We start from the raw sequence: 144179 nt of genomic DNA, 5'->3' as shown, positions 1-144179 counted from the left end.
TTTTTTGTGTATGTTCTGGGTGCCATGGTGGTGCTCTGGCTAGGGGCACTGGAGGTGTTCTGTCCCAACACTGCTCCTTGTTGCTGCCTGGTGCTTGGGGTTTCTCCTCTTTGGGAGGAGCTACACCAGGCCCCAAAGGCTGACATGAGGTCAGAAAGCAAGTCTGGGCTCTCTGATCTCCTTGATGTCCCAGGGACTGCAGGGCAACTAGAGATACCCTTCGTAGTACTTGTCCTTTGAGGTGAGCTTTGGTGTTTCTGGATGGGCAGGCTTTGAGGATTGGCACTCGGGGTAGGAACTCCTCTCTTTCCTTGCCCTTTTTTACCCTCTTTTGGGTGTTTTCTGGGTGCCATGGTGGTGCTCTGGCTAGGGGCACTGGAGGTGTCATTTCCCAAACTTGCCCCACGGTGCTCTCTAGTTTTGGGGGTTTCTCTACTTTCTGAGCCTGATATTTGCTTGCGTGATGTCCGACCCAAGGACAAGTCTCTCCTCCCATCTGCCTTTGAGGTCACTGAATGTGTCTGGGTGCTGCCACGAGGACCCACAGTGGAGTTTCTATGCTGGTCAGACCCAAGGGCTGAGTAGTTTAGGCTGCCCACGGTTTTTGGGCCCACAGTCAAGGGTGGCATCGGAGCTGCCCCTGGACCTGGAGCTCCTACGTGTCCATGCTGACGACAGCTGACAAAGCTAGGGGCTCCAGGCTTCATCCCACCAGGAACCCCAGAACTGGGTGGGACGGTGGCTCCAGGGGTGAGAGGCTGCTTCCCCTGCAGAATGTGTCCTCGCACCCTTGGAGCTGGAGAGCTGGAGCTTGCTGCAGGTGAGGGCCTGTGAGTACAGTAGGGCTTTGGGCCCTGGTGAGAGCGCCGGAAGCTCCTACCCAAGGTGGAGGGAGGCCCCAGATGTGGGGGCTGTGGAGGCAGAGTGGCGTTGAAGGGTGTGACCCCAAAGGGGGCCACTGGCTGTGCAGCCAAGCCTGCCAATGTGCTGAGAGAGGGCCTGGGAGGAAGGGCCAAAGCAGCAATTGGCAGGCTGGGGGAGAGCGGTCCTGTGAGATTGGTGATGGGAGGATGGCTCTGGGAAGAGACAGCAGAGCTGACCCACACTGGGGTGTGGGCCACCATGGTTGTGCTGCTGGGGGGATGGGGAAAGGTCTGGCTGAGGCCCACTGATGCCAGAGGCCTGGCCCCTCCCGGTGGAGAGGGGACCCCCCCATGGGCTTGTGGGGCCATGGCACAGCTGTTCCCAATGGCCTGGGTCTCACCCATCAGAAGGCCGTTGATGCGCTGCAGAGCTTTCTTCTTCTCCCTGTCTAGGTCCTCAGCCGTCACTGCACAGGCCAGTAACAGAGGTGGTGGCAGCTTCAGAGGCTCCCCTCGGCGGCATTGCAGGAGAGGAAACTTGCGTTTCCGTGGCCTACTGGTGTCTCCCGTGGGTGAGGACTTCTTCTTGGGAAATGGGTGTCCCGCCCTGCCTTCTGCCACCTTCTCACCCTGGGCCTTCTTTGGGGGAATCCCTGGGGATGAAGAACATCCCAGGGGCGGCTCCCCATTGGATGGGTCTGGAGCCCTCCTCTTCAGGGCTTGGAGACCTTGCGTGGAGCTGTAGGAGCTGCTGATGGGGTTTCTTTTGGGGCAGGAGCTCATGCAGATGGCCCGGGAGCTCTCAGCTCTGTCTCGGGAGCTCTGGGTGCAGCGGTTACTCCACAGAGGCCCAGGCCTGGGCACAAAGGCAGCCACACAGCTATGGGTCCCCAGGGGCCTAAAAGCAGATGCTCTTCCAGTGACCTGAGGGGGCCCCTTCGGATGGTCTCTGTCTACAGGATGCTCTGCTTGCTCAGCCACCACTTGGCCACTGTCTCCAGGGGCTGTGATCACAGTCCTCCCTGGGCAAGGTTCTTGGGCTGCTGGAAGCTGGCATGGAGCCACTTCCTGCCCCTGCACCCTACAAGGCGGCTGTCTGAGTCTGCAGCCTGGGATGCAGGAATTCATGAAAGCTGCAGTTGACAGCAGCCTCCTCCTCAGGAGACTTGGCATGCGGAGGGAGGAGGCAATAGCCAAGTCTCCCAGAAAAGATCGCAGGGTCCGCAGGACCCTGGAAAAGCACCTAGCAGGCACATTGCGCAACCGCTGAGGAGCAGTTGCAGGATGGCGGCAAGATGACCTGCGAGTGCTGCCACCAGCCCAGGAAGCCCTTAGTAGCCAACGAGTATAGGGATGTCGTCGTCGGCGCGGCCCATGACCCGGCTCCTGGTGGGACCCTTCTGGCATGTCTCTGCCCCTCAGCGCCTGGGGCAGCGGTGAGGGACAATACTTGCTGTGAGAAGTCTCCACGGCAGTCTCAGCGAAGGCGCTAGTGGGTAATTGTAGCCTTGATCTCAAGAAGGCCTTCTTCCGTTGCTCACGCAGCTTCAGGTGAAACAGCTGTCAGACCTGTTGCCAGGACGCAGCTGAGGAAGGAATGAGTGTAGAACGTGAGGAAAACCGTTAATACTGGACAAGAGGCAGGCTTGCGCCAGGAACGGTCGTGCGCGTGCAAATTCCGAGTGCATGCAAATTCCGCGTGCATGCAAATTCCGCGTGCATGCAAATTCCGCGTGCATGTGCAAAGTCTGCATGCACGTGCAAAGTCTGCATGCACGTGCAAAGTCCACGTCCTTGCACCAGATGCGGAAGAAATCTGTCAGTGGCCCACCAGAGCTCAGGATCAGCTGTGCACTGACTCCGCCTACTTGACCCCAGCTCAGGCTCCGACCTGATCAGCCAGGTCCTGCTGCGCAGAAGCCTGGGCAAGGGTAAGCACAGTTCCATCCCACCACCAGGGGACCCCCGTGCGGGTCAGGCCCAGGCCTGATCCGCCCTGCTGAACTACAGGCCAGCTTGGGCAGAGGGTAGTCACAGGGCCATCCCGCCTCAGGCTGACCCCTGCTGGAACTCCGACTCCGCCCAGGAATGACTCCGCCCCCTGCCAGTGGCCCACCAGAGCTCAGGATCAGCTGTGCACTGACTCCGCCTACTTGACCCCAGCTCAGGCTCCCACCTGATCAGCCAGGTCCTGCTGCGCAGAAGCCTGGGCAAGGGTAAGCACACTTCCATCCCACCACCAGGGGACCCCCGTGCGGGTCAGGCCCAGGCCTGATCCGCCCTGCTGAACTACAGGCCAGCTTGGGCAGAGGGTAGTCACAGGGCCATCCCGCCTCAGGCTGACCCCTGCTGGAACTCCGACTCCGCCCAGGAATGACTCCGCCCCCTGTCAGTGGCCCACCAGAGCTCAGGATCAGCTGTGCACTGACTCCGCCTACTTGACCCCAGCTCAGTCTCCGACCTGATCAGCCAGGTCCTGCTGCGCAGAAGCCTGGGCAAGGGTAAGCACACTTCCATCCCACCACCAGGGGACCCCCGTGCGGGTCAGGCCCAGGCCTGATCCGCCCTGCTGAACTACAGGCCAGCTTGGGCAGAGGGTAGTCACAGGGCCATCCCGCCTCAGGCTGACCCCTGCTGGAACTCCGACTCCGCCCAGGAATGACTCCGCCCCCTGCCAGTGGCCCACCAGAGCTCAGGATCAGCTGTGCACTGACTCCGCCTACTTGACCCCAGCTCAGGCTCCCACCTGATCAGCCAGGTCCTGCTGCGCAGAAGCCTGGGCAAGGGTAAGCACACTTCCATCCCACCACCAGGGGACCCCCGTGCGGGTCAGGCCCAGGCCTGATCCGCCCTGCTGAACTACAGGCCAGCTTGGGCAGAGGGTAGTCACAGGGCCATCCCGCCTCAGGCTGACCCCTGCTGGAACTCCGACTCCGCCCAGGAATGACTCCGCCCCCTGTCAGTGGCCCACCAGAGCTCAGGATCAGCTGTGCACTGACTCCGCCTACTTGACCCCAGCTCAGGCTCCCACCTGATCAGCCAGGTCCTGCTGCGCAGAAGCCTGGGCAAGGGTAAGCACACTTCCATCCCACCACCAGGGGACCCCCGTGCGGGTCAGGCCCAGGCCTGATCCGCCCTGCTGAACTACAGGCCAGCTTGGGCAGAGGGTAGTCACAGGGCCATCCCGCCTCAGGCTGACCCCTGCTGGAACTCCGACTCCGCCCAGGAATGACTCCGCCCCCTGTCAGTGGCCCACCAGAGCTCAGGATCAGCTGTGCACTGACTCCGCCTACTTGACCCCAGCTCAGTCTCCGACCTGATCAGCCAGGTCCTGCTGCGCAGAAGCCTGGGCAAGGGTAAGCACACTTCCATCCCACCACCAGGGGACCCCCGTGCGGGTCAGGCCCAGGCCTGATCCGCCCTGCTGAACTACAGGCCAGCTTGGGCAGAGGGTAGTCACAGGGCCATCCCGCCTCAGGCTGACCCCTGCTGGAACTCCGACTCCGCCCAGGAATGACTCCGCCCCCTGCCAGTGGCCCACCAGAGCTCAGGATCAGCTGTGCACTGACTCCGCCTACTTGACCCCAGCTCAGGCTCCCACCTGATCAGCCAGGTCCTGCTGCGCAGAAGCCTGGGCAAGGGTAAGCACACTTCCATCCCACCACCAGGGGACCCCCGTGCGGGTCAGGCCCAGGCCTGATCCGCCCTGCTGAACTACAGGCCAGCTTGGGCAGAGGGTAGTCACAGGGCCATCCCGCCTCAGGCTGACCCCTGCTGGAACTCCGACTCCGCCCAGGAATGACTCCGCCCCCTGTCAGTGGCCCACCAGAGCTCAGGATCAGCTGTGCACTGACTCCGCCTACTTGACCCCAGCTCAGGCTCCCACCTGATCAGCCAGGTCCTGCTGCGCAGAAGCCTGGGCAAGGGTAAGCACACTTCCATCCCACCACCAGGGGACCCCCGTGCGGGTCAGGCCCAGGCCTGATCCGCCCTGCTGAACTACAGGCCAGCTTGGGCAGAGGGTAGTCACAGGGTCATCCAGCCTCAGGCTGACCCCTGCTGGAACTCCGACTCCGCCCAGTAATGACTCCGCCCCCTGTCAGTGGCCCACCAGAGCTCAGGATCAGCTGTGCACTGACTCCGCCTACTTGACCCCAGCTCAGGCTCCGACCTGATCAGCCAGGTCCTGCTGCGCAGAAGCCTGGGCAAGGGTAAGCACAGTTCCATCCCACCACCAGGGGACCCCCGTGCGGGTCAGGCCCAGGCCTGATCCGCCCTGCTGAACTACAGGCCAGCTTGGGCAGAGGGTAGTCACAGGGCCATCCCGCCTCAGGCTGACCCCTGCTGGAACTCCGACTCCACCCAGGAATGACTCCGCCCCCTGCCAGTGGCCCACCAGAGCTCAGGATCAGCTGTGCACTGACTCCGCCTACTTGACCCCAGCTCAGGCTCCCACCTGATCAGCCAGGTCCTGCTGCGCAGAAGCCTGGGCAAGGGTAAGCACACTTCCATCCCACCACCAGGGGACCCCCGTGCGGGTCAGGCCCAGGCCTGATCCGCCCTGCTGAACTACAGGCCAGCTTGGGCAGAGGGTAGTCACAGGGCCATCCCGCCTCAGGCTGACCCCTGCTGGAACTCCGACTCCGCCCAGGAATGACTCCGCCCCCTGTCAGTGGCCCACCAGAGCTCAGGATCAGCTGTGCACTGACTCCGCCTACTTGACCCCAGCTCAGGCTCCGACCTGATCAGCCAGGTCCTGCTGCGCAGAAGCCTGGGCAAGGGTAAGCACACTTCCATCCCACCACCAGGGGACCCCCGTGCGGGTCAGGCCCAGGCCTGATCCGCCCTGCTGAACTACAGGCCAGCTTGGGCAGAGGGTAGTCACAGGGTCATCCAGCCTCAGGCTGACCCCTGCTGGAACTCCGACTCCGCCCAGGAATGACTCCGCCCCCTGCCAGTGGCCCACCAGAGCTCAGGATCAGCTGTGCACTGACTCCGCCTACTTGACCCCAGCTCAGGCTCCCACCTGATCAGCCAGGTCCTGCTGCGCAGAAGCCTGGGCAAGGGTAAGCACACTTCCATCCCACCACCAGGGGACCCCCGTGCGGGTCAGGCCCAGGCCTGATCCGCCCTGCTGAACTACAGGCCAGCTTGGGCAGAGGGTAGTCACAGGGCCATCCCGCCTCAGGCTGACCCCTGCTGGAACTCCGACTCCGCCCAGGAATGACTCCGCCCCCTGTCAGTGGCCCACCAGAGCTCAGGATCAGCTGTGCACTGACTCCGCCTACTTGACCCCAGCTCAGGCTCCGACCTGATCAGCCAGGTCCTGCTGCGCAGAAGCCTGGGCAAGGGTAAGCACACTTCCATCCCACCACCAGGGGACCCCCGTGCGGGTCAGGCCCAGGCCTGATCCGCCCTGCTGAACTACAGGCCAGCTTGGGCAGAGGGTAGTCACAGGGCCATCCCGCCTCAGGCTGACCCCTGCTGGAACTCCGACTCCGCCCAGGAATGACTCCGCCCCCTGTCAGTGGCCCACCAGAGCTCAGGATCAGCTGTGCACTGACTCCGCCTACTTGACCCCAGCTCAGGCTCCCACCTGATCAGCCAGGTCCTGCTGCGCAGAAGCCTGGGCAAGGGTAAGCACACTTCCATCCCACCACCAGGGGACCCCCGTGCGGGTCAGGCCCAGGCCTGATCCGCCCTGCTGAACTACAGGCCAGCTTGGGCAGAGGGTAGTCACAGGGTCATCCAGCCTCAGGCTGACCCCTGCTGGAACTCCGACTCCGCCCAGGAATGACTCCGCCCCCTCTCAGTGGCCCACCAGAGCTCAGGATCAGCTGTGCACTGACTCCGCCTACTTGACCCCAGCTCAGGCTCCGACCTGATCAGCCAGGTCCTGCTGCGCAGAAGCCTGGGCAAGGGTAAGCACACTTCCATCCCACCACCAGGGGACCCCCGTGCGGGTCAGGCCCAGGCCTGATCCGCCCTGCTGAACTACAGGCCAGCTTGGGCAGAGGGTAGTCACAGGGCCATCCCGCCTCAGGCTGACCCCTGCTGGAACTCCGACTCCGCCCAGGAATGACTCCGCCCCCTGTCAGTGGCCCACCAGAGCTCAGGATCAGCTGTGCACTGACTCCGCCTACTTGACCCCAGCTCAGGCTCCGACCTGATCAGCCAGGTCCTGCTGCGCAGAAGCCTGGGCAAGGGTAAGCACACTTCCATCCCACCACCAGGGGACCCCCGTGCGGGTCAGGCCCAGGCCTGATCCGCCCTGCTGAACTACAGGCCAGCTTGGGCAGAGGGTAGTCACAGGGCCATCCCGCCTCAGGCTGACCCCTGCTGGAACTCCGACTCCGCCCAGGAATGACTCCGCCCCCTGTCAGTGGCCCACCAGAGCTCAGGATCAGCTGTGCACTGACTCCGCCTACTTGACCCCAGCTCAGGCTCCGACCTGATCAGCCAGGTCCTGCTGCGCAGAAGCCTGGGCAAGGGTAAGCACACTTCCATCCCACCACCAGGGGACCCCCGTGCGGGTCAGGCCCAGGCCTGATCCGCCCTGCTGAACTACAGGCCAGCTTGGGCAGAGGGTAGTCACAGGGCCATCCCGCCTCAGGCTGACCCCTGCTGGAACTCCGACTCCGCCCAGGAATGACTCCGCCCCCTGTCAGTGGCCCACCAGAGCTCAGGATCAGCTGTGCACTGACTCCGCCTACTTGACCCCAGCTCAGGCTCCGACCTGATCAGCCAGGTCCTGCTGCGCAGAAGCCTGGGCAAGGGTAAGCACACTTCCATCCCACCACCAGGGGACCCCCGTGCGGGTCAGGCCCAGGCCTGATCCGCCCTGCTGAACTACAGGCCAGCTTGGGCAGAGGGTAGTCACAGGGCCATCCCGCCTCAGGCTGACCCCTGCTGGAACTCCGACTCCGCCCAGGAATGACTCCGCCCCCTGTCAGTGGCCCACCAGAGCTCAGGATCAGCTGTGCACTGACTCCGCCTACTTGACCCCAGCTCAGGCTCCTATCTGATCAGCCAGGTCCTGCTGTGCAGAAGCCTGGGCAAGGGTAAGCACAGTTCCATCCCACCACCAGGCGACCCCCGTGCGGGTCAGGCCCAGGCCTGATCCGCCCTGCTGAACTACAGGCCAGCTTGGGCAGAGGGTAATCACAGGGCCATCCCGCCTCAGGCTGACCCCTGCTGGAACTCCGACTCCGCCCAGGAATGACTCCGCCCCCTGTCAGTGGCCCACCAGAGCTCAGGATCAGCTGTGCACTGACTCCGCCTACTTGACCCCAGCTCAGGCTCCGACCTGATCAGCCAGGTCCTGCTGCGCAGAAGCCTGGGCAAGGGTAAGCACACTTCCATCCCACCACCAGGGGACCCCCGTGCGGGTCAGGCCCAGGCCTGATCCGCCCTGCTGAACTACAGGCCAGCTTGGGCAGAGGGTAGTCACAGGGCCATCCCGCCTCAGGCTGACCCCTGCTGGAACTCCGACTCCGCCCAGGAATGACTCCGCCCCCTGTCAGTGGCCCACCAGAGCTCAGGATCAGCTGTGCACTGACTCCGCCTACTTGACCCCAGCTCAGGCTCCGACCTGATCAGCCAGGTCCTGCTGCGCAGAAGCCTGGGCAAGGGTAAGCACACTTCCATCCCACCACCAGGGGACCCCCGTGCGGGTCAGGCCCAGGCCTGATCCGCCCTGCTGAACTACAGGCCAGCTTGGGCAGAGGGTAGTCACAGGGCCATCCCGCCTCAGGCTGACCCCTGCTGGAACTCCGACTCCGCCCAGGAATGACTCCGCCCCCTGTCAGTGGCCCACCAGAGCTCAGGATCAGCTGTGCACTGACTCCGCCTACTTGACCCCAGCTCAGGCTCCGACCTGATCAGCCAGGTCCTGCTGCGCAGAAGCCTGGGCAAGGGTAAGCACACTTCCATCCCACCACCAGGGGACCCCCGTGCGGGTCAGGCCCAGGCCTGATCCGCCCTGCTGAACTACAGGCCAGCTTGGGCAGAGGGTAGTCACAGGGCCATCCCGCCTCAGGCTGACCCCTGCTGGAACTCCGACTCCGCCCAGGAATGACTCCGCCCCCTGCCAGTGGCCCACCAGAGCTCAGGATCTGCTGTGCACTGACTCCGCCTACTTGACCCCAGCTCAGGCTCCGACCTGATCAGCCAGGTCCTGCTGCGCAGAAGCCTGGGCAAGGGTAAGCACACTTCCATCCCACCACCAGGGGACCCCCGTGCGGGTCAGGCCCAGGCCTGATCCGCCCTGCTGAACTACAGGCCAGCTTGGGCAGAGGGTAGTCACAGGGCCATCCCGCCTCAGGCTGACCCCTGCTGGAACTCCGACTCCGCCCAGGAATGACTCCGCCCCCTGTCAGTGGCCCACCAGAGCTCAGGATCAGCTGTGCACTGACTCCGCCTACTTGACCCCAGCTCAGGCTCCGACCTGATCAGCCAGGTCCTGCTGCGCAGAAGCCTGGGCAAGGGTAAGCACACTTCCATCCCACCACCAGGGGACCCCCGTGCGGGTCAGGCCCAGGCCTGATCCGCCCTGCTGAACTACAGGCCAGCTTGGGCAGAGGGTAGTCACAGGGCCATCCCGCCTCAGGCTGACCCCTGCTGGAACTCCGACTCCGCCCAGGAATGACTCCGCCCCCTGTCAGTGGCCCACCAGAGCTCAGGATCAGCTGTGCACTGACTCCGCCTACTTGACCCCAGCTCAGGCTCCTATCTGATCAGCCAGGTCCTGCTGTGCAGAAGCCTGGGCAAGGGTAAGCACAGTTCCATCCCACCACCAGGCGACCCCCGTGCGGGTCAGGCCCAGGCCTGATCCGCCCTGCTGAACTACAGGCCAGCTTGGGCAGAGGGTAATCACAGGGCCATCCCGCCTCAGGCTGACCCCTGCTGGAACTCCGACTCCGCCCAGGAATGACTCCGCCCCCTGTCAGTGGCCCACCAGAACTCAGGATCAGCTGTGCACTGACTCCGCCTACTTGACCCCAGCTCAGGCTCCGACCTGATCAGCCAGGTCCTGCTGCGCAGAAGCCTGGGCAAGGGTAAGCACACTTCCATCCCACCACCAGGGGACCCCCGTGCGGGTCAGGCCCAGGCCTGATCCGCCCTGCTGAACTACAGGCCAGCTTGGGCAGAGGGTAGTCACAGGGCCATCCCGCCTCAGGCTGACCCCTGCTGGAACTCCGACTCCGCCCAGGAATGACTCCGCCCCCTGTCAGTGGCCCACCAGAGCTCAGGATCAGCTGTGCACTGACTCCGCCTACTTGACCCCAGCTCAGGCTCCGACCTGATCAGCCAGGTCCTGCTGCGCAGAAGCCTGGGCAAGGGTAAGCACACTTCCATCCCACCACCAGGGGACCCCCGTGCGGGTCAGGCCCAGGCCTGATCCGCCCTGCTGAACTACAGGCCAGCTTGGGCAGAGGGTAGTCACAGGGCCATCCCGCCTCAGGCTGACCCCTGCTGGAACTCCGACTCCGCCCAGGAATGACTCCGCCCCCTGTCAGTGGCCCACCAGAGCTCAGGATCAGCTGTGCACTGACTCCGCCTACTTGACCCCAGCTCAGGCTCCGACCTGATCAGCCAGGTCCTGCTGCGCAGAAGCCTGGGCAAGGGTAAGCACACTTCCATCCCACCACCAGGGGACCCCCGTGCGGGTCAGGCCCAGGCCTGATCCGCCCTGCTGAACTACAGGCCAGCTTGGGCAGAGGGTAGTCACAGGGCCATCCCGCCTCAGGCTGACCCCTGCTGGAACTCCGACTCCGCCCAGGAATGACTCCGCCCCCTGCCAGTGGCCCACCAGAGCTCAGGATCTGCTGTGCACTGACTCCGCCTACTTGACCCCAGCTCAGGCTCCGACCTGATCAGCCAGGTCCTGCTGCGCAGAAGCCTGGGCAAGGGTAAGCACACTTCCATCCCACCACCAGGGGACCCCCGTGCGGGTCAGGCCCAGGCCTGATCCGCCCTGCTGAACTACAGGCCAGCTTGGGCAGAGGGTAGTCACAGGGCCATCCCGCCTCAGGCTGACCCCTGCTGGAACTCCGACTCCGCCCAGGAATGACTCCGCCCCCTGTCAGTGGCCCACCAGAGCTCAGGATCAGCTGTGCACTGACTCCGCCTACTTGACCCCAGCTCAGGCTCCGACCTGATCAGCCAGGTCCTGCTGCGCAGAAGCCTGGGCAAGGGTAAGCACACTTCCATCCCACCACCAGGGGACCCCCGTGCGGGTCAGGCCCAGGCCTGATCCGCCCTGCTGAACTACAGGCCAGCTTGGGCAGAGGGTAGTCACAGGGCCATCCCGCCTCAGGCTGACCCCTGCTGGAACTCCGACTCCGCCCAGGAATGACTCCGCCCCCTGTCAGTGGCCCACCAGAGCTCAGGATCAGCTGTGCACTGACTCCGCCTACTTGACCCCAGCTCAGGCTCCCACCTGATCAGCCAGGTCCTGCTGCGCAGAAGCCTGGGCAAGGGTAAGCACACTTCCATCCCACCACCAGGGGACCCCCGTGCGGGTCAGGCCCAGGCCTGATCCGCCCTGCTGAACTACAGGCCAGCTTGGGCAGAGGGTAGTCACAGGGCCATCCCGCCTCAGGCTGACCCCTGCTGGAACTCCGACTCCGCCCAGGAATGACTCCGCCCCCTGTCAGTGGCCCACCAGAGCTCAGGATCAGCTGTGCACTGACTCCGCCTACTTGACCCCAGCTCAGGCTCCTATCTGATCAGCCAGGTCCTGCTGTGCAGAAGCCTGGGCAAGGGTAAGCACAGTTCCATCCCACCACCAGGCGACCCCCGTGCGGGTCAGGCCCAGGCCTGATCCGCCCTGCTGAACTACAGGCCAGCTTGGGCAGAGGGTAATCACAGGGCCATCCCGCCTCAGGCTGACCCCTGCTGGAACTCCGACTCCGCCCAGGAATGACTCCGCCCCCTGTCAGTGGCCCACCAGAACTCAGGATCAGCTGTGCACTGACTCCGCCTACTTGACCCCAGCTCAGGCTCCGACCTGATCAGCCAGGTCCTGCTGCGCAGAAGCCTGGGCAAGGGTAAGCACACTTCCATCCCACCACCAGGGGACCCCCGTGCGGGTCAGGCCCAGGCCTGATCCGCCCTGCTGAACTACAGGCCAGCTTGGGCAGAGGGTAGTCACAGGGCCATCCCGCCTCAGGCTGACCCCTGCTGGAACTCCGACTCCGCCCAGGAATGACTCCGCCCCCTGTCAGTGGCCCACCAGAGCTCAGGATCAGCTGTGCACTGACTCCGCCTACTTGACCCCAGCTCAGGCTCCGACCTGATCAGCCAGGTCCTGCTGCGCAGAAGCCTGGGCAAGGGTAAGCACACTTCCATCCCACCACCAGGGGACCCCCGTGCGGGTCAGGCCCAGGCCTGATCCGCCCTGCTGAACTACAGGCCAGCTTGGGCAGAGGGTAGTCACAGGGCCATCCCGCCTCAGGCTGACCCCTGCTGGAACTCCGACTCCGCCCAGGAATGACTCCGCCCCCTGTCAGTGGCCCACCAGAGCTCAGGATCAGCTGTGCACTGACTCCGCCTACTTGACCCCAGCTCAGGCTCCGACCTGATCAGCCAGGTCCTGCTGCGCAGAAGCCTGGGCAAGGGTAAGCACACTTCCATCCCACCACCAGGGGACCCCCGTGCGGGTCAGGCCCAGGCCTGATCCGCCCTGCTGAACTACAGGCCAGCTTGGGCAGAGGGTAGTCACAGGGCCATCCCGCCTCAGGCTGACCCCTGCTGGAACTCCGACTCCGCCCAGGAATGACTCCGCCCCCTGCCAGTGGCCCACCAGAGCTCAGGATCTGCTGTGCACTGACTCCGCCTACTTGACCCCAGCTCAGGCTCTGACCTGATCAGCCAGGTCCTGCTGCGCAGAAGCCTGGGCAAGGGTAAGCACACTTCCATCCCACCACCAGGGGACCCCCGTGCGGGTCAGGCCCAGGCCTGATCCGCCCTGCTGAACTACAGGCCAGCTTGGGCAGAGGGTAGTCACAGGGCCATCCCGCCTCAGGCTGACCCCTGCTGGAACTCCGACTCCGCCCAGGAATGACTCCGCCCCCTGTCAGTGGCCCACCAGAGCTCAGGATCAGCTGTGCACTGACTCCGCCTACTTGACCCCAGCTCAGGCTCCGACCTGATCAGCCAGGTCCTGCTGCGCAGAAGCCTGGGCAAGGGTAAGCACACTTCCATCCCACCACCAGGGGACCCCCGTGCGGGTCAGGCCCAGGCCTGATCCGCCCTGCTGAACTACAGGCCAGCTTGGGCAGAGGGTAGTCACAGGGCCATCCCGCCTCAGGCTGACCCCTGCTGGAACTCCGACTCCGCCCAGGAATGACTCCGCCCCCTGCCAGTGGCCCACCAGAGCTCAGGATCAGCTGTGCACTGACTCCGCCTACTTGACCCCAGCTCAGGCTCCAACCTGATCAGCCAGGTCCTGCTGCGCAGAAGCCTGGGCAAGGGTAAGCACACTTCCATCCCACCACCAGGGGACCCCGGTGCGGGTCAGGCCCAGGCCTGATCCGCCCTGCTGAACTACAGGCCAGCTTGGGCAGAGGGTAGTCACAGGGCCATCCCGCCTCAGGCTGACCCCTGCTGGAACTCCGACTCCGCCCAGGAATGACTCCGCCCCCTGTCAGTGGCCCACCAGAGCTCAGGATCAGCTGTGCACTGACTCCGCCTACTTGACCCCAGCTCAGGCTCTGACCTGATCAGCCAAGGCGCTAGTGGGTAATTGTAGCCTTGATCTCAAGAAGGCCTTCTTCCGTTGCTCACGCAGCTTCAGGTGAAACAGCTGTCAGACCTGTTGCCAGGACGCAGCTGAGGAAGGAATGATTGTGGAACGTGAGGAAAACCGTTAATACTGGACAAGAGGCAGGCTTGCGCCAGGAAAGGTCGCGCGCGTGCAAATTCCGCGTGCATGCAAATTCCGCGTGCATGCAAATTCCGCGTGCATGCAAATTCCGCGTGCATGTGCAAAGTCTGCATGCAGGTGCAAAGTCTGCATGCACGTGCAAAGTCCTTGCACCAGATGCGGAATAGGCACGTGCTGATGGGATGAACTCCAATGGACGTGGGGGCAGTCAGAGGGCTGAGAAGGCTCTTGTGAGCAAGTGGTGGTGGCATCTCCAGGATCTCACTTGCTGAGGCTGGGAAGGACACCTTGTCCTCCCTTGAAGGTGTGAGCTAGTGTTTGTATCTAGCCTTGCTCTGGTGAGGGTGGGCGGGGCTTAGTTTGACAGTCCAGAGCTCTTGCAATGGCAGCAATCCCTCAGCCCATGCACCGCCCCTGAGCTGTCAGAGTTCTGTCTGCTCACCTGTCTGGGCCAGGAACTGTCGCGCGCGTGCAAATTCCGCGTGCATGCAAATTCCGCGTGCGTGCAAATTCCGCGTGCATGTGCAAAGTCTGCATGCACGTGCAAAGTCTGCATGCACGTGCAAAGTCCACGTCCTTGCACCAGATGCGGAAGAAATAGGCACAACCAATGGACTTGGGGGAAGTCAGAGGGCTGAGAAGGCGCTTGCTGCGGGTTGAGGGTAGCTCTTGGGGCGTGGAGCACTTGCGGACTAGGGGGATGAGCAGGTGTTTGGCTGGCAGTACCTGCACCTCCGGTACAGGGACAGGTCGGTGCCTCTTCAGGAGTGCTCTTCTCTGAAAAGGCGGGAAGTGCCATGGCCCCAATAGAAGCGCCCCCCATACCTCCAAGCTTGAAGCAGGGGGTAGCCTCCCTGGGCCTCTGAAGGGGAAAGCAATGTCATTAGATAGGCGGTGCACCAGCAGGTGAGCAAGTGGTGGTGGCATCTCCAGGATCTCACTTGCTGAGGCTGGGAAGGACACCTTGTCCTCCCTTGAAGGTGTGAGCTAGTGTTTGTATCTAGCCTTGCTCTGGTGAGGGTGGGCGGGGCTTAGTTTGACAGTCCAGAGCTCTTGCAATGGCAGGAATCCCTCAGCCCATGCCCTGCCCCTGAGCTGTCAGAGTTCTGTCTGCTCTCCTGCCTGGGCCAGGAACTGTCGTGCGCGTGCAAATTCCGCGTGCATGTGCAAAGTCTGCATGCACGTGCAAAGTCCACGTCCTTGCACCAGATGCGGAAGAAATAGGCACAACCAATGGACGTGGGGGCAGTCAGAGGGCTGAGAAGGCTCTTGCTGCGGGTTGAGGGTAGCTCTTGGGGCGTGGAGCACTTGCGGATTAGGGTGATGAGCAGGTGTTTGGCTGGCAGTACCTGCACCTCCGGTACAGGGACAGGTCGTTGCCTCTTCAGGAGTGCTCTTCTCTGAAAAGGCGGGAAGTGCCATGGCCCCAATAGAAGCGCCCCCCATACCTCCAAGCTTGAAGCAGGGGGTAGCCTCCCTGGGCCTCTGAAGGGGAAAGCAATGTCATTAGATAGGCGGTGCACCAGCAGGTGAGCAAGTGGTGGTGGCATCTCCAGGATCTCGCTTGCTGAGGCTGGGAAGGACACCTTGTCCTCCCTTGAAGGTGTGAGCTAGTGTTTGTATCTAGCCTTGCTCTGGTGAGGGTGGGCGGGGCTTAGTTTGACAGTCCGGAGCTCTTGCAATGGCTGGAATCCATCAGCCCATGCCCCGCCCATGAGCTGTCAGAGTTCTGTCTGCTCTCCTGCCTGGGCCAGGAACTGTCGCGCGCGTGCAAATTCCGCGTGCATGTGCAAAGTCTGCATGCACGTGCAAAGTCTGCATGCACGTGCAAAGTCCACGTCCTTGCACCAGATGCGGAAGAAATAGGCACAACCAATGGACGTGGGGGCAGTCAGAGGGCTGAGAAGGCTCTTGCTGCGGGTTGAGGGTAGCTCTTGGGGCGTGGAGCACTTGCGGACTAGGGTGATGAGCAGGTGTTTGGCTGGCAGTACCTGCACCTCCGGTACAGGGACAGGTCGTTGCCTCTTCAGGAGTGCTCTTCTCTGAAAAGGCGGGAAGTGCCATGGCCCCAATAGAAGCGCCCCCCATACCTCCAAGCTTGAAGCAGGGGGTAGCCTCCCTGGGCCTCTGAAGGGGAAAGCAATGTCATTAGATAGGCGGTGCACCAGCAGGTGAGCAAGTGGTGGTGGCATCTCCAGGATCTCGCTTGCTGAGGCTGGGAAGATCACCTTGTCCTCCCTTGAAGGTGTGAGCTAGTGTTTGTATCTAGCCTTGCTCTGGTGAGGGTGGGCGGGGCTTAGTTTGACAGCCAGGAGCTCTTGCAATGGCAGCAATCCCTCAGCCCATGCCCTGCCCCTGAGCTGTCAGAGTTCTGTCTGCTCTCCTGCCTGGGCCAGGAACTGTCGCGCGCGTGCAAATTCCGCGTGCATGTGCAAAGTCTGCATGCACGTGCAAAGTCTGCATGCACGTGCAAAGTCCACGTCCTTGCACCAGATGCGGAAGAAATAGGCACAACCAATGGACGTGGGGGCAGTCAGAGGGCTGAGAAGGCTCTTGCTGCTGGTTGAGGGTAGCTCTTGGGGCGTGGAGCACTTGCGGACTAGGGTGATGAGCAGGTGTTTGGCTGGCAGTACCTGCACCTCCGGTACAGGGACAGGTCGTTGCCTCTTCAGGAGTGCTCTTCTCTGAAAAGGCGGGAAGTGCCATGGCCCCAATAGAAGCGCCCCCCATACCTCCAAGCTTGAAGCAGGGGGTAGCCTCCCTGGGCCTCTGAAGGGGAAAGCAATGTCATTGGATAGGCGGTGCACCAGCAGGTGAGCAAGTGGTGGTGGCATCTCCAGGATCTCGCTTGCTGAGGCTGGGAAGGACACCTTGTCCTCCCTTGAAGGTGTGAGCTAGTGTTTGTATCTAGCCTTGCTCTGGTGAGGGTGGGCGGGGCTTAGTTTGACAGTCCAGAGCTCTTGCAATGGCAGGAATCCCTCAGCCCATGCCCCGCCCCTGAGCTGTCAGAGTTCTGTCTGCTCTCCTGCCTGGGCCAGGAACTGTCGCGCGCGTGCAAATTCCGCGTGCATGTGCAAAGTCTGCATGCACGTGCAAAGTCTGCATGCACGTGCAAAGTCCACGTCCTTGCACCAGATGCGGAAGAAATAGGCACAACCAATGGACGTGGGGGCAGTCAGAGGGCTGAGAAGGCTCTTGCTGCGGGTTGAGGGTAGCTCTTGGGGCGTGGAGCACTTGCGGACTAGGGTGATGAGCAGGTGTTTGGCTGGCAGTACCTGCACCTCCGGTACAGGGACAGGTCGTTGCCTCTTCAGGAGTGCTCTTCTCTGAAAAGGCGGGAAGTGCCATGGCCCCAATAGAAGCGCCCCCCATACCTCCAAGCTTGAAGCAGGGGGTAGCCTCCCTGGGCCTCTGAAGGGGAAAGCAATGTCATTAGATAGGCGGTGCACCAGCAGGTGAGCAAGTGGTGGTGGCATCTCCAGGATCTCGCTTGCTGAGGCTGGGAAGGACACCTTGTCCTCCCTTGAAGGTGTGAGCTAGTGTTTGTATCTAGCCTTGCTCTGGTGAGGGTGGGCGGGGCTTAGTTTGACAGCCAGGAGCTCTTGCAATGGCAGGAATCCCTCAGCCCATGCCCCGCCCCTGAGCTGTCAGAGTTCTGTCTGCTCTCCTGCCTGGGCCAGGAACTGTCGCGCGCGTGCAAATTCCGCGTGCATGTGCAAAGTCTGCATGCACGTGCAAAGTCTGCATGCACGTGCAAAGTCCACGTCCTTGCACCAGATGCGGAAGAAATAGGCACATCCAATGGACGTGGGGGCAGTCAGAGGGCTGAGAAGGCTCTTGCTGCGGGTTGAGGGTAGCTCTTGGGGCGTGGAGCACTTGCGGACTAGGGTGATGAGCAGGTGTTTGGCTGGCAGTACCTGCACCTCCGGTACAGGGACAGGTCGTTGCCTCTTCAGGAGTGCTCTTCTCTGAAAAGGCGGGAAGTGCCATGGCCCCAATAGAAGCGCCCCCCATACCTCCAAGCTTGAAGCAGGGGGTAGCCTCCCTGGGCCTCTGAAGGGGAAAGCAATGTCATTAGATAGGCGGTGCACCAGCAGGTGAGCAAGTGGTGGTGGCATCTCCAGGATCTCGCTTGCTGAGGCTGGGAAGGACACCTTGTCCTCCCTTGAAGGTGTGAGCTAGTGTTTGTATCTAGCCTTGCTCTGGTGAGGGTGGGCGGGGCTTAGTTTGACAGTCCAGAGCTCTTGCAATGGCAGGAATCCCTCAGCCCATGCCCCGCCCCTGAGCTGTCAGAGTTCTGTCTGCTCTCCTGCCTGGGCCAGGAACTGTTGCGCGCGTGCAAATTCCGCGTGCATGTGCAAAGTCTGCATGCACGTGCAAAGTCTGCATGCACGTGCAAAGTCCACGTCCTTGCACCAGATGCGGAAGAAATAGGCACAACCAATGGACGTGGGGGCAGTCAGAGGGCTGAGAAGGCTCTTGCTGCGGGTTGAGGGTAGCTCTTGGGGCGTGGAGCACTTGCGGACTAGGGGGATGAGCAGGTGTTTGGCTGGCAGTGCCTGCACCTCCGGTACAGGGACAGGTCGTTGCCTCTTCAGGAGTGCTCTTCTCTGAAAAGGCGGGAAGTGCCATGGCCCCAATAGAAGCGCCCCCCATACCTCCAAGCTTGAAGCAGGGGGTAGCCTCCCTGGGCCTCTGAAGGGGAAAGCAATGTCATTAGATAGGCGGTGCACCAGCAGGTGAGCAAGTGGTGGTGGCATCTCCAGGATCTCGCTTGCTGAGGCTGGGAAGGACACCTTGTCCTCCCTTGAAGGTGTGAGCTAGTGTTTGTATCTAGCCTTGCTCTGGTGAGGGTGGGCGGGGCTTAGTTTGACAGCCAGGAGCTCTTGCAATGGCAGGAATCCCTCAGCCCATGCCCCGCCCCTGAGCTGTCAGAGTTCTGTCTGCTCTCCTGCCTGGGCCAGGAACTGTCGCGCGCGTGCAAATTCCGCGTGCATGTGCAAAGTCTGCATGCACGTGCAAAGTCTGCATGCACGTGCAAAGTCCACGTCCTTGCACCAGATGCGGAAGAAATAGGCACAACCAATGGACGTGGGGGCAGTCAGAGGGCTGAGAAGGCTCTTGCTGCGGGTTGAGGGTAGCTCTTGGGGCGTGGAGCACTTGCGGACTAGGGTGATGAGCAGGTGTTTGGCTGGCAGTACCTGCACCTCCGGTACAGGGACAGGTCGTTGCCTCTTCAGGAGTGCTCTTCTCTGAAAAGGCGGGAAGTGCCATGGCCCCAATAGAAGCGCCCCCCATACCTCCAAGCTTGAAGCAGGGGGTAGCCTCCCTGGGCCTCTGAAGGGGAAAGCAATGTCATTGGATAGGCGGTGCACCAGCAGGTGAGCAAGTGGTGGTGGCATCTCCAGGATCTCGCTTGCTGAGGCTGGGAAGGACACCTTGTCCTCCCTTGAAGGTGTGAGCTAGTGTTTGTATCTAGCCTTGCTCTGGTGAGGGTGGGCGGGGCTTAGTTTGACAGTCCGGAGCTCTTGCAATGGCAGCAATCCCTCAGCCCATGCCCCGCCCCTGAGCTGTCAGAGTTCTGTCTGCTCTCCTGCCTGGGCCAGGCTAGTCCGAAGGGGAACTGCTGGGGGGCAAGTTTCTTGGCTGAGCAGCATTTGCAGGTGGAGGCAGCTTTGGGATCATGGCCTGTGTGTCTTCCTGCACTTCCTCTGGGAACAGTGGAGGGAACAGCTGCTGAGAATGCATTTAAGGCATCCCCCAGAGTCCAGCTGAGGGGTTCATCAGGGCAGGCTGGGAGGGAATGCTACCCTTTGTGCACAGTCCTTTCTCTCTGTGTGGAAACCAGAAAAATCCAGCCGTGTGCTCACAAAATCGAGTTTTATTCATATTTGGTTTGCTTTCTTTGAATTTTGGTTATCAAGATTCTCCAATTTTTAAATTTATTTTTTTTTAGTTGTCAACAGGCCTTTATTCATTTCTGTGCAGTGCTGAGAATTGAACCCAGTGCCTCCCACGTGCTAGGCAAGCACTCTGCAACTGAGCCACAACCCCAGCTCTCCAATTTTTTGACTGTCTTCATGCTTAGCTGTTCTGGGGACAATACTAGGCCTCCTACTGTTCCTAAAGTGTAAGATATGTTACCTTTCACCAGTCCAATCCAACACAGACACCTACAGACCCAGAGATCCACTCAGCATTCACTCTTTGGAGGTTCCAGTTGTCATGGGTCTTGGCTTTTCCTGGATGGAAGGGCACCCTGCCAGAGTTAGCTGTGAGGTTTCAAGCTCAAGCTTCCCATAACCCGCTAAGCAGCCCTGCATGCTCCTCCATGCTCAGCTATTAAGAACTCTCCCTCCTCCCCACTGGTGGAGTTCTGGGCTTGCTTCTGAACTGGACAAAATATCAGTGAGTGGGGACCTGGAGGAGTGAGGTTGGAGGGAGCCTCACCTGGGACTGTTGTCCCAAGTGGGTGCTCCTTGGACCCCTTCGATTGCCCATGGCCTTTTCTGGGTCCACTGGACCTTCAGTAATCAGTGAAGGCCGCTGGGTGAGGTTGTGGCAGTGCTCATCTCTCCTGGTGGGATAATTCCTGGCATGGTATCCTCCTGAACCCAGTTCGAGGTGCTACCCAGTAGGCTGCATTGGGAATCAGGGTCCTGGAAGTAATGGAATCACCTGATGGGCCAGTGCAGCACAGACTTGCAGTGGGTGACAAAGTTGGAGTTGGGTTGCCAAGAACATGGTCCTGGGGCTCAGTGTATAGGTCCTTCCTCATGCCACACTGCTGAATTGGCACTTATCTTGAACTTTCCTCTGGAGTGGCCAGAACCAGAAGCTCCTTCACTTCCCGAGTGTCATGAAATCAGTGCTTTTGAGAAAATGGCTGGAAGATGGGTTTATGTCCCCCACCATAGGCCTCCCCACAGGCTTAAAGGCTGGGAAATTCTCAGTTTCCTCTTTCAGTCACCATTTCCTGCTGCATAGGGAGGAAAAATGGACACCCTCCTAGATCTTGCCTGCCTCTGGAGTCAGGGTACTGACTGCATTGATGGACAGGGTGACCACAAATCTGGGCCACACCTGAGTGGTACTGGAGTCTGAGGTTGGCCAAACTCTTTATTTTCTACTAACAAAGGTAAACACAGTCTTTATTTCTTGTTTTATTTCATATTAAATCAGCAATTCATGCTTGGGTAGATCAGATAGAAAGTACAGATTGCTAAGATTCCTTGGAATGTGGCCTTGGGTTTGAGTCTATGGATAGTGTTGTGTACAGGTGTTGTTCAGTCATTTAAAAGGAATACACATTGTGGTGGTCGCAAACATACACCTGTAGGATGAACTTGCAAATATACTAAACCACACGAAGGCCTCACTGTGGTTTGTCAAGATCATCCTGATTCACAAGGACCCGTCTTTCCCTCGCCTTAGAGGGAACAGAACCCAAGTCCTGGAAACTGCCTTTAAGACTCCAAATTTGTTTTGGAGACGGTAAAAAAACAGCAATGTTGGAGAGGACTATGATGAGTTTTAGTTAAAATTGATTTCTAAATGTGGAATCAGAATAAAGTAATACATGTATAATATAAGCATATATCGTTGTTTCTAAATTATCATGTTAAATTTCATACATATCTATTAGATCTCCTGAAAAGTTGATATCATCAGGAAAAAACTCCATTTTTATCCTCTTCCTGGGAAATATTTTCTATTCCCACACTGAAATATTTTCTTAAACTTGGTTTCAGCTTTTATTTTGACACCTGTGTTTGTATATTCATTTTTTTAGATCGAGGATTACTTGCATATATCATCCAATCACCTGTTTTTAATTCAACGTAATCATACACACACACACACACACACACACACACACACACACACACATTGATCAGGAGTTATTACCATCCTTTTTCTTTATGAGGCAGCAGAAGCACAGAGAAGATACAGAATATGCCCAAGACTCCACAGTGCATTTCCTACTGAATGTTTGTGTCTCCTCCAAATTCATGTTGAAGCCCTAATGCCAATGTGATGGCATGAGAAGTGGGGCCATTTGGAGGTAACCAGATTTCGATAGGCCGGTGGTGGCGGGGGGGTGGAGGCGCGGGGCATGTCTCCCAAGATGAGATTAGTTTTCTCAGAATTTCAAAAAGAGACCAGGGCTTACTTGCTCTCCACCAATTGAGAATACAGTGAGAGGCAGCCAGCTATGAGCAAAAAGAGGGCTCTTTCCAAGAATTCAATCTATCAGTACCTTGACCATGAACTTCCCACCCTCCCAAATGGGGAGAAATAAATGTTTCTTAAGCTTAGATTATTTTGTTGTAGCAGCTAGAACTGACTAGGACAGTCAGTGAAAGGACTTTGTGAATATTCAATGAAATAATGTATGCAAAGTGGTCTATGAATATAAGCTATTGCATTATCACCTTCATCATCATTACCATTTTTCCTAACCAAATGGCATAGGAGCTATTTTTCACACCTAATTCAATTCCAAAAGAAGCCACTGATATTTCTCCAGCAGAAAGAGGTTATGACTGCTCCAGATGAGTTACTACCTAGATTTTCAGGTTGTTTGTGGCCATTTTATGGATCTACATAGACCTTTGGCTCCTCTGTAAATGAGTTTTCTGGCCCATCATGAGATGTATACCCCTGTGCCATCAATACCATCCCCTTTTAGGGTGTCCAATTATGACCAGTCATTTACATCTTGAGCCATTCTGAAATCCATGTGGATTTTCTCTTCCTCAGAGGTCTATAAAAACATGAATGACAGGTGATGTCACTGAACAACAAAGATGGGAGAGGACAGCTTGAAGAGCATGGAGAGGAGCCAAGCAATCAGAGAAAAAATAACACTAAGAGTGGAGGAGGCCAACCTCTGTCCAGAGGGCTCTGGGAAGAGCCAGCCTGATTTACTTCTGGGACCTGCTCTTGGGCACTGGCCTGGGCAGGCACCAAGATGTGGCTTCACCAGACTGAGGTTCTGATGGACTTGGTGTCTGGTGCAAAACTTTAATTCAACTGTTAGCTCTAAAAACAGGAAAGCATATTTCTAATCAATAAAATTTTCCCTTTTTGACAATATTATGGTACAAAATTCTGATGTCTTTTTCAGATTCAAAAATGAAATAATATAATCTAATATTATTTCAGCATAATATTTAAAACAACACAAAATGCAAGCATGGCTTTAGATTTCTCACAAAACATATTTTCCCCCAGATTAAATTTTTATTCAAATATAACATTTATATATCTTTATGGGGTATATTATGGCAACTCAATAGACGTAGACAAGTTTTATCATGCAACTTTGATATTACATCCAGGAAGTCCCTATAATGAAATCTGAAATTAGATTCATTGTGATGAATTACTTTTTCTAGAATTCATACTGTGACAGAGTCTGAGAGACTGTCTCTTCAGGCCCTTCAAGAATTAGGACATTCTAGCATTTCAAGCAGGCATTGATGCAGGAAAGATGAGTCTGGACACCTGAGGAATTTGGAGGAAGCAGATTTATTTAAGCTGCAGCAACCCAGAAGGGATAACACCAAACAATCTCTGGACCCCAGGTCTGGAAATTCTCTAACATTGCAGTGGGTGGTTACACAGCACAATGTTTAATATAACTTAACTTTGTTCCACATTCATAGGTTAAACAGAGGTTTCACAATGTTTTACACAGAAAACAGAAATTTTCACACATCAAAAAACTTGATTGGAGACTATTTTTTTTTTAGGATGTAGATGAGCACAATACCTTTATTTTTATGTGGTGCTGAGAATTGAACAAGGGGCCTCACATGTGCAAAGCAAGTGCTCTATCACTGAGCCACAACCCCAGCCCTGCAGGCCTAACTCTTACAAGAAAGAGAAACCTGGCCTTTACAACAAAAAGGAGCTCAAAGCACAATGAGTGCTCTGGAAATTTTGTTGACTTCTTAAAATAATCTCTTCTTGATTAGGAGAGAGACTTGTGTGTTACAATTAAGGTGGGAGTCTTTTGGAAACTACAGCATTACCCCCTTTGATGCTCATTATTTAATCCTCTAAGTCAAAGGGCATTATTATCTTCTTGGCTTAAAGTTTCATATAATGTAATATCATAGTTCTTGTTTCTCTTTTTTAAAAAGGAAACCTGCTTCTATTGTAGAACCACTAGTTTTAATGAAAAGAGGAAACAAACATGGAAGCAATACACAAGTTCAGAGCACAATCCATGCTATGTCAATTAAGCTTTTGAATCCACCAAGAAAAGGAAACCATCCTCCAAATAGTGAGCTTGGATCTCAACTGCAATGCCCTTTCAGGATTGAACTGGTACATGTGTTTGTTTTCTGATATTATTAACTATGTGTTTGATTGTTATCAGTCCTAGAGTCAAGACAAAACAAAGGACTCTGTATATGACAGAAGTAAGGGGTGGCAATGACAGTATAAGAGTGAAACAGTCCATTTTCCTTTTGGTTAGTGTATCTTTCACCTTGTACATCCAACCCAGAGTGGCTGAAGCAGGGCTGATGTTTCCTCAAGCTTTGGGCACATTCAGGCTAGTCGGCTTCCAGAGTGACTTGAGCAGGGTTGGTGTCCTTCGGATCTTTGAGTTTCTCTGGTGTTTCCTTCTTCCTGATGCTCAGCTTAAGGGGTACAAATTAAGGAGGGAAAGCTGCAAAAGAATGTGCGTAAGAATAAGAGATTTTATTTTCAGGAGGTTCCAAAGCAGGCTAAAAGGAACAAAGTATTACATAATGTATATCTCTGCATATGTACATACATGCATTGACATATTTGGTGACACTCTAAAAATTAGAGTAAGGGATTGTAGATAGTGCTCTATGTGGGGGTGTGACAAGAGGTGGGGGATATCCCAGGAGGCTTGAACTATGTAGATCTAACTCAATGTAACTTTAAACAAATTTGAAAACAGCCTATAATTTCACAAGCCCGACCCAACATCGGCTTATGATCTTCCATATATTATTTTTTCATCTAAAAAATGAAGTCAGTTCAACCGCCTGCTCACAGGTCAGTTGCCTTCCAAAGGTGCACCTCTAAGTGCGTTGACTTTAATCTCAGAATATATTTCTGCATGGAAATCATGTCAAATGCCTTCCTGGCTCCCAAAGTTTAGGTACTGCTCAACAGCTTAATTTTACCCCTGGCTTATCCTCCTCACCAACTTTACTTTACCAGATGCAAACCCAAGGTTGTACTTAGTTCTGCACCCTGGTCAAGGTCACCCAGTTAAGAGGGATTTAAATCCAGCTCTACCCAATCTGAAGTCTTTACTTCTCCTCACACCACCCCTTAGCCAGACAAACTTGCTTACTTATATTTTTCCTTTCTTGATTATCTCTTGGAAGAAGCCAGTGTTAGGCTAAATTTGGTAGATCTAGGAGGGTATTTTCCCAATAGGCTATTTTTCCTACAAGTCCAGGTATGGCCAGTCTGGCTGTCCCCAGCCTGCTGCAATGTACTGGGGCCTCACACCACTGCCCAGAGACCCTGTGCCAGGATGACCCTATGTCCAGGACCCAGAGTCTCCTCAGGGAAGAGTGGAGGAGTAGGAGAAGGAGACACCATGGAAAGTTCAGGAGAAAGGACGAGAAGGTTCTTCCAGGGCTAGACTTCCAAAGCAGCCAAAGATCCCTCTCTATCTTGCCCTACAGGATCAGGTCTAGACCTTGCCAGCAGCTCCCAGGCTCTAACCCCACCCTCTCACTAGTGAGCTGGACCCACCTAGTCCCACCCACTGCCTGCTGTGAGGACTGCAGCCTTTATTTAGAGTGCTCACTTGTTTATTTGGATGAGTTCCCAGAGTTAGAACCACAACTCCTCAAGGGTCCTGAGGACTGGTGTTTGGTCCTGGGGTGACAAAAGGCAGGCAGCATGCAGTGGAACTTGTTGAGGTGACTGTAATGGAGAATGATCAGTTTCCCAGCTCTTATACATCTTGAGCAGAGAAGCATCCTTGGGGTCAATTCATTGCAAGGGCACCATCATGAAATGGTGGCATATGGTGGCAAGAGCAGCATCCAGCTGTTTTGGGCATAGGGCATCAGGCGTCGAAAGTCAGGAGTTGAGTATTGGTGTGAGGTGGGGGTGACTGTGGCGGTGTCAGCATGCAGCTGCGATTTAGGAGTTCCTTGCTTCCTACTCATGGTGGTGGTGATGGTGGAAGAATCCAGAAACAGTGGTTGTAACAACAGATGCTTCCAGCCATGAGTGTTTTCATCTGCCATAGTGACAAGGGTTTGGCTGCAGTTGCCATGAAGTTGGCCCCAGTACTGAGTGTCACTGTCTAGTATCCATGTTAAAGTCTGGGGGCAGCAGGGTGGAGCTCCAGCGTCTGGCAGGTGCAGGAGCAGCATGCAGCTGCATCAAGGGTCCAGCCTCAGTATAGGGGTCGGGCACCAGATGTGGTGTAAAGTACAATGACATTGGGGCCTTGGTGGGCATTGTTGGAGTCCATCTCGAGTTTGGAAGTTTGAGTGCTGCACAATGGTGGTGGCACCATAAGAGTTCAGAGCAGGGGCAGCAACAACAGGCAGTGTCCAGCAGTGAGCATCTTCATCCTGCAGAAGTAACTGGGGTCCAGATGCAGGACAGTGAAAGTGGCATCCAGTGGCCATGTGGGGAGTCTGGTTGGCTGCAGCGAAGAGTTCCAGGCTGGCATGGCAGCAAGGGCATGGGATAGTGGGTGTCAGAGTGATAAAGTAACCAGTAGCTGGGATGTCCTCTGTGGTGGAGGCTGCAGGCCCTGGTCTTGCGCCTGGTCGACTGGCCTGCTCAGGAAGAAGAATGCAGGAGGCATTGGTACCCAGGCAGCTGCCCAGGACCTTATGCTTCCCACAGCTGCCATGTCTCGCTCTGTCCATGAGCCCACTGTGTGTCTGCTCACCCCATCGCCTGATAGAGCCTCTCTACTGAGGAACTAGGTTGTCTGCTAGGTTGGGGCGGTCTTGGGAGAGAACCTCACCATCCCCAGCCACTTCCTGCGTGGACTGTGGGTGCAGAAAGCAGAGGTCCTAGGACATCTTCACCCCCAAAGTGCATTTCTGTGGCTGGGAGTGGCAGAAGACCAAGACAGAGAACTCGTTGCCCTTAGACTCCCACTGCCACCTGTGCCCTCCACCTTGTCCCAGCCCAGGGATGCACTTGGAGGGTGAGGATTTTCTAGGCCCCCCCACCTCCCACCTCTGCACTCTGCTACCCCAGCCCAGGGGAGATGTAGCTGGGGAGGGTGGGTGCCTTCTCCAAAGGCTGCCCCAGCTGGCAGCAGGCCTACTCATCCCTCAGAGGCTGCAACTCAGGGAGGGGCAGGGTGAACTCAAGGATTAGGTGAGCAGCCTGGTGGGCTCCAGGCCAATGCCAGGCATTGCTGGAATGGGCAGCATAAGGTCCTCAGCAGGTGTCTGGCTACCACCGCCTCCTGCGCCCTGCTTTGTGGGCAGGCAGGCCCTACAAGGAGCAATACCAGTTGCCTGGAGGAGCCACTGCAGAGGCCATCACAGCCTCCAGTCACCCTCTGACTCTGAGGCCTGCTGTCCCAAGCTGTCACCATCACCGCTAACAGAGCTCCACACTGAAGCCACTGGAGTCCCCACAGGGCCACCAGTGATGCCGCAGCCACCATCACTGCACTGGGACCAGACTCCTGCCACTGCAAGAGGATGAGAATGCAACTCTCTGGATGCCTGGCTTGACGTTGCCACCTACAGACTCCTCAGTTGCCTTTGCCACCACTGCCATAACTGAACTTCAGACACCAATACCTCAAGCACAACACATCTTCATCGAATAGCTTAGCAAGACCTTCTAGATAACTTGCAAGAGCTTCTCCATCAGCACTTGTTTTTTTGCCTTGCACGTTTTCTTTATGGAGAGGGGCTTCTTGGCAAAAACATAATGGACCAAACTCTGGCAGTTGCAATGAAGTTGGCCCCAGTACTGAGTGTCACTGTCTAGTATCCATGTTAAAGTCTGGTGGCAGCAGGGCGGAGCTCCAGGGTCTGGCAGGTGCAGGAGCAACATGCAGCTACATCAGGGGTCCATCCTCAGTAGAGGGGTCGGGCACCAGGTGTGGTGTAAAGTACGATGACATTGGGGCCTTGGTGGGCATTGTTGGAGTCCATCTGGAGTTTGGAAGTTTGAGTGCTGCACAATGGTGGTGGCACCATAAGAGTTCAGAAGCAGGGGCAGCAACAACAGGCAGTGTCCAGCAGTGAGCATCTTCATCCTGCAGAAGTAACTGGGGTCCAGCTGCAGGACAGTGAAAGTGGCAACCAGTGGCCATGTGGGGGGTCTGGTTGGCTGCAGCGAAGAGTTCCAGGCTGGCATGGCAGCAAGGGCATGGGATAGTGGGTGTCAGAGTGATAAGGTAACCAGTAGCTGGGATGTCCTCTGTGGTGGAGGCTCCAGGCCCTGGTCTTGTGCATGGTCGACTGGCCTGCTCAGGAAGAAGAATGCGGGAGGTGGTGGTACCCAGGCAGCTGCCCAGGACCTTCTGCTTCCCACAGCTGCCATGTCTCCCTTTGTCCATGAGCCCACTGTGTGTGTCTGCTCACCCCATCGCCTGATATAGCCTCTCTACTGAGGAACTAGGTTGTCTGCTAGGTTGGGGCGGTCTTGAGAGAGAACCTCACCATCCCCAGCCACTTCCTGCGTGGACTGTGGGTGCAGAAAGCAGAGGTCCTAGGACATCTTCACCCCCAAAGTGCATTTCTGTGGCTGGGAGTGGCAGAAGACCAAGACAGAGAACTCGTTGCCCTTAGACTCCCACTGCCACCTGTGAGCTGGAGGTTTTAAACCGTTTCTAATTCTGTCATGCTTCACGTAATTGATAGTAAGAGTAATAACAAAAGTTCATTGTAGTTGGTAGTGGTTAGTTGGTTGTGTTTGGTAGCAATATTATACATTAACTGGACATTTTTTTGTATGCAAAGTACCATAAGTATCTTCTATGCAACAAACAGCTAATGCTTACAGGAATCCTTTAACATAGCTATGTTAAGACTTGTGGTCAATTCTCAACAGCTCTAGTTGCAATTTCCTCCCTTTCCTTTCTGATAAAGAAAATGTCAGTGTACAATTGAGTCTTATAGGGATAATTTTTAAACCCACTGTAATTTATAAAAGTAAAATTCTCTCAAGCTTTAATATTTGAACTAATGGCTTGTGACTTTATGTGACTTGTGACTAATGACTTTGATTTTAACTAATGGCTATGATACATGAGCATGTAGACACTCAAGTGGAGTACTTCATAGTACACGTGCCAATTCTTGGTTCCCAAATTCATTCCCTTCCTAATTTCAATAAATGTCACACACATGCATGCTTTCATAAAAGTGGAATGTAGATGAGAATTGGTAAAAGTGTGATTACCAAACACTTCTAGAAAATCAGTTTAAATTACATATCTAATAGTGGTGATATATGGGATGGGCAGGTTAGTCGCATGAGAACAGATTTAAAAACCACTTTTGTCCTTCCTTAAGTGGATAAAAAATTAAAACAATGATAACTTAGACCAATGATTTATATTGTTTTTTAACTACTCTTTGATTTTTCCCCATATGCATATCTACAAATTGTGGCAAATTGTTGAAAAAAGTAAAGGTATTTATTTAAATAAACACATCTATAAGTTTACTTAAAACTACACTATCGTTTTGATAAATACTGATAAATGTTGTAGGGTGTTTCTAGCAGGAAAATTGTATATAATACAATACCACAATCCCTCAGAGTATGGGGTAGAATGATTGGTTTCATGATGCCTCATGGATATCACAATCAAGGATGTTCAAGTCCCTTATATAAAATAGCATAGTATTTACAAACCAATTGAACATCCTCTCATATACTATAAATCATCTCTAGATTACTTATAATACCTAATACAATATAAATGCACCATAGTTATACTTCATTGTTTAGGGAATAATTATAAGAAAGACAGTCTACATACATGCAGTATAGAAAAACACATGATAGACAAACTACATAGTACACATTAACAACATAACATTTTTGATCTGAGGTTTATTGAATCTGAGAATGAGGAATATGTGAACATGAACGGCTGACTCTATGGTTGCAGAAAAGGCATGGGAGACAGCAGCTCAATGAGTTTTATTTTAATTATAAAAGGTAAGAGAGAAGGAAGGAAGAAAGATGAGGATGAGGAGAAAGGAGGGAGGGAGAAAGGAATAAAGGTAGTTTTCCCATTCTAAACAAATTAAAATGCATTTACAATAAATAGTCGTTTTCTAAAAACATTAACATCTTTGTGTTACCAATTCACTGTCTTGCAGTAACTCATTAAGCCTTTAAGAGTGAATTCTCTTTACTTTCTTAAAAAAGGGATAATCTAAATTAACATGAAATGCACATTATAGTAATTTTTCAAGAATAAATGTGGCATGGTATGTAACTTGTGGCAATGCCTTTGAAAAATACCAGAGCTAATTTGCAGACTTATAATTAAGAGAGAAACATTTGCAAAATGAAAACCCACTTTCTACTTTTTAAATTTTTGAGTCTACTTTGAAAGACTTCTTTAACATATAGGATTAGTATTAGCATATTATATATGCTTATTAAAGTATTTTGATGATAGATGTCATATTATATATGCTTATTAAAGTATTTTGATGATAGATGTCTCAGAATAGTACCCTAAAAAAGTCACAAAAATGCAAAATGCAAAATTTCATCTTAAAATTCATTCACTATACTTTTATTATAAGGGTAAAGTTCCATTGTAGTAAATTTGACAAAGGGAACCTGTTGAGTTGGCTTGCCTGAGCCAAACCCATCCACCTCTCTCTCCAACCCAAGCCTCCAGGTAAGGATAACTCACTAGTGTACCCCAAGGGGAAAAGTATCAAAAGAGAGAATAAAAAAAAGAAATAAAATAAACAGTTTGCAGGCTGAGGATATAGCTCAGTTGGTAGAGTGCTTGCCTAGCATTCAAAAGGCCCTCCCTGGGTTTGATTCCCCAGCACCGTGCACACCCCCTCCCCACAAAAAAAAAAAAAGAAAGAAAGAAAGAAAAAAAGCCAATATGATATGGGGAAGCAAAAAAAAAAAATGGAAGGTTTCTACATCTCTGGCCAAAGGTTTATGGGTCAGATTATTCCAGGTACAAACTTTTCAGGAATCCCTGCCTTTAAACTCTTCCCCACACATTTTACAAACTGCATTGATAATAAAAGAAAAGGTTAGATTTTTGAAACTTCAGAAATGAAATAAATGTTGAGTTAATTTTATCCACCTAACTTCTAGTTTAAAACAATCTCAGGATCCATCTTGAAAAGTGCATAAACCTCATTAATGAATTTTGTATCTTCATTGAACTTCAAAAAAATCATATGTTCATGTTGAATATGAATTTATGGTACTTCTCAATCAATGGACATGATTTGAGTACACACTGAGTGAATGCACTGCGCTAAGTGAGAGGGTCCCTGAACTGGAGGGTCACCAATAAGAGAGAGAAGCAATCCTACATGGCAACTGCTGTCAGTTGAACTGGGGTTCAGTGAGAATTGACCTGAGAACCCTACTTATTTCCAACCCCATATTCCATGGGGTAAAGACAATGAAAGAAGGAATCCAGGAAGGGCCGAAGGACATCAAACATGACTTTACTTTCTCTTAAATAAACAAAGGCTATTGAATGAAAGAGCAGAACAAGGCATTTAGTAAGCAGGAAGTATCATCAACACAGGATAAAAAAGCAATTGGAGGCTTTTGTTAATGATTCAATCATGTGCATGCCTAGCATTAAATGACAAGCCACATTCATGTGATCTGTCAGATGATGCTATTAAAAAATGATTATAACTAAATATAAATTAGGTTTTGATTGCTATAGCACAGGAGAATCTGGTACCACAATTTGCCTAACACTTATATCTATTCTAATACTGGGAAACCTTTGTTCAGAAAGTACTGTATGGTGAGTCATTTGGCCTTCACTTTAAGGAAATGCAACATTTCTTATTAAGTATATTTCTATTTTTCTAATAAGTTAATTAAGGAATAGCACTTGGGGCCAATGTCATTATGAAAACAAATGAAACATAGCTATTGAAAACTTGAGGCAGTCTTTGATTTTTTAATAGTTACAAGATATTTTTAAAAATTACTATGAAGCTGGGTGTAGTGGTACACACCTATATACCAGCTACTCAGTAGACTGAGGCAGGAGGATTGCAAATTCAAGGCTGGTGAGGGCAATTTAGGAAGAACATGCCTCCAAAATAACAAAATAATTATAATAATTTTTTAAAGGGCTGGGGCTCTAGTTTAGTGGTAGAATGTTTTGTCTATCATTTTCCAGGTCCTAGGCTCAATCCTAGCACCTTAAAAAATTACTATGGGTACTTTATAAGGTTCTGATAGAACCCTATTTCCCATTTTGAGAAATAGGAACATCAAGGATTATGGTCTAATTCTCCAGCTTCAGTGCTTTTGGTAGAAGACCTAGATTTGAAACTCTGATCAAATACATGAGCTATTTTTAGCTATTATGTAAATCTAAGCAAGTCTCTATTTTATTAAATATGAGGAATGAGGAACTTTTATAAAAATCTATAATCTTCTCTGTCTCTCAGTTTACTCTTCTATTAAATGATATGCTTGGAATATTGCTATCCAAGCTTTTCTGTTGAGCTATAGGAATTGGTATGCTACAGAGACAGTCTCACAATGGCATTTTGCAGAGCTACAGGAATATCTGAAAATTTCATTCAACCAATCACTTTCACCATGAGACTATATGCAAAATAGTAATAAACAAGTTCTCATATATTTACTAGTGTAGACTTTGGTTCAAAGCTTCTGCACAGATCCACTGGTATACTAGGTTGATAAGGGAAAATTCCTTTTCTTTATGCAAAGTAACTATAAGTAGCCTTGAATCACCACAATGTCTTCCTTCCTCTATTTTTACCCAAAATCCAAATCCAAAGTTTAGTTCTTTCTACTACACTGTGATGTAAGTCCTGGTCCCAGCAACTGAACTCAAAGAGTTTGAGCAAGAATGAAAGAGAGGGGCTGGGTTGTAACTCAGTTGGTAGCACATTTGCCTTACATGAGTGAGGCCCTGGGTTCGAACCTCAGCACCACATAAAAACAAATAAGTAAAATAAAGGTATTGTGTCTGTTACAACTAAAAAAAAAAAAATTAAAAAAAGAATGAAATAGAGATGACAGGGGGAGAGTAGTGTCTCAATAAATGGAACTCTCTACTTGACCAGTCTGCAATTATTTGCTGAGAGATAGAATGAAGAAAAGGAGTGAAAAACAAGAGAAATGTAAATATGCAAAAAGAGATGCAAAAGCAAAGGGATTCAGAATTCAGAAATTGTTTCTTCTATGAAGGATCAAGACCAAATCTTTTGTATACTGAGCCAAGAACAAATTAGATGCAAAGTATAAAGAAGATAACTGGCAATTCTTCCTTCTGGATAGCAGTCAGTAGGGGAGCAAAGTGTGTGTGTGTGTGTGTGTGGAGGGGGGTATGTCTGGATTGGACTTTTCATCCATTACTGGGAACCATCATTGGACAGTGCCAATGACAAAGCCTGCAAGCTCAACTTACCAAAGCAGAACCTCCTCTACTTGGGGTAGAATAAAGGAAATGGAAGAAAAGGGGAATACTGCTCATTTTTAAATTCTATGATATTATAAAAGTTTCATTCATTCCTTGGCCTAAATATCCAAATCTATTTTCCAACATCATCATATCAGCAACTGTTCAGATGTTCATATCATTTGTCTTTCTAGTAATAACACTAAAATGGAAATATAGTTAAAAATAGTGCCTTTTCTATAATTTTTCAGGTTCCTCTCTAGGGCTTCACCCTATCAGAAGGATAATCCCATGGGAATCCACAAAAGTGAGTGGCAAAAGCAGGTATGATAGTCATGCTGTTCTCAGTCCTCTGTCATATGCTCAAAACGAGAGTCCATGACACATTTCCTGATTAGCCACTTCCATTTCATGTCTAAAAATTCAGTTATAATCATCAGCCACTGCTCTGTATCCAATTTGTCTTGCGTTTTGCGTCAGAAACAGAATGCACCACGGTCTGTTTTTGTCCATGGGTCCTTTTCATTGTGAAGAAAGCCAGAAACAAAACTCAGGTTTATGTTAGGAGTGTAGATGGATCAGCATGGCGAAATGTAACAGAACTTAGCGTGTAAAGACACTTGTACGGCCTAAAGAGGTTCATTTCATGAATAACACCAAAGAATGAACATTAGCTGTAGATATCTAGGTAAAACCTATCTATGTAGGTTTTAGCAGGTTCTGTGTTTCATCTTGATACACACTCTGAACATTCTTCCCAAATTGTTAAGTAAGGTCTAGAGAAGGTCAACATTTCCTCTCCTAAGAACTCTCAGCAAAAATAGTGAGTTATTAATATAATTTCTATAACCTCCAGCATGCCTCTAAATTCGCATCATTATTTTAAGAATGAAGTTTTCTTTATGCAAGCTTTAGTCCTATATACTAAACTTGGTATCAAGTTCCTTCTTTTGCCTTTCTTAGTTGATAAATAAATGTGCTCAGAAAACTCTTGACACTAGATGAACCCTGCCCACTTCCAGAGAACATTTATTCTTTTCCTTCTTGACCATTTTCTTATTTTTTTTTTCACTATTCTGCCCAGTTTTGCCAATAGCTCACCTTGGGTTATCACTTTTTCTTAAGCCTTTTGAAGTTTGATTTTCTGATATAAAAAAATCTATGCATAAAATGTTTTGTGGGAATTAATGAAAAAAATGTAAAGTACTGAGCCAAGAACATAAGACATAACAGCTCATAATGAATGTTAATTCCCTTTTTATCTTCCTGGAAAATCACAGTAAACAATGTGAAAACCTCTTAAAATGTATTTTCAATTTTTATTAGCTACAACTCTTTCTAATTTTCAATGTTAAAAAAAATAGAAACTGAAGAATATTTGAGTTAAACTCTGAAATAAGAAAGCTTACTATTATTTTAGTTTCTGGGACATCAGTAAAATTGATAATATATTTCACAAGAGAAAATTTGAAATTCTCAGATAGGCATTAAAATAGGAAAGTTAGAAAAATATCAGTCTTGTGGAATGCCAGAGAATGGAAGTCCTCAGGGGTAGTGCTACACAAATTCTATGTCCCAAACTAGATTATAAAATGAAGGAAAAAACATGCAATTCAGCTGAAGAGGCTAATCAAAGACATTTTGTCTTTTCAAAGACAAAAAATTGCTTCTACAAAGTATTATTTCCAAGATCAAATCAATTTATGTGATCCAAAACATCTTAATTAAAATATGGTGAGACTTGTCAATTCAGACTATTAGCAGAGATCCATAATTAAGTACTTGAAGGTCTTCGCCTGGTAATAATAGGATATATAATACTAAGAGTTGAAAGGTTAAACTTAATATTTAAATTGACCCTTCTGCAAGCTCTTTGGATAGTGGCACAAGGAATATTGGTGTCTCTTCTGGGATTCCATTGTATTCACAATTCTTTGAAAAGAAATTAATTGATAGAATTTCAAGCAGTAAATGGCAGTTTTATGTTTTAAAAACTTCAGGCAAGTTTTCTACCTCATGCATTTTGTTGTTGTTTTGGTTTTTTGAGATGCTAGGGATCAAACCCAGGGCCTGCCTGGCACATACCAGGCTAAGTACTCTATGGCTGAGCTACATCCCAGGTCCTATCTCATGAGTTTTGCATTTCATAATTTTGAATGGAAAGATACTTTTTAATTACTAGGAAGATAGGCTTGGAGATGCATACCTATATCCCACAGGAAAACTTGTATGTGAGTATTCATAGCAGTACAATTCACAATAGCCAGAAAGCATAAGCACCCCAAATAACTATCAACTGATAAATGTATTAACAAAATGTGGTATATTTAATACAATAGCATATTATTAAGAAATAATAAGAAGTGAAATATTAATGCCTACTACAAAAAGCTTTAAAAACATTACAGTAAGATAAAGGAGCCAGAATTCATAGTGAAAATAATAATTTTTGCATCTGGGTTTACTGCTTTGTATATAAAAAGTGATCAAATTGTTTTTAAAGCTATAATGTAAATTGTATAGTTTATATTGATTAATAGTCACTGAATTAAAGAACATAATAACTCTAGAAAAATAGAGACCAGCTGGATTATGGCAGGATAAAGCTAAAGAAGAGAAAACTACAAGGTCTACTGCCCAAAAAATTCTAAAAGAGAATAAATACCAAATGGCTGTGAAATATTTCATTTGTTAGGGGGGGTAGCTTTTTAAAATTGTTCTGTAACACCAAAAATGCAAATGTTCAACTTAACATTGTACTTACTCATTTTTTACCCCTAACTTCTCTTCTCTACTAGTTGACATAATGGAAATTTGCCTATTTCTGCTAATAAGTTAGTAAAAATATGGACTATCTGGTTTGTATGTTGAGTTGAATCCCAAACACAAAAGCTATCAGTCATTTTTAGTAACAGTTAAAAGCATAACTCAAGGAATTTGGAAGCTAAAACTTAAATTCAAAATCACTGGTAGCCTGGGATTCAAAACAGTTTTTTGAAGCAGCCTTCCCTTGCTTATTTGAATTTTTCACTTGAGAAACAAATCAGCTTGTTCTTTAAAATACTTATTTGTGTGTGTGTGTGTGTGTGTAATCTTATCATATGATCAAATATTCAAAATAGAAAAAAAAAATATTATCTCAAAATGGAAAAATAAAACCATATAAAACAATTACAGTAGTGACCTGTAAGTGACAAAATTATGAATATATTAATGTATTTTCAAAAGTTGGCTGCACAAATCACTTTTCTCTGTAATATATATCACATTTATATTTCTTCAAATCTAGCATAATCCCCATAGACACATTAGAAACTTACAAATACATTTTGAAATTTTAAATAATCAAATGAATGAATGAGGAGTATAAGTCTCTTAAAATACAAGAGTCTAATATTATAAAAATAGCTAACATTTGTTTGATGCCATTGATTTCTATAAAATCATCTACATAAATTCTCATTTAATCCTCCCAGTAATGTTATGAGGTGTGTGCTATTATTATGTCATTGTACAAGCTAAGACATTTGTCCAATGTATTTCAATTAGTAAGTAGATAAGCCAAAATTCAACCCAAACAATTTTACTTTTATCTACTCTGAAATGAATACATACATCTTATGCCTATATTGCCATACAGTGATAAGCAACATTATTCAACAAGAGTAAAATATTTTATATTAATACTTTCTGTCTTGATCTTTTCTAGGAAAGCACTAAGAGCTCTTAAATTTCATGATGACATACAGAACCATTTTATATGTCTTTTTAAACACCCAAAGGTTTGGATGCCATGTAGAAATCTGCTTTGGATTTGAGGATGAAATCCAAGTTTTATTGTTTTCAGTATTATTTTAAGCACTTAGTTGGGGCTTTGACTCCTTCTGGCTCATATTTTATAACAGAGAACAGCAATGACTTAGAGATTTCTACATCTCATGAACTCATGAATTAAATATTTAAAATTAGAGCTTACTCTTAATCAGCAATCAATGCTTGCACATGTAGTGGTCAGCCCTCAGGTTATAATTCACTCAAAATCATTTTGTTCCCTAAGAAAATCTATTATGATCTAATATAGTGTCACTCTCATCATGTCCAGAAAAAACATTCCCCACACAATTGGATCAATAACTTCTGTAGAATGTCTAGAATAAATTAATTGGGTTGGTGCCTGTTAGGTTTCAGCCATTTTATCAGGAGTCTCAAACTGGCTCCGAAAAATCAATGCTTTCTCTGGTCCACTTCTAGCAATGATAATATGTCAGAAGTATTCTCTAGCATAGCCCAAGTTGAGATTCAGCTTTTTTTAAGTAATAATACACTTCATGATAGAATTAAGATAAATGGATCCAAAAGAGCATTCGAAATTTATCAATGGATTCATTTAACGAAACCAGCAAAATTGCCTGAGTTTTAGGATAACTAACATTCATGCTTTATCTGTTCCCTCCGTGTTATGGTATCTATAATTAAGGCCTCAGTCATTTGTCATCACTATTAATAATAAAAGATGACCACACAGAAACTTTCATGAATTTAGTGTAACTTTGTTTTAAAACCTTTCTAAAAATCACTATTTCAAAGTTCTAGGAATATGCAGTGATAGGGAGGATTTTTGTTTTATTAGTTTTCTGCATGGTATGATTTCTAAATTTTTTCTCTAAAAATAAATAAGATTTTATTATAAAATTAAAAAATCAAAATAAAAATATTACCTCAAAATGGAAAAATACAACCATATAGAATGTTTACAGTAGTGGCCTGTGAGTCACAGAATTATAGATATATCAATGTATTTTCATAAGTTGACTACATACATCACTTTTCTGTGTAAATGTGCTTTTCAGAAACAACAAAAATCACCTTTTGTTTTTAAATCTGTTGTGAATAAAATACATTTCTATATAAGTACAAACACTTGTAGCCAATGATTTCTGGAAATAGTTTTATTCATGATAAACTAGTTATGGGATTTTATTTCAATATTCTCAAAAAATCACAGGATACTAAGAATATAATGTCTGATTTATTTTAATTATAAAATAGCCATATTGTGAGAAAAGCTGCTAATATATTGCCAGGGAATCTTGGTTAAGCACTGGAAAGTCATTGTTTACAATCAGATACTGTCCTTAGAGAGAACTTAGAGGCATTTTTGTGTTGGCTCAAAAAAGAAAATAAGAAAAATGGAGGTGAAACTTTCTAGGTCTTCAAACTTGCACAGGGTGTTGAATATTTGGAAGGCAAGTTTCAATGTGAATAAAAACATAAAAATAAGCTAGGCCCCGTGGCGCACGCCTGTAATCAGCAAGGGAGGCTGAGTCAGGAAGATCACAAGTTCAAAGCCAATCTCAACAAAAGCAAGCCCCTAAGCAACTCAGTGAGAACCTGTATCTAAATAAAATATAAAATAGGGCTGGGGATGTGGTTCAGTGGTTGAGTGCCCCTGAGTTCAATCCCTGGTACCAAAAAAAAAAAAAAAAAAAAGAACATAAAAACATCAATTTTAAGTTTAAGTGATTAAGTCTGTAACACACTAAATCAGATATATACATATTTTTGCATATATATAGTTATATACATATTTTTCTTGGAGAGATGAAAATTGAAGGTATGAATGGAAGAAAAACCTAATTGAGAAAACTATATTCATTAACTAAGGTTTTAAACTAGGAAACATTTATCCTAATTCTTTTCAAGATTAACATAGTTGTGCAGCTTGTCTGGAAATAGCTTCCCAATGCCTACAAGGGAATGCAGTAACTGCTCTACATACAGATCCTATCTATTATGGCCCCACTGATTTCTCTAATGACATTTCTTGTCATTTTGCCACCCTTTCATTATGGAACACTCTATCAATAGATATCTATTATACAACTCCATATCTTCCCCCAGCTCTGAATTCCTTTTCCCAATTTATCCACCTGGAAAACCTCCACCAGTCTCCAACACCCCAGGTAAGAGTCATCTTTTACCTTGTGCACCTTTTCCCAACCCTAGCAGATGAGCACCACTCATTCCTTGGTGCTAATTACATTGTGTTTTCACAGCATTTAGCATTTCCATGGTACTCTATTGTGATTATAATTTTGCTTATATATTTTCCTCAGCAGGTGAGCATTTTTCATAATAAAGATAATGATACAGTTTGATTTTCTTTATTGAGTTTAGGAGAAACTCACTGACAGTTTTCCATAAGTCAGTTAAGATCCTTATTCTGGGACAAGAGAGAAACACATTTCAGGGGTTTTATGTGCCTATTTTAGTAAATGCCTTGTAAGAGAGAAAACAAAAGGAGGTTATGTTTATTGAACATTTCTAGCTGGTTAGGAATTCTTAAAAGAGTGAATTTTTTTTTTCATTTCTTTAGTAATGCTTGTTTGTTCCAATATTATTGAAGTATCCTTCATGAAAACATACAAAGGCCCAGGGCATCCTTGTGTTGGAAGCACTGAAGTTGAACATGACCAAGATATACTTCTTACTTAAAGTAAGTCTAAAGAAAAGTTGAATCTCACTGGGAGGGCAAAAGGCAAAACAGAAGGAGCACTGTATCAGGAGCAAGGAGCTCTGATTCTAGTCCTCATCTGCCATTCATCAACAATAGCCCTTTGGCTGCTACACAGGCAAATACAAATAGATATAATTTTTTTTCCAGCTATAACATTTTTCAAGAAGGTCTACTTTTTCGTGTTTAATTACAAGGTGTAGTGAGAAAAGGGCACCTTGTTCTTTATCATAAAATACTCAGAATAAGATTGTGAGTTATTATCCTGAACACAAGACATCCAGATATTATTTTTACCAAAATCATTTTACCAAATTCAGTGAAAGGGATCAAGTTAATGTGAAAAACATAGAACATGGGGAATCAGAGTGGAGACGGATATGGAGGAGCTCATCAAAGAAAATGGAAATATGAATAAGATTCCGTGTCCGATCCCATGGATTCTCATTCTGGCATGGTGTGAGGTGGACTGAGTTGTTAACCTGAATGGGTACGATTTTAAGTAACATCACAGGCACTACTTTGCCTCTGATCTCTATGTGATCTTGATCGTGTCACTTCATAAGCTCTAAGCCACAATGTGTTGATCTGTTAAAATAATCCTGGTATTCCTCACAGGTTTGCTATGTCAAGTAAAATAACAGATGCAGAAATGTGCTCTCACTGTCATAATATTAATGTGGGACCAGCTTATTAAGTTACATTCCTCTAGACATATGAACTCAGATGTATCCAGACAAAATCACGGCCCCATCATCTTTTGCACTTTGGGTTATCTGAATCACACCTAAGCCTTGACTTCTTAGGGCAAAATGGGATTAATAACATCTACCTCAGAGCATTATTTTGAGTACTTCATAAGAAAATGTGCACAAATAGCCTTTGTGGACATTCAAAAATGAGTAGGAATCACACACACACACACACACACACAAAAAAAAAAACAGAAAATTATTTGGGTTTATAGTTGTACTTTCTTTGCTATTTTTATGTAATCCAATTAAAGGAATGAGAACCTTGTGAAATTATAATGCCTCAGGAATTTAAAATACTAAAGCAGAGTCTCGATCCAAATTTCTAATTAAGTTCTTGAACTTTAACACAAGAGGAAATAGCCTCAAGAACATACTGTCAGGGATGTTTACATAAACTAATCTACAATGTCTCTTCTCTGATTTATACATCCCACAGATGTAGATGAGGGGAAATCACAGGGTGATGCCTCAGCTCACATCCATCAATTAATGAGCAATGATCACAGCTGAAAACCCCTGTTGCAGCTACAAAATGCAGTTTGGAGATTTTTCTTCTGCCACTGGAGACTTGGGATTTGTGGCTGAGAAAATAAGGAAATAAAAGACTGCTAAGGAACCACGAAGCAACACAGAAATGATTCCCAGAGGAGTATATTATGTGTGTTGGTTTAGTACCATATCCATATTTTATAAGAGTTAAGGTGGAGCGGATGCCTCTGAGAATTCTTATTGAAGATGTCTCAGCAATTACTGAAAGTCAGTCGTGTTTACAGTTTGCCTTCAAGTCTATCCTTTTAACTTACCCCCCCCCCAAAAAAAAAGATGTTTGGGCGACAAAGTGTATCTTCTAGTAGATGTGCATTAAATATCTCTCATGAAGTTAGCGTGCCTGAGGGACTCAGGTATTCTTTTCCAGCTTAGTAAAAAGAAAATTAACATTAGACAAGTATAAACTGCTTGTTGGCCTCAATTAGCAAGTTCATCGGCTCCACATTAAAGCAAACAATGGTGAAGAAGCGTGAAGGATGGCTAGAAAATGAAGGAATTGGAGTTGGCTTTAGTCTCCATCAGTTTCTAGTAAATCCCACTTGTTCTTGGCTTTCTTAGGCCTGCAATGCTTTTTTTTTTTCCTACTTACCAGTGGCTTGGTTTCATCTTCATCTTTGAAATAATAGAGGTGATCTCCCTTGAGCACAAACCAGCGGGTATGCCAGGTCTTGACAAAGCCTCCTTGCTTCCTCAGCCACCCACACTTTCTGGCGTTTTGCCGCCCTTGGCCTTGTTGGGGGTTCTCCGTGGAGTCATTGTTCTCCTCCATGATCAAGCTGATGGACTTTCCTGTTTGAGAAACACAATGAAAGGGAAAGACTAAGGTACTGTGCTATATTCAATTCTTTCTTAAAACACCAAGAAAGAAAGAAGAGAGAGAGAGAGAGAGAGAGAGAGAGAGAGAGAGAGAGAGAGAGAGAGAGAAAGAGAGAAAGAAAAAAAGAAAGAAAGGAAGGAAGAAAGAAAGAAAGGAAGGAAGGAAGGAAGGAAGGAAGGAAGGAAGGAAGGAAGGAAGGAAGGAAGGAAGGAAGGAAGGAAGGAAGGAAGAAAGAAAGAAAGAAAGAAAGAAAGAAAGAAAGAAAGAAAGAAAGAAAGAAAGAAAGAAAAGAACCAAGAACCAAGAACCAAGAACCAATCAACCTTCTGGCCAAATTTCTAGATGAAAACCACAGACCTGACAACAACATGCCCAGAGGCATCTTGGAAAGAACTTGCTATGCTTTCCTGCCTCCTTAAATGAGTTTGGCTGCTGAATGAGGAGAACCTCTTTTTCCTGAGTAGACTTAAGAATGGGAAAGTTCTAGAGGTAATGTGTAAAGAAGCAATTTATGAAAATGACCAACAAAAACATAATTCTCAAGATGAGGGCCTGTGTATCTGGTGCGTGCTGACGGGGCCTGCCTGTGCAGGCCTGGATTACCTGAGCAAGCTCTGGCCCTACATGTGTTAACGTTTAAAGAGATTTTTTTTTTTTTAAACCTCATTGGAAGACATTTGGTTTGCATATGTGAACATTTCTCAAGATGTATCCTCTCGAGAGTTTCTCTGGCTGGTTGGAAATTAGTGCAGCCAAAGAAGTTTGGGAGAAAACAAAAAACAAAAACCCTGCTTGGTCAGTTGTCCTTCCTTTACCCCACTCTCCCCCTCAGCCTGCAGGAATGAGTGGGTGCCCCGGGAAGAATATTCTAACGTGATATGTGAAGAAGTACAAGGCTGAATACTGTATACATAGCAAGAGAAGAAGCTAATTACAGGCAAAATATTAATCAACAGAAAGCTGAACTACCACAGGAGGACTGGAGGAGGTGAGCTCACAGGAAGACCCAGGGATGTGTGGTTAGGAATTAAGACAGATTTTCCTGCCTCAAAGGCTTCCTCCAAATTCTTGTGAAGGTTTATTTTTTAAAAATTTATTCAGGAAGTGAGACATGCACTTTCTCTCTTAGGTCTTCTTCTTTTTTTTTTTACCTGGTAATGGAGATTGAAACCAAGAATGTTCTACCACTGAACTATATACCCAGCCCTTTTTATTTTGAAACAAGTTCTCAGTAAGTTGCCCAGACTGGCATCCAACTTTCAATCCTTCTGACTCAGTCTCCTGAAATGCTGGGATTACAGCTGTGGACCCCTGTGCCCAGCTCACCCTTGTGTCTATGACAAGGATACAGTGATACAGTAAACTCATAAAACAGAATATTGCTGTTTGGAAACATTCACAAACAAAACCCCTATTTTATTATTTCTGATGGATTCCAGGAGACAAGCTACCTTTTTGAATGTTCTTTATTGTTACCATTTTTTAACCAATTTGTGTGTTCACAATCTTGGTGATAAACTTCATGCATTTTGTCATCAGCCCTTGGTTATTAATGTTTTTTCCTTGAAGGGGCAGGTTAAACCTTCTGATATTGGTCAAAGCATTTTTGAATGTAATCATGCCATTCCAGATTCAGCGATGAGGCAGAACTTTGGTTTAATTACTTTTTATTTTGATAATTTCACCCATCTTCTCAGTAGCTTTGCCTCCTCCTTTGGCACACATTCCAATCTATCTCCTTCCTTGCTTTCAAAATCTTCTGTTCTCTGAACTCCTTTTAAACTTCAAGTAGGACACTGGACTGTCATCTGTCTATTTGATATCTATTTTTATCCTTTTTTATACTGAAATGCTCTTCTAATTAACACCCCCTATTTCTACAAAATATCTTGAAACTCTCTGCTATATGGGGCATTCCCATGGCAGTAACCACTGACTGCAGGAAACAGCCTCTCCTGGTGTGTGTGCTGGTATGTCTGCAGATTGGATCATGCCTGATGTTTTAAGTTTGTTATGCCCTTAGGGCAAGAACTTTCATCTCTTTTCTTTCACAGTACTTGACCTAGTATAAAGAGCCAAGAAAACTCTGCTCTAAATGAACAATAAATGGTGTAATATAATTTAGATAATAAGCTTGCTTATTTAGACCACCCTAAATAATCTTCTTTTTTCTTCTCCTGGTATTTAAATTATTCAAATCTGTACAATGCATTTCCTCACTACTTATTCTTAACCAAACAACATAATTTATAAAAATTAAATAGGGCCATAAAACAAATATTTTAATACACACACACACATCTCTATACATGCACATCTAGTATGCATTACAGAAAAACAAACTTTGGGGGGCCTCTTTTTTTCCCTTTCCTCTCAATTTCATGCTTTATATTAGGTTTAAAAAGTTCACTCAAAAATAATTCAAAGTAATTAGCAACTTACTATCAATCATATAGAAACACCAATGGCCAATTTCCCTTTTGTCTACTATTAATGCCACAGTGAAGAAAATGTGTGTACATTAGAATATGGCTTATGATTTTGCATGTTTCTGTTATTAATAAATCTGGCTGGAGCCAATAAAGCATTCCTCATTGAAATCCTGGCTAAGCTACTTGTATTTTCATGACTTTATAATACATCAGAAAGTATTTTAATAATGCTAATTATAATGATTCATTAAAACAAATGAATATAGATTCATCACATCCCTGAAGAAAAATAATGCCACAACTAGCTCTGGATGAATAAATTTAACTTTTACAAAAGTAACCATGATTTTTATAGAGGATTCATGATATTTCTGGAGAAATTAAATGGTTCAAATTCTACCCTTCATCTTTAAAATAAGGATAATGAAGTAGATCGCTCATAACTTCATGGTCTCTTTTAGCACTCTGAAATCTATCATCTCTGAAATCCCACAACTTTAGGAACACCAGGTATCCCCCATATTTAGTATTATGTCTGGTGTATGGTGAATTTCAATCAATGTTTGATGAACTAATCAATTTTACAATAGGTTTAATGCCAGTCTAAAAGCAAACACAATCTCCTTCTGAAACAAGATCTACCGATCTTGATCTTAGAAAATGAGACTGTGATACAGTCAGTTGCAAAAAAGAAAAAAAAAAGTGGTAAGTTGAATCTTGATGTTCCCTTACCTTGAATATCACAATCTATACATCCAAAATACAGTACCTCCAAAATGTCACAAATCTCTTCACTTGGCTTCATCTTCATTGCCACCCTTTAATTTTTTAAGGAGACAATTCTAATATCCTTTCAAGTGGTCTCTCTATTTCTGTACTTAACCACAAACACAAACATACAGGTACAAGCTCACACATATTTCCTTCTTCAAAGAGCAGCCAAAATAAGGTTTTAAAAATTCAGATGAGATAATGACTCTCTACATTTAAAATTTTTATTACTTCCCCATTGTACTTATTTCAAAATCCAGAGTCTGAAAGGCTCTGAATCATCTGGAGCCTGTTTACCTCTCTAACCTAATTTTATACCGCCTCTTCCCTGCTCCTCCACTCCCCACACACATACATGCTTAACCACACCAGACTGTTTTCGGTTCTGGAGAGATCCAAGCTTCTTTATGCTTTGATGCCTGATATTTGCTGATCTCTAGCCATAAACCACTATCTTGGGCTCTTTGAATGGTCTACCCCTTTCCATTAAAGTCTCAGCCTAAAATCTACCTTCTTCAGTAGGCCTTCATTAGTCACTCTGTGAATTAGTTCATCTCTCATTATTTTCTGTCCTGAATTGTATCCTCCATTTTCCTCACACTTCCCTAAATTTCAATTTCTTTACCTGTTTATTTTGTATTTTCAATTTTTTTTAATTTTCTGTCTATCACCCCATCAGAAGACCATAAGCTTCACAAGGTCAAGGACATGGTTTTTCACACTATAGTATCACCAGAGCTTTTAATAGTGTACTCAGTACACATCTACTCAATCAACACATGAAACTAGATAACAACCATAATAGAATTCCTAAAAGGAAATTTTTGAGTTTTCTTTCTAATATTATTAAATGCCTTAAAGAAAACTGTGTACTTTAAGAAATGGGTTTTTTTCCCCTCTGACATAGATTTCAGTTAGCATATAAAGTGTTCTTAAATACAATATTAAAATTATCACACTTGGATAAACCTGAAATTGTCCTTTACAAAAAAAAATAATATTATTATTCAAACTTGTAGACTTGTTAGCCTTGTTAGTAAATGCACATACTCAATTTGGTTTAACACTAAAAAGAATACCATTTATTCACTTAAAATCTCAGAGAATGATTCAACTGAATCTATACCAGGAAAATCCTTTCACTGTAGTCAGGGCATGAAAGCTGAGTAGTAGATGAGATTACAAAACAGAATTACCTTCTTCATTACCAAATGAACATAACAATGACAATATAATAAAGATGTAAATGGGTGGCTACTCCAAAATGAAACAAAAATGAAATTGATGAATTAATTTGTGTGGTAATATCACTCTGAATAAAAAGCCTTAATTTGGTCTACTATACCATACCATGGCTTAGAAAGTTCCCATCATTTGATGGGCTTGTAGCTTTGAATTATTTTTTATGTCCTCTGTGGTGGAGGCTCCAGGCCCTGGTCTTGTGCATGGTCGACTGGCCTGCTCAGGAAGAAGAATGCAGGAGGCGGTGGTACCCAGGCAGCTGCCCAGGACCTTCTGCTTCCCACAGCTGCCGTGTCTCCCTTTGTCCATGAGCCCACTGTGTGTGTCTGCTCACCCCATCGCCTGATATAGCCTCTCTACTGAGGAACTAGGTTGTCTGCTAGGTTGGGGCGGTCTTGAGAGAGAACCTCACCATCCCCAGCCACTTCCTGCGTGGACTGTGGGTGCAGAAAGCAGAGGTCCTAGGACATCTTCACCCCCAAAGTGCATTTCTGTGGCTGGGAGTGGCAGAAGACCAAGACAGAGAACTCGTTGCCCTTAGACTCCCACTGCCACCTGTGCCCTCCACCTTGTCCCAGCCCAGGGATGCACTTGGAGGGTGAGGATTTTCTAGGCTTCCCCACCTCCCACCTCTGCACTCTGCTACCCCAGCCCACGGGAGATGTAGCTGGGGAGGGTGGGTGCCTTCTCCAAAGGCTGCCCCAGCTGGCAGCAGGCCTACTCATCCCTCAGAGGCTGCAACTCAGGGAGGGGCAGGGTGAACTCAAGGATTAGGTGAGCAGCCTGGTGGGCTCCAGGCCAATGCCAGGCATTGCTGGAATGGGCAGCATAAGGTCCTCAGCAGGTGTCTGGCTACCACCGCCTCCTGCGCCCTGCTTTGTGGGCAGGCAGGCCCTACAAGGAGCAATACCAGTTGCCTGGAGGAGCCACTGCAGAGGCCATCGCAGCCTCCAGTCACCCTCTGACTCTGAGGCCTGCTGTCCCAAGCTGTCACCATCACCGCTAACAGAGCTCCACACTGAAGCCACTGGAGTCCCCACAGGGCCACCAGTGATGCCGCAGCCACCATCACTGCACTGGGACCAGACTCCTGCCACTGCCAGAGGATGAGAATGCAACTCTCTGGATGCCTGGCTTGACGTTGCCACCTACAGACTCCTCAGTTGCCTTTGCCACCACTGCCATAACTGAACTTCAGACACCAATACCTCAAGCACAACACATCTTCATCGAATAGCTTAGCAAGACCTTCTAGATAACTTGCAAGAGCTTCTCCATCAGCACTTGTTTTTTTGCCTTGCACGTTTTCTTTATGGAGAGGGGCTTCTTGGCAAAAACATAATGGACCAAACTCTGGCAGTTGCAATGAAGTTGGCCCCAGTACTGAGTGTCACTGTCTAGTATCCATGTTAAAGTCTGGTGGCAGCAGGGCGGAGCTCCAGAGTCTGGCAGGTGCAGGAGCAACATGCAGCTGCATCAGGGGTCCATCCTCAGTAGAGGGGTCGGGCACCAGGTGTGGTGTAAAGTACGATGACATTGGGGCCTTGGTGGGCATTGTTGGAGTCCATCTGGAGTTTGGAAGTTTGAGTGCTGCACAATGGTGGTGGCACCATAAGAGTTCAGAAGCAGGGGCAGCAACAACAGGCAGTGTCCAGCAGTGAGCATCTTCATCCTGCAGAAGTAACTGGGGTCCAGCTGCAGGACAGTGAAAGTGGCATCCAGTGGCCATGTGGGGAGTCTGGTTGGCTGCAGCGAAGAGATCCAGGCTGGCATGGCAGCAAGGGCATGGGATAGTGGGTGTCAGAGTGATAAGGTAACCAGTAGCTGGGATGTCCTCTGTGGTGGAGGCTCCAGGCCCTGGTCTTGTGCATGGTCGACTGGCCTGCTCAGGAAGAAGAATGCGGGAGGCGGTGGTACCCAGGCAGCTGCCCAGGACCTTCTGCTTCCCACAGCTGCCATGTCTCCCTTTGTCCATGAGCCCACTGTGTGTGTCTGCTCACCCCATCGCCTGATATAGCCTCTCTACTGAGGAACTAGGTTGTCTGCTAGGTTGGGGCGGTCTTGAGAGAGAACCTCACCATCCCTAGCCACTTCACCCTGCCCTCCCTGAGTTGCAGCCTCTGAGGGATAAGTAGGCCTGCTGCCAGCTGGGGCAGCCTTTGGAGAAGGCACTCACCCTCCCCAGCTACATCTCCCCTGGGCTGGGGTAGCAGAGTGCAGAGGTGGGAGGTGGGGGGGCCTAGAAAATCCTCACCCTCCAAGTGCATCCCTGGGCTGGGACAAGGTGGAGGGCACAGGTGGCATTGGGAGTCTAAGGGCAACGAGTTCTCTGTCTTGGTCTTCTGCCACCCCAGCCACAGAAATGCACTTTGGTTGTGTAGGTGTCCTAGGACCTCTGCTTTCTGCAACCACAGTCCACTCAGGAAGTGGTTGGGGATGGTGAGGTTCTCTCTCAAGACCGCCCAACCTAGCAGACAACCTTCCTCAGTAGAGAGGGTATATCAGGCGATGGGGTGAGCAGACACACACATTGGGTTCATAGACAGAGTGAACATGGCAGCTGTGGGAAGCATAAGTTCCTGGGTAGCTGCCTGGCTACCACTGCCTCCAGCATTCTTCTTCCTGAGCAGGCCAGTCGACCATGCACAAGACCAGGGCCGGGCGCCTCCACCTCAAAGGACATCCCAGCTACTGGTTACCTTATCACTCTGACACCCACTATCCCATGCCCTTGCTGCCATGCCAGCCTTGAGAGAGAACCTCACCATCCCCAGCCACTTCACCCTGCCCCTCCCTGAGTTGCAGCCTCTGAGGGATTAAATGTTTTAATTCTTAATTAATTTTTTTAATTCTTAATTTTAATTCCTTAAAATGTTTTAATTCTCTAAATCTTTCTAAGTTTTCTTTGAACACACGCATATCAATTTTAAAATAGGACTTTACCTTGTTTTAACATACCCTAGTAGTTACTCATTACTTATGAAATCAAGGCTCACAGTGTATGCCTTATATATTCATGTAAGCATGTTTGTAATTCAGACACATAGCTTAGCTGGGAATCAAATTCTACTTTGATTACTTTGGCACGGTTTAAGGATACAGTAGAATTTATTCTGGTTTCTGCTACTGGTATTGAATAATAAATAATACATCTATGATTTGTTTTTATAAACATATTCTTCTTCCAATTGTTGTAAATTTTCTTGTTCCTAGTATTCTTTTTTTAAAAGTTTTAAAAAATATTTTTTAGACACTGATGGACCTTTATTTTATTCATTTTATTTACATGTGGTGCTGAGGATCAAACCAAGTGCCTCACACATGCTAAGCAAGCGTTCTACCACTGAGCCACAACCCCAGCCCCCTAGTATTCTTAAATCTATAATACGCCTAAGTGAAGAATTATTTTCATTGATTTTAGTTAAATTATGATTTTCAAACATCTCAGAGTCTGTTTTTGATTATTATTCCCAACCACATTTTTTCTAAGGAAAATTCTATTTGATATAAAGCAAGATTTTATTTTGTCCTATAATTTGCTGAACATTTACTTTCTTCCCTTCCATATCTTTATGGCTCTCAACTAAACCATGGATATTTTCATGTATTTTCTAGTTAAACATGTTCTTTGGGTTTAAACTGCTCTTTGGTACTTCCTCCAATTTTCCTTTATTTTTGTAAAGTTTACCATTGTTAAATATCAAAATCTAAATTAACCTTTTAATTCAACATTCTTAGTTTCTTTTCTTATGACTTTTATTCCATTAATAATTTCCCCTTTAAGCATACTTTACTATGGAATGTTTACACCATTTCATTCTGTAAAATTTTTGAATGTCTGATCCTGATGTCATTTGCCTGCTGATTCTCACTCATGGTGGATTATTTCCTTACATTAAAAAATTATAAGTAACTGCTCTGATATATTCATGGATATTAGAGCTGACAGTGTAAGAATAACTCTGTATTTTGTGGCTTATCCAATGTTCATATTACTTTATAGTGCATCATTTGTCCATGCTTTTAAGGATAAGTGGCGTAAGAGAATCTTTTTTTATATTGTCCCTTTTAAAAACAGTAAATCATTTTTAAAAACAGAAAACCTCTTCAGGCTATTCAATAATTAAACGTTTTGATAGGGCATAATTCATATTTGATTTGTGTTGACTCCAACCTGGCAACAAACACATAACTTGCTACTTTCATATTCACACTTGAAGGGGCTTTAGGGGCACACTAAAATTAACCTTGATTTAGTCACAGACACAAATACTTGATTAAGAAACTTAATCAAAATTTCTAAATCCAAATGAAGAGTTCCTGGTCAAGGGTGAGAAACATATACATCAAATTAGTTGTCAAGGATCAGAAAATCCTTCCAAGTTGAAGTTATTGGAATTAAGTGATTTTGCCAAGGTGAACTGAGAATGTTATAGATTCAGATGCAAAACTAAAACCATCATACTATTGCTTCCTGGTTATCACCATGTCAATCACAGTTCCTGGAGATGGATATCTGTGGGCTCTCTCTCACCCAGTGAGGAGGTCCATGGTACAGGGTAGAGGAGTGTGTGGCTGTACAGTCGCTAATCAAGACCTTCAGAGACCAAGCAGGAAGCAGGTCTGATTTTATTGCACAGGCAATAGCTAAGCAGACTATAGGCAGCCACTAATACAATTTCTGTCCAACTGTCCTGGCAGCGACCAATCAAGGAGGGGCCATGGACCAAGTGCTGGTACTGCAACATGTGGCCTCATGCCTAGGGCTGTGCCTATGGGGTGAATGGTATGCTACTCACACGCCTAGCACAGGGGAGTGCTTTGCCTCTCAGACACCCTTAAGGTATGCCATGTATGCAGTACTCTATGCACTTATCCTCACAGATTTCCATGTTCATGATTGTTTTTAACAACAAAAAAAAAAGCTGGTGTATATCTGTTTTTTTTTTTTTCACCGCAATGAAAGTTAGCTTGATAATTTAAAAATTAGGATGTTTACTCAATCATCTTAGAATCATTCAGGGTGCTAGAACATCAAACACTTAGAATCTATTTAGAAGCCTGTGGCCAGTAGCCACACAACCATACAGCACCGTTTACAGTCTTAGTTGCATTTACACAAGTAGGGCAATAAAAAGGGGAGTCTCTTCTGAGGCACCCATATCCTAGGTGAAGGGACCCTTCCTCTCAACATCAAGACCTGGGCAGGCAGGCTCCACAAACAGATGAGGTCAAGGACAAGGAGACAGCTGGGATGGAGCCCCAGCCCAGAGACTTAAAATTTTAACTCCAGGATCAAAGGAGTGATACCTGCAAACCATGGACACTGTGTTCTTGAATATCTGTGAATCTCTAAGGCTGAGGAGCACTCCACACAGCACTCTGTGAAATAAAATAGGAAAAATTAGATACAAGTCAACTGGTTTTGATTTCTTAATTGTAGCAATAATTGATCTTTCCAAGGACCTTCAAATAAAGATTACTTATCAGGAGCACATCTCTTTGTTAACTGTTATTCCTACATAGTCTTAATGCATCAGCCCTAACTTTACAGATAGATAGATAGCGAGATAGATAGTTACAGATATAGATATATAGATATAGATAGATAATAGATATATGTAATGTATTATATATTTTATATTATACATATACTATAGACAAACACGCATATATATGCACATCTCAACAAGTAATATAGATGTAGAAAATAAGTATAATTGCTATTAACATTTTTTCAAGAGAGAAAATTAATCAATTTTTAATTGATTTAGGCTTCCTATATTGTTTATTCAATAACTAAATATTGGGTTTCATCCCTAATATCAGAATCTTATATAAATACAATGTATATATACACACACAAATCCACACACAATTTCTGTTGGATGGATATACCCATTTGTTTATCAGTATATTAGTTGATAAACAGAAGTTTAATTGCTTTGAAAGCAAAGGAAAAATACAGGGGACTCTTGTCCCAGAGGCTGTGATTCTGCACATCAGGGGGAACCAGAGGGTTTTTAATCATGTGATTTCAGGTGTGCCCGATCTTCTTCACTTGTTAATCTGGGATATAATCATTTTTTAAGTCTTCTGCTGCCATCCCCAACTCTGAATTTCTTCACTCCCATGGTGGGTGTGTGCTCAAGAATAGATAACTGGATGGGGACAAAAAGTAATCCTGTTTCCCCCCAGGTTGGGGATGGTGAGAGGGGGATGAAAAAAAAAATGTCAATTTTAAAATAAGACTCTGTGGCAGATCATCATGCTGGGGTTTTTCAGGTTAATTTTTTTTAAATTTAATTTATACTTAACTGAACTTTAGTTGTTCATAGTGGGCGGGTGGTGTTATTTCAAAGGGATCACTTCTATACCAGTTCAAATAGAGCAACTTTCTAAAAATAATATATTAAATCAGTAGAACACTATGTTTTCCACTTTATACAAATTTATAGTTGTTGAAATCACTTTTATTCCTGTCACTGGGACCAATTTGTTTCAAATTCATCTGCTTCAGAGTTTTAGAAACTGGGAAATCAACTGAAATGACTATTTGTCTCAGAGTAGGGGAGTTGACCACCTGGGAGGATAAGGAGGTGTTCAGTGTGGTGAAAATGTGGTAAGCAACACTCATGAGTTAGGGAGCAAAAAGTCCAGAGGGGGAATAAGCAGGGTCTGTGGGAATCTGGCATGCCCAGGGCAGAAAGGTATATGACATGTGGGAAGGGAGATGGAGCTGGAAAGAGAAGCAGGATCACATGGGGGGAGGTCCCATGGGACCTGATGATGCCAAAAAAAAAAAAAAAAACACTTCTTGAAGAAACAAAACAGAGATGGTAGGAGCCAAAGGAGGAGGTTTGGACCACTTGGTTCTTCTGAGATGTTTTGTTCCCGGACAACTAGGTAAGATATTTATTGAGGGTAGGGCTGTCCAATGCTCACTGTCCTCCCTGCCCCACTCCCCACTGGAAAATGGCTCCCTAACAACTGAAAACACAAGTGAGAAGCCCCTGAGGGTGTAAGGGCCCTTTCCTGGAGGCTGCCCTGTGAGTTCATCACACAAAGTTGGGGACAAACAATTCTATGGTGGACCAGTCTTTCATGGAAGGCAATATGCTCATGAGATGTCACAAGATGGAGTCCCTTATTCCATCAACCACTCTACAAGCACCAGCCATAGAATCCTGAGGCTCAGAACCCGGAGACCTCATCTTTAGAGAACATTGGGACTGGGCCCTTCTGGGGACTCCCAGTGGTGGGCAGAGTAGTGGGTGGGTTCACTCTTTCAAGAGCTATAGGCCTGGTAACCAGAGTGAGCCTTATGGATTTGCAAAAGGAGGATCTGTACACCCAGACTTTGAGTGTGGAGGACAAACTTTCAGGGAAGACCCTTTGCACGCATGGGGTGGTGGCTGTCTGAATGGAGTGCTATTAGTTAAGAGACAGACTCCTCTAGGAAACTAAGGACTCCTCGAAGGCAGAGACCATGTTCTGCCCAAGCAGAAAAGATACAATTGAGGTCCTTGCCCTTCATGAGGCTTCTCAGTCTGAAGGACTGCATGGGGCCTGGACTGGAGCCAGAAGGCCTGACTTGAGTCTGAGAAGGTCATGGCCCCTCTACACCTAGTGTTCCTTATCTGTAAAAGGCTAATGGGGTCTCTTATGTGCCCTGAAAATATAGCTTGAACTGAATCAGGAAATTATTATGCATGTCTTCGAGAAGGGTGGGAAGGGATGAGAGGAAGAATGAGCCAAATCCAGGAGAGGAATGAGAAACTGTTCAGGTCCCAAGCTGGAGCTGTCAGTCAGCTTGCCTCTTTCTTTTTTTTCCTGCCTCAGTGTGGGTCCCATGGTTCTTCAGATTGTTGGGGCTCTGCACCATGATAACTGGTGGCTGCATCCTCTTACTACACTGGAGGAAGAACCTGCAGAGGAGGCAGCGTGCCCAGCAGTGGGTGGAGGTGATGAGAGCTGCCACCTTCAGTTACAGCCCACTGCTGTACTGGGTCAACAGAAGACACAGACATGGCATGACTGCCGCGATCAGAATAGGCCCTCCTCAGGCTGTTGCCAATATTGACACTCAACTCCAAATTCCGGATCTTCCATCAGAGCCTCACCTCCATGAAGACAGGCGTCATGCCTTCAGAGGCAGCAGCCCCCAGGCAGAAGCCCCTGTTCCCCTGCAGCCTGCTCTGGTGGTCCCACAGCAGCCCTCACCTAAAGGGATGCCAGAGTGACAGACCCCATCCCCCTTCCCAATTGTCTTTCGGGAGATCCCCTCTGCCCCAACCCTCTGCAGCCTGAACTTTTCTACCATGCTAGACAATTCTGCCTCCTACCCCTTTCTTGAGGGTCCTGAAAGCCATGTCCACTTCTATTCCCTTTCCACACTGACCCAAGGGGTGAACTGACCCAATGTGTAGACTTTTGCTTGAGGGCTGTAGCCTCCTCTCACTGAAAGTGAGAGTTTCAGGTGCCAAGTTTTAGAAAAAGGAGTCAATGTCAAGTATGTGATCTTGACACACAGGTCAGAGCCCATTTAGAAGTTAATTAGTAAAGTTTTTGAAATGTCAGAGTCATTTGCATCTCATTTGCCAGGAGAAAGGCAATGTCCTTCCCCAAGTGTGATGGTGGCACAAGTCTCACCAATACAATGAGGACTGGAGGCTGGCTCTGAAGAGAGACATTGAGCCAATATTTGTGGATGAGCAAAATTCCCTCCAACAAGTATTCAATGTATTCAAGACCCTGGGCTAGGTCCCCAAAGGCACTGCTGTTCTGCAGGATGGGAAGTAAACTTGCCATTGTACCCAGATGAAGGGTACAAGTTTATAACCTCAGAAAGGTAGGGTATAGGTAATACAGAACCTGGTAGAACACTGTAAAGGTTATTGATTTTAACCAGAAATGAGATAGGAAACCTGACCTGAAGAAGTGACATGGTTTTATTTAAATCTAAAAATATATATATGATTCTACTTTCTTTACCCAGAGTATATTTTAGGAAGTATGTGTAGATAGAAAGAGAGCAAGAATGCAGACAAGAGAACCAACAGGTTGACCTGGGCAGTAGTGGTTAACATATTGAGAAGGCATCATTTTGGGGAAGTAAAGCTAAATGGAATTGTTATTAGATTGAATGTATTCTGTAGAAAAAAGTGAATCAAACAAGGCTAAGGAAAGTCAACATTTCAGTCTGGTCATTTTACTTTTTTAAAGTCCATTTGGAGCCCAAGTAGAGGAGTACAACATGTAAGACTATAATTCAGAGCATGAGTGTAGACTGAAAAAATTGTCCAATGCTCCACCATAGCACCTCCTGTGAAATGGATTTTTGACAGAGAATCTGATCCTGGTTAACATTAGAGTTTGATGTATAAAGTTTGGGTCCAAATCAGGGTCTTCAAAATTAAATGCAAAACTAAAATAAAATTGCCATTATGGTAAAGCTGAAACTAACTGTCTTATAGAGAAATCTATCTGCATTGCAATACAAAGATAAGTGAAATGTATACCCAGAGAAATATTAGGTGACCAGAGACCTGAATGACATTCTGTAATTATATTCTAGATGCATTATAATAACAAAATAAGTTATATGATGATTTGTTCTTTGAAACCAAATAAAAGGTTGTCCTGAAAATTAAATTAAGTAATAGATGTTTTAAAAACTAAATTTTTATAAGGTATTATATTTTTAAATAGTTCAAAAGCATTGAGAAATAAAATTGGGTTCTAGGAGGAAAGCTGAGGCAGGAAGATCATATGTTAGAGGTCTAGAGTGGGCAACTTAGCAAAATCCTGTCTCAAAATAAAAATGGGCTAAGGATGTAGTTCAGTGGTAGAGACACCCTGAGTTCAATCCCAGTGCCTCTGTGTGTATTTGTGTGTGTGTGTGTGTGTGTGTGTGTGTGTGAGTCTGTGTCTGTAACTGTCTTGTAGGGAAATATACATGCACACAAATATTCTATTAAAATAGTGAAATTAATTGTTTACCTCTCCAAGTTAATCCTATGATATAACAGCTTTAAACATATTTAAATATGAGATATTGTATATTTATAAAATCAGTTCAAAATTATTTGATTCTTTTGGTGAGAGTTTTTACAGATAGCTGTCAGTTTGGAATGCTTACTTGATCCCTATAATTATATTTAGGTAAAAATTTACCTCTAAATGCAGGGTAATAGAAACCATTTATTATGAAGTCACATTTGAAAATATGAGAAGCTCAAGCCACAATAAACAATTGCACAAGTGGGCCTATTGAACTGTACCATATAAAATGTTTTATCAGTGTAAAGCTTATGAATTATTGATTATACATCCAATCATGAAAAAATAATTCCTTTTCTACCTCTGTGATATACAATATGCTTTAAGAGATACTTGTCCTTTATAATATTTGATCCTATGCAGTGATTCACTTTTTAGGGAATCGATGAATATTGATAAAATATTCTTTAAGGCATAAATTGTTGAAAATAATTATATTAGTGATTGAAGATCCTACTGAAAAATGTTAACACCTGAAATAACATTACATTTTTATAGTGCTATAGTCTATAATATTCCTAAATATAGCACTTGCTTATATTGGTTTCTGTATGAGAAAATAAGAAGTAATTAAATATTGAATACACAGGTGCTAATTTGTTATATAAACAACACAGGAAATCACTTGGGACCAATATATAATGTTGATCAAACTGAACAGTTGTAAGACTATTGTCCAATTGCAAAGTTCTATAAAGCCATTTTGTATGTATTTCGAATATTGGGAGAATTAATAACATTTTTAAAAGTAATGCAAAATATTTGGAGTGACCAAGAGGGCCGAATAGAAACGCTCTACTCATGGCACTGCCACAGAGAAGAACCAGGGCAATGAAGAAAAAACTGTATTTTGAGAAGAATGATTGAAGGAGAACTCTAGCAATCAGCAAAGTTATGAGAACCCTAAATAACACAGAGAGTCAGAAAGACTATCTTGAGAAAAGAACAAAGCTCCCTCAGGCAGGGGGAATCCCACACTGCCAGGAAAAGGTTAGTGGGAAAGCTCCAAAAATACCAAACTCAGCAGCAGAACAGCGGTACCAAGTGCAAGAGAATTCTAGAGTACTTACAAGATTTAGGTTTAGTTTAGAGAGCTGGCTGATCCACAAGTTATTGTTCTGCTTCAAGGAAGCAACTCATTTTTGGCTTCCCCAACACCCAGAAACCAATCTCCTATAACACCCACTTCTGGGTGCCAGCTTGGCTTAGGTGTTAACAGTCCTCTCCTTGATGCTGCCATAAACCTTGGGTTAGTGTATAACTCTCTGGGTGAAAGACATATCACCTCAACATCCTTAAACTTTAGGACCAGCAGTTGTTGTATTCACAAGCCTGAGTCCCACACTTGCCCTGTAGGAAGTAGGGAAGGTCTCCTTCCCAGACCACAGTGTTAGAACTGTAGCTTCTCATGCAAAGTACAAAGTCCTGGATGCTTCAACTAAGTCTTTGTATCTAGAATTGGGAAAGGTCCTACTATTGTACCTCTAGGAAGTAGGCTACCAGCAACCCTAATTGCAACCATCACTTACACTCACATGGAAGGAACTAGGAATGGTCTCCTTCTCAACCCCAACCCACAGCTTTGGGGCTGCAGCTGCTGGTACCAATAAGCCAGGCTTATCCCTAGGGACCAACGGAAAGTCTCATCTAAGTTCCATAGCTCTAGGATGGTGACTATCAATGCCACAAGAATTGTCCCCACCAGAGCTAGCCCTGTGAGGCCTTGGGACAGTTCCATTCATGTCACGTAGTGACAGGACTACTGATACCAAAGCCATAAGCTGTGACACCATTCATGCTCAAACTGCAGAATGTAGGAAAGTTTTCCTCCATGTCCTACTCTTCCAGGAACATGGATCCCAGTGCCATAAGACCAAAAATTACCTGTCTATCTCCTGACCTAGCTAACATTTCCTCCACAGCCCATAGACTTGGGACTGCAGCTGCCATTGCCCACAAATCCTGGATCAATTTGTGCTTATCCTTTGGGAAGTGGAAAAGATACCATCTTAGCCCCATAGCTACAAGAAAGTAGCTAACAATGCTGCAGTGTCCACCACCAACTGCAATCACCCTTGGGATTTAGGGGAGTTCCCCTTTGTGTCCCATAATCTTGAGTCTTTGATGGCTATTGCCAGAGATAGCAGCATCACTGATCTCATCCTAGCCATATCCTTCAATCATCCTGAGCATCCTGGGAAAGTTCTCTAAATCCTGTGGCTTGGGGACCATGGCTGTTGGTAGTACAACTTTTAGCATCACCTGTGTTTAGGAACAATACTCTCCATATCACATACCACTGACACTGTGGGAACTGCCACCACAAGCCACGGGGTCATCAGTGTTAAACTCTGTAGAGCCTAGAACACATACCTTTAGAAGCCTATATCCATTGAGACCCTCATAACACTGATAACATCAATCAAAGATGAATAAATCATGGAGACTACTCTTTTGCACTCCTCTGTAACTAAACCCAAGGCACCTATCAATTGATATAATATATCCTATCTAAGTGGGGAAAAAAAATCTTTTCCTAAAAATGCTACTCTATAAAATTAGAAAAATTAGCCAATATACCAGATGTGTAGCTATCAACACAAGGGGTTTAAGAAATATGAAACAAGTCTCCTCAATAGAAAAGCAACAGTTGTCCAGAAATAGACCCCAATTTGAAGTAAATCCATGAAACGTCTGAAGAAGAATTAAAAATAATGGTCATAAGGAAATTCAGTCAAATGCAAAAAAATATACACATAAACAACACAAAAAATGAGAAAAAGGATTTATGATATAAATGAGAAATTCATCAAAGAAATAAAAATAAGAATGAACTAGAAATCTTGGAGCTAAAAATGTCAATCAATGAAATAATTGAAACAACAACAATAACAACAACAAAACATAATGTGAGCTTCCACAATAGCCTAGAACAAGCAGAAGACAGGTTTCTGAACTTGAGGTCATATTTTTTGAATTAACTAAGTCAGACAAAAACAAAGAATTTAAATAATTAAGAAAGCCTGCAAGACTTATGGGACACTATTATGTGAACAAATATTTGCATTTTGGGAATTCCAGAAGGTGAAGAAAAGGAGAAAGTCATCGAAAAACTATTCAATTAAATAAGAGCCAAAATTTCAAAGAGATATGAACATCCAGATATAAGAAGCTCAAAGGGTCTCAACTTGATTTAATCATAATAGAGCTTTACCAAGGCTATTATAGTCAAAATGTCAAAAGGATAAGATGCAATCTTAAACATGGTAAGACAAGAATCTTCACTTTCACTACCCTCATTTAATATAGTACTGGAAGTTAGGCAAGAGAAAAGCATTCGAAATAAAGGGCATCCAAATTGGAAAGAAAGAAGTTGAATTATCCATATCAGTTGGTGGAAATGCCTTCAGATTTTCCCTATCCATTATGATATTGACTGGCCTTTTTCATATGTAGCTTTTAGTATTTTAAGGTATGATCCTTCTGTACCTAATCTGTTGGTAGTTTTTATCATGAAAGAAGTTGAGTCTTATTGAATGCATTTTTTGCATCTATTGCAATGATCATATGGTCTTCATTCTATTGATGTGCTGAATGCTTTTCTCTTCCCTAATTGCTCAATACCCGAGCTTTTCTCAATGCACAGGTCATCCAGATAGAAAATCAAGAAAAAAAATCTGAGGTTTTAGAACATGCTATGATAAGTGTCCATTAGGTTCATTTCTAAAATGAACCTAATAGACATTTACAGAACACTTCCATATTTGTAGGTGACTTATTTTATACATAGAAAAATCTAAATACTCCATCCAAAAGCTATGACAACTAACAAACCAATTTGGTAAAGTTGAAAATACAAAATCAAGATGTAAAAAAGACTAGCATTTTTATATACCCATAGTAAACTGGCTGAAAAAAAGAAATTAAGAAAGCAATCATATTCACATAATTCATAGTTATAAATTTACAAGGAAAAGAAAGATCTCTATGATGAAAACTATAAAATGGTTATGTAATGAGTTATAAAGGACACAAATAATGGAAAGCAATCCTGTGCTCATGCATCAAAATGTTAATATTGCTAAAATGATAATACTACCCATAGCAATTGACAAGTTCAATGCAAATCCCACCAAAATATCAATTACTTTCATCAAAAAATTATTTAAAAACCCTACAGTTAATTTGGAACTACAAAAGACCCAGAATATTTAACGGAACGTGAACAACAATAACAAAAATAAATGGAAAAAAAAATCTGGAGATATCACTATACCTGAGTTCAAAACATACTTCAAAGCTACAGAAATCAAAACAGCTTAGTACTGACATAAAAACAGACACATAGACCCATATAACAGAAAGAAGAAGCCAGATATTAATCCATAGTTATAGAACTGATTGATTTTTGACTAATGCATCCAGAAAGTACAGTAAGTAGTGCCGGCAAAACTGGTTATACATATGCAGAAGAATGACATACATCCCTTCCTCTCACTATATTTAAAATCAACTCAAAATCAACCAATGTTCTAAATGATAAACGAAAAATTATGAAATATGTACAAGGAAACAACCTACAGTATGGGAGGAAATATTCTTGATTAACTAAAAAAGGTGAATTTAAAAAAAACACACAAACATTTCGATTCAAAATGAGTTAAAGAACTAGAAAAACACTTCTTAAAAGAAGACATACAAATGGCCCACAGGCATACAATAAGAAAGAAAGAAAAATCTTACTATGATTTGGATCTGAAATTTGCCCAAAAGACTTGAATGTTGAAGGCTTGGTCCCCAAGGTCCCCATGTTCAGAGGCGGAGCTCTTGGGAAGTAACTGAATTATGAGGGATTTGACCTCATTAATGTATTAATTCAACTGATGAGTTAATATTTTGATCGTATTCATGGAAGGTGGTGGAAACTATAAATGCTGGGGCCCCGCTGCAATAAGTAGGTAAGTGGAGGCCCTAGAAGGGTACATCTTGTCATCAGCCTCTTTCTCTGTTTTTTTCTGTCTCTGTCTCTCTCCTTTTCTGCTCCATGGCTACCATGGGGTGAATATCTTTCCTTTGCCACACCCTTTTGCTGAGATGTTTTGCCATGAGAGCTAGTTAACCATGGACTGAAACCTCAAAAACCATGATCCCAAAATAAATCTTTCCTCCTTTAAATTGTTTTTTTTTTTTTTTCAGCTATCTTGGTCACAGTGATGAAAAGCTGACTAACCCTCTTCACTAATGATCAGGAAAATACAAATCAAAACTACAATGAGATATCACCTCATCCCCTTAGAATGGTTATTATGAAAAGGACAAAAGGCAATAAATACTGGTGAGCATACAGAGATAAGCCAACTCTTATATACTGTCGGTGGGAATGTAAATTAGAATAGACATTATGGAAGATAGTATGGAAATCCCTCAAAAACTAAAAATAGTACTTCTACATGACCTAGCAATTCCACTAACGAGCACATATACAAAGAAGATAAAATCGTAAAATATGGAATCAACCTGTATGCACATCAGTGGATGAGGGATTTGACCTCATTAATGTATTAACTCAACTAGATAGATAGTTGGATAGAGTTATGCATATGTACACAGTGAAATATTATTATCCAACCACAAAAAAATGAAATCCTATAGCATAGATGGAACTGCCAGTCATTATGTTAAGTGAAATAAGCCAGACAGAGAAAGACAAATACCACGTTTGTACTCATTTGAAGAAACTAATGTCAATCTCTTAAAAGAATGGAAGGGAATAGTGGTCACTAGAGACTGGGTAGGGCAGTAGGAGGGGGAGACAGAAAGAAGTTCATTAAGGGGTACTAAGGTAGAATTAGTTTTGTTTTTTCCTGTGGTATAGTAGGATAACTATGGATTTAAAAAATATACATTTCAAAATGACTAGAAGAGTATGAAATTCCCAGCACTTAAAATGACTAATGTTTGAAGAGATGGAAATATTTACTGTCAACTCGATAATTACACAGTGTATGTGTGTGTGTGTGTGTATGACATACAAACATTACCTCTTAATAAAATAATTTTAAAAGCATTAATCTGAAATATTTAAACTGGTGCTAAAAGTACAACAATAAAGGTTTATGCTTCTGGTTCGTGTTCTCAAAAAAAAAAAAAAAACAGACAATGACTCTTTTTTATATTGTTTACAGATTCAGCCATTTTAGGTATGTTGTGTGGTGGGATTGTGGGACTTTCTTTGTAATGAAGAGAGCCACTTGGGAAAAAGATGTAACTTGCAAAGGCTGAATACATGTTCTTTCCATTCATTTTCCATTCCATTTCTTCTTATTCAGAAAATAGTGTGAGGCCATTGAATAATCCCCCTGGTCATTTGCAGAAATGCTCTGATTCTGTGCTTTGAAAAGTGACCTAGAACTCTAAAGGTAAAGAACTAATTTCAATTTGAATATTCTTAGTTAGTCTTACTAGTGTCCAACTCAGAGTCAAATGGATCAACTTGTATGGTTATAACAGACCACATTTTCAGTGATGTTAGTGAAAGTATTTTCAAATGTGTTCATATGTAAAAATAATAAAATTTGATTTCATGAAAGATTAGTATATGTAGTCATGTTTCCCTTTACTTCTAAGATCCTGTTTTTATGCTGAATAATCTGTTTTCAGTTTAGCTTTTTCCTTTAGCAAAGAAATAGCCAAAACAAAATCAAGATTAATAAAAAAGATTTTATATGTTTATACAATAAATCAGCATGTTGAATCTCAAGATTCACCATCACTATGCAATTTTCTGGTAGTGACTGAAGTATAATGTCTGTTCATCCTTTTTTTTTTGGTCTATTCATTTTAACCACATATGTACATATATACTGGTTTCTTGAAATAAGGCATATAGCTATAAATAATGAAATCAACTGAAGCAAACTGTCCTATCCAACATGATTTAATTAAAAAATTTGAATGATGCTTTTTATTATGGTGAACATCAAATATTTAGAAAAGTTGACAGAATATTACAATAAACAATAAACCCTCATTTATCTACCACTCAGCTTCACAAATTACTTATAGGCATCTTGGCCATGTGTGTATTCTCATACACCCACCATAACCACCTTAAATTACTTTGACAAAAAGCCAAACAGACATCTTAATCATTTTATCTATATATTTTTTTCAGAATGAATTTCTGAAATCAAGGAATTTTAAAACACAATTTGAAAATACCTAGAAATAAACAATTCCTTAATATAATTGAATTTTCACTAACATCAACATGCATGGCTCATTCAAATTAGTTTTTGTTTGGTTCTTTGCTAAGAAACAAACAAACAAACAAAAAACTTTAAGCTAGAGACTCATTGTCCATCTCCCTATTATTTCCTTCCCTTGCATTTACTGTTGGTGGCAGTATTGCAGAAAAACTATTTTTTTTCCAAAAGGGCCTACCCAAACCTGAGCACACTTGGAGAAGAGCTTGTAGAATGTGCTTTGAAGAATGTTATGGAGAACATCTTGAAGGATTAAGAAAATGAAAACCAAGAAATGGATGCTAAACCACTCTTAACGCTCAGAAGGAAATTTAGCACCTTGGCTTAGGCTGATGGATGCAGCATGTTTGGAAAGAAATCTATGTCAGTGTAAATGTTTAACATTTAGAAAGATCACAGGAGGAATGGGTTCCTCTAGAGTATGAATCTTTGTCATTGAAGCAATTCAAGTGCATCTTAAAAGAATCACAGATTTGTTTGAAAATAATGAAAAACAATAATTACTTGCTGTGTCTCAGAAAAAGCTAGAATTCAGGCAAACTTTATATTCTCTTCCTAGTGCTTTTTCTTTCTTTCTTTCTTTCTTTCTTTCTTTCTTTCTTTCTCTCACTTCTACTACTTCTCTTAAGAAACACATGATTTATTCACCCGCCCTGCACACATATACACCTTGCACATATTAATTGTAGTAGTAAATGGATTGCTAAAATGATTGCCAATGCCTTTTTTTCCCTATCATCGGATTACAAATTTAACTCTCATTTATAAAAGATCATGTGTTTTGTGAAACCCAAAGAAAACCTAGCAATCTCTGAGCTAACACACAGGATTGAATTGTCAAATCAGACTCACACAAATCAGAGACCTTACTCAGTAATAAACAGGTAATAATTTCAAGGATATATAGACATGTCAAGAGCTTTGTAATGTTTTGAACAACCAATAATAAAAAAAAGAATTTCGAATTATAAAAAATAAAAGGATATATAGACAATGAAAGTCTCAGTCCAAGCAGATAGAGGACACAAAGGATCGCTTCCCAGACCCTTCTTATGTCAGACAAGCATCCTGGGCCATAATAGACTAGGTCTAACTTCAGGAGTTCCTCTTAAAGCAGTGTGTGTTTAAATTCTGGAACGTCTTCATTTTATACCCAAACAGTTCTGTAGCTTATGTTTGATGTGCCTTACAGATCTAGGTTATATTTAAGAAAGTTATAGAATTCTCAGCCAGAACATGCTAAGAGCAATTCAGAGATAAGGGCTCTTCCTCCAAGAAAACATCCTTAGCTGGTTTTCCTGAAGTTTGTGTTTTCTTTCCTGCAGTGCTATTTCCCAGTGAAGGGAGTGAAAGTTTCCGAGACCAGACAGACCAGATGTGTGTGTGTGTGTGTGTGTAGTTGTTTGTTTGTTCGGTACTGGGGACTAAACCCAGGGGCACTCATCCACTGAGCCTCATCCCCACCCTTTTTTACTTTCATTTAGAGATAGGGTCTCACTAAGTTTCTTAGGGCCATCCTAAGTTGCTGAGGCTGGCTTTGAACTTGTGATCCTCCTGCCTCAGACTCCGAAGCCTCTGGGATTACAAGCATGTGTCACTATACCTAGCCAGACCAGGTGTTTCAACTCCTCCTACCTTATCTGTAGAATAAGATAATGTAATGGGATTATGTAGATTTTTAGCTTTCCATTTTCTGCAGCTTAAGAAGCACAATAGATGTATACTGAAATGGTTAGCTAACAAATTGTACTCCACTACAATTTTTTTCTACTTTATCTTTATTCATCTATGTTAGTGTTTAAATTCCAGCTCTAATTCTGTCTCTCTCAATATGGAAAACCATGACACCTGCAGCCTCTAGGTATTCCACTCACCTTTCATTTGCTTCTTTTCCTAAAATACACAATTACCATTTTATTACACCTAGCCCTATTTTGTAATTACCTATATCACATGCTTTAGCACTTCAAGATAAAAGCACCTTTAATTTTTCTGTCCCTCCATCCCTAGTATTACAACAGTGTACATATTTAATGCAATATTTGTTGAGTAAATGCAAATGACATTCCTCTAATTTTAAGTATTTAAGTTTCTGCTCCCTATTTGCAGTTCTAATAAGTGGTTTTGAGCAGTGCATCAGTCTTCCAAATTTTAACAAGTGCCTCCTATCTGCACAGCATTTTTAATTAAAGGGAGTCCTTTTAATTATAGAATGTTCATTTATGTTAGGCTGCTACCATTGTTAATTGGGCTCAGCTTTGATACACAGAAGCAGACACACAGGAGAGAGAGAGTTTGCATAAAACTAAAATAACCTTCTTCATGCCTTCTCCTTTGGGGCTCCACTCTTAGGCAAGCTCTTTTGGAAATCATATATCAGGCATGACAAGTTTCCCAATTCTCTGCCATCAACAGTTTCTTCCTTGTCATTTACTTTCCCCAGTTTCAAAGGTGTGAGCCACCCAAAAGAAACGTGGGGAGGCAAATGACCAATTTCAGGAGCTCCACTTTTCTTAGCCCCCTTGCATTAGGTTCATTTCTATGGTCTACAGCAAACACACACTGTACTTAACAACCTTGACATTGGCTATATTTAGATCTTTCTTCCAGTCTCTTTTTCCTTCTTTGTGATACGAATTTATGGGAAGGGACAACAACCTAGTAAGATGTGACTCTCTTTTCCTTTTCTCTCCTTCTATTATAGATTGTCAAGTCCTCTAAGATTAACAATTGAAGAAATCCATATTATCACTATCTACTTATATGGTAAAAATAAATAGCAAAACCAAGGTAGTTTGTATTTCTTTGTATTTGCTATGTGTTAGGCACTTTGTTAAGCTTTTCTCAGAAATTATCTCATTAAATTATCCTAAAAATTGTAAAACAAAGCTATTATTTGCATTTTCTAGATGAGAAAACAGATTCAGAGAAGGTGAAAACCTTGTCCAGGGTCTTTGGGTAAGCAAGGATGTGAACACCGGTGTGTGGATTAACACTGCTGTACTCCATGTCTTACATCTCAGTGCCTTTCTAGATGTGGCATTTTCCTGAACCTGTCACCATCAGCTGCATGTGAATCAGAGCACAGTAGCCAAAGCCAACTTTCCTTACTTACTGCAGTGTCAGGTGCTTTAAGACTTTGTGCTCTGGCAAAGGAAACAAAAGTCACTCTCAGTCTTTTCTCCTAAGTGATTTTTCTAAAACTAAAGCAGAAAATTGAATGGAAAAAATAAAGCAGCTTTATTCCTCAATCAGAAATAACTGGTATTTTCTTTCTTCCCCTACCACCCTTTTGATATTATTAAAAGTCTACACAGAATATAAGAAAACCTCACTTCTCTATAACCTTATTCCTAGACTAATTTGAGAAGGACAAAATCAGAGAAGCATAAATTTTTAAAGGTCCCAGTTTTGTTCCTAAATTAAAAGAAAACTGCATATTTTATGAATATCTCAGCTGTGTCTTAAAAAAAATTGTTCTCAGGGATAAGACTTGTTATATTCTGAGTTTAATTTGTCTTATAATAAAACTTAGAGACTTTTCTGATGTCATTATCCAGTGCTAAAATCCTGAGTCACATTAACCTATGGGCTTTGCTCTTCACTCTAGGGAAATAGGGTTAGACCATGGCTAACTTGTTCCCAAAGTCATGCTTCTAAAAACTGTTGCCTCTGTGTGGTTTCTGTTGAGACATCTCTATTGTCTGATTTTTTTCTTCTCCATTTATTTTGTTTTTGAAATTGTTCTCTGTGTTCTGGGGTAATTCGAAATTTCATCACTCTGCATCTCTCCTTTGGCCAGAATATATTGAGGTCCTCTATATGTCAAGCACAGTAAACAAAACAAGTTTCTATGTGAATTCACAGTCCATCTGAAAAGAACACTAGGCAGGTAACAAGACCATGTGACAGAGTAGAACAGAGACAATTACCTAACAAGAGACCCAGATTCCATAACAGAATAATGTAATATGTCCATTAATTTATTTTTATATGTAAAAATATACATAAAACATACTGAGTCTCTTCAGTGGTCATCCTAAACTTATAACTCATATTCTAGTGCCAGAAATATTAGAGGTACATTTGCAAATAATCTACATATTTCTGCTCAAAGTTATGTTCCAGAGATAGCAGCCACTCCTTTGAATGATATCAGGACATCATTCCTTAAGCAATTAAAATGTTATATGAGTTTACTTCTTCTGGCTAAAAACTTAATGAATGGCCTATCATCAAAAATATATACTCGGGGCTGTGGCTGTGGCTCAGTGGTGGAGCGCTTGCCATGCAAGTGTGAGGTACTGGGTTCTATCCTTGGCACCACATAAAAATAAAGATATTTAAAAAAAAAAAATATATATATATACACACACACACACACACACATACATACTTATGATGGGCTGGGGATGTGGCTCAAGCAGTAACACACTTGCCTGGCATGTGTGGGGCACTGGGTTTGATCCTCAGCACCATATAAAAATAAAATAAAGATGTTGTGTCCACCAAAAACTGAAAAATAAATATTAAAAAAATTCTCTCTCTTCCCCCGCTCCTCTCTCTCTTTAATACTTTTTATATGTATATATATATATAACTTATGAGAAATATCTATTTTGAATTTCTTCCTCCTTCCTTCCTTCTTTTTTTTCTTTCTCTTTCTTTTGGAGCAGGTAACCATAAATTGAACCCAGGTATACTCAATCACTGAGCCACATCCCCAGCCCCTTTTTTCTTTATTTTGATTCAGGATCTTGCTACACTGCTGAAGTCCTCACTAAATTGCTGAGGCTGATTTTGAACTTGCAATCCTCCTGTTTCATCCTCCCCAGCCACTATTTTACTTTTAAAAAATATCTTCTGCTGAATTTTCATAATTAAATTTTAAAAAATTAAACTCAAAGAGGTAAATAAAATCATTCATAATCTTACTACCTTTTAATAACTACTGTTGGAATTTTAGAATATGTGCTCTGGCATATTTTTAGGTGATATAGGTAAAAATATTATTAAGTAGAGAAAATGAAGTCATACTCTAATGACTATGAATTCACATATATCGTATGTATGCATTTAGATAGTATACCTTGTTTGAAAAGCTTTAATGATAGTCCTAAGATATTAGTTAACATATATAGAGAGATTCAAGAGAGTATATGTATTTCAACCACAGGATATTTTTAATTAAAAAAAAATGCTTCCCAAGAGTGCTTTAGTGTAAATTTATAAAACAGAATGCACAGGCTTGGGGGGCGGGGGGAAACACTAAAACGCTTGTGCTCTGGAGAATGTAATAAGTGGTTTTATTCCTGTGTGGGCCAGCATGAACAAACCCAGACCCTTCTCTTCTCTTTGTTTAATCTTGGCAGAGCATTCGATATTGTGTCTTGAGCTGTCTTATATTGCCTCTTGGCTGTTCCGTCAGCTTCTTATCTGACGGTGATGAAAATGGAAATCCTCATATTTCCTTCCAAATTCCTGCTTCTTCCTCATTATTGGTAAAACCATCATTCTTTCCAGAGTAGCCTTTTCTAGACAGTGTATTTTAACATTATAAGAAATTCTAAAGGAAAAGTAAGTTTGTAACAAACAAAAGTGATAAAAAGTTGATGATGCACCTGTAAAATGAATACATTGGACCAGTTGCATAGTGATAAATCATGGGTTTCTAAACCCAAAAATAGTACTTTAAAGAGCCACAAATTAAGGTAAAAGAAATATATAAAAACACATTCCTACTTAAATTTTCTTTTAAAAAACTTAAGGAGGAAACTAATGAGCTGAAGTGCATGCCCATCCCCATTTATAGCTCAACAAACTGAACTACACTGCAGTGGGCTGGCACATTTGTCATATTTTAAGAAGCATCTATGTCATTAATAGAATGGAAGTAATGTCATTACTAATTTACTTAATCAGTAATTGAATAATAAATATACATAGGTAAATAAAATTTCATTAAACATAACCTATATATTCAGTGCGTGCTTACGATTAAAAGGTAGCTTTACAATTTTATAAAATTGTTACTTTATTAATGTGCCTAGGAATTTTTTTTGCTTCTGAAAATTCAAAGATGAGACTCTGGAAGCACTTTAAGGAGCTCTACTTGGCTCTCCAGATCGACCTTGACCTTTCTCCCTTCCAGCTTTCTGACCTGGAAAGTCACATGGACTCCATGAATAGCTCTCAGGCCTATGACTTCCAGGAGGTTCATCCGATAGGGAGAAGAATGTGTTCAGTGTACTGATTAACCTGGCTCCAACCCTGAAAAACTGCTGAGCTCTGAGGTCACTGGTCATTTCCAGACACGCTCCTCTGCAGAACTTGCTGCCCTTTCAGCTTCAGATCTCTCTTTCTTGCCCCTTGGGACCTGGAATTGTAATCACCCTTACTCTCTTTATCAGCCCAGATTATGGCAACATTATTTATCTTTTACCTATTCCCTGGGCAAACTTTTGTAAACATATCCACTGTAATATACTTTTTTGAGATATTATAATTTGAGTGTGAAATTGGTTTTTGATTGAAAACTGTGATTACACAACCTGAGTTTTGAAGGATAAGTAAGAGAGCAGAAGATTTCTCAGAGAACCATAAAAAGTCTAGTGTGTCCTTCCTCGGCTTTTATCCAAAATAATTAAAATTGGCATACCATAGTGATACAGGCATATCAGCATTTATAGTAGCACAATTCACAATAGCCAAGTTATGGAACCAGCCCAGCTGTCCATCAACAGATGACTGGATAAAGAAAACGTGGTATATATACACGATGGAGTTTTACTCAGCCATAAAGAGAGCTAAATTATGACATTTGCCAGTAAATGAATGAAACTAGAGAACATCATGCTAAAAGAAATAAACCAGACTCAGAAAGTCCAGGGTCGAATGATTGCTTTCAAATGTAGAAGCTAGAGCAAAATAAGGGGGGAAAAATGGGGGATGCCACACAAATCAAAGGAAGATTAGTGAAGCAGAGGAGAAGACAAAGGGGAAGGAAGGAGGGATGTGAAAAGAGAGAAACTGTGGAATGAAATTGACCAATTTTTAAATTTTTTTATTTGCTTTACTTACTTATACATGACAGTAGAATGCATTTATGCACTTTGATATATCATACATAGATGGGATAGAATTTCATTTTTCTGAGTATACATGTTGTAGAATCATATTTGTCATGAGGTCACATATATACACAAAGTAATAATGTCAGTTTCATTCTACTATCCTTCCTATCTCCACATCCATTCCTCTCCCCTCCCTTCACTTCTCACTACCTAATCTAAGGTCACTGTATTCTTCTCTAGTGCCCCACCCTTATTGTGAATTAGCATCCACATAATTAGTGAAAACATTTGGCTTTTGGTTTTGTGGGATTGGCTTATTTTGTTGAACATGGTATTCTGCAACTCCAAGTGCATACATGACTATAACATAGTGAATTCTACTACATATACATTAAAAAATACACAATAAATAGAAGGAAGACCAGTAGAGGAGATAAAGGGTAACAGGGGCAAGAAGGAGGAAAAGAAATTGGATGTATTGGGCATAGAATTGAAGCAAATTATATTCCATGCATGTATGATTATGTCAAAATGAAACTCATTCTGTATAACTATAATGCACTAATAGAAACATTTTTTTAATGTTTACATAAATAAAAGAGGATGCCACAAGATTAAAAATTTGAAAGATTTGTATGTAACTCTAAGAAGTATGGAGACTGCTCTAAAGATAATAAACAACCATTAAAAGATTGTAAGGAGTGATATAATCCTATTTGCATTTTAGAAAGATTATTTGTACACATATTAGGAAAACACTTTGGAGGGAAGCTGGAATTAGAGCAGTAAGCAACCTAAAGTAATAAACTAGACAACATTAAATGAGGATTAGTCAACAGGGTAACAATGGTGACCTAGGAAGAGAACTGTGAGAAAAGCTGATTCCCCATTGCTGGCTTGAAGGCCTGAAATGATGGATTGTAATGAACTGAGCAGGTGATTATATTAGTATATGAAGTGAATATTCAAGCCAACAAGAAGATTCAAGTAGAAAACAAGAAGTTAAGGTAGCAATTAGATCACAGAAGAGGCAAATCTGCACATTATATACTTTGGCTGGATACAGTGTACTATGGTAATATGAAATCTCCATGAAGGGTTAGCGTTTCAATTAGAAGTAGTAATCATAAATAAAATAACACCAAGGGCATAATATTTCATCTAGCCATAATATTCTTAGGTGTGTGGATTTACAATATGAATGTGGTACAAAAATAAACTCAAATGTGATATGAAGTTGTTGGCACACTTTTATGTTCAATATCAAAAGCGCAACTTTATGTGGATTACAATATACACAGTGTCAGAAAGCAAACTTAGTTTTCTAATTATAATAAATGTGTTTTAATTTTTAAAATGCCACTCTTGAGATAGATAAATATAAAATATAGTGACTTTTCATTGGTCCCCCATGTTTTGCTTTCATGATAAACTGTTATTGAAGGTGATATAATTAAAATATCCCCATAATATTGTCTCATAGAAATGAAACTTATCTGTTTATAGAACAATATCATCAATGTCTCTTAGATAATATACAAAACAGTACAAGATTCCATAAATTTCATGTTCCTTTATCTTTGGAAATCACATACCAACCTCATTCATCCATCTATCATGTCTTTCCATCATGAAATCCTCGTTACTTCTTTCCATTTATTTGCCTCACTAAATAGGTTTGACATTATTTGTCACTAGTATGAACCATAACAGAGCAGTTCTGTAGGTTTTTTTCTCGGGCCTAAAGGACTATGTGCCTATGGTATACTTGTGTTGTCTCAAGCAGCTGCAGTACAAATTGACAGTCTGCTTAATATAAAATGCAAATTTCTCAAAGGCAAGGCATCTTCCTGCACAGTAACCATCATAATGCCTATAAAAATTCTAAAATTATTCAAAGGTTTACTTTATTTCATTTTGCATTTATTTATTTTTTCTCTCCAGAAGATCAAAGGATAACTCAGGCTGGAGTTTAGCTGTAACCATCTGCTCAAGATGAGCAAACTGCAAGATGTAGATTCCCTACTGAAATTTAAGAACAGTTAAGCACGGCCTTGCCCAAATATCAACTGACTGCACAAATAACATTTATAAGACAAATTTCATCATTTAGAATTTGAAACAACTCCAGGATTTTAAACAATTGCAAGTTTGATTTTTTTTCTACACATACCTATGTTTTGATGTTAATTTTTGTCTGTATCATAATCAACAACCTTAGATATAATGCACCCAATGGAAGGGGTCGTGTATTTCTTGTCTTATTAACATATTCATAAAAAAATTAAGGGTTTGAAGTCATTTAGGATTAACCACCAATTTTGGTGTTATGAGGAAAGAAGGCATATATAATATTTCTATTCCCTACCAATCAGGTGCTTTTCTATTCCCTGGCAATCAGGTCCTTTAACCTCCCAAATGTCTTGCCAAGTTGATGGAATTGCCTTATCAATTTAATCAAGTCATAGAGATGATTCTAGAACAATAAGATGTCTTTAAAGAGGTAAATATGTCTCAACAACTAATTCTTCCATTCTTTTTTTAGGGTTCCTTTTTTTTTTTCCACTTGTAACGGGTTCATAACATGTATTCACAATTAACTCAAGAGATTCATTCAATTATATGTAAGATAACAGATAGGAATACTGAAATCAGTACTTAGACCACATAAGAATTTTAATGATTCTTATTTATTGCAAGTTTTAAACTTTAAGACTAAATGAAAAGAATGTACATCGTGACTCATTGCTCTTCAGGATTGGCATGACATCTAGCTAACTTCCAAGTTTCTCATTTTACTCCCTTTTGGGTGAGTGTCACTCAGAAACTTTGATTATTTTCAGTCAAAAACATAACAATATTATGAGTGCAAAGCCTATCCTGTTACCATGAAGGCAAAGAGCTATTCACAAATATCCAGGAGGTGGGCATGCACAGGACATTTAAAATGGAGACACTTGGAAGGCTAAAGACAACATAAATTGGCAGTTCTAAGCACAGCATATGGAGACTCTTTTTTTTTTTTTTTTTGGCTAAAATCCATTGTGTGACTTTGCAAAGGCTGTATGAGTTTCAGCACCTTAGCTTCATGAATAAAATAGTGATAATAATAGTACCTACACTATAGGGTTATTATAAATTTAAATGAATTTGCAGTTGACTTGAACAGTGTCAAATCATTTGCCTATTTGTTAAATTTTTAAAAAATGGATAAGAAATGTCTGTTCAGCTCCTTAGTCCATTTATTGATCAAGTTGTTTGATTTTTTGGTGTTAAGTTCTCGATATATCCAGGTGTTAAGTTCTCGATATATCCAGGAGATTAGTGCTTCATCTGACATGCATGTGGCAAAAGTATGCTCCCAAAATGTAGGCTTTCTCTTCACCTCATTGAGTGTTTCCATGGGCCAATGAGCTGAACAGATACTTCTCAGAAGATGATATACAATCAATCAACAAATAAATGAAAAAGGTTCAACATCTCTAGCAATCAGAGAAATGTAAATCAAAACTATTTTAAGACTTTATCTCACTCCAGTCAGAATGGCAGTTATCAAGAATACAAGCAACAATAAGTGTTGGTAAGGATGTGGAGGAAAAGGCACACCCATACATTGCTGATTGGTGCAATCAATCTGGAAAGCACTATGAAGATTCCTTAGAAAGTCTGAAATGCAACCACCATTTGACCCAGCTATTCCACTCCTCAGTTTATATCCAAAGAACTTAAAAACAGCCTACTACATTGATGTAGCCACATCAGTATTTGTAGCCGCACAATTCACAATAGCCAAACTGTTAGACACTCTTCAATAGATGAATGGATAAAGAAACTGTGGTATATATACACATAACAGAATAGTACTCAGCAATGAAAGAGAATAAAATTATGGCATTTGCAGGTAAATGGATGGAGCTGGAGAATATCATGCTAAGCAAAGTCAGACAATCCCCAAAATCCAAAGGCCGAATATTTTCTCTGCTAATCCATAATATTGCTGGGGGGCATCGGATGAGTGAAGGAACTTTGGATTGGCCAAAACGGAGGGGGAATGGGGATAGAAAAGATGGTGGAATGAAACAAACACCATTACCTTAGATACATGTATGATTGTACGAATGGTGTGACACTACTTTCTGTACAACCAGAGAAGTGAAAAATTGTGCTCCATTTGTGTACCATGAATCGAGTGCAGAGCTTGCCTCTTACCTTAAGAGTGGTGACATTCTTAGTAGTCTATTGGGACCCACACCATGACCATTACTATAGTTTGAACCTAGAATGTTCCTCAAAGGCCTATGTGTTAAAGTCTTCACTATTGGGAGGTGTTAGGACCTTTAAGAGTTGGGGCTTAGTTTAAGGAAGTTAAGTCATGGGGTCAAGCCCTTGAGGAGGATGGTAGAGCCCCACCCCTTCATCTCTTTGTGCTCCCTGACTGGTGATACATGTGGTTATTTTGCTCCTCCGTGCATTCCTACTATGATGTGCCACCATAGGTCCAAAGCATAGGAGCCAATCTATCATAGACTGGAGCCTCTAAAATTGTGAACCAAAATAAAGCTTTTCAACTCATTAGAAAAAAAAATACTGAAATGCTTTCCTACCACATTATTTATAAAGAACACAGTTATAAATGCTTGCCATTTGACCCCCCTATAGCCAGCATTTTGTTATTGTTGACTGGACTTTGATATAAAAATAAAAACCAAAAAGCAAAACCTGATTTTTCTATGAAATTCACATTCTAAGAATAATTCCTCTCAGCTTAGTGCTGAAGTCAGAACAGAACCAAACATATTCCTAAGGCTACTGTACAAAAACAAGACCAGGCCTTAGTTTGTTTTCAAACTCAGATGGTATCTTTCAAAGTAAATGCTCCAGACAAACAAACAATAGCCACATCTGCTATACTGATGAGAACTTTAGGAGCAGTTGAGAGCCTTTATTAATTTTCAATTGGAAATCAGATCATACAGTAGAGGAAAAATACAAATAGTCATAGCAGTCATTTGCATATTAATACAACATTACAAAATCCTAATTTGGAAAGGATAATTTAAAAAGTGAAAAAAAAATATCATCTTGTGTAACTTCAAACAGCATACACTGATGCTTTCTCAATAGTTTCTTAATCTTAGTCAACAACAACTGAAAACAATAACAAAACAACAAAAAGAGGAAGTGCTCAGTGGAGGACACAAACTCGGATGCTCTCTTGTAAATATTTTGCAAAGAGAACTCTTTGCTGTGGAAGTTTATGAAAACAACCTTAGAGCTGATTACAAACACACACCACCCACCTCACAGGAGGCTGAATCCCATTGTTCAGGGAAATGTAGTTAAGACTTCGTTGAACATTTTATTAATGTGCTATTGAATCCATTCTGTTTGTACATCATTATCGATTTAAATGAATAGAAAAAGATAATTGTGTAAAATTGATGCAAGCCACCTAAATACCTTCTTAGTTTATTAAAGTAACTATATCACTTGAATGTATGATTGCAGAGCAAACTCTAATTCTAGGTGTGATTTTCTTTCTATCACAAAAAATAGGAAAACCGAATTAGCTTTTATTTTCAAAAATAAAGAACATGGTGGAACTCTGTAAAGGGTAATTTAATAGAGAAGTTTCAATATGCCAAACCGTAAGGGGCAACAGGGCATACATTTCTATCTTCATTTTACAGCAAAGCAATAACATGGTATTGCCTCTTATAGCCCTGGGTAGAATTTGTAAAGGCACATAGGATACCTGACTTCCTTCATTTTGTTTTACAAAAAAAAAGATATTCATAATTGGATAGTATAAGTTACCTCAGATTGCTAAAAATATCAAATTGCAAATTTCATTGAAATGCCTTCATAGTAGTTTTTACTATTAACAAAGATAAAAATAATGATCATTGTGCTTACAAAACTGAGCATGGCATTCTTGTGAAAACATCACAGAAATACAGTATAAATTTAAAGTGAAGATCTTAAATGCAATTTTATCTAGCAAGTTTTCTCCAAAGAGGCTTCATGGTATCATGAACATAATCTCTGTGAATTCACTATGATCCAAAGTCAGGCCATTAGGGGTGCAGATTCAGAAAATTGCAAATAGAAGAACACTAAACACCATCCCATTTCTCAGTACAAGGTCATATTAGCAGCAAAAAAAACAACAACAAAAATTGCCATTTCTAGCCCTCATACAAATTTATCGAGTCCCAGTGCAATTTGTATCTCTTTCACAAATACTGGAATATGACAAATATTTTATAAAAGATTTATTCATCTAACTAACTTATTCTTTCTTTACAGTAGAAGTATATGAAAGCCCATTAAAATCAGAAGGTAGCTTGGAGAACCCAATTCAGAACAGCATTAGAAGAACCAACTTTCAATAGCTTACAGCCTAAGAAATCCTGATATGGCCCTACCAGAAAGTACTTTTGTCTTGGGGACATGGCTGGGAGATGGGTTAGGAGACTACTGCTTTGATCCTGCATTAGAGACTACTAAAATAGTATTTTGTTCACCTTGAAATAAAGACTGTGCATTCTTCCCTGGGTTGCTGTGTGAAGTACACTGGATTTTATTTTTCTATTTACTTAAACATTCCCTAACCTGTACTTTGAACAATTTGTCACAACATCATAGAAGATCAGAAATTAAGCTGAAATAAAGGCTTTGATTGTTTGTTTTTTGACAGGTGAAGCTCTGGCTTGCCTTTTTTTTCCCTTTTACAATGAATGTTCCAAAGGAATCTTCACCTGAGAGTAGACCTTGTATTGGTAATCAGAGGAAAAAAGATACTTCTTTGTACCCAGCGCATTAAAAAACCACAATGAACAAAATAGACTTAGGTGATGTTCAAAGTCATGGACTTGTTAGAAGGTTAGGCAGCCATGAGCAGGTGGGTAGTGGGAAGGGCTGTGAAGAGCAATAACTTATAAGGAGGAAATCGGACATATGCATCACATTGAGTTCACAGGTTACAGGACTGGGGATAAGAGGAAACTTTATCAAAGCAGGCAAGCATCTGGAGAATGGGAGCTGGGATGTCCAACTGTCCCCAAGCCATAGGTAATTATAACCCCTTATGGAGCTATTACTTAAAATCATGGGGAAACTTATTGAAGCAGACAAGCTTTAGACAACGGGACCTGGTGTGTCAGAAGCTCCCCTAGCCATAGTTAATTATAACCCATTAAGGGACTATAGTTCCCAGATCCTGCCATCAATACCTATTGTGACCAGGTTAATGCCACTCTCAGAAAGCCAATTTGCTGAGGGCTATTCAAAGGGGTAATGAATCCCTTAAGGGGGATGAGAAATTGAGGCATGAACAAGTGGACACAAAACCCTTGAAAACTCCCAACTCTGTCAGGGCCATGTTGATCATCCTGAGGTGACCTATTCAGTCTGTTCTGAATGTCTATTCTCTTTCTTTAAAAAAAAATGTTGTTTTTAGATATGTCAAAATACACTATACTGTCATGTATATTATACATTCATGAAGTACAACTCATTCCAACTAAGATCCCATTCTTGTGGTTGTACAAGATATGGCATTACACTGGTCATGCATTCATACATGAGCATAGGAAAGTTATGACCAATTCATTCTACTGTCTTTCCTGTTCCCATCCCTCTCTCACTTCCTCCTTCCTTTAATTTCCCTTTGTCTAATACAATGAACTTCTATACTTCTTTCCTTCCCTACCCTCTCTTGTTGTGGGTTAGCATCCATACATCAGAGGGAACATTTAGTCTTTTTTATTAGTTTGTTTGTTTGTTTATTTGTTTTTTGGTACTCGTTTATTTCACTTAGCATGATATTCTCTACTTCCATTCATTTACTGGCAAATGCCATAATTTCATTCTTCTTTATAGCTGAGTGATATTCCATTGTTATATAAACCACATTTTCTTTATCCATTTATCTGTTGAAGGGCATCTAGTTTGGTTCCATAGTTTAACTATTATGAATTGACCTTCTGTAAACATTGATGTGGCTATGTCACTGTAGTATATTATTTTAAGTCCTTTGGGTATAAGATGAGTAGTGGGATAACTAGGTCAAATGGTGGTTCTATTCCAAGTTTTCTGAGAAATCTCCATACTGCTTTCCTTATGGTTACACTAATTTTCAGTCCCACCAGCTATGTATGAGTGTACCTTTTCCCCCACATCCTCGCCAACATTTGTTGCTACTTGTATTCTTGATAACTGCCATTCTGACTGGAGTGAGATGGAATCTCTGTGTAGTTTTGATTTGCATTTCTCTAATTGCTAGAGATGTTGAACATTTTTTCATATGACTTTTGACCTTTGTATTTCTTCTGTGAAGTGCCTGTTCAATTCCTTTGCCTATTTATTGATTGGGTTATTTGGATTTTTGGTGTTCACTCTTCCCTGCTACTGTGTGCAACTTTTATCAAATACTTCCTGCAAGATGGCAAGAACTGGTGGCCCTGCATTTTCATGGTTGCTGTCTTTACAAGTCTCCTCTGCATCAGGTTAACTACCACATGGCCACACAAACTTCAGTGTTGTTTCAAAAAGCATGCAAAAGGAATTTAAGACCTCACCTGAATGTGTTAAGAAATGTACCCAATGTATACAACATCTTCCTATAAAAAATGGTGAAATTTTTACAGGAAATAATAACCATTTAAACTTTCATCTCAATTTGCAGCAATAGTGAGATAATTAAAAGGCATAGTATATTTTTCCAAGATTGCATCCTTAAAATACAAATATCAAAATCAATCTTAAGAAAATTAGTTAATGGTATTCTTATTATGTAGTACATTATGTAATTCAGTTTTCCAACTTAAAAAAGGAAAGTACTAATATGTTCACCCAAGGTGAAAGTGAATATTAAGGAACATAACACAAATCCATAGTTTTTATAAACTCAAACTAAACCTCAAAACTATTTCTGAAGAAAATGTTACTAGAATGATTGAAAAGACATGTGGGAAATATCATATCCATGCATCAGGGATAAAAAGATATCGGATCAAATAACACAGCAAGCTCTGCTGCTTTTGTCTTCTCAAAACAGCTTCAAACAAGACAATGAAGCTGAGAAATAGGAGCATATGAAAACCTCAGGGAGATGGGGGTGGGGTGGATGGCAAAGAAAGACTCACAGAATAGTTGCTAGGATAGTTTCCCCTTCCAAAATAAATGTAGATCTCTAAATGCCTCATGGATAGTACAGGTTCAACTTGAAAACATGAACAGCAAAGCTATCTGTCTGCTTAATAAAGAAGTGAACCATATGAAAAGGAAAAGTTAATTAGCATTCAACTAATAGGCACCAGGGCTTGAGGACTCCCAATTGAGCACTTTGAAAAAGTAAGCCTTCAACTCATTTAAATTTGCTGGATGTTGAGCACCAGTTGAGCACGTTCATAGCACATCCAGCACTTTTCTATGTGAATTCTTAGCCAGATTCCAATACCTCCAACCCACCCCTTGCTTAGACAGCTGCTGATCATAAGGTGCTTTCCTGGTATGAAATTCCTTGGTCAATTAAAATACATTTTAGTCTTTCATCTTTTACATTCTAAGAGAATTAAGAAATAATAATAATTAGTGAGTATATGTCAGATTGGAGTTCATTTCTGCTGAAGAGATATTAGTTAAGCCAATTCCATCCCATGAGGGCTCAAATTAAATTTTGGAAATTAACAAACATGCTGAGAGCTGTGAGACTGTGCCCAAACTTTACAGTGGACATTATAAAAGATTTTCAATGGTTTATTCCTCCAGGTGTTAAAATTAGCCCAGAAATAAAGAAATCTGAGAATTGTGCCATTTCCTCGACCTTGGCAATTGTGTCAAGATTCTCAGGGCAGGTTTTCATGAATAAAAAAGAAAATGGTTTCATTCAATGCAAGGCAATCATTTTCTTTCTGGTCTATATTTTGTTCAAATGAATGAAACAAACTATTAAGTATATATTGAGCACCAATTGTATGTAGGCAGTTTGTCAGATACTAATGAGGATATGACATTTACAATAAACCTGAACTCAACGTTTTTATCATTTTGTTGGGAGAAATATCTTAACCTATATTGCAATATGTTGCTTTCTTTCCTAAAACTTAATATTCTTTTAGTTCATCCTTTCTTTAGTCCTTATATTTAAATTATAATACGTTATTGCAGGTATTGTTTTGAAATCAATTTAATTGTTTGTTGCTTATTGTAATGAGATGGGAATAAATAACTAAAGAGCAAGAGCCTGGAATCAGATCCTGCATGTAACAGTACTGAGAGATGTTACTTCTAGGTGGTCCTGTCCAAGTCACCAGCTGATATTCCTAGCTCACAACATTACAACGCTGGTTTCACATGTTTTTCTGCAAACAAACAAACAACAACAAAAAACAAACAACAAAAGACAACCATCTACTTGTTCAGAGATAAAAACTGGATTTCTGGATCTTACACTCTATACCAGTTGTGAACAGTTACTTCTCCAATTGGATAATTAAAATACTAATACAAATAAATAAATATAATTATATCTCACCAGCTTTTTTACTCTTCCCTCAACTAAAAAATAAGGGAATTGGACTTGATTTTAAAAATATTATTTCATTTAATCTCTTCATGGAAATTGTAGTAATTAGTCCAGAAGTGATCAAAACTCTAGGGAGGGGAGGAATCATTGTGAGGACAAGTTCTTACTTTCAGTTGTTTTGATAAATTGTGATTAGCTTTTTGGTTTAGCATTTTTTTAAAATTTAATTAACTTGAAAATCAAATTCCATGTTAGGCAAACATTCTTACTGAAGGATGGAAAGGATACAACTGGATGTACAGGGCTCAGTTCTTATTTAAACCAGTAACATCTAAAATTCTCAAATTCAAGGAACTACAATTATTAATCTCTGGAGAAAAATGTACTGCAAAAATTTACCATTTATTTAGAGACCGCTAAATATAATATATTGGATTGCACATGGTATGCAATTTAAAGTTTAATTAATAAGGAAATTGATTCATGAAATTTACAGTCTAATGAAGACAATAATTAGATTACTGGTAACAGATTTATGAAATCTAAGACTTATAGACACATGTGACCATTACACAAAGCTATAAAAAATAAACCAGTCATTCATAGGGATATTTAAAAGTCCATATTGTCACATCCTTACTTTTTGCTTCCCTGGTTATTATCAGAATTCTTCTCCTTCACAGTATGAAGTAATTATGTCATTCAGAATGTATTAGCATTTTTAGGAATCCTTTTATGTTGGGACCTCCAGAATGGTTTCCACTGAGCTCAGCTATGCCAATTTAATTCTGAAAAACTGTCCTGGTGGGTACACAGTGCTGTGTTTGCATTAGGAACTTATAATTGTAAGAGAATGTTTCTGAACACTTGGGGGCTGACACCTTGGAGCCCTAGTTAGATACACGCATCCTCTGGGAGATATTGTCTGACCTCTAACCTCCCTGCATACTGTGTAAAATGGAGACCCCAAATTTGGTGTAGGTTCTAAGAATCTAGGTGGCAGCATTAATCTGAGATTATCGTATCAGGTTCCATGTGTCTCAGTGCTAAACATCATAGAGAAAGGGGTTGTGATAAAAAAAATAGATAAAATATAAGATTGGCAGTGTTTTAGAACGTGAAAAGAACACAATAGACTTCTGACTTAAGTAAGGGAGCCATGCTGATGAAATAAGGGTTAGTGTTGGGAAGCCTGGGAATGCTGTTGGGATGGAGGGGACATTTTGCTGTGGTCCTGAGGCACGGGACAATATCAGTGTAGTTTGAAAATGACCTATGAATTTTCCCCCAAGTAGCACTCATCTCCAAGAAACATCTGGAGCATCTGGATCATTGACATAACAACCTCAATGCCAGAATCCTTGTGGAAAGGTGAAAGGAAACGTGGAGGTTTTTGAAAAGCCTCAGGGATCTGGTGCTGACAGTTTAGAGAGAACCAGTGTTCCAAAAAGTTAGTGGGGATGCCAGGAAATAATTCCTTTATTCTTATTATCTTCAAAGATGAATATGCCTCAGGCAAATGGGCCAAGAAATGCAAATAGCTACCATTTGAAATGCAATTCAATAGGTGTGCTAATTGCAAACCTTCTTAGTTACTTATACTGAACAGTTATTTATGTTGTTATTTATGGCATTAAAGATTTATCACCAAATTTCTATACTCTACCAATAGCAGTCATTCTGAATTTTAGACAAAGGTTTTTTAAACATAAATTTTATGTGTATAGCAGGCTGGCCTGCTAGGGTGATGTGTTTATTGTATAGTCTTAGTTCATTTTCAAACCCATCAACTTATCTTGAAAAACAACAATGATAGAACAGAGGCTGGATAATTTAGAAATACCCTAAGGATTATAATATCAAAAACAGTTACAGGGATGTAAAACATGAATTCTACATATCACATCTAAATTGCTCTTGAAACTGTGATTTCATTTCTGCCAAACATTTGTGAAATGTTTTGTTTGTAGTGACACTGAGCTCAGGTCAGGTTCACCGAGACAGGGCCTAGGCTGTGCTGAGAAGTGGTATCAGGCTCTCCCAGAAATTACAAACTTGGATTGCTAAGAAATATTTTCTAGACCCAGTTCTTCAGTTCTGCAGCTCTTTTAGACTTGCTCAGGACAGGTGAATTCTAGCAATGGGGGAGTCATTCTTGCCAGCTGTTTCCTCCACAAATACAATGTGGGGTTGAAGAATTTTATGAACCTCTTAAAGTGGCATATACATTATTCTTTTGTAGTGAAAGTACACATTCAGCATTTCTAGTGATCTTGTCATTCCAATAAGTAAGTACTGTCTCATGAATCACTGGAATCCTAACAATTCCTTTCACTCCCAAACTCCTTAATGTCATAATATATTTCTTCAATTCTTTATCTGTCCATCTTTCTCCCTCCTTTTGCCATAGTATATGAATATAAACTACAACTAAATTTTAATTTTTTAGTCCAAATATCCTGTTTCTGTCAAGGCTTTGGGCACAAATGACAAAAATCCACAATCTCAATTCCTCCATTATGAAAGATAAAATAGATTTTATAAAAGTTTACATATTCTCCATATACATTATTTTATAGGAGTAGGCACACCAACTCCCTATGCTGTCCAGAGTGAAATGTTGGGATGACTTTTCACTTTCATTGAAGACCTGGGGAGACACCACAACATACTCTTTACTAATGATATACACTTGTTTTGCTATTACTTGCTGCATGACATGGATTAGTTTTACAACCTATGCCTCAGTTTTCTTTTCTGTAAAATGAGGCCAAACATTGTACCTAATAGGTTTTATGTGATAACTAAAGGTGAAAGTATGTAAAACACACTTAGAGAAGTGTCTGACATGTAAGAAAAACTCCAAGTTTGTCATCACCTCTGGCAACTACTTTACAATATTAAAACTATATCTATAATGTTTGAGTCAACTCATTTCTTATTGCCAATTAGTTGTATTTATCAAATTGTGTATGATTCATTCCTTTTTCTTTTTCACTAAAAATTGTGCTAAAAATTCCAGGCACACTGATTGACCCTTAGATGACATGTTAAGACCACAACATAACCTTCCTGATTAAATTCTCTTAGAAAGTTAAATGTTGGGCTGGGGTTGTAGCTCAGTGGTAGAGCACTTGCCTAGCATGTGTGAGGCACTGGGTTTGATTCCCAGCACCACATTAAAAAAATAAACAAATAAAATAAAGGTATTGTGTCCATCTACAACTAAAAAAAAAAATTAAAAAAATTAAAAAAGTTAAATGTTACTTGCAAATCAGTTATACTATCAAAAACGCATTCCATAACAAACATGTCAAAAAATAGTATATAATTTAGAAATCATTACTTAGCTAAAAAACAATAATATGCACATAATCTACTTAATCTAGATAAATGAATATTTGTGTGTGATTCCTTTAATATTTCATCTATGGGATGGTGATATTCTTATTCTCATTTCACTAGATTTATGGAAGATTATACACAATAACCTGTCTGGTAATTAGTAGTGTCAGACACATGAAAAAAACTCAATAATGCTTATTAACTGTTACGAGGAGCAAAATGAAAAACAGTTTTCAAATGCCAGCAATGAAATTCCATGAGAATAAATCAAACAGTTGTAGATCAGACACTGTCAACCAGATGGCATTTTATCTCTTGCCATACCTAGCACAGGTACTGCTGAGCTCTAGTGGGTGAAGGCATGGCCACATGACAATGTACAGGACATCTGCCTACAACAAAGACTTATGTGGTCCAAAGCTTCAGCAGAGCTGATGTCAAGATGAGAAGCCAGAGCTATGCTGCAGTTAGGCAGAACCTGAATCCAGATTCCATGTTCATTCTGCCATTATTCTCCGTCTCCTTTGATGTTCACAGTATTCTCCTACTAATCTGTTATCACCTTCCTTTCTGACTTGGTATTCTAGAATTCTACTTCAGATAGCCTGTGCTCCCTCTCCTCTCCTGCTCCATATATACCTTGTGAACTTTCATCTCATCATTTCTATTCTACTTCTCTTCATTCATGGAAGAATACCCTTCAGACACATTGTTTTAAATCCAAATTATTAATTCTGAGTTTCAAGTATTAACTGTGTGAAATTTGTCAGAATCAAAATGGAATTGTTTGTTTCTATCCTAACAAAGAAATTAAATAAAGGCAGAATGTTATGAAGAATATTCACGTATGATCCCCTGGTAGTAACCATCACAAAAGACTAACAGAGCCAGAAAGGCTACCACAACTTTATGCAAAAAGTCCTTCTGCAAATACTTTGGATTAGACAAAGGGGAATGAAGGGAAGGGAGAGGAGATGGGAATAGGAAAGATAGTAGAATGAATTGGACATAACTTTTCTATGTTCAATATGAATACATGACCAGTTTAACTCCACATCACGTATAACCACAAGAATGGGAAGTTATACTCCATGTATGTGTGATATGTCAAAACACATACTACTGTCATGTATAACTAAAAAGAACAAATTACAAAAAAAAATTACAGTTTAGCCCCAGAATGAAACCACTCTTGTTATTAACCCTTATGGCCAAAGATTATTATTTCAAAATATTGTATGTAATCTTCCTAATTTTTGCCTTTAAAATTTCCCCCTTACTTCAATCTTTTTTAATACACTTTTTTTTTCTTTTTTACTACAGCACATGTATTCCCATTGCAATGCTAAGCTATGCCCAAATAATTATTATTATTTTCTTTGGAGAATCTCTGATTTTTACTTAGGTTGAGAGTTTAAATGCTGTCCTACCAAAGACAAAACAAAACAAGATAAAGAACAAAAAACAAAAACCCCCCACCTGTTTAGGTAATTAGTATTTTAAATTGAATGTATGTGCATGTTTATATAGTTTTACTACTTGATGAACAGCTCTAAATTTAATCTTCAACCCTCAAGCTACAAATTCAATATAAACAGGTTTTGCTAGAAAAATCAAATGAATCTTTTTAATGTTCTCCATCCAGGCAGTTGATTTTCATTTTATTTATCTGTTTTACAGTCAGAAAAACGTCTTAATAGAATTCTAACCTAGGGGACTAGCTAACTCTTCAACAAACTTTCAGGAGTGGCAATACCTTAAGATCTGCTCCTCTACACATCTAAAGTATTGATTGTGTCAGTAAGCATTTAATAGATTGATTAAGTTCTAGGAGATGGAGTCAGAGTAACCCAGCTTGGCAAATGGCTTTTGACTCCTGTGCTAACTAAGATCCATTTGCCATAGCTGCCCAGTATGGCAGGACAGAGTATTCTACACTTCTTTCTGCAAATACAAGTTATGGAACTTTAGAATATATTTACAATATTTTACATATTAAGAAAATTTACAAGAAACTAACAAATTGCTAATTTGCTATTTGCAACAAACATATCTATGTTTGCCTAGAATTCACCTACTCACCATTTTCCTGACTTCAAGAAATAGTACTGAAAGTGCAGGAAACACAGGAAGATGCATAATTTTGAAGACTTTTTTTTTACTCAGATCATGATGAGTCCTGATGAATCGTGCCTGACAGGCTACCAAGAATGTCACTCTATGTTGGCACACTCTTGCCTTCCAGGGCTGCTGTCTTCACATTTGAACATTACCAAATTCCAATCTTCAAATTCATCATTAGGTCTATTCAAACTACTTTCTTTCTTTCTTTCTTTCTTTTTTTTTTTTTTGATACAATTTCATGGAGAGAAAACCCAAGAAAAATGAAGTTGCCCTTGGATTCATTCACATTCTAGACTTGTCTTGATAAGACTACAGCATATTATGTTAAGACTTTGAAAACAGCCAAGATTGTTCAGTTATACTGCAACAAATAAACTTTTAATAGGGATGATATAGATACAAGAAATGTAGTTATTTGTCTGAAGAATTTATTTGATTAGGTGGTAGATAACAATTTTGTTTTCTTTACTCCTCAAAGGAATTGAGAATAATTTAACTGTTTCCATTTTGATGATTTTATTCTTTTGCACATTTATTCCATTCTCCTTATTAGTATATATCCTTTGTAGTATAGAATCATGAATCACTCATTATTGTATTCCTACAATACTTCCTACACTGACTTGCACATATTTAAACTTGCACATATTTAAATGAATGAATGAAAGTGAATAATAAGTTAGAAAATATTTCAATTTCTGTCTTTAAAGTTGAAACAAAGTAAATTTATATTTTAAATAACACTACACAACTTTCACTTATGTTCAGATATTTTCTTGTTTGTTGTAATAAATAGAATGGAATCAAAGTGTTTCACATATGTAGTAATGCAAAATAAAGGGAAAACTAGCATAATAGATGCTACAAAGCCAAAAAATATTAAATAACATGTACACTCCTTGGGAGAAATTCATATCAAACTGTCCAACAATATTAGCATCCCATCAGTGGAGATGATGTCTGATTTGCAATTTTAGACTCATCAGAACCTTGTTCTTTGCTCAGTTTCCATGTTGAAGGAGGCATTCTGAGGACTGAACTGAGTTCCAGTCAGAAAAGCAGAACCTGAAGCCTCTTCAGGCCTCATTATCAAGACCTGTTGTACACAGTTTTGGTCAAATCGAAAGCAAAATAAATTTGATATTTTTTTATTAAAGAAAAAAATTCCACAGGTGTGGATTAGCTAGTACCCTTTAAAGTTCAATATAAGTTTATTGAGCTAAGGTGAAAACTTGATTCAAGAATGGTTCAATTATAATTGAAAATTGTGATGTAGAAAAATGTAATTAAGTCACGAATAAATCAATGCCTATTTGAAGTTTACTTTTTATTAAACCCAGTTAAATTAAAGTTCTTTCTTTTTTAGAATTTTATGTGACTCTAAAAACCTTATCTATATGGAGTCACTGAGTTTTGGGGTGACTGGCCAATAGCTGCTCCTGGATGACCTGACTATTGGGTCTTTGGAAAGAGTTACAACTTATACTGAATTAATCCAGTACCATTAATTTTTGCGATCATGGGGTCATGGAACTTTCTTATTTCAATGATTTCCTGAACAGAGTCCTTCATTTTCTCCTAAAGTCATGTGCTTCATATTAGAGAAAAAAATTTGACCTAGGCACATATGCAGCACAGGAATAATAAATCTATTTTTTCAAATACACAGCAGCTCCCATTTTAGGAAAATTTCAACATTTTTTCCAAGCAGAGACACATGACCCCCATATGGGAAATAAAATGTATCTTTACCTCCATTTCCCATCATGCAAAACAATCAATTTCAGATCAACTTCATAATTAAATGTAAACATATTTTACATTTTGCATCTAAAATAAAACAAATTTCTAATAGAACATGATCTTTGAGTAGGAAGCTTTTACTTTAAAAAAAAGACAAAATACAAACTATAAAAGAAAACAAATTAATAACTTGGACTACATTTTAAATGAGAACTTTCATTCACCAAAATTCACTGTTTTCAGGGTGAAAAGGCAGAGTGGGAGAAGCTATTTAAAATAAGACTCTTATCCATTATATATACAAATATACATGGCTTAGGTCTAGGCTAAGGGGGCTGCTCAGTTGGGGGCTGGAAAGGGAGATGCTGAACACTGAGGGCACCAGTTTATGTCCCTATAAGGACCCCAGCCAGCGCCCTTGATGGGCTGGGTATCTGGCAGTGTTCCTAGCTAATGGGGATGAGGGATTTGATGTCACTTGAGAGATACCAGCCTTTTCTCAGTCCTACCTCTGGATGCTGTCTCCTAACAGTTTGGGAAGTGCAGGTACTGAATGGTGATGGGGCTGTCCCTGGACCTCCCTGACATTCCAAGCACCCAGCACCACCAAGCCCAGGTTAGTGCTTGGGCAGGAGGCACAGAGGACTAAACCCAGGCTGGTGTTGGCCACCTCTACGAGGGATGGAATACAGCAGGCTGGGAGGCATGCCATGCTCTGACCTTCTAACAAATCATGAGGGGGGAAAAATGTAAGTTGAACATGCACTTCCTAAAAGTCAAATCCAAAAATCCAATAAATATACCAAAATCATTCATCAGGAATATGCAAATTAAAAAGAAAATCTGAATCAAATACATATCTGCCATCATAAATAAGACAAAATAACAAGTGTTGGTGAGGAACTGGAATACTAGAACGCTTTTAGTTGCCACCAGTAAGAGTCAAGTTGGAGTGACACTTCAGAAAACTAACAGTATCAGTGTGAACATATGACATGTCTTATGTATACTTCTCCAGCTAGTAATTCTATATTTAGGTACATACCGCAGAGAAATAAATACATATGCAAAAAAGTATGAAGAATCATTATTCATAAAAGATAAACTTGGAAAAACTAACAACAGAAGTTGCATAAACTGTGGCATATAGATACAATGAAATACTTTGAAGCAATCAGAATGAATGAATTTTTCATACATACTTTGTGGAAGAATCTCATAGATACAGTGCTGAGCAGAAGAAAGGAGTAAAAAATTATATACTAAATGATTCTTTTTTAATTTTTAAAATTTGTTCTAATTAATTATAGATGACAGTAGAATGCATTTTGACACATGGAGTATAACTTCTCATTCTTCTGGTTGTACATAATATAGAGTTACATGGGTCATGTAATCATATATGCAAAAACGGTAATACTGTTCCATTCATTCTATTGTCATTCCTACTTCCACACTCCCACCCCTCCTTTGATTTCCCTCTATCTAATCCAAAGTACCTCTATCATTACCCCCCACTTATTGTGAATTAGCATTGGCATATCAGAAAAAATATATATATATTTGGCCTTTGGTTCTTTGGGATTGGCTTATTTTGCCTAGCATAATATTCTCCAGTCCCATCCATTTACTGGTAAATGCCATAATATCATTCTTCTTTAAGGCTGAATAATATTTCATTCATTGTGTGTGTGTGTGTGTGTGTGTGTGTGTGTGTATATATATATATATATATATATATATATATATATACTGCAATTTCTCTTAAACTTTATATGAAAAGAATCATTTAACATCAAATACTAGATTGGTTATCTATTGGTTATCTATTTTGTCATTATTTTATCTTTATATTTATTTATTTAATAAATAAAAGATTTTAATAAATAATTAACAGATTTTAATAAATTTGACCATAGTAGAAGCCCATAGTGAAAGCTCATTATTTGATGCGATCAACTGGATTCAGCTGCTTATAGAGATAGGACTGCCAAGATTTGTCTCCATCAATGCCTGAGCTCATCATAAAACTACACATGATAACATACTCACTATCTCAGAGTAGATGAGAAACAAAGGGCTTTATGTTTCTGAAATAAGTTATCACTTTCAGCAATATTTGTGATTCCTGCTCAAAGTTGATCTGCTCATAGACTGTCAGGGAAAGCCATATTATACATGCATAGTCCATACCCATCCAGGCATATGCTAACCTCTGACTACCTCTGAAGTAAATTATGTAAGAATTTGGTCCACTTGATACCTTTTCAAGTTGCTGTATTGTTATGGGCTGATCAGGACAGTAGGCATTGCTATCCTAGCCCTTGCAACTAATCTATGTTATTTTTTAGCTTCTTAGACCATTTGCAGTCTGACAAAAGTACGCAAAAGGCACTCAACAATGAGCTAATAGTGAAGAAATAGAATATATCTGTCATATCCTTTACCTTTCACAGATATCTGACATTGTTGAGTGTTGAAACAATCTCCTCAAATGGTGATTCAAAAAAGATGTTCTACTGAAACCCCTTCACCTCTTTGTGACCCACACACCCTGGTAAGGCAGTTTGTTCATTTAATACAGATGTCCTAAGAAAGAGATCATATCATCTTGACTCTTTTCTGGGTCATGATCAAATAAAAGTGGTGTGAGATAACAGATCTACTCTTAAATTCAAAATTCCATTCTGACCTTTCCTAGCTGTGGTGTTTCTTTCTTTTTCTTTAACAAGCCTGAGTGGCAGTCCAGCCTAAATGGAGCTTAGGGGATTTCAACTTAAATTTGCATTAGCCTCCTGAAGTTTCTTGTTAGATTGACATGATTCTGGTTTATAAGGATAAAGAACATTTTTTGAGCATACAGCTTGTCAAGTTCTACAATGAATGGGCCATATAGACCAAAGTGAAGGACACAATTGGTCTCTATGAGTTTAATAAATATGTCCTTGTAGCCCTTGTATTTGACCATTCTTCATGAAAGGTCTAAGACTAAACTGAATATAATTGAGAAAAAATGAGAATGGAAGACATTATTTTTCTGGAGGTAGAAGTAGAGCAACAACTCTACTTGGGAAGGGGACATCCTCAGACCCCTAGAAATATGAACAAGGGATGGACAATGACTCTTTTCTTCCAGAATGAATTCTGGCGTTTCCTTCATGAAAGACAACACTCTGGTATAGATACCCAAACTGGGATAAGTGCCTTAAATTTAACTGACTGCTGGAGTGGCAATTCCTCACCTGATGACTCTACTCACAATTTGATCACTTTTATTTAATAACCTCAACGAGTGTACTGGAAACACTAGGGGATGCACTCCACACCCTACACAGAACACCTTTCAGTATCACCAAAACCATCTCTACCACTATTCTCACTCTTTACGTGAAATGTCAAGAATGCTTGAAAGGCCTGAAACAAAGACTGATAAACAATTATGTTGTGGGTTAAATTATTTTTGATAAAATTGCTCAACTCTGCTATTGTAGGTCAAAAGCAGCTCCAGATATCATGTAAATGAGTGTTCTGAAACTTCATTTAGAAAAGGAGGTCTCAGTCTCATCACTAGTTTCTTGGTCCCTAGAGCAGACAAGCAGGACAAATTGAACCATCTTCCCTCTAGAAATCTCTTGTGATATGAAGTGCTGAGCTCTTTATAAATTGGGAATGACTGGTATTACCACTGGGAAAGGTATCCACATTGGGGGTGCTACTGATTTGTCTCCCACACGGGGTAACTAAATTTTCTCCCTTGCTGTTAGTCAGTTTTTCCTCACTGTGACAAAATACTTGACTAAAAAAATAAACTCAAAGGAGGAAATACTCACTTCACTCAGTTTCAGTCCATAGCTACCTCCATTGTCATAGGCCCAAAGAAGCCACAACATTATAACAGAGTGGATGTGGTGGAATAAACCTCAAGGCAATCAGGAAGCAAAGAGAGGGGAACAAGATATTTCCCCCAAGTGCATGCCCCCACCAAAGATTCACTCTCTTCAACCAGGTCCAAATTTGTACAGTTTCCACCACCTCCCAATAGTCTAATCAGCTATGAATGCATCAATGAATTAACCCATTGATGAGGCCAGAACCCTCATGATCCAACCACTTCCCAGAAGCCCTATTTAAGAACATTGATGCATTGGGGACCAAACCTTGAGGGACTTTCCAGATCCAAGCCATAATTCCCTATATGCACTTATAGGAGTATAATTCTTGTGTGAGGATTCCCACCATCTTGAAGACACTTGACTTGTACTTTAGGGGTGATCTTAAGAGACCTTCAAGTGTTTAATTAAATACCAGCAGCAGATAATGTAGGACTCTAATGGGATCTCTCTAAATTGAGGCTACCCTTATTTATTTGGGGGAGCTATATGAAACAATACTTGTAAATCCAATTATTTTCCCTATAATTGAAGTTGTCCAGTTAGAAATCCCTGAGTTTCACTACCATGATCAATGGCACCACTTCAGCTTTGGAAACTGTTCAATTCAGTTTCAACTTTCTGACCAGGGTAGTTATAAGTAACAGACTTTCTTCCCATGTGCAAAGATACAGTCTTTGCAACCATACATAAATCCTCTGTACCTGGATTAATGCTTCTTTCTAAGTTGATAGAATTATGCAAAAATTTAAGGAGAAAACAATTTTAGTTTTGAAGGTAAATGCTGATAGTTCAAGGGATTTATTCAGTTGACTGAGTCTAGGACCCTAGAAGGCACAGTTGAGAACAATTCTCCTCACTAAAGTCCTGTTTATAGTATCCTTGAATAAATATAGGTGAGAAAAATTGAATGACTTTGACCCTCCTACCTGTTATTCATGTTAATGAGAGAAGTGACTAATCAGGGCTATTTACTGGTAGCTAACAATGTAGAGAGAGAATATTAGTGATAGCCAATTCTCCAAGATTCTCTTGTGCTATGGCACATTTTGAAAGCAGATATGCTCACCAGAGCAGAGATGTACAGGTTCTATAAGCTCAGAGCTCTTGGTTGTCATACAAGCCTACCACATGTACAGAATCTGCCTGAATTGCTCTGCATCTCACCATGGACTTGAAGTCAAGAGGAACTGATATTTGAGACTCATGGTGCTTGCTGTGCCATGAGAGTTAAAGTCCTCTCTCTCTAAACTGGGACAGTGGTTACTGGGTAGGTAAGGAGCTATTTCTGCTACAGTTGGGTTAGCCTATTTTGGTCCAATGACTGTTCTGTTTCTATGCTTCCAATAATAACTAAACTTCCCTAACTGAAATATAGTAGTTCTCATTGATGCTAACATGTAGAAAATATGCAGGCTTGATGTCATTGTCTTCCTTTAATAATGATGATTTTATACATTCAACTTGGTGAACTTATATCTATTTCACAGTTTGACAGTAATTAATCTTATTATATTTCTAGTGTCAAAGTACTCTAGTTATTGAATGCAGGGACTACAGAAGAAACCATCAGGATTAGATATGGGCCTCTTGATTTATTGGACATCACATTTATTTTTCATTTATGAAAATAATAATAGTACTACTACTAATAATAATAACCTCAGAATTCTATTTAAGGATTAAATGAGATAATACATACATATAAAGTATGTAGAATGTAGTAAATATTTTTTATAAACTTAGTACTTGTTATTATATTCTTGTTATTATATTGTTGAGAAGATTAAATGACACAATATCATTACAACATAATATAATACTTATTCTATTGCCTGGCAAATAAAAATGCTCAAAGATATTTTTACTATTCTAGTTGCTACAGTACTCTGTGACACTGTCTATTCGAGTGGCTGTTTCTCACATATGTTGCTTTTTAAAATCCTCCCTAATTTTCATAACCAAGATCAAAGTCTTAAAGCCTGCCTTAATCAGTGATGCCAAAATTAAACACTTTCTTGGTTATATACCACTAGATTCAGTCTGCATCATTCATAACACTGAACCTACTATTTTCTCTATTAAGAGATATATAAACATTTTACTTCTTTTGTTAATTGTAAGCTTCTTAAAGGTTAAGATTACATTCTGTAAAACTTTTTATCTCATCCTTTACTTTGCACTAAGCAAGTGAGTGTTGAATATTTCCTTAATGACACATTTTTAAAAGCTCAACATTTCTTAACCTCGTTTCAAGCCTTTGCAAAATTCATTGAGGGTTGAGGTTGTGACTCAGGGGTAAAGCACTTGCCTAGCATATGTGAGACACTGGGTTCAATCCTCAGCACCACATAAAAATAAAATAATAAAATAAAGATCTTGAGCCCACCTATAACTAAAAACCAAATATTTTTTAAAAATTCATTGAATCAACCTATTCAAATCAAGTTTCCACTTTTCCTTCCTCTTTTATCCATTTCCTTAGAATCAAAAATGTGTATTTTCTTTGTTAGGGAATTTAAAGTAGACTTTTATACTGTGCCCTTAATCATAATTAACTGCTTCTGGAAAAAAAAAAAAAACACAAGTGTTTCTTTAATTAACTGGATCTAAAAGCTTGAGTCTAAAAAAAAAAAGTAGATTTTTCTAAGCAAAATACACCTTCAATAACATTTGGCCCCAGCAGGCTGCCTGATTCCATCCACAGATGATGCTTAATCCATTCATTTAATGAAAGTAATTCCTGATAATCAAGATAAAAGTCAAGTACAATTCCAAGGTTCTAACTTAAAATGATGACACTGAAGAATGGATATGTAAATACACGTAGCCCTCTTCAAGGTACAGGGTATTTGGACAGCTGTTTGTTTATTCTGGACTCCAGCCTAGTTTTTTAATAACAAGATTTATTGTAAGTATCAAAGGGTAATTTTCTTTCATTAAATAACAGTATTACTGGAAATAATTTTAATGGTAGAAGCAGGGAAATTTTTCATAAATTATTAAATTAAATAAGTCAAAAGCGAGTGTATCTTCAGAGTAAAGGGAAAAAAAAAGTTTATTGTTATTTTTAAAACTAACCCTGTATCTAACAGAGGACCCATCCATCCACACTGCAATTATATTATCTTATTTACTCAAAGGAAAATTGAGCAAGAAAGAATTAGGAATTCCAAATGTATGTAAATAACTCTGTGAGTATGTATTTGCTGGGTATTTTCAAAAATATATTTACCTCATCAATAATAAAAACATTTTCTCCTATAAGAATTTCCTGGTTAATCCCAACAGGGTTGGAAACAAGCTAACAAAGATGTTCTTCCTTCTCAGACATTTGTAATCAAAGGGTAAAATTCTTATTTTAATGCTTTGAAATGCCTTAATAAAAAAAATCACTTTTCCGCTTTTTATGGCACTATTTTGATAGCACTAACTGAAAAGAGTTTTATTCTCTTATAGTATTTTAAAAATTCATTATCTCAACTTATGTTTGATTAGAGACTAAGAATACCATTTAGAGTTATAAAGGTCCTAGATTACATATCCAGAGAAAATTGACAAAGGCAAGCTCAGCTTGCTGATTCTAGAGATAAAACTTAGTTTACTATATAATCTTGTCAGAAAATTCCAGATTTGTGTTGGTTTCAATCCTTACTTTCATTGATGGGCCAATTATTTTTATATCAATTTTGTTTATTTTAAAATTTAAATGGTAAGCCCTTCTATGTAATTAATTGGGGAGTTAATGAAGGCTGATTTAAAATCCAAGTTTAGAAGTACAAGACCAACAATAAGCATATAAAATCAAATACATTATTATGATTGATGTTAAGTCAAACAATAGAAACAAAGTAAATTAATAATTATTTGGAAAATACTTTTCAAAAATTGCCTCATGAGAGACGTTATATTGATTTCAAATAAATATGAAAGACAGCATCAAGGATGAATGCTTCTTAAATCATAATTGATTGAGGTTGAAGTTTTAGAAAAAAAAATCACATTCAACTCATATTCTTCAACTTAACATGCATAGAAAGCAATATGAGTTTATACATGTAATTTCAATAAATACATGCAAGAATCTTGGTTAAAAGTTTGTTTCATTATTGTCTTAAACAAGACTATACTTGGGCTGGGGATGTGGCTCAAGCGGTAGCGTGCTCGCCTGGCATGCGTGCGGCCCGGGTTCGATCCTCAGCACCACATACCAACAAAGATGTGTGTCCGCCGAGAACTAATAAATAAATGTTAAAAAAAATTCTGTCTCTCTCTCTCTCTCTCTCTCTCTCTCTCTCTCTCTTTAAAAAAAAAAGACTATACTCATAAAAGCAAGTGGAAATTAATTTTTCAAAGATTTTGTTTTAAAAGTTCATTTAACATTTAAAGTCAAAATAAGTTTCTTAAAGTGTATTTGGTTCCAGTAAATCTTTGGATTACACTAGTTACAAGTGATTAAGTAAATATAACATTTTATATACCTTCAACATGAAAGTTATAAAATTATACCTTGAAAATTTTTAAACAAAAAATTCAGCTTTAGTATTATGCTACATATAACATTACCGAAAAATTGTATGTTTTAATCTTCAGATTTAGAAGGAGAAATTTCAAATTTGAGAGTTATACATTAATCACAAATAACAAATCAATTTGATTTAGCATATAATCTTATTTCTTCCAAGCAATGCATTTACCCATGAATAATTGCAGTCTGAAAATATTAAATGGAAAATTCCAGAAATAATCCATAAATTTAAATTGCATGCCTTTCTGATAGCCTGATGAACTCTCATACTATCCTGCTCCATCACACACAGGCTGTGAATCATCTCTTCATCCACACTACCCATGTGGCAGTCATTTAGCAGCCATCTCAGTTATAAGATAGACTGTCAGAGTGTCACAGTGTGGTGTCCCAATAAGAAGGTCAATATGAACCTAATTCGGTGTCACATGCCTAGGCCATTTCCCTTATTTATTTCATCACGTAGAAATTGACCATCTCACATCATCATAAGAAGGGTGAATACTGTACAATAAGGTATTTTAAAAGAAAGACCACATTGGTGTAACTTTCATAACTTTTATATAGTTGTTTTCTTTTTTATTATTAGTAATCATTTTTAATCTCTTACTATGCCTGATTCCTAAATCCAAATTTAACACAAGCATGTGTATAAGAAAAGACATAAGATGTAGTGTTTGGTAAAATCTCTACTTTCTGGCATCCATTGAGGTCAGTTAGTTTCATTAGCAAATGTATCATTTTTAAATTACTATTTGGTATTACCCATCCTGCATTTTGGTATTACCCATCCTAGCAAAAATAAATAAAATTTTCCTATGAAATCAAAATAGAAATTATCAAAAACTATAGTCAAAAACATAACATGTTAGATCTAAATGGTAATTGAGACATCACATTTTCCAAATATGCAAAATCTACTTTAACTGCTATGCTAACTATGATTTGTTCATATGTTAGCGTCCTGGAACTCTATTCTAATAAAGATTCTAAAACTCAATAAAAAAGAAAGCACTATAATTATCTTGTGAGGTTTCTCATAGGAAGAGATTGGGATATTAGTAGGCTGCAAATTATAAACATGCTTTCCTCTTGTAGTGCCCAACCCATTAATTCTCACAGTTGGGAAGAAATCACTTATATCTCCTACAAAGAAAAAAGGAAAGGAAAGAAATAGAAGAGGCTGATTTCTAACTATAGCCCAAGATCCTTTTCAACACAGCAAAAAAACAATGGAGAATCTTTTGTTTGTAAACTTAACATTTTGCATGGCAGAGAAAAGATAGAGATTTCCATAAGGAAACCGCATTTGGAGATTGTCTGTTAAAAGATGAAATCATTTAGAGTTTTAGTTCCACAGGATGCATACACCAGTACATTAGATGGAGTCTGAGAACTGAGCTAGGAAGATCAGAGTGTGCTTGTGCGTTTCCACTTTTTTTTTTTTTTTTTTTTAATGAATGTAATCCAAACCAAGGAATTCTCAATTGCATCTTTCTTCCCCACTATTATTTTGACCTCTGTGATTTATTTATACTATGTATGTATTTACATACTCCACATCCATACATATAGTATTGAACAGCTTGTGGTTTTGTGACTCCAGTTGTTTGAGATTTTAACACTATCAAAGATGTCTGGAGCTTGTACTAATTGCTGAAAGCACACTGTTTTTCTTTGTTTTCTAATATTGTTTGCAATAAGTAACACTTTTGACCCATTTTGGTCATTCAGCATTTATGGAAATAAAGTTGGTTGAATCCATATATACACTTAAGTTAAATAAAGTTCATGTGCACTATCTTTTTCATTTCTAAAACTAAGCAGTTTAAGTCTTCTTTTTCTTTTAAGTGTTGTGAAATGGGTTACCTTTTACTAAATACTCAATGAGAACTTGGTGGAATGTTTGGGGATGACATCATCCACTCACAATACAAATATTCCTTGTGATATTTTTTTCTGATTTATTTGTAAGGACCAGTTTACCTTGATATGACTTCTTCCTTGGATCTCATCAGGACGTTAGCACATACCTTTCACATGTTTTTATGGTTTGAATAGCCCCCCCAAAGCTAATACTGTTATAAACTTGATCCCCAATGCAGTGGTGTTAGAAGCTGTAGCTTGATGGACATGTTTGGATCATGGGGACACTGCCTTCATGAATGAATGAAGCTGATGCTGTCATTGCAGAAGTGTGTTCCTTGTAAAAGCCTGAGTTTCTTGCCCCTTTCTCATTACTCTATATTCTACCATGGGATACAGAGATAAGCAGACCCTATTCCATTCCAGCACCTTGATCTTACACTTCCCAGCCTCCAGAACTGTGAAAAATAAGTTTCTATTCTTTATAAGTTTTCCCAGTATCTGGTATTCTGTTAGAACAGCACAAATGGACCAATACAGTAAAAAAGACTAAACATTGGAATCCCTTCCCACAATACTCTGTGCTCCAAATGCCAATATACAACTTCCTATTGTGGTACTGGGATTATTATTATTTTTTTTTGGTAGCTATTAGTTTCCACTTATCAGTAGATTTTTTTTTCTGGTCACATTAGTGAGACTGCCTTAAAACTATAAAAAGGAAGTTCACACTAAAAACAAAACAAAACAAACTTTTGAAAACCCAGATTTTTGGCCTTAATTCCCTGAGGCACATAAACTGTACCTCGAAAATTTCCAGGCACACTCAAAATATATATTTTTATTCTTAGTGAATACTCCAAAAGCAGGTAAAAGAAGCGTCTCTGTATTAAATTTATTACAATTTATTTAGCTTTTCAAAACCTTAAAAATTGTTTCACAATAAAACTGTCAAATATTTATACTCAGTAATGTTTTGCTTTCTACTATGTTTAGAAAGACCTTCTTCCTACAGTCAGCAGATTTACAAAATGATCAGTCTATATAAAACATCTTCCCAAGCTATACTCTATAATTGATCAAAGCCTTAAGGAAACATGGCAACTGGATTTTAGAAAACTAAATGAATGTAGAATGTTTTATCTGGTAAAATATGACCTTTATCTCATAATCCCAGCAAGCAAAGAGTAAGAATTAATATAATTGTGAAAAGAATGGTAATCCAGATCATATTACAGGTTTGTCTTTGAAACTTTCTCCATACTTTTATATAAATTCTAGGTATAAAACTACTATTCTTAAAAGATAGCACAAAAGGATTTTGAAAGTTTTCACCAAAAAGAAATAATAAATGTTTGAGAAGATAGATATGTTTAACCTGATTTAAACATTATGCAACGTATTTATTTAATCAAAACATTATATGGTACACATTAGTGTGTACCATTTTATGTTTTTATGTGGCAACTAAAAGCGTTCTAGTATTCCAGTCTTTATAAGGTTGAGGAATTTTCATTATTCCTGAGATTAGTTTGTTCAAAAATGGAGTAGCTGAGAGTTTCTTCAGGAATGGATGTTGAATTTTCTATATTTGAGATAATAATTAAGTTTCTTCTTTTAGTCTGCTAATATGGGTAATTGCACTAACTTTTTTCCAAATGTTAAGCTATCCTGTCAAGGATAATGCTGGCCTCAGTAAATGAGTTGGAATGTAGTCACACTTTTTCAATGAATTATTTGTGTCGTCAATGTTATTTCTTTCCTAAATGTTTGGTAGAACTCATCAATGAAAATTTCTGAACCCATAGAATCTGTTTGACAATAGATATAGAAATCATCAGCTTATCTGTCTTTTGAGTGAGACTTGGTAGTTTGTATCTTTAAAGAAATTTGCCCTTTTCATCTAAGATGTCAAATTTACTGGCATACAGGTATTTATCATATTCCCTTATGGTACTGTACAAAATCTCTCTTTTGCTCTTCATCAATCTAGCTAATGGATTAGCAATTTGTTAATTTTTTTCAAAATCTTTTGGTTTCATTGGTTTTTTTTCTCCATTACTTATTTTTCTTTTCTATTTCATTGATTTCCAATCTGATCTTTAGTTATTTATTTCTGCAGGTACTGTAGATGTAACACAGGGGCATTCTGCCACTGAGCTGCATCCTTAGCCCCTTTCATTTTTTATTTTGAGACAGGGTCTCACTAAATTACTTATGCTGCCTTTGAACTTCTGATTCTCCCGTCTCATCCTATTGAATATCTGGGATTGGAGGAGGGCGCCACTACACCTGGTTTGGACTAATCCTTTCCTTTTAACTTGAGTTTAGTTTCCGTCTATGTATTGCTTCAGTTTATCCTCTTTCTGCTGAATCTCCCATTATTCACATTTACCACACTTATTTTTATAGTCTTTAGTAATTCTAATAACTGGGGCATAGCTCAATGTATTTCTGTTACTTTACTTTCTGAAAATTGATTGCTATTTCTTGCATTTTTGTGTATCCTGTAATTTCATTTGGATTGCGTTGAGGGTCTGGAGAGACTGAAAGTAGTAGAATATATTAGCATACCCTGTTAGTATGTAGAGTGTGTGTGTGTGTGTGTGTGTGTGTGTGTGTGTATGCACGCACACGTGTGTATTTTCTGGTTTTGTTGTCATTACAGTCTTAAAAATAACTATTAGTTTTTCATTACATTGTACTTGGAGTGGGGCCTGCCCTGCAAGAGACTTTTCATTGTTGATTCTGTTTTTCCCTCAGCTTTCAGCTGTCCTTTGACAGATGCACCAAATGGAGGTACCTGTGTGAGTCCTGGCCCCGTCTCCTGGAGTAAAATATTGTGCACTCGGTTTTCTGCTGACCTGGTCCAGCTCAGTCCCAAGTAAGCTGTGTGCTCCTGAGATTTCTCAGTGATGCCAATCACCTGGAGAAAGTTTCCTGGATCCCAGAACTAGCTAACTTCAGCTTGATATTTATAAATAATTTTGGACTTAGATGACTTTCTAACTCTCTCCCAGGTGTCTTTACCAGCAGCATTTGATCATTCCAGAGGGTTATTTTGCCTTCCCCCAAATCTTAAGATTTTTATTGAGTAGGTAAAAAAAGGAGAGATAAATGTGTGAAGTACTGTGCTTGCTTACCTAGAACATCCAGCACCTGTAACATGCCTATACCACCGAGGGCAGCTCTATCTGATACCTGTTGGTTCCACTTTCTTGGGAGCACTTATTGGAGGTCTGTGACTATAACAGAACCTCACCCCCTACTGCTATTCCAAAAAAACATAGTAGCTCACACTTAGCATTAGTGCATTTATTAAAATTCTGAGTGATATTTTTTTCTAGCCTGCATGGAAGGCAGTATTTTGTTACTCCTTTACACTAGACTATTAAATGTGTTCTGTCTCTCCTTAATGGAACTTGCCACTCTTTTGCATTTTTGATATTTGGATATATTGAAAGAAGTTAAGCTCAATGAAGTTATAATTTTTTAGATTATTTGACTTTTTCGAAAATTTTTAAAATTTTAGTTTTGTTAAATATGATAACAGAATGTATACCAATTCATATTACACAAATAGAGCACAATTTTTCATATATCTGGTTGTACACCAAGTATATTCACACCATTCATGTCTTCATACATGTAGTTAGGGTAATGATCTCCATTTCCTTCCACCATCTTTCCTATCCCAATGCCCTCTCCCTTCCCCTTCCTCCCTTTTGCCCTAGCTAGAGTTTACTTAATCCTCCTATGCCCCCTCCCAACCACATTATGAATCCTTAAATCAGAGAAAACATTTAACATTTGGCTTTTGGAGATATGGCTAACTTCACTTAGCATTATATTTTCCAACTCTATCCATTACCTGCAAATGCCATGGTTTTATTATTGTTTAATATTCCATTATGTATATATACCACATTTTCTTTATCCATTCATCTACTGAAGTGCATCTAGGTTAGTTTCATAGTTCAGTTATTGTGAATTGTGCTGCTATAAACATTGATGTGGCTGCATCCCTGTAATATGCTGTTTTAAGTATTTTGGGTATAGACGAAGGAGGGATAGCTGGGTTAAATGTTGGTTCCATTGCCAGTTTTCCAAGGATTCTCCATACTGCTTTCCATAATGGCTGCTTTTTCTCAATTTTGAGGGTGGGAATAACTTTCTCTATGTTGTTTTAAAAGTCAAGCAGTCAAATTCAATTACTCTTTGAATGTTCTTATAACATTTTGAAAGTACTTATTGCATTGTAATCACGTATGCATGCAAGCCTTCTGGATTAAACATTGTCTTTTCCAGTGTTTTTTGGAAACCAATACTTTTAATTAGGAAGACAGTACACTGCTTCCAGCTATCACCAAGAAAATATATATATATATATATATATTTTTTATATATATATTTAATATATATATTAAAACAGGTATTGAACCTAGGGATTGCTTAACCACTGAGCCACATCCCCATCCCATTTTATATTTTATTTAGAGTCAGGGTCTCACTGAGTTTCTTAGGGCCTCGCAAAGTTACTGAATCTGGCTTTGAATTCGAAACCATCCTGCCTCAGCCTCCTGAGCCTTTGGGATCACAGGCGTGCACCACTGCACCAGACTACCAAGGATAATTTTTACACTAATGTTTTATTCTTTCTTTCTTCCTTTTATGGTGCCAGGATTTGGAGCTAGATCCTGTGCATGCTACGAAAGCACTCTGGTACTGAGCTACATCGCCAGACCCTAATATTTTATTCTGTACAGCAGTGTCATTTAGGCACACTCAATACCTGAAAGCAAATTGCTCCTCTTTGTGGAAATTTTCTTTCCATAAGCTACAGACCCTCCATGATCGCCTGTCTGGCCATGACTCTGACCTAAAGTCCTTTAACTCTCAGTTTTGGTCACTCTATGTTAGCCATTCTGATGTTTTTGTTTGTTGTTTGTGAAGTCATTGTTCTTCTTCTTTCCTCTGCCTGGAGTGCTATTTACTCAGACAGCCCTTCATCACCCTCCATCCTACTAGTCCTCTGCCCCTGCAGCCCATCTCTCATAGTTCCTTGTTATTTACTTCCTCTTGATCTTTTTTTAATGTTTTTCCCTAATAGTTATTATCTGACTCTATTTTACATGTCTGTTTCTATTTTTTTTTTACTTTCTTTTCCACTTTGACATTATTTACACAACAGCTTTGTCTATTTTGCACAATGCTTCATGCCAAAAACATAGACACTGACGTACTATAGACACTCAGTGAACATTTGTTGAATGAATAGGTAATTGAACAAACAATATAGTCACAGAATAATCTATTACACATGGCGTAAGGCAAGTTAGTATTACTATGCATGTCCTTTTAACCTTATTAGCTCAATTTCAAGTTACTCAATATGTTTTTCTTAAAGAAATGGTCCACTCGTGATGATAAAGAAGATTTCTAAATGGAGTTGACAATAGTGAGAAGAGCAAAATGAGAAGAATCTGTCCTTTGCAAAAAAAAAAAAAAAAAGTATTGTTTAGCATTTCCAGTGCATGCTGTTTAGAAATATTGACATTCTTTGGTAATAGGATTAGCATATGTAAGTTCCGTGAGAAAAGAAATGTGCTTTTTTTTTTTTTTTTTTTACTCAGATGTGCCTGGCTCATAGAAGACCTTAGTTAATATTCCTTAAAGCCCCCAAAGCAGTATGATATGTAATAGATTAAACCATATAATTCATTGTTTGTGCATCTTGGAAGCTTTTGTACTAGCAATATATCAAATAGCAATATATCATGTCTTTTCCCTATTTAATCTGTAAACATTAAAATAATCTTTATTAATAATAAATGGTTTAGATGATTTTAAAACAGGCAGAGGAATTTTTTATTTCAAAATAAACTGCTATAAAATAAATAGAACAGCTACTTCAATTATCAAAATTCATGATTGTTCTAACATAATATATTCATTCCAATTCATTTGAAAGATGATTTTGATTTTTCCTTGATCTTTAATTTAACTGTGATTTTGTCTTGATGACATTAAGACAAGTAGTTGATCTAGTTCAGAAGAGCTAGATCACAGTTACCATTTATGGATTGATCATCACTATCACAATTTTTTGATAATCACATTTCACATAGCATGAAATGCACTTGGATATATTCTCCATTTGAAAGTAATTTTTGTAAACTAAAGTTTGTTTTCATATTATAATCTTACTAATAATGTCTTTCAACATAGTATCAGAAGCATTTGTTTTTCTGGGGGAAACTGTCTATGTACTTCACAAAACCATGGAATACAGTAAAAGGTCAGAAACACCATTTAGTCGGTAGTTTGGCCCCTGCTAGCACCAATTATGAAGTGAAAGGAGATAATTCTTGAAAAGTATAGCATAAAATCTTTGGCAAATTTTTCAAAAGACAGCTTTTCTACTAAGTCCTTTCTCCTATTTTTTTTCTTTTTTTTAAGCAGCACTATGCAAGATGCTGAAAAGGTCTTTACTTAAATCTTTGACTCTAATTTTGTGGGCAATTCCCTTATACATGTGATCATGTTTCTTCTAAGAAAAGGTATAAAATCAAAACTTTAAGCTGATCTGACAATCATTGTAACATAGACATCAACATGGAAAAATAAAAAGCCAAAAACTAACCAAGCCCCCATTCCTCCTACTATTGCCTAGAAACTTCTGGTTTCAGAGAAAAGCATGAGCAAATATATTAGCTGTAGAGACTGAGACCTAGGGTGTAAGTAAAGAATCTTGAATTGTAGTCCTGGTTCAGAAGTGAATCAGTGTTGTGCCCTGAGCAGTCTTTTTTTCTCTTTGGGTTTCAGCTTCTTCAAGCCTTAAAGGTGGTGATTAGACTAGATGTTTTTTAACATAATTCTCTCAAGAGACACCTAATGACATTTCTCTCTCACTCTTTTCCCCTTCCTTTCCTCTGGTTGGCACATTCTAACTTAACTGGTGACACTTTGGCCTGATGGTGCTTCTATTTCTTTAAGGTGATTTTACATATGTCTGGTTTATTCTAAGGACATTTTTATTTTCTTGTTTCCATGCTGAGGTTGGTTGCTAATAGAGAATCACTAGACTCTTACAAGCTTACAATGAAGAGTATAATGGATTTTATTCACAATGTGTCTTTTTTTTAAAGTGTTCTGGCATTATAGACATTTTTAAATGCATTTTCCTAGTACTGTGTAGGAATTTAAGGGCTGTTCAAAGAAAAGCTTATTCATTGCAATGAAACTATTTTCCTCTAAATATGTTATATATATTATACACACACACATGATTTTCTTTCCCCACAACTCCCTAAAAAAGAAGAAAATTTAAAGCTTTAACATAATACTCTCATTACTAAAATTTTAGAGAAAGGACAGATCACTTTGAGGAATAAATTAGGTTTTGCGTGGCTATATATCAAGTCAGTAATTTCTAGAAATCACATTTCTTATGATGACACTCTTGTCCCTATGTTGTGCCATGAAACCCCATAATACTTTATACAAGATAGCATCTACAATGACATACCACCCTCAACTCTTCCCAAATGGCATCCATAGAAATTGTTTTAATGAGAATTAGATGTTCCAATTCCAAAGAAATGGTTTATCTACAGTAATAATGCAATTATATTCATTTCATTTCCAAATTTTTTTAAATCTCTTTGCCACCATAAATACCTATGAAGTAAACAGGGATCGTTATACCCTATTTGCTTCATAAGGCTCTTGTAAGTCACAAATTAAAACATGTATCTGAAAGTACTTTTTCAACAGCAAAGTTACACTTTCTTATGGTTTGTAAACTCATTATTCACGTAATTTTTACTCTCTGAATTGAAGCTTTCTCAAATACAATTTGAATCAAATGATTTCTAAAAATCACAATCAATTAAAGGTAAAGGTCTATATTCACTCATTCATCACCTATTAAGGACCTGGCAAAAGGACACAAAAACAGAGGAATAGAGATGCCCACATGCTTTCAAAGCTAATAGTTTCACCGTGAGTCTTGGCAACACCACATTAAGCAAATATAGATAACACATTTATTTAAAAGGAAACATATGACTAAATATGCAAATATTAATTGAGTTTAAATAGCTGTTTAATGTTACAATGTGATTTGGATTAATTTAACCTGAACTTTAAATTCCTTAAGAAGGGTAACATTTAAAACTTCATTTTTATTGGCACAGTATCCATGCTTAATAACTATTTAATAACTAAATATTCAATGAATAAAAATAAGGTATATCTTGAAGGAGAATTGATTTTTATAAATGAGAAGGAAGGAAAAGGGCATCATGAATGCGGAAGAAGAATTTAAATAATGAACATTTTCTTTTTGGGGGAAAGACAATATGGAAAAAGACCATCATCAGACAACCTTACTCTTGTTTTCAGAGTGAACTAAAAGAGGGTTATGTTATATACTATGGTCTGAAAATGCATGTGCCCCATAATTCATATGTTGACATTTAGCCCCCATGGTGATGATATTAAGGGGGCTGTCTTTGGGAAGTGATTACATCAGAAATGCAGGATCTCATAACCTAATGAGAAGACTTCCTTACCTCTTCTACCACACACGTGTCGTAAGAACCATCTATGAGGGTCAGGCCTCCACCAGACACCAATCTGTTGGAACCTTGATCTTGGACTTCCCAGCCTCCAGAACTGTGAGCTTTAAATTTCTTTTGTTGATAAATTTCCAGTCTGGGTTATTTATTTAGAGCAGACTGAAGGAATCTAAGACAATCTATAAACTGAACAAAAGAGAACTAATGGAAAGATAATTTTAAAAGCTGTATATTACTCAGGATTCTGGGGCAGCCTCACTGATGATAGTGCCACTTGTCATATAGCAATCAAAGAACGGTTTGTTGTAGTATTAGACTAAGAGGAAGAATTTCATAGAGCACTGGGAATTATAAGTGGCATGGACAAGTAGTCATTTAGGTTTCAGGCAGGGAGAACTGCTGATTGAGTCATAATTTTTCCTGGCACATGTTTATTCAGGAATAGTGATTACAATCACTCTTATCCTCTTCAAATAATGACCTGTTTCCCGAGTAGAGGTTTAATAGTAATGAGATGAAACAAGTGTAGTGAAGTTACAGTGTTACTATTCTCCATATATCTTGTTATCATTCACAGTTGATTTTGTGTGGATTCTACAATACAAAGAGAGAAAAGAACAGTGCCATTTCAATGATGTTTATAAGAGAGTAAAATCTAAACTCTGATGGGCTGGTTACCTGTATGTGTTCTACAAGTACAGTATCTTGGTGTTAATTCTGGTTCTTAGGATTTTTAGCAGTATGACTTTAGAAAACTTCCTGAGCCTTTCTGGGTCTCACTTATCTCATTTTACATGAATATATACTGCTGAGAAGTTCTGTAAAAATTAATCAACTAAATACATCTGAGGGTAGTTCTGGGTATACAATGTTAGCCATTATTTTTAAATTTGAATTTTTAACAGAAGGGGGTACATGAAAAGAGACTGTAATATACTCTATTAGGAAGGGAAGATGAGATTCATTTAAATAGATGCTTACAAAACCATGGGGAAAATGAATTGTTAGGATAGTAGAGGAAATTCTGAATCATTACTGATGCAACAAATGACTACTAGCTACCTATGGTGTGCAAATCTGTGTTTGATACTATAATTCAAGAAAACTATGAATTCCATGAAAATTCTTTCAACTCAAGCTTTACTTCTGAAACTTACAAATTTCCCAAATTTTCTGGAAATATTCATATTCTGTATTTTTATGACTTCTTTTATTAGAATTTTCTGAAAAAGATCAACTGATTTTCTCAGCTTGGCTTGCCTCAAGCTCCATGTAAGTTAGGACGGGAGTGATAAACTAAAGGCGGTCCTTTTCTTTTGGCCCTTCACTGAGTACTGTCACAGGAATCAGCCAAAATAATTAAGGCTATCAGCTTGACATTTTCTCTCACTCTGAGTAAATAAACTTGTACAAACTGTGTAAGTTCCTGAAATATCTTGCTAAAGCAGTGTGGGGTTGGGCTGAGCAGAAACCACTTTCAACGACCCCTGATGGCTTGAATTTTTTAATCAGAATTTAAATGAGGTCGTCTTTAAACATAATTCATTCTACATAATTTTAAAAACTAGGTTGAGATTTTCTGGTGATGTTTAGAACTCTCTTGGGTTCTTTGTCTACTTATCAGTTAAGTGGAAAAAGAAATTAAATTTAGTAGTCTTATCACAACATCTCTTTTTAAAAACTTTAAAACATTTTGTTGCTGATATTCCCATTTTGACTTTGTATTAAAGCATAAGTATGTGATAATCTTTGTCTTATTCATTTACTGTTCTTAAAACATTAAATTAACTTTGGAAAGCATGGCTTCCATTTATAATACAAGGAACAGAATGTTTTGCCAAATCTATATTGGAAACAAGTAGCAAAATCAAATTGGAATAAGCTTATTTTTCAATTGATTCCGTATAGAAATGTTTAAAACAATGATAGCTCCACTAAAAACAAAGCTAAGTCATCAACATGAAATATCTTTAAATACACATTAATATATTTAGAACAGTGAAACCAGAGTTAAGGATGCAGTAGATATTTATTGAAAAAATATGTCAATTTCATTTTCTTTCAAGCTTAAAATATAAGGAAGAAAAATCTCTGGTTTAGGTGAAAATGGTCTGAAATTTTGGGTGACTCCAATCTTACTGATAATTCACTGGAGTGCTTTCTACTTTGATCAAAGCAGTGCAATATCACCTACTCTTGCCCTTTGTTTTTGCATATTAGTCAGGGAGGTACAGGGAAGGAAGAGCTTAGAAAAAGGCAGTTGGATGTGGAGAGAGGAAACCTAATAATCCAAAGGACTCTGAATTTCACTAATGCATCTGGCAAATTGCTAGTAGTACTGATATGAAATTGGTTTAATTCTAAAATTATAATTCTATCATTATAATTTATAAAATTAGCTTTTATTTCCAAAACTCAAACCATTTGGGTGGTATCTTATATTACTATTTAGAAGAAGAAAAAAAATGCATAGGAGAGAATTACATAGAAAATAGTATTTCTGGTTTTATTCTCTGTAAGTAGGACAAGAAATATACAAAAACATTTGTGAATAGATAATATTATACTTCTTTGAATAAGGGTACTATATTTTTTTAATATTACATAGTATTAAGTGCTGCACTTAATATGTTAAATATTCAATAAATATTATATTCATAAATATGTATTATTTGTTTAACCTTCTGATATTATAGGGCATTCAGAAAAAAATCTATCTAACAAGTATATTTAGAAGTTATATTATGGGCATTGTGAGCAAACTACTATTCATGTATTTAAAGGTTTTATAATTTAGGGTGAAAAAGCAGCCTAAATAATATGTACAAGTCTATTTATTCATCTGAAGAACAGAGGTGTTATTGCTTAGAGGCTAATTTGGAAACAGAAAAATATTTGAAAAATGTAGGCTACTATTACAGTTATTAAAAGAGGGTTATTCATTGATTTTGGAAATGCAAAATCTTACAAAACAAAATTATATTTATTTCCAAAGAATAAAGCACTTATTAGAAAAATGCACACTATCATCTACGATTTTTGCAATTGACAGTAAACCATTAGCCACTTCCTAAGCATCCGTCAAGATCATTTCTTCTGTTTCACTCTATAAATTCAAATATATTAGTGTTTAGGCCGTCTGAGTAGGAGGAAAATGAGATTTGTTCAGGGGAGTTAGGATAAATTAATTACAGATTTGCTGCCCTGAGTAAATAATCCTAAAGTTTATTGCACAACTTGATTATTATCAAGTATGTGTCTTCTGCACACAATTCCCTTTGCACTATCCATTAAGGATCATGCTAAACATAGATCAAATTGTAGCCTGAAACAGAATCCTTGGCATATAATATTAATTATCAGATGTGAGTGAAAACATGCATACCTCTTGATGTCAATCTCTTTTAATTAAGGGCAAAATGAGATCATTATAATTCCAAACTGCAAATCCTTCCCCTCTGTTGAATCTTATGGTACTGTTTTTTCAATTTCTCTCATCACACAAGAAAGCTGTTGTAGGAGGTTCAGAAAGCCAGACTATCACTGCTGCCAGAGCCGAGACTGACAACAGAATGCAGTCATCTCCCTGCAGTGACTCTGGAATTCATTCATTTTGAAAAGCAACATTTTCAACACAACTAATAATTTTATATTAGGATAAACTCTTTTCCAGCAACCATTTTTACGAATAGATGTAGGAAGTTTTTAAAGATGGTAATGATCCACGTGAGAATAACATTAAGTCAAAATCAACTATTTTATTAATATATAGCACTGAATAAAACCATCTCCTTTTCAGAATGAGAAAATACTTTATAAAATCAAGGCCAAGTTTGTTCCCTTGCAAGAGTTCAAAATGTTGAATTGACTCTGAAACTACATAAAGGTTTATTTAAAAAATACAAAATGGAAAACATCTCTCCTTTGAGTGCTGAAGTGCCTTTAACAGACTTTATTCACAAAGGAATTAGAACAAGAAAATATTGTGAAGAATTAGAGTGAAAGAAGCTGTGTGATATTTCTTCATGTTGTTTTCACATTATCAGAGGAAATTTAACTAGTGAAAAACATATTTATAATCATCTTTAATAAATGTATTAACTACTATCTTCAGCTTTAGTCAGAATGATATTACCTAGAAGGTAGGCATATGTATGTGTATCTTTGCATGGATCTAAGGACAACTTCATTTATAATTGGTAGATTACTTCCTCTTTCATCTTTGAATTTTTCAAACTACAAAATGTGGAAAGAAGATAACAATCACCCAAGTTCTTTTTACTAACTGAACTAATTATCAAATTATACTCCCAAATAAAAGATAGGGCATACTTTTATTTGGGTGTTTAAGATGTGAATGTTATTTTAATGGTAAAACTTTAAGCCAGAAAGCTCTTTTACTTTATATAGCATTAGTTAGACCAAACTACAGTTCTGGGAAGCAAAGAATGAAGAGCAAATCTGTCTCATTCCCTCCTGGGAGGTGGCAATGCTGACCTTAACCAGATCTCCTTAGAAACATCCTTCTGTTACTTCTAGCTGAGACAACCCAGGAAAAAATGCTTTTATATAGGAGCATTTTTTTTTTTTGCAAGTTATTCTAAGACAATCACTTCATGTAGGTAAAGCACTGCTTGCAAATAAACTTTGCATTTACAGATTTCAAAGATGAGGCTGACTCAAGAAGGAAGACATCATATAGTGTCTCTACCCTGTGTATTATCTAAGTATCTAGGAAGCCATATACATTGTGGGTGTCTGGCTTTGTAAAAATACATCCTGTTGGAAAACCACTTACTATAGAATTAACAATGAACTATTCCTTCCTGCCTCCTCTGCTTCATTCTGAGTTCGTGTGGCCCTGTCCAACTACAATTATCACCAGTTAATATAAATGCCATTCCACTTCATTATGTAATTATGCTTTTCTAAGGAGTTGATGCTAGCATTTAAAATATTTGACTTTTAGAAATAAGTATGTCTATCTAAATACCTAGATCACTGAACAGGAAATACCAGTTAGCATTTCCTTCTATTTCTAATATATGGATTGAAAGTAGCAGGTATTTAAAATGTGCAGGTAGGAAAAACTGGAGGAGGATAAGAACAAAATTCTATTTCCCCACAATTTAAAGGATCCAGTTTTTATTTTCTCAATAAAGCAAATGAAGTCAGCATAACTGTGACAACCTGCATGGAGGTGGCTTCAAATTGACGAGGCCCAGGGGATAGAGGCTGCTGCTAACCTCATTAACTGGGAGTCTAAAATGCTGTCAAATTACATACACAGAGAGGTATACAAATAAATAGCACTACTTCGTGCCAAAGCCAACTCTCTCCATCAAAATATCTAGCTGTGCTTTGATAAACACAGGCTTCCTATTGATCGTAATTTAAATTATAAAAAGGAAAAAATCTCTTAGGAAAGAGTACATTAAAAAGAATATTTTTGTGGGTACCTTAAATTTTATGTGAAAAATTCATTAGTGGTCCAAATAATGTGAAAACAGTATCAATATATAGTTGTATCGTGTTTATATATTCAGTGATCTTGCTTTGTCCAGTAATGGTAAAGTGGTAGTTTAGAGACACATTTCTAAGCATTGTTTTTCAAACAGTTGTTTTTCATCCCTCAATTTGGATAAAAGAATAAGAAATGTTTGAGAGCTTTTTCTTTTTTAAGTAGTAGAATTATGTTTCTGTCATTTATTTCTATATGTGTTTAACTAAATTATGTTTCCTATTGGAAAACGATGAACTCAAGATAGGATAAGGCAGAGGAGTGGGAGAGAAAGGGAGAGGACAGGGGGTTTGCAAGGATGGTGGAATGTGATGGCCATCATTATCCAAAGTACATGTATGAAGACACGAATTGGTTTGAACATACTTTATATACAACCAGAGATATAAAAAATGTGCTGTATATGTGTAATAAGAATTGTAATGCATTCTGGAATGCTGTCATTTGTTTTTTTAAAATCAATAAACAAAACAAACAAAAAAAGAAAATGTTATTCAAACTAGTATTTGTACATCCATAATACTGAAGTCATATGATTCTTAACATCTCATAACATTAAAATGTCAAATTCAATCATCTTAAAACTGAGAATAATTTGATTCAATAATAAGTCCAATAGTTTTTATCCAGGAGCAGTTTTGCTTTCCCTGGGACATTTGGTGATGTCTGGAGATGTTTCTTAATACCAGTCCTGGGCTGGGGTGCTATTGGCAGCTAGTCAGTATGTTTAGAGATGCTGTTGAACAGTGCAAGGAGGACTCCCCTGTTTGGTAACATCTTACATTGCACAGGATGCTCCACCCTAAGTACACAGAAAAGAAGCCTCCAACCCAAAAAGGTAGTTGTGTAGAATTGAAGAAACCTTGCCTTTGTCTGAAATGAAACATCTGATTTGTCCAAACAATTTGACTTTCATCTCAGTCCTTAGTAAAATTTGGATAAATCTGCTGGGCACGGTGGCTCACGCTTGTAATCCCAGCAGCTTGGGAGGCTGAGATAGGAGAATTGTGAGTTCAAAGGCAGCCTCAGCAATGGCAAGGAGCTAAAACAACTCCCGTGAGACTCTGTCTCTAAATAAAATACAAAATAGGGCTGGGGATGTGGCTCAGTGGTAGAGTGCTCCTGAGTTCAATCCTCGGTACCAAAAAAAAAAAAAAAATGTTGGACAAATCCTAAAAACTTTTAGTCTTCCAGATTGTAATATTATCATGCTATACTCATTTGCCATAATTATTATTATTTTTTTACAGATTTCACAATACAAGAAGGCATAATTATGTTTTTGTACCTCAGATGTGCATCAAAAATTCTATCAAAGACAAGAGTGCCCCTTGTATTAACCTGATTGAAGTGTTTATATTATATGTATTTGCCCTTCAGCAAGCTCAAATCACTAAAAGCTCACAGTGTTTCTAGAGAGATAATATACTTTTTGGTGACATCTTGCAAGATGACTTCTTTCTACTATCAGTTTGAGTATAATGCAAATGATTACATGGTGTCAGAATGGATAGACTACCCTACCTTTTGCTGCAATGAGCATTGCTAACATTCAGATACCAAAGTGAACAGTTGCAGTCTCTTTCATCATGTAGTTATTGGTAATATTCTGAACTTGCATTAAATCCACTGGCTAATGAGAAACTCTTATTTGGAATAAGCCAAATGAAAGACATTTTAAATAAGAATAATTAAAATAATTTAAAAATTACTTAGCCAATAAAATTAAATTTTAAATTATTTAGTTTAAACTTAAGATAATTTTAAAAATTAAAATATGTAAACCTACAATGGTCTTTAAGAAAACTCAATGTGTACTAGCAAGAAAAATTTGTGTAATAAAGAAATTGAGAGATTCATAAGACATTTTTGTTTCCTGAAGTAGAACAAGAATTCTACAACTTAGACCATGATTTAAGCAATAATGGCACACATATCAGAGGGCTTTCTGCTTACAAATTCTAATAGAATTTAAAAAATAAATTTTTTAAAAAGCTCTGATATGCTTGACAAGCTCATTGCCTCTCAATATTTGAATTATTTTAAATGCCAATAAAAACATATGTTGACAAATTTAGGTATTCCCCAGTTCTAAAGGTGAGTAAGTAGGAAAATAGTGAATAGGAGTAAGTAGAAAAAAATAATTGAAAACATTCCCATAAAAGTAATTGCTGAGCAAAGCATAATGAATGTAGTTGCATTACTGTGGAGTATAGATGTGACCTCTAGTAATTTATTCATAATATTGGTCAACAAAAACTTTTAAAGTTGGCTACGCTAGCAGGGCATGGTGGCTCATGCCTGTAATCCCAGTGGCTGGAGAGGCTGAGGCAGGAGGATCACAAGTTCAAAGCCAGCCTCAGCAATTTAGCAAGGTCCTAAGCAAGTCAGCAAGATCCTGTCTTGAAATTATAAAAAGAAAAAAGGCTAGGGATGTTGCTCAGTGGTTAAGTGCCTCTGTGTTTAATCCCTAGTAACAAACAAACAAACAAAAATGGCTACTGATTATGAAATATTTTTATTGCTGTAACGTGTGTTAATAGTGCTATTGATCTAGTTATTTAGTTATTCATATTATTACATTTTAAATTTCATACATGATCTCAAGTTAAGAGAACACTTCAATTCTGTGTACAAGATTCAAGGCAGCATACTAATATCTTTTTACTAGTAGAAAACACTGTAAAGAATAAAACTGAAAATGGAACATGCAAAATAAAAGGAAAAAAAAGTAAAATCTATGTATTAGCTTTCAGTGTTATTTTATTGCCAAAAAAAAAAAAAAGAAGGATGAATCAAGTAAAATTACACCTATTCACCTATAAACAGGTAGGCTTCTTCTCAGACTGCTTTGGGCCCGGGGAGTTCACAGTCCATCCTTACCACTGAGACTGAAGAAAGACATCCAGAAAGTTAGTGACTATGTTTTTTTTTTTTTTAAAAAAATGATGCATATATGGAGGTTTTTTTCTTTATTTCTCATTTTTCCTGACCACTATCTCCTTCTTGCATTGAATAACAGTCATGTGAAGATGTCTGTTCTTATGCTTCAACTGACGTATCAAGATATTCAAGCAAATTCTGAAGCCTATTGTCTCTAGACCTTAGTCCTAAACAGTACATGTCTGTCTCTCTTTTTTTTTAAGTTACTATAGGTCAGGTATTGTATTTCTTGTTGTTAAAAGCTTTATGAACTGAAACAGGAACATTAGGAAGCAGTAATTAATATTGAAGAAATATACTGAGAAATCTCTACACACACACACACACACACATATGCACACAGATTCAATGTCCTTTCTAATTTCCAAGATCCAATTTCTTTTGGTCTCTTCATAAGTTTCTTTTCAATTTATATAGAACCACATCACCTGTAATTACTTCCTGTTTTTATTTACATTATTAATCTCATTACTAACATTTCATAAATCTAAAAAAATGTTTTTACATAAGATTTATCAATTCATGTAGGCACATTAAACTCAGATCAAATTTCTATTTTAATTATCCTTGAAGCAGTTACTTGTGTTCTATCTGGCAGAATTTAAGAAAAAGTAATGTCAAGATTCTAATCATCTAATACTGTAGAATACTTGGATTTAAACTTTTGCAAACACAGCAAAATTCAGTAACAAGGCAACAGATGGGAAATTTGAGCACAATTGATTCCATGCTTTTTTCTCTATATCCCTATTTGACCCTAGAAAAGTAATTTACCCAACCATTTGAGGTCAATGAGAAATAAGTACTCATCAGGCACAAATATAGTTTTTATAAGATTGAAAGTGTCTTCTCTCCAGGCTCCTTGGCTCCCTTGAGTTCTTTGTTAAAATGTTATGTTGTGCTATGTTTGTTAAAATGGATGTAGTCAATAATAATAAAAAGAGTGTTTTATTGTCGGCTTACTCTAATAAGCTGAGACCAAGAACTACTGCTTGAAACCTATTAGTATAGAGCTATAAAATCCAATCTTCTTTCCTTTCTGCTATTTTTCCTTCCTCATTGAGATTACTTTTGAGCTATTTATATACTCTAAGTCTTCATTGTAAACTGTGTACTATTCCTGGGTGACATTAGCACTTCTTGGCTCCTACTTCAAGTCATCATATAAATTAGAAGATCTGAAAATGAATAATCCCATACTGTTTAATAATATGATAAAAATAAACATGATAGTTATAATTGGAAACGGGCAGTTAGAAATTGGGGATGGTAGAATCTAGGTTACTGTCTGCATTGTTTACTTTGAAAATGCACATTTTTCCATTTAGGAGATACTGTTTCAACTCAGTGGACTCTTCAGATATGTTACTCCTTCATTTTATATCATTTTTTTAGTCGACTCAGCATTAAGTAAGTTATTTTCATTCACTTATATTCTTATTTCAATCAAGTACTGCCTGATGTGATCACTGTATTATCTCCTCTGAGAAGAGGAGGTTTATAATCAAGTAAATGATCAGGATGTTTGTTTTTGCAGACATGGTAAAGTTATAAATAAATTCCCATGGTCAGCGACCTCTAAACTGCTAATAGAAAATAATTGGCATGCAAATCTGACCTCCATAAACCAACATCTATGTTTGAAACATATGTTGCTTTTATGTTCTGGAATACTTTCCCTTTTCGGTTTGGGGGAGGCTTGATATACTCCGTTTTGCATAACAGTCCATCTGTAGCAATTCTATACCCCTGCAGGTTTCCAAACTGCTCTGAGAGATAAAGATGTCGCCGCCATGCACATAAACCTATGTGGGACCGTAATGAGCTCAGAAGATGATGGCATCATTAAGGCAGCAAAGGATTCAAAAAAGCAGCATGTCATAAATTAAGAGTGTGAATTCAAAAGGTGACTGCTGTATATGGAAAGAGGATAAGGGGGTGCTTTCATACTCATATCTAAAAGGAGCTTACACTAAAAATGAGTTATAAGGACAGTCTGTAGCTAAACACTAGAAGGGAATGCCAGAGAATATATATGACATTTGTCTTCTTTAACAAATGAAATCAAAAAGTCTTAAAATCTTATTACCCAAAAGAATGTACATCTATGTTTGTTTTTTTGTTTACTCCCTGGGACAAATATAATACTAGAAATGAATTTATTTAATAAAATTATTTAAAATGTGGAGTGAATCATTCAACTCTGCCAGGTTATTTTTTAAGTCAAATGTATCATATGTTTCTCTGAAGGGAAAAAATATAATAAAACATTTCTGGTCCAGATAGGAATTGAGTAAGCTATTAAATTTATTATCAAAATTTTTAAGAATTTTTTTTTTATCCTCTGTGAGTTAAGTTCAGGACCTGTGAATGGAAAACCATAGTGTTTAATTTTATCAGTTTTATCAACACTATCAACCTCAGCACCACTGGTTTGTGGAGAGAGAATTTGGAACTTTGTGCAGTAAACACACTAGGCTTCCAGGCAACTCTTCTGACTAGGTTTACAAATTCTTGCTCTGTTTCACAACAATAGATGGAAAAAAATAGCAAAACTGCACCTTCACCATCTTACTTGTCGATAAATAATTAAAATATCTACTAAAATGCAGTAACATAGCAAGCCATACAAAGGCCATATCAAACTGCCCTTAGCTACATGAGCTGAAAAGCATTAGTAAAGAACATTATCCCAACACAAGGTAATAAAAGACAGGGCACTTTTCTAAATGTGTGTAAAAATAGGCTAAAAATGAGAGAATGGAGAAGAAAGTGTTTTAAAAAAATAGTAAAATTGTCCTTGGGGCCTATTTGCCAGTAGTAACAGATCCTACTCAACAGGATTAAACTTGTAGAATTATATGCAAGTGACCAGTTATAAGATATATTGAAAGGAATGAGATCAGAAACTTCCAAAAGCAATTCACATAGGCACAGTTTGGAAGGATGGAGCATACTATTGATTGATCCTGGTGTTCTAAAGGGGTTCTATAACCATCTTCCCCAACATGGTCCAATTTCCCTCACTCCTCTCCATACAAAGTGGACACAACAATTTACATTAAGTTAATTTAGGATAGCAGATTAGATTGTTGACATTTCAGTTCCTTAAGGTCAAAGCAGGCTTACCTTCATTTTGGTTAAATCATTTTTAGGTTCTCTTTAGCTATACAAATATAAGATGACTACCACCCACTTTTTTCAGAGAAAAGGCAAAAATTTGTTTGATGGGCATATCCTGTTGCACATTGCAAGGCTAAGTATTTGCTTATTCATTTTGTTTTTCAATAAACCCTAGCTTTGATGAGTCTGTGGCACTAAAGGGGAAGAAAAGTAGGTATACAGAATAATCTATACTGAACATTGGTGTAAACACACACACACACACACACACACACATAATTATCATAAGTGACCATAAAACCAGACTTTGAAAACTGTGCTACAGACAAATAGTGCTCATTAGTACAAAGATTCTTGACACTCAGTGTTTCTAAGACAATGCTCTCGTATTGTGGAGGGACCTGAGAGGTAACATTTTTGAAAAGTTTCCAGGTCATGCTGCTATGCTGGATCACAGTTTAGAACTGTAGCTGTTGATGAGTGTGATTGCCTATTGCTGCAGAGTGTACCTTCAGTGACAGCAATAGGAGGAAACTTCACCACTCTAAAAATATTTGTTGGGGGAGCTCCTTTCTACCAATAAGCAGAACTGATGCTACCTTCTGAACAACTGATGCTTCCTCTGATCAAGGAAAGCAAGAGATACTGCTATAAGGGAGTAGAAGTAGTAAAAGTTAGCAATGTGAAATAAAATGTCCACTAACACGGCTCTGTATTTTGTGTGGTGCTCTGAGCACTGATCATCTTCAGCAATAGTGGAGGAGAATGGATCAGGCTGACACTGCAGAACAGAAACTGAGACTAGTCTCTTGGGAATGAATGAAAAACCCAGAGTTTACTTTGGTGTGACTGATGAGAAGCCCTGGGGATGAATGAAGTTTTTATAATTCTGAGCATCAGGTTCAGGATCATAGTGACTTGAATATTAAAGGAATGTCATTCTTTATTACCATATATATTGAAGTTGTGCAAGTGTGCTACCAACAGTTGCCTCCACCAAGTTGACATAATGATGAATGGGAGTGTTCTCAGATGAGAAATTCAGCCAATCTAAGTTTCAAATTTGTAGTCATTTTTAAAGGTTTTTGAATTATTTATATTTTTAATATAATGATTGTAATCCTCCAAAAATTGCAAATAACAGGACATCAGAATATTACATGTTTTAAAACTCAGATAAAATTACTTTTTTGATACCCTAGACTAATAATAAAAACAACACTTAGCCTTTTTTAGTACTATTGCCAAACAGAGACAATGAGAACCAAATGATGTTGTAGTGATTGCTTGAGAGACATTGGGAAGAGTGACTGATGGAATAATGAACTATAGTTATCACGAACAGATATGATAACTATAAAATTAATGGGATAAGAAAAAGTGGACAAAAAGTAAAAGCTAAGTTTCAGGGAACAGTGCAAATAAATTACTGGCCATATTCTCTATTCTCTTTTGTTAGCTGAGACAGAACATATGGTTTTAAAGAAGCATTTTATATTACAACCAGGTAGGAATGATGTTTCTGCATTCTACTAACTTCAATTAGGAAGCTTCTTGTCAATCCTATACTTAATTCCAAAGCTTTCTATCAGAGAAAAAGTAAAACCTTCTTTGAAAGTCACTCCTTTTAGAAGTAAATTCTAATTTCTCCCCTGTCAATAACTTGTTCAGCCATCTTAGACATGTCACTGAACTTTCTATGCTTGTTTCCTCAACTGGAAAGCTGGATCATGACAATCTATCTTCCACACTTGATGAAGAGTGTCCCAGATAGAAAAGAAGCACCTTCCAGGAATGAGACACTGAGTACAGAAAGAATGGAAGAAGCTACTTTGCGTCTCAGCATAGGGAGCTGGAAAAGATGAAACACCCTCAATGCTTTTGGCAATTGTCATCTGATCTGCCTGAGTGTCCCACTCCTAACTTCAGATTCTCTACCAGGAAAAGCTACTGCTTTTATTTCTTATTAATCAGGAATATGTTTTTTTTTTTTTTTCTCCAAGGAGTGTAGAACAAAACTTTGAGCTATAGAACTGAGCTAGCTTTGTTATTGATACAGGCTTATTAATGGGTTTTAGTAAAACCTTTCTAACAGTTGGGTTCTAATCATATTATTACCTGCAATAGCCATTACACACGCCAAATTAAGATACTCAAACATTGTGCCAGTCAGTTTAAAACAACATTTGTGCTGAATAAGAGTGATGTGGAACTCTATTTCCTCTGACTGTGTTTACTCACAGCTGAAAATCCCTTAGTGGGATGACCTTTCTACTCAACATTTAAAAAGATTTACAATACTTTCCCCCCTGGCAGCTCAGAGCAGGGGATTATTCTTTCCCAGGAGAAAATAAAATTCAAATGCTGCAACGCCTGTTGGAGAAGTGAAGGCGAGGATAATGACAGCCATAATAGGCTAAATAATTACGTTAATTGTTTATTTGTTTGCAAAGGGAGATATTAAGTATTTATTATGTTCAACTGTGGTGTAATACTACCTTCTTTATGCCTATTGCTTTATCAGGGATAGGACTATCCTGTCTCAAACAAAAAAGCAGTGTCTGATGAATTTAATGCAATAGTTGAATTTATGCATTCACCTTTAACTTAAATATCTAAAAACAAGCAATTCAGTGGGGGGAAAGAAACCTTGAAATATTTTTAGTTGCTCCTTCTAGATTGTTGTTGAGCATGTGCACACACATGCCATGCGCACACACACAGGCACAGGCATATACACACCAGGTATTATTCTTTGTCTGGTCAAGGACTGCCTTCACAGTTCCCATGGCAACCCCGTTTGCTCAGTGCTCTCTCTTTTTTTTTTTTAATTGGTCGTTCATAACATTACATAGTTCTTAATACATCATATTACATGGTTTGATTCAAGTGGATTATGAACTCCCGCTTTCAGTGCTCTCTTTCGGCAGCTGCTGATTACACTTTGAATTTTATTTGCATTCATGATTAAGGAGGAGTATAAAAGACTGAGGTAAATTAAAAAAAAAATTAAAAAAAAAAAACAATAAGAGGATAAAAGACATTTCATTCAATGATTGTTTGCAGCTTTAATTAAAAATAAAAGAATAAAAGGAGAGATACCAGGATTTCAGAAACTTTTATTTAATGGTTGACTGGATCTGGCAACAATATTAAATGAAGATGCCCCACCACCCCAAACTTCTGCAATTTGCAGGCTGTGCACTATTAGCAACCAGGACCATGCAGACGGTGTTTGTTTTCTATTAATGGTCTCTGCTTTCAGAAAATAATACATACATATTTCTTGGACTGGATTAAGATAAAAGAACTCTAAACTATTTAGTGCAGTATAATTTGTTCAAATAATGCAATGTCCTTTCAGAAAGTATGCTCTTTGATGTCAAATGTCACTTGTCCTTGGCCTTTTTATATTCATGGTAATTTATTCTATCAATTTTAATACAGGAAGATAAAATATGGTGTTATTGATAACTACCAGAGCCTAATAGAAAGACAAAAAACCTGTAGAAATGTGAAACTTTACTGGGTAAGATTGTACAATTGTAGAACAGGACCTTTGAGCATGTATATGTTCTGTTAAGAAAATGTAAACTAATTTAAAATAAATATATATTTTTATATTAAAGAACAAAACATATTGGAAGAAAAGTATTTCTTAAAAAATACTTTCAATTTCATAAATGTCTCTGATTTTTCTTGGTTTCTTTAACTCTACAAATACATTCTTTCCTATGATATGGTGATAACACATATTTAATTATTTAATTATTTTATTCTAGAAAGGACATTTATCTTTGGACAATTTTTTAAACATAAAGATTATATTACTGCATTAATTTTTCTAAAGAATGGTTTCAAATTCTCACTGGCTAACTTTATGCTGATAAACTGCACATCAATGAATTTGCATTTTTAAATCCAATCAATGTAATAAAAAAAGGGAAAATGAAAATAAAATACATGTAATTTGTGACCTTTTATTATTTTGGACAGAAATAAATCTACATGTCAATATACTAGAAATTTTGATATTTGATTGATTATGAGGGTTTTGTACTTTTATTTATTATACAACTGAATGTGAATATCCATACTTGACAAAACTACACTGTTAATATATAATTCTGAAATTCCCTGTCCTTCTATTTTCCACTGTAAAAGAACATGACTCACTGTAAAACAGAATATGTTTTAAATCCTGCAGAATTTAAACAGAAACACTACACTATAATTGTTTTGTGGACTCCTTGAATCTCACTATTTGAATGTTTTCATGATTTACTATTATTATGGGCGTTATTTTGTTTGGCCTTCTAATAGAGAGATCTTCACCCAGATGTGTTCTGCTTTGGAATTTCAAAGCTCATTCTGAAGAAAGCAACCACCCAGGAGATCAAGTCCTTTTAACAAATGTGAGAGACAAATTAACCTTTTTCTCAATAAGTTTGGGTTGTCCCTGTCATATGAGGTCCTCTGAATCAAAAGCAAATTCTTCTTATTTCTTTCTTAACTCTATTCAAATAAAAAACTAGGCCCCAGATAAGGAAATGTCAAGGAGGCCTAGACCACAGACCCACAACTCTATTTCTTTATGAGAAAAAAGAACAGAGATGAAATCTCCTTCAAAGAACAACAACAGAAAAAAAAAAAAAGAGATTTGTGTTCTTTTCCCTTGTCTATCTTGATTTTGTAGATAATTAAAGGCATCTAAAAGCTGTGTTTGCCATATTTTTAACAACTTTACTGATCCTTGTCTTCTTCTTCTTCTTTTCTTTTTTTTTTTACAATTAAGAGAAATAATAAAAGAAAATTCCCCCTGAAAACGGTTAGTAAATTTAAAATGATTTTGATTTTCATTAATATAAATTTTTGTTTCTGTACTAAAACATAGTAGACTTCTTTACTTGCTTGTTTGAAAAAAAAGGATTGTTTTATCAAGAGAAATAAGAATAAAGAGTGTGCAAACAAGTGGCAAGAAGCAAGGGACCCATACACTGAAATAGATATTGTATGTTGGTTCCTATCCTTAACAGCACATATGGCAGAGAGTGTTACTCTACTGGGGTCAGTCTGCACACCTACCATTCATTTAGGTGAGGGGCACAAGAGATTTCCCAGTGCCCCAGGTGTACACCACTACGAGGAGAAAAGTTGTTACAGATCCTACAAAGAATACTGTAGCTGAAAAGCTAAAGGACAAAATGCAAATTACCACCTGAAATATAGATTCATTGGTTAGTCAAAGTAACTGCAGATGAGAAGTCTCTATTATCAGTTTCCTAAAAGTTCCCAAAGGCACCCATCTAGGAAATACGTCAAATTTCTAAAGCTCCTGGCATAGAGAAATTGGGGTAGATGGCTTCTAAATTGGCTCCCAATTATCTTTCTGTTTAAATGTGCATGCTCTTATATTATCCCTTCCCCTTGAGATTGTGCTATATCTAATCAATCACTTCTAATGCCTGGTATGTTGTGGAGTTTGGGGGATGTCACTCTTGAGATTAGATTAACAGGAGATCATTCTTCTGTTTGAGACTCTCTCACTCACTCAGCCTGAGAGAAACCAGATGTCACATGACAAGCTGCTCTATGAGACATCCATGTGGCAAAGACTTTATTTATCTGTCTATCACCTAGGGAGGACTTGAGGCCTTCCACTAGCCATGGAATCAAATCCTCTCCATCACACGTTTTGAGATGATAGTAGACCAGCTAATGACTTCACTGCAGCTTGTGAGAGACTCTGAAATAAAGCCAGAGAGCTAAATTGGTATGAGTAATGTTTGTCATTCTAACTTGCTCAATTTGTGATAATTTATTGTATTTTTAAAAATAGATGGCTAGTACATAATGTAGCCAATTGAAGCAACTGCCGCATACCCTGTCCTCCTCAACCCTTGACTCCAACCTAAGAGATGAGACCTAAACAGCAGAGAGTGATGGCAATGAAAAGAGGGATGAGAAGCTTAGAATGGAGGGGACAAACATTCTATATTGTGTCTAGTTACAATCTTTGGTATAGTCTTGTATTAGACATTTATTTATGGCATGGTGACTATATTGGTTATAAAAATGACTACAAGAATATATACTATCAAAGACTAAGCTGAAAAGTCATGGAGTCTGCCATGTTTTCATGGAAGGACAGGGGAAGATAACCCCCCAATGCATAAATCTTCTAGAGAGAGACTAGAATGATGTCATATTTTTCATTACATTCTAAGTTGAGTTTAATATACTGTCTATACACTGCTCTGATAATTTTTCCATTGAAACGTTGGACTGAGTGAATTATGGGTCTTGGTATACAATGGAATAAAGTTGGCCCAGAGAAGAAATAAGAAATGCAATACAATGTAGAGCCTGCACTAAATAAAGGCCACACATTTATTGCGACATGTTTGGAAGTATATAAAGGAACTTAGTGGGAACAAAAAAGAGTTAAAGCCCAACAGGCATGAGGGGGGAATTTGTGTTCAATGAGCAGTGCTATAACTGAGAAAGCTTTTTCAAGGCAGAGTGATATATCACTGCACTGTGTGTAGTGACTGGGCTATTATTATTGCTGGCTTGTTTACTACTTTTCTGAGTTTTTAATCCCTCAAGTTTGCAGCCCCACAGTCTGGTTTTAGAAGATATATGGTGATGACATACAAAGCTTATGCAGAAACAACTCTGTGCCACAGGATGGCCTGACTGCATTGCCCCTACTACTGCTTTCATTATTTGAAAGTTACTTTTTTTTTAATCTGAGTTTTCTCTTCACCTCAGGGAGCTTTCCTGTTCAGCAACATGTCATGTGGCTTCATTCCTCTTTTCCCATGTCAGGCCAAGCTTGCACCCTCCCTTCACAGTATTCTCTCCCCAAAATGGCTAGATTTTCTTCAAGAGCAGCTCAAAAGAAGCCTAAGGTTTTTCCCTTCTGCAAAGCCAACCCCTCTGGACAGAGCCATTCATTCATCTTGAAAACATACTTTGTGTGTATTATCATCATGGTACCATGGTAATGAGTAGGTTGTTAGCTATGACCAGTTATCAATCAGAATAAGCAAGGGATGGGCATATGGTAATGGTCCCCAAAATGTTTGCAAAGATCATGCAAAAGAGATGAATAAAGAAGTCACATATAATTCTTAGACCTTTCTTCACCTCCTCTTTTTTTTTTCTCTTCCTAATATGTGATAATTACAATTCCACATAGGATGTTTTCAATCAGAATAGAATAGGCATTATTTCCTTTTTTATATTTTTAGTGAAGTTTATTTTTTTTTAAATCTTTTTGGTTAGCAGTCAAGGTACTCTGTTAGTTCGAATTGATCCTTGGGGACTTTTGTAATAAAGAATTTAACAAACTGAAATATACACTTTATCCTCAGCTACCAGGAAGGGATTTCTAGGCCCTAGGAATGTCATGCTTGATTAGTGCAAAACTTACTTCAACATGTTATTAAATTTACTTCAACATGTTATTAAAATTTACTTCAACATGTTATTATTAAGGGGAATATTTTTTATTCCCCTTAACATTTGCTCTTCGTATGAAGAACCAGAAAAATAACATCATATTAATGTTTTAATATTCAAGTCTGTGATCCTGCCAAGATGAACCTAGAGGATGATTCAATTCTATCTTCTCTCTTTTCCAAGGACTCTTATAAACCAGATCAAAACTATGCTTTGACTTTAGGCCCAGCCTCTGAATCATCCTACTTTCATGCTCAAAATATAATGGATAATTGATATAAAGTTATCAGGGCTATTAGAGCTGAAAATAGCTGTTCACTCATAACCATAGCCACAGTATAACAGGACTTGTGAGTTAAACTTGAATTGAGTCCATTTGCCCCAGATGTCTTAGGGCACTCTCCTACTTCATTTAGATCTTGTTTTCCTTACTTCTTTATTGAATCATGGGCCATGAGTTCCCTTGGAATTCCTGCTCTTGCTTTATATATTTTGTATCTATTACAACACTAGAACTCTTGAATTATGCCCAGATTAAGACACACAGAATAATCTGCTGGCAAATTTCTAGTTAAAATTTTTTCATCATTGAATAAATGCTCCAAAAATATTTATAGATTTAGTAAAAATGTGTATTGTTGTCCCTAAGTGAGTACAACCTGAGTCTATGCAGAGCTAAGATATCTAAAAAATGCCTATGGTTGAAGCAGCAAGGGAAAAATCAAGAGCTCAGATTCTGAGGATTGCAGATCCTAAAATATGTCTGCAACACAGGAAATCACATAAAATATTTACTGACAGGATTGTTTTAAAGCCATTACAATTCCCTGATAATGAATGCTCATAATGGATAATTCCACATCCTCTCTTATAAGTCCCCAAAATATCTATGAAATTTAGAATAAACTTGTCCTTTTTACTTTCTCTCTCATTTCCTCTCCTCCCTTCTTTTCCGCTTTTCTTTTTCTTTCTTCCTCTTCTCTCTCTCTCTTTGCTTCTATTGCAATTTTTCATTTTATGAACTCTTATTTGTCTTTTATAGAATATCTCTTTGAAGATGCTATTGTTGTTAGAGGGATGGAGACTTTTGGGAAACTGAAGCAGTATGAAAGCGCCCCTTAAAACTCCAATTCTTGTCAGAAATTCAGAAAGATTTTGGACATATTACTGAGTAACAGGCATGAGTTTATTAAAAGGGATAGAAAAAAGGGAAAGGGGGACTGGAGAGAAGGGGTCCTTGCAGAGTGGAGAGGGATAGCATGTTTCTCTTGCCCTCCATTTTTATTGGAGGGTCCCAGGGAAGTTTTCAGAGAGTCCACCCAGGTCTACTGCTTGACTTTTGACTGACAGCAGGATGACATTAGATTATCAAGTCTCCCCCACCCCAATACACACACTGTCATGACACCTCTAGGTCACCTTGGCCCATGCTGACTGGTTCTAATTGGAACCTATTCTTACAGATTTTATGGTTGGAACAATTATCCTAATCTTCCTGAATTCCAGTATCTGGTCTGTGCTAGAGTCCTGAAAGTCCCCCTAGAGGGTAACTTTTCTTCAGGGCTTGCCTTTCTCCTACAGACAACAAGTAGTTTGCTGAGGAATTTAACATATTCTTTTGACTTAGGCCAGGCAGGGCTGCAGGTAAATTGCTTTTTTTTTAAAAGTGAAAGCATGTGGGGGTCAGCTCAATGGACCTGTTTTATAGAATTATTTCCTTAACCTTATGTTCCCACCATTTATGTTTCTCTGTCCCCTATAACTATTATGGCTTAGAAAGATGCAGCTTTTGACCACTAGACTGTCAGCTCCATTAGCAGTGACCTCACCTATTTAACACATTGTCCCCATTACCAAGAGCATGGCCTAAAACCTGGCAGGTGCTAAAAAAACACTTTCTGGAACAAAGGAAGAACAGGCAGGAAGGGAGGGACAGAGGGGGAAAGGTGGGGGGCAATGAAAAACAATGAAGAAAATAGTTTTAAATTTAAAAAAAATTCTGATCAAATGCTGTAAAATAGTTATATATTTTTTATAAACTTCCTCTAAAGAACCCTTGGGGCAAAGCTTAAAATGATGTCAGAAAAAGGAGAGAACAGAAATTCTGCTTTTCAATTGAAATAGTATTACATATGTATTACTAAGCATCTTCCTGGTTTGTGCTTGATTTAAAGATGAAAATGCTCTGCACATTTCTCCAGCTGTGTTCCCTCCGCAGACCAGGACAGGCAGTGCTCTGAGAGCAGCTGCTTCCTCACATGCAGTTTTATTCGCATCACTAAGAAAGAGCAGCCTGGCAAATGAATAAAACATGCTGCTTCTTTACCATACCCTTCCAGTAAGTTACTTAAGCTAAACTTTTTTTTTTCTTTTTGAAAGAGTGGGCAGAAGGAACTTGTGAGGTAATTTTATAAAGAGAAAAATTTTTCCAATAATTCATTTTTTTTTGCCATATGAATAATCTGAGGTAGGACTTCATTTAAAAATTGACAATATATTTTTATTTTGTATTGTTATTCTAATAATAAAAATTTTCATTAATCCTACACCTTGAAATATAAATATTGTGTCTTTTAAAATGTAACATTTATATTTACAAATATTCGAGTGTATTGGTACATTATGTTTCTTCATTTATAGCTACAGAGAAAAAAATTTTAAACAGCTTCATATTAACAAAAATAGTGATTATATGCAATATTACAACATATTACAATAATATTACAAGATAGTGTCCATAAAAAGTGAAAAAAAAATGTTCCTACTGTTAGGTGACAGACAGATTTGGATGGTGGGAACATGAGATTAACAAAATGATTCTATAAAATAGGCCAGCCCACTGTGCTGACCCCACATGCTTTCTTTTCCAAGAAGCAATTTACCTGCATCCCTTCTTGGCCTAAGTGGTATGTCACCTTCCTCAGCAAACTACCTGTAAACTGCAGGAGAAATGCAAAATAAAGTTGATAAGAGGAACTTAAGAACCCGAAGGGGGAGACTTTTGTTACCAGATCCTGAAACTCTGGGAGATAAGACTAGTTCTTCCTAACCATGAAATCCATAAGAATTCATGGTTAAGAAGCCAATTAAAACCAGTCAGCATGGGCCAAGATGATCTAGAGTTGGCATGGTAGTGTATATTTGAAAGTCTGATGTCATCTTGCTGTTAGTCAAAAATCAAGGTGGATCTGGGCGAGACTCTCTGGAAAATTCTTTGGTATCCCCAATAAAACTGAAGTACAGGAGACGCACCTTGTCCTCCTCTCTGAGAAGACCCACTCTCTCTCAAGAGCATCCCCTTGCCCTTTTCCTATCCCTGCAATAAACAACTTCTTGTTACTCTGAAGGACATGTCTGAAATTTTTCTGACTCAAGAATTGGGCTTAAAATTGGTCTTCACGCTGCCTCAGTTTCCCAGAAGGCCCAGCTCTGTAACAGTTTTTGATGAAGACTACATTTTGAATTGTGTTAGTTCAATATATCTTCAAGTTCAAAACCAACTTGTGTTTGTGAATCAAGATAGTAAATCTTGAATTGTGTATTGAAAGTTTAAAGAACAATGAAGTTTCCTTTTATTTCTTTTTTAGTTTGAAACTATATGTTGATTCTTCCTTGGAATATGTATAATTTACTTGCAGCATGCCTCATTTTAGTCATATGTAAATGCTTCCTGTTCTCCTAATGGGAACTCAGGATGTGATATTTATGAAGATTAATAAGGCAATGTTAATCTAAAATTTTGAGAAATTCCCCTCATCTATGTTAATCTCGTCACCACATAAGATCACCATTATTCTCTTGCTCTAATTGTATTTACATGAATGAAATTTTCCCATAAGTAATGGCTTCATAATTTTTCTGAGCTTCCGAAATTGAAAGTCATTCCTTTTTTAACTGAATTATTTACATGTGTTAATATTCCTGGAGTTTCTCTAAGTAGCAGCAGAGATTAGGACTAGCTTTGTAATTTTCAACACCTCATGAGAAATGAATTGTAGGACCTCCTGTTCAAAAACTATTGAGAATTTTTAGACATTGACATAAGAGCAATAAAGCAAATGTGGGGCTTACTAAAGGATGCTTAGTGAGATTGCACAGGTCATACATACCTGAAACCTCTTAGTGGAGAGTAAAGAAGAAAAGAAAAGATAGCTGAGGAAGTAAGGCCACTTCCTAGTTTTCTGTTTGAATGCAAGAATTTATTTAGTGATTGATATGACTGTATGTATATGGGTGTTCTATTCACAAGTTATATTATGGAGCAATGAAATTATAAATGGATTTATGGAGTAAATGTCCCTCCATTATCAACAGGATTCAGTTTATAAGCAGAGGTAGTAGCCTGACAGTTGTTTGGTTGTTTAGGCTGAAATAGTTTGTATGGCTGAGGGAAGATAATTTATTATTCCTAAAAAAAAAAGGGAAGAACGTCTGAACTAAGATCAATATACAATTTCATACAGAAGTATGAACATAATGAAAGAAAGTGATGAACATACATTAATGAAAATAATATTATTTGTTAAACATAAAGCTCAACCTTTATGAATTCTCTTCAGTCATTATACAAATACTTTGCACACATCCACTATATATCAGGCTCTATTCAAAGTGATGGGATACCACAATGAACAAGAGACTTCACCTTTTGCCTTCAAGATTTATTTATCCTGATGGAAAGGGTGCAGGAAATTAGCAAATAAATGAATACAATATATGTTGTCCAGGTAGTGAAAGTGCAATGGAGAAAATTAAAGTGTGGAAGGAAAAGCAATAGCTCCCATGTTGAGTTGGAATTACTATTTTACCTAGGTATTAAGGAAAGTATCACCAGATCCTGCTGGAGAAGATTTTTGAAAGAAGAGAGCAGCATGTGAATAGCTAGAGACAAATCAAATAGATTGGAAAGTTCGAAAGTTCTGAGGCAGAAGAGTATGTGACTATCTGGAGAAACAACTGAAAAGCTTTTGCAGCCAGATATTAAGTTCAGAAGAGAATATTGGGAAGAAGTTCAGAAAGGTAAATTTTAGGCAAATAATTTATGATCTTGCAGGCATTTTATAAACATTCTGAAATTCTTTCTTTCTTTGGATTTCCTAGTTTCTTTCTTTCAATTGAGTAGATCACAAATAATAACCATTGTCTAAAAATTGTATATCATAATATTGAGATGTGACTAAGGCAGTTTATTGTTTATCTTTGTTAACTTCTTCTTAGACAGGTTTCTTCCCGTCTTCCTTTTCCTGGAGCATTTACCTTAGAAACTTGAAATTATAAATGTTATCTACCTCTTTGAGATGCAAGTTTTCTTCTAGCCTCTTACCAGTTTTACAACCAGAGAATATCATTCTTACAGAGCTGGGAGCCACCCTTTAAATCATTATCATCCAGAAATATAAGGCCTCTATCTCCCAGTCTGTGTGTGTGTGTGTGTGTGTGTGTGTGTGTGTGTGTGTGTAGGGGGTTGGGGGGTTGGGGACCCAATTTATATCAGCACATCAATTAGCCATCACAGATGGCCTAATCACACTGCACCCCCTATGTCCTCAGTACATTTTCATTAGCTCACCTAATATTTGTTTCAATTATTTTTCAGTTATTGTTTCCCCTAGTTCAATAAAGCTGTGAATAAAATCATTCTCACCTGTTCAACTCCAGCTGTGGCAATTTTTCTTTTACAAATGTCTCCCCTGAATTCCAGATCCAATTGTCTACTTAGTCTATTTCAATTATATTTCTGTACAAAAATCTCCAAGATAAAACCAACCAAAACAGGATTTTTCATTTCTTTCTCTATCCTCCACCCAACTGACAGTTCCATTACACTGGGGATTGCCCAGACCCTAGAAATCAGAGACACTTATCTTTTTCTTGTAGTCTACATTCTATCCATCAGCAAATGAAGTTGGCTCTGTTTTTAAAATGATTGCCATTCAGGTCTTGTCTGAATATCCATTGCTATCTCGGTACTCTAAGGTTCCATAAAACGGGAATTACCATGTCACAGCTCCTTAGGCTCTAAATCATCTACTTTTGGAAATCCTCTCCAACCTCACTTCCTATAGTCCTGACATCCGCTCACTATCCTCCACAATGCTCGCATTGCTGTTCCAGGTACATGGCAAGCCCTTTGCTGCCTTGGAGCTTCCCCAGCCCAATTCCTTCTCTAACCATCTATCAAATCAGCACCCTGGCAGAGCTGGACATTATTAGTGTAACCTATCGTTCTCACTCTACTAGAGACTTTAAGAGCTCACGGACTTTGTCTAACTTATGCATTGTTCTCATGCCTAAAATAGTACTTGGCAAATTATAGGTACTAAAGGAATATTTATTAAATGAATAAATTACATAACAGCCTGATTCTTCCCTTTCTAAATAGAAAGTGTATAATAGGAATGTTTCCAAATCTGAATTAGAAACTATATTGACTTTGCAGTTTTCAAATTTCCTAGCTGAATGTGAGAAATTGGGATAAATACACTTAAAAATACCTATGGGGGATGGCGCTGGGGCTCAGGCTGGGGCTCAGCTGTAGTGCACTTGCCTGGCAAGTGTGAGACACTGGATTTGATTCTCAGCACTGCATATAAATAAATAAAATAAAGGTCTATCAACAACTAAAAAATATATTTTTAAAAAACTATCAATATTACATTTAACTATTGATTTTACTAAAAAATAATAACATATTATTACCTGAATTAGAATTCCTATTAATAGTTGTATATCCTGCTTCTTGAAACAACTTTATATTGATACTCTACTGTGGAAGAATGAAAACCATGTCCTAAGATTTAAAATCTGTATATTATGTATTTCTTTTAGTAAAATATAATCTATCTTTCTATCTGAATATTATGGTTATATATGATTAACTAACCTTCATAAAAATTGATGATAGAAATTTTTTTTTTACTAAGCTATGCATTTCATTGCATACTTTAAAACTTACTTACTGGTCTTCCACTCATCTCCAATAAGAGATCTTTGCATGTGAATGTGTTTCAAATTACTGAATATTCTCATTGTGAAAATAGAAGATGGATAGAAAAAAGGGATAAATCTTGTCTCTGGATATCTTATGTAAACCCCAGAAGAAAGAGTGTTGGGTGGTATTAATATATTAATATATTAATATATTCATTCAACCATTAATATATTCATTCTTCACCCAACTAATACATATTACTCATTTTGCTTTATTTTTTAAAGTATGCTAAGAAATTGTACTATTCTTTTTCAATTTTCTCTCCAGAGATTCCTTTCTGAATGTTACAATTAAAAATAAAGTATGAAAAATTGAATATGAATTGCCAAGATCATTGTAATGTCATTTGTAGCTAATAAAAGAAAGAAAGAAAGAAAGAAAGAAAGAAAAATTGAGTGCCTAAGTGCTGTTCATCAGTTAAGTAAACCAAAACATTGGACATATTGACCCTGAAAACTTATGGGACCATCCTGACCACTGATAAATAGCTAATAACATCTGTCATTCCATATGAAAAGTACCAAGTGGAAACAAACAAATCACCACTACAACAGAAATACTGCTTCTATAAATGGAATTCCAAAAGAACTGAAAAAGATGATTTTACATGTGAAAAATTTTTAAATTGTGTTGATTGCATTCAGTGGTTGATTTGCCAATGTGTATTCAGGAGACAATTTTCTCACTCTTCCATTGTTCTTCCTTTCAATTCTGAGTAACATCTGCAGTTCACATCTGTACAAATATCCTTCATATCCTTACAGCCTGCCTGATTTTGTGGTTACCTAATAAAACTGGATAGTTTTCAAGGTCCTTGTCTTTTCTTTGTGTTTTCAAACAGCAGGCAACTTAAAATGTGCCCTGTGCAAGTATTAAATTATACATCAATGATATTCACATTTGATCTTTGTGAGTAGTGCTGGATATACAATTCTATAAAAAATTGTTATATTAGTTTTAGAAACAGTATATCAGAAGTAGAAATAGTATTCAAGATAATTCTGTAATTTAAGTATTCATTAACCTGTTCCATCCAGCATTAAAAATTTAAGATACAATGATCATGAAAGGACAAATGATGACTAAAGGGTCATTTTCAATAATTGTAATGCTAGAAAATATATATTATATCTTGGTCTCTGTCTCTCTCTCTCTCTCTCTCACACACACACACACTCACAAATACATTAAAATTCTATGGTAGATACTCTTCTACATCTTTCTATTTTTGTACATCTTTCTATTTTTGTACCATCAAAGTAAATCTCCAAATAGTTGTGGAAGAGAACACAATGAAACTTAGTTTTATATGTTAAAATATACATGTTCTCTTTGGATATAAATTTAAATATCCACTTTAAGAAATAAAGAGAAGGGGCTGGGGATGTGGCTCAAGCGGTAGCGCGCTCGCCTGGCATGCGTTCGGCCCGGGTTCAATCCTCAGCACCACATACCAACAAAGATGTTGTGTCTGCCGAGAACTAAAAAATAAAAAAATATTAACAAAAAAAAAGAAATAAAGAGAAGCTTGGGATATAAAGCTGTTTCAGGTGTAAGTCTTCAGAATTAAGTATATAAGAGACAAAGTGCTTATCTTCAAGTAAAAATTTTCCCTGATGATCCATAGGTTGCCCTATGCTTACAGTATGCTGTGAGGCCAAATATAAATATTTTATAAGGAACATAATGTATATAGAACAACATTAAACTACATAGAAATCTTAGGAAGCATTTGAGAGAAGAACAAATGTAACTGAGAAGAACATGAATCTAAGCTAAATTCTAATTGATTATAACCGATAAAAGTGAAGATACTGGTTGTGGAAAAGAGAGGAAGGAAGATAGACAAACATGGTAGTAGAGGAAAAACATTTTCTTGATATCAGACTCTGAATGATATTAGAAGTCATATAAGCAAAAATTGTGGTTTACAATTCGAGAGCTTTATTTTAGGAGAAAATGAAAAATAAATGAATTCAAACACGTCTATACCGAACAAAGAGGAGGTTAGGTTATATGGATGTGCAATATTGGTCAATCTTGATTCCAGTGTGAACATGGAACACAGGTCTATAGCATCTGTAGCACTGCATGGGATTAATATTTGTTAAATGAAATTAATATTAAATCCTAAAGAATATAATCAAGGAGTATCTTCCTAAAATGTTAACATTGAGAAAGAGACAAGGAACTGGTAGCTGATTATCAAAGAAAAGGAAAGGGGTTGCTAACATCCCAGAGCACTTCCCCTTTCAACTGGTTGCTAATACCTTGGGGGAAATCACTCTTCAGAACACAAGATGCTAATAATTACCCCCTGGACTGCTCTTTTCCTGCCTTTGGTAACAAAAGCTGGAAAGAAAGAGGAAAACAACAAAACAACAACAACAACAACATCAACAACAACAACAAAACCCTCCTGCAACCTTGAGCCTCAACCAGCTCTGGGCCCTGATTTATATCTCAGAGAAGTCTGCTATCTCTGTTCTGTCTCTCAAATAAAACTTGCTTTCTACACTTGCCTCAGTGTTTCTTGGATGCTTAATCCTCACACAGGGGAAATGACCTGATACATCTTAAAGAGAGGTTTCTTTTCTCTAACAGAGATGTGCTTTCTGAAGATTTAACTGTTTCCTAATTCTTTGGGGGATACTGTGCTTAGATTTCATCCTTCTTTTCTTCCCCTTCACTCACCTGTACCCTTCCTTTCTTTCTCCTTTCCTTCTTTGTTTCATCAACAAAATAGTTATTAAGTTCATACTGTGTGCTAGGTTTGTGGTGAAGGGCACACTATTATCAACCAAAATATTTCAAAACACATTTATATAACGTGGATCAAATAGAGCAGGTCATTATTTTACTTGTTTCTCAGGGGTAAAACAGAGCTTTCTTTTTTTCCTCCTTGTTATATTACAATACAATATTTACTCTCCACTGACAAGGAATTATGCTAGATGAATACAATCTTGGGGACAGGGGAGGCAAAAGGATAGTCTGTGTAGGTAATGAATGATTGGATAAGGAAGATGAGGGCTGATTCAAGAGGAAATGAAGTCAGGTGATGGTGGCAGAAGCCTGTAATCCCAGTAGCTAGGGAGGCTGAGATGGGAGGATCAACGCTAACCTGGGCAATTTATCCAGGCACTTAGTAACTCAGTAAGACCCTGTTTCTAAATAAAATATTTTAAAAAAGGGTTGGGAATGTGGCTCAGTTGTTTAAGCATCCCTGGGTTAAAACCCTGGTTAAGGGCTGGGGATGTGGCTCAAGTGGTAGCGCGCTCGCCTGGCATGCGTGCGGCCCGGGTTCGATCCTCAGCACCACATACAAAGATGTTGTGTCCGCCGAGAACTAAAAAATAAATATTAAAAAAAAATTCTCTCTCTCCTCTCTCACTCTCTTTAAAAAAAATAAAACCCTGGTTAAAAAAAAAAAGAAGAAAAGAAAGAAGAAGAAATGAGATGCAGAGCACTCCCCCCCACCCCCTTTCCCTCTTCCTGCAACCAGTGGTCCAAGTTACCTGCCTCCAGGGAATGTTCCTCCCTGCTAGGAATGTTAATGAATGCCCTCTGGGTCTCTCCCTTCCAGCTTGTACCTAGAGAAGGCTCCTTTCCCACCTTTGGCCAACCTTTTGTTCTCTAGGCAAAAGAGGAGGAGGCAGCAAGAGAACAAAGGAAATCTGAAATCTGTAAAAAGAACTGGACGTCCCCAGTTTCCTAGCACCAACTTGGAACCCTCCTCTGAGGAGGAGTCTCTGTCTCTCTCTGCTCTATCCTTTTATAAAACTTTTTGGCTTGCCTCAGCATGTTCAATCTTCAACACCTGGGGAAGGAGACTCAAACCTGATTCTCAATACTGGTATAATCTCCAGTCTTGATTTAGTGTGATAGCAGATGGGTGAGAAGATGGACATCAGGAGCAGAGAAAAGAAGAAATGAATAGAACCATTTACATTCAACAATATAGGAAACTCTTAAGTGCTCAGTACATTATTTTTGACAATTCCATCTGTCAGTGCCACACCAATCAAACTAGAAAATTATTGCAATTGTAAAATATATTAAATAGCAAAAAAAAAAAAAAAACATGAGGTTTTGCAATTAATATTTAAAATGTCTTTTTGGAAGTCTTCATGCTTTATGCTACACTTGTGTTGTTTGTAATAAATAAATTATCCAGGCAAAATCTCTTAACCAGAAGGGATTTTTTTTAATTCCTAAAAGTCAAGAAAGTTATAACTAAGTAAATTAAATTTTTAAAGTTCTTGTAAGAAATTCTATAACAAATTTGTAATTTGTGCCCCAAGGGCAACACCATATGACCTATATAATCAAAATAATTCCCTGTTTTTAAAATCCCTTTAAATCTATTACATACTCATAAACACAAATTATTATGTATTTGTCTCCTAAAATATTTGTCTTATTCAATTGGACTTTGTTTACATAATACATTTTGGAGTCTAATTAAGGAGGGTTTAGGGAACTAAATTATCTTAGTAGGGCTTGAACTTATAGCATTTAGAAAAAAAGAAATAGGTTTTGAATTAATGAAGCATAGGATACAATTCTGAATCTGGTTTTTATTTTATTTTGCATCTATAGAATTGCCATAAAATAGGGCACTTAATTGAAATAAGTTTAAATAAATAGTTTTTTATAGCATTTTCCTTTTTTCATTTCCACAAGAAAATGATCTAGGTAAAAAACTTCATGGGCAGCGGGGGAATGGGCTAGTGCTTTTAACATTTTCTTCTATTTCAGCAAATTTTATACAGTTAAATTTTCTGAGCATATACAAGTATAGCACACTGGTTAGTTTATATTCCTTTTTTAAAAAAAATACAAAAATGTTTTGTTTTGTTTCTTGAAATTACACAACATATGCTCGCCTCCTTTTAGTTTATTTGATTTAAGGAAGGGTAAGAGGAAATTTTCCGTTTAAAATATTTGAGGTTTTTTGGGGTTAAGAGAATTATCTAACCTCTATAACTCTACTCTCAAGGATACACCATTCCTTTTACGACTCCCTACAGTATATATTAGAGTTCAAAAAAAAAAAACAAAACAAGGCGATGGGGTGAGCAGACACACAGTGGGCTCATGGACAGAGTGAACATGGCAGCTGTGGGAAGCATAAGGTCCTGGGCAGCTGCCTGGGTACCACCGCCTCCCGCATTCTTCTTGTGAAGAATGTGTGAAGAATGTGTGAAGGTCAGATTTCATGGATATGGACACTCTCATGACTGGCACTTAGTTTTGAGATTAAGGATTCATTAACATCACAGCAACAAAGCTCTAGTATAGTGGGCTACAACTTAAGTGATTGAAAGATCCAGACTCCCTGAACAAGAATATTCAAAGACAGGATACAAAGGTAAGAACCAAGGAGTAACTTAAACTCCTTGCATGGACAGCGAACAAAACTTCAATAAATTCCAAGCCTGAGACAGACTAGCAACAATTTTCACACTATCTGCCTTATGTACTTTAAATCTATTAATAAGTGTTCATCATTCAATAAAAAATGTATAATAAGGATTAAGACAAGAAATAAATAACAGTGTGAAGAGAAGAAGCAAGTAGCAGAACCAGATTCAGATACATCAAAGCCTCTAGTATAAAAGGCAACAACAGAAATGCAAAAACAGAGCATGGAGATGTGAACTCAGAAATTGTTATGGTTTGGATGTGAGGTGTCCTCCAAAAGCTCATGTGTGAGGCAATGAAAGAAGGAAATGATTGGGATATGAGAGCCTTAACCCAATCCATGGATTAATTCCATTGATGGGATTAACTGGGTGGTAACTGAAGGCAGGTAGGGAATGGATGGAGGAGGCAGGTCCCTGGGGACATGTCTGTGGGATATTATTTTGTATCTGGCTACCAACATTCCTCTCTGCTTTCATCGTGTGAGCTTCTTCACTCTGCCACACTCTGCCACACTCTTCTGCTATGATGTCCTGCCTCACATCAAGACCTGAGGAATGGAGCCAGCTGTCCCTGGACTGAGTGCTCTGAGACAGTGAGCCCCCAAATCCACTAATTGTTCTTGTAAGATCTTTTGGTCATAGCTGCAAAACTGCTGACTAAATCAGATCTCAAAAATTCTCCCTCTCTTTCTTATATATAAGCAGAGATGAACTACAGCAGCCAGATACAATATCAAAAACTTTTCACCTACATATAGCCACCTCAAACTACAGGAAACAAAAGACAAGGAGAAAATCTTGAAAGAAGTCTAAAGGAAAAAATACTGCACCTATGGAGAACAAAGTTAAGAATTATAGGGACCGGAGTATAGTTAAGAATTATAGCTCACTGGGGTATAGAATACGTGCCTAGCATATCTGAGGCCCTGGGTTTGACCCTCACTATAACTAAAAAATACCAGATGAATTATTTCAACTTATTTCTTCTTTCCTCTAAAACTATATGCAAGCAAATGAAGAGTACAGTGAAACATCTAAAGTGTTGCAATAAAGAAATCCAAATTAGAATTTCATATCTACAGTTAAACAAAAACTTCCCACTGTGTACAGTGACTTTCTTCAAAATATTAAATAATGGATTAGGGTTTAAAAAACAATACTGTTACATCAAAGAAGCTATATGTACCACTCATATGATAAAAATGACACTTAGATTCTGAGATTTTCCTGGTAAACACCCACAAACCCGACTTAATCATGGGAATATAGCAAGAAAATACCAGTTAATTGGCATTTGGAGATAATATTTGTATTATGAACTCTTAAATGTATAGATCTGTACTGTTCAATATAGTTACTTCTGGCCGCATATGATAATTGAATGCTTGAAGTGTGACTAGTATGAGTTAAGATGGATTATACATGCAAAATAAACCACAGATACCAAAGAATTAATATAAAAGAAGGGATACAATTAGTCATTAAACACCAATTATGTACTGAAATAATAATTTTTATATTTGAGTCAAACTACATTATTAAAATTAAATTTGTTGATTTTTCTTATTTACTTTAAAATGTTTAATCAGCACATAAATCTATATATATTCAGGTATGCACAACGATTGTATGTATGTATACACACATATGTGCACATATCATGTATGTATCATGTATTGATCACCATGGTCAAGTTAATTAATATAGCCATTACCACTAATAGTTACTATGATTTCCAGCATTTTATATGTAGTAATTGGAACATTTCAAATTACATATCATCCATGTTCCATCATGGACCATATCTATTTGATAGCTTTATACCTAACTTATAAATCTTAATTTTCTTTACCATGTTCATCAGATCTTTATAGAAATCTCATAAAACATCAATCAGTATAAATGTAAAAAATATCAATATCTTAAGCATACCATATTCAAACTGTGGATAACCAAATGTAAAGAAAAATAAATTGAAAGAAGTTCTATTGAAAAAAACAAACACCTTAGCTCTTTAGGAGCAAACATGGAATTTATCCAACATTGCTAAGAAACCTTACAAATAAAAAATGCAACATATTTAAAGCATTGAAATATAAAAACCACCCACTTAAAATTCTGTATTCAGTAAAATTATCCTTCAAATGTGAAGCAGAGATCAAGACTTTCTCAACAAAAATTGAGGTACTCTTTGACAGTATACCTTGCCCTGCAGGAAGTATTAAAAGAAATGCCTCAGAGGAAAAGAAAATATCACAGCTCAGAAAACAGAACTACATATAGACATGATGAGTATTAGACAAAGAATAAGTGAAAGAAAAATGCAAAAACAAATTTTTTCTTATTTTTAATTAGTCTGACTCCATTGTGCTAATACTAATTAGCTGTATTTAATTCACATATATACAATCATACATTTTTCTCTCCAGCTCACGTGAAACACCAGCCAAATCAAACCACATTCTGGACCATAAAATATACCTTAACAAACATACAAGTAGAAATTACAATGCCTAATCTCAGATCACAATGAATAAACTAGAAACTGACAATAGGAAGATAGTGAAAAGAAGTCTTCTAAAGTGATGAGACAAATAAGAAATCTCAAGAAAAATTTAAAAGCATTTCAAAATAATCAAAAAAAATTACAAGTTATAAAAATTTGTGGGGAACATTAAAAACAGCAGGAAATTGGTAATGTTGAATGCATATATTAAAGAAGATCTGAAATCAATAACCTAAGCTTCTCACTTAGGAAACCAGAAAAAGGAAAGCAGTCTAAATCTTAAATAAAAGGAAAAAAAGAAATCATTAAAATTAGAGCAGAACTCAATGAAATTGGGAACAGGATACCAAAAGAGAAAATTAATGAAAAAAAAGATGGTCTTTTTAAAAGATAAAATTGGTAAGAATCTAATCAAGGTAGCTAAAAGGGGAGAGGGAGAGGGAGAGAGGGAGAGGGAGAGAGAGAGAGAGAGAGAGAGAGAGAGAGAGAGAGAGAAGGAGAGGAATCATAAATTACTAATATTGGAAATGAAAAAGAGACCATTTCTAAATATTCTCTGAATGTTAGAAGGATAATAAAGTATTATGAATAGTTATGTAATTAGAAATTTGAAAACCTAGATGAAATGGAATAATTTCTTGAAAGACAAAAATCTACCAAAATGCCTACTACAAAAATAAGTAGATGATCTGAATGGTACTGTATATATTAAAGAAATTAAATGAATACCAACAAAGGATTATTGTATTTTAAAGTTAAAAACGATATATTTCTCCATTTTCCCCATGTCTAACCCCTCTCCGCTATGGATCAGCATCCACTTATCAGAATATTCTGCCTTTGGTTTTTAGAGATTTGACTTATTTCATTTAGCATGATATTGTCCAACTCCATCCATTTACATGCAAATGCCATAATTTTATTCTCTTTTAATGCTGAGTAACTTAAATTGTTGAGGATGGGGATATTGCTCAGTCTTTGAATGAAAGAGGTAGAAATGATACTTCATCACTGGGCCAAGATCCTGGAAAGTAAGAAACTGCATAGACATCTACTTTTCTCACAGGTGCCACAGGATAATTTTATCTTTGAAATTATCAAATCTTGGTCAGAATGGCATATCCCATTCATGAGAACCTTATGTGATAATTCAATCAAGTATTTGAAAAAAAATCCTTCATGTTCTCAGAATAATAAACTAAATATGAAGTAAAGGAAAATGCAAAAGACATGGAAAGAAAATGATGAAATGAATAGATGAAACAAAGGAAAACAAAGGAAAATATTAAAATTATTTCTAGCAAAATTAGTTATTGCATTAATTATTCAATGACTAAGTTCAAAACCAAATAAGGTATACTTTAACTTGTGAGGAAAAATCCTGAGAAAACTATATTTAAAATATTTGGATTAAATTTTAATCATATAGTGAAAAACCTGTTTTTGTGTATAAGCACATGTAAATCAAGACCTGACAGGTTACATTTTTCAGGGGTTCTTTTTGTCTTCCCTTCATATTTTTTCCTGGTTCCTCCTGAAGTTAGTACTAGCTACCCAATGTTTTCTGACATTAGGATCCTGTAGCCTAACTTTCAGATACCTCAAAAATGGATATACTGGGTTTTGAGAAAAACAATTTTCACAAGAAAGACAAAAATATCTTTTAGATTTGTCAATAACAAGAACAACTACAAAGAGCAAAAACTCACTATAAGAACGTTCAAGACTTGGGGTGTGGGGGGCTTGGGTTGTGGCTCAGCTGCAGAGCTCTCACCTGGCACGTGCTAGGCCCTGGGTTACATCTTCAGCACCGCATAAAAATAAATAAAATAAAGGTATTTTGTGCAGAGCAGCACACATCAGCAACTCACCCTCAACGTCTTTTTCTTTTAAAAGTCTTCTCCCACAAACACGAAGAATGGAATCCTCAGGCCAGATGGAGCAAGTATTTGTTGAAGATCAGTGTAGAAGACTCGCAGTTCAACACACTGCATCTCCTCTGCCTGCCGCTGCGTGCCGCAGCCGCTGCCTGCCGGCGCCGCCGCGTGCCTCGGCCGCTGCCTGCCGGCGCCGCCGCGTGCCTCGGCCGCTGCCTGCCGCTGCCTGCCGCTGCCTGCCGGCGCCGCCGCGTGCCTCGGCCGCTGCCTGCCGCTGCCCCGTGCTGCGGCCGCCTTCTCCGCTGCCTGCCGCTGCCCCGTGCTGCGGCCGCCTTCTCCGCTGCCTGCCGGCGCCGCCGCGTGCCTCGGCCGCTGCCTGCCGCTGCCTGCCGGCGCCGCCGCGTGCCGCGGCCGTCTTCTCCGCTGCCTGCCGCTGCCGCGTGCTGCGGCCGCCTTCTCCGCTGCCTGCCTGCGCCGCCGCGTGCCTCGGCCGCCTTCTCCGCTGCCTGCCGCCGCCTTCTCTGCCGCCGCCGCTGCCGCCTTCTCCGCTGCCTCCTTCTTCTTCTCTTCCGACGTCTTCTTCTGCGGTCTTCTTCACTTCTGAGAAATGTGGCTGGCAAGAGGGCTTATATAGCCCTTGGGTTACTGTGATTGGCTCAAAGTTATGCTAATTAGGGTCTGAAAAATGTACCAATGCTATTGGTCCAGACTTTGGCCAATCAGGTTTGGAAATGGTCAATTCTATATTCCCACCATTCATTCATGTCTGCCCCACTTCCATTTTCTCAATGGAGGTTGACTAGTGGGAAGTTGAGGTTGTGGACCTAGCTGCAGTGATGCATGGCATGGGCTTCTGC

At 39.7% G+C, this 144179-nt stretch overlaps 1 long non-coding RNA gene and 1 pseudogene across 2 annotated transcripts; one reads left to right on the top strand and one right to left on the bottom strand.

Annotated features, from left to right (window-relative positions):
- Positions 1 to 23303: 23303 nt before the first annotated feature.
- LOC144257290 (uncharacterized) lies at positions 23304 to 143480 on the bottom strand. Of its 2 annotated transcripts, none has more exons than XR_013344421.1 (4): positions 143317 to 143480; positions 51767 to 51838; positions 41784 to 41983; positions 23304 to 24436 (listed from the first exon to the last, which is right to left on the bottom strand). It is a non-coding gene; the product is annotated as an uncharacterized LOC144257290 (long non-coding RNA). The 2 variants fall into 2 exon arrangements; XR_013344422.1 differs by lacking the exon at positions 143317 to 143480 and adding an exon at positions 143220 to 143308.
- On the top strand, positions 53293 to 54873 carry LOC144257304 (testis-expressed protein 38-like; annotated as a pseudogene).
- Positions 143481 to 144179: the final 699 nt, after the last annotated feature.

This window comes from Urocitellus parryii, chromosome 10, assembly GCF_045843805.1.
Source record: "Urocitellus parryii isolate mUroPar1 chromosome 10, mUroPar1.hap1, whole genome shotgun sequence".
Lineage (NCBI taxonomy): Eukaryota > Metazoa > Chordata > Mammalia > Rodentia > Sciuridae > Urocitellus > Urocitellus parryii.
The sequence above is the reverse complement of the archived record's forward strand: the minus strand, read 5'-3'. Positions and strand labels throughout refer to the sequence as shown.